This window comes from Phyllobates terribilis, unplaced genomic scaffold (assembly GCF_046119375.1).
Source record: "Phyllobates terribilis strain yellow unplaced genomic scaffold, ASM4611937v1 Scaffold_8__6_contigs__length_399053987, whole genome shotgun sequence".
Lineage (NCBI taxonomy): Eukaryota > Metazoa > Chordata > Amphibia > Anura > Dendrobatidae > Phyllobates > Phyllobates terribilis.
Genome location: NW_027362768.1, coordinates 361,866,773 through 362,010,951, shown reverse-complemented (window position 1 = coordinate 362,010,951; position 144,179 = coordinate 361,866,773). Strand labels below are relative to the sequence as shown.

The 144,179-nt window shown below is 49.0% G+C and overlaps 2 protein-coding genes across 3 annotated transcripts; both read right to left on the bottom strand.

Moving 5' to 3' along the window:
* Nucleotides 1-32,903: 32,903 nt before the first annotated feature.
* Nucleotides 32,904-45,029, bottom strand: PPP4R2 (protein phosphatase 4 regulatory subunit 2). Of its 2 annotated transcripts, none has more exons than XM_073644768.1 (9): nucleotides 44,714-45,029; nucleotides 39,961-40,042; nucleotides 37,041-37,235; nucleotides 36,607-36,700; nucleotides 36,418-36,455; nucleotides 35,903-35,977; nucleotides 35,542-35,685; nucleotides 35,009-35,259; nucleotides 32,904-34,660 (listed from the first exon to the last, which is right to left on the bottom strand). In XM_073644768.1, exons 1-9 carry the CDS (start codon nucleotides 44,745-44,747, stop codon nucleotides 34,347-34,349), a joined length of 1,227 nt encoding a protein of 408 aa, XP_073500869.1. In that variant the 5' UTR covers nucleotides 44,748-45,029; the 3' UTR covers nucleotides 32,904-34,346. The 2 variants fall into 2 exon arrangements, with proteins under 2 accessions (XP_073500869.1, XP_073500870.1); XM_073644769.1 differs by having other exon boundaries at nucleotides 37,041-37,211; nucleotides 44,714-45,028.
* Nucleotides 45,030-86,952: 41,923 nt separating this feature from the next.
* Nucleotides 86,953-139,016, bottom strand: GXYLT2 (glucoside xylosyltransferase 2). Its single transcript, XM_073644766.1, has 7 exons — nucleotides 138,565-139,016; nucleotides 103,090-103,273; nucleotides 100,745-100,876; nucleotides 92,634-92,885; nucleotides 88,795-88,918; nucleotides 88,251-88,423; nucleotides 86,953-88,112 (listed from the first exon to the last, which is right to left on the bottom strand). Exons 1-7 carry the CDS (start codon nucleotides 138,831-138,833, stop codon nucleotides 87,930-87,932), a joined length of 1,317 nt encoding a protein of 438 aa, XP_073500867.1. The 5' UTR covers nucleotides 138,834-139,016; the 3' UTR covers nucleotides 86,953-87,929.
* Between the last annotated feature and the right edge of the window lie 5,163 nt (nucleotides 139,017-144,179).

The following is a 144,179-nucleotide window of genomic DNA, read 5'->3' as shown; positions in this document are numbered from 1 at the left end:
ATCTTCACCGATGGCGGGAAAACTTCACGGATGGTAAGTTTTAAAAGTCTCTTTTTCAGGCACGCAGTACCCGGTGGTTGCGGGCACGAAATCCTGCCGACTACGCCAAAGTTGACGCGCCCCTGGGCCTGCTGGGTCGCGCAGCGTCTCGCGCACGGGGCTTACCCGGAACCGGATCAGATGAGGGTTGTAGTCTCCGAGTGGCGGGGACCCGGTCCGTGCCCAGGGAGTCAGACTAAGTGGCGCTGTATCAGCGGTAGATGTTGGACGACTATGCCACCCGTTGAATGCAGCTATGGAGCTGCCGCTGCAGGGCAGACCGCTGAGGCCGGTGGTAGGATAGTGCAGCGTAGATGGTATAACCCCCAACGGGAGGGGTATGGCCTCAGGGCAGCCGACGTGGAAGATGGGGGTAGCAGGAACCACTCAGAGACGGCGCGGTGTAATTCAGGGTCTTTACTGGTAACAACGATAGACCCTCCCGGAGTACTTGCTTGCGAACGGGGCCTGGTCAGTCCTTGAGCAGATGGGATCTCCCCTGGCCAGGCGGAGTTGTAGGCCTCCCAAACTGACTGTACTCTTCTGGCTACCTTGCTAGAAGCGGATATAAGTAGCCCACGTCCCTGAGTGTGCCGTGTGGTGCTCACCCGTATGGCCGGTGACTCGGGGCCTTCTATGGCTTCCGCTCCACGATGGCGGTGCTGGTCCCACGCGTGTGACCTTGCCTTCGGGTTTCTGGGCCTGAGGACCTGAAATCCCCTGCCGGTCGGCTTCTGCTGCTGGGTAAGAGTTAGTCCCCACAGCCTCGGACGCCGGGTCCGGTAAGAAAGCTTCTCAGTCAGGGCGAGCTCTGCAGCTGCCAGCCCCTGACTCGTAGTAGTATTGCTCCCACTGAGCTTCTGCTGTTTCTTCCTATGACTGTTTCTCGTCTCTACTTCTTCTCTACTCCTAACCCTGCCTCAGCCCCGGGTTTATATAGGGGAAGTTCTTCCCCTCCCAAGACTGGGCAGGAGGTGTGGCATGCACAGGATCCCTGACCAAAGGACCTCCCACCTGCTCTCAGACATAACATTACATTACTGTGGGAAACCAGACTCCTGGGGTGCCACACCTCTATATACAGTAGATAACACAGGATCCACCATTCACAATAGGTGATATCACAACTCACCTCCTCCTCCTGTAAAATGACTGATAACACCTCTGTATACAGTAGATAACACAGGATCCACCATTCACAATGGGTGATGTCACAGCTCACCTCCTCCCCCTCCTGTACAATGACTAATAACACCTCTATATACAGTAAATAACACAAGATCCACCATTCACAATAGGTGATGTCACAGCTCACCTCCTCCTCCTCCTGTACAATGACTGATAATACCTCTATATACAGTAAATAACACAGGAGCCACCATTCACAATAGGTGATGTCACAGCTTACCTCCTTCTCCTGTACAATGACTGATAACACATCTATATACAGTAGATAACACAGGAGCCTCCATTCACAATAGGTGATGTCACAGCTCACCTCCTCCTCCTCCTCCTGTACAATTACTGATAACACCTCTATATACAGTAGATAACACAGGATCCACCATTCATAATAGGTGATGTCACAGCTCACCTCCTCCTCCTGTACAGTGACTGATAACACCTCTATATACAGTAGATAACACAGGATCCACCATTAACAATAGGTGATATCACAGCTCACCTCCTCCTCCTCCTGTACAATGACTGATAACACTTCTATATACAGTAGAAAACACAGGATCTACCATTCACAATAGGTGATGGCACAGCTGACCTCCTCCTCCTGTACAATGACTGATAACACCTCTATATACAGTAGATAACACATGAACCACCATTTACAATAGGTGATGTCACAGCTCACTTCCTCCCCATCCTGTACAATGACTGATAACCCTCTATAGACAGTAGATAACAGGATCCACCATCTACAATAGGTGATGTCACAGCTCACCTCCTCCTCCTATAGAATGATTGATAACACCTCTCTATACAGTAGATAACACATATGAGATGTCACAGCTCATCTCCTCCCCCTACATGCACAATGACCTTAGCACAGGTCACTGAGCATGCCCACACGTCTATTGCTATACATTGTCCATGTGACCATCCATATGGCTGTAGCTACAGGAGGTGCAGAGGTAGCAGTTGCTTTAGGGCCCCGGTGACTATGGGGGCCCCTCTGTCAAATAAGAAGACACCAGTATTACAAATGGTGGATGGAGGCCATGTTATAGATTTTGCATTGGCTGGTGGTTGGGGTCCGGGCCCATCTGGGCTTCACTCCAAGGCTTGGGTAGATATTGCCCTTCATATATCCTAATTCCCCAGTACCCGGGGTATAAATATACTGAGTCTATCCAGGCTTACTTTAATTAAAGACATAAATTGCATTTCCGCGTCGCCTTAAAGTGACAAGAAAACATATTTCCAAAATTAACTACCACCATAGTGTAAGAATAAGGAATTAATTAGCCAATTTGCGCCATATTGTACTAGAATATAACGTCTAAGTAAATATAAGGAGCAGATTAATGGAGGTGGTGGTATTCAGCGCAGGTCCGGGGAATACGCTCATATTTTCTGGGTTATTATTCTGTATATTTATTTGGGGATTTTCACTTTAAATCAATTCATTGTGCGGCTGGAGGATGTGTATACGGGGTATATACATCGTGACCTCCGGGGATACAGACCAGTAAATGCAAACACAAATTAGACCTGTGATATTCACAACATGGCTGAATAAAATCAATAGTTTTAATTTTCACATCGAACGTCATGATTTGCAGTTGACAGGCTCAGCAGGTTTTAATGGACTCAAACAATTTGTTTTCTCAGTTTTAATTGTTTTTTTTTTTTTTCTTTAGGTAATTTATTTTTAATGTCATGTGATAAAATCCGTATAGCCTCCTCGATCATTGTAGGTTCAGTATGTGCGTTGTTCGTATGGCCGTTCCCTTTTAAAGGGAACCTGTCGGCTTTTTTTTTGCCCCTAAACCACCACTGCCTGTTGTTTCACCTTTTATGCCTTCAAAGGGTGTCCTCATATATAGGGGCAGGATTGTTTTTTTTAAAAAAAAAACACCTTTTCATTTCCTCACATGCCATATGTAAGTTACCTTTCCATACTGGCATCCTGGAATATGCAGGACTGTTGGCAAGTATGGCTTTCTGGAGTCAAGGAGGTGGAGCCTCTCTGGAGATGAGTTAAGGATAGCCATGCCCTAAACCTGCCCAATCTGGCATGATTGACATCCCAAGCGGCTCTAAAATCCCGTGCATGCTCTGCAGTTATACTTAACATTTTGGTTGGTAAATCAGGAAGTTTTAGCTCTACCTCCAGGAATTTCCTGGGAATCCCCAAAACCAAGAATCTAAGGGGTAAGGTTTCTCCTTACGGAGAGTGACAAGCCAAGGTCTGGCATGCCAGTATGAGACTTATAAGCCATGCATGCTCCTCTGGGAAATTAAATATGCAAATTGTCTCTTCAGAGAGGAAGTGGACTTGATCTCTAGTGCCACCTATTGGAAGTAGCAATCCTACAAATCAATATCGACCCTTTAACGAGCCTTGGAATATGACTTAGGATAAATGCCAAACCAGAATCCCAATTTGTAAACACGGTGTTTCGGGATTTTTCCCCTCGTCAGTGCAAAAAAGTACGAGATCTGATTTGGCTAGGTGAGAGGTTAAGACTGGGATCTAAGGGGTAAGGTAGTCTCCTCATACTGGCATGCCAGACCAGGCTTGTCACTCTCCACAAGGAGAAACCTTACCACTTAGATCCCAGTCTTAGTCTCTCACCTAGCCAAATAAGATCTCATACTTTGCACTGATAAGGGGCAATACCCTGAAACATTGTGTCTGCAAATTGGGATTCTGATTTGGCTTTTATCCTAAGTCATGTGACAAGGCTCATTAAAGGGTCGATATTGAATTGTAGGGTTGCTGCTTCCAATAGGTGGCACTAGAGTTCAAGTCCTCGTCCTCTCTGAAGAGACAATTTACATACAAAACTAAGAAGAAATGCTCACTTTTGTCTGTGGATTGCTCAAGGGCTATTCCCTGATTCAGAAGTGGGATAGGGGATAACTTGCTGATCGCTAGAAGTCCGACTGCTGAGACCCCCAGTGATCCCAAAAACCGGGCTCTGGATTCTAGGACCTGGGCCGTCTGGAATGGATTAGAGGTGCACATGCTTGATCGTTGTCTATACAGAACCCAATTCCCGGGAACAGATCCACCCTTAATATTGCTGTGAGTTCCAGTGATCAGTATGTTATCCCTTATTTTAAGGGTCAGAGATAATTTTGGATTTTGGGTATAACACTTTAAATCCCTTTTTTTTTTTGTTAACATGCCCGAATATGGCTAGATTGTTTCCAAGAATTTGGGACTGTTGGAATCTAGTTGTCTTCTAGTTCGGTTCCATTCAAGATAAAACTGGGTTTCATGGGCGCAGTGCACATGCAGAGGAGCTAGGAGATAATGGTGGAAAATGGCTCATGTGCAAGAGATGACAACAATGAAGCCAGAACAGGCGAGTTTTGGTTAAGTCTATCTGTGACTCTTCTCCTGAGCAGCTCCGCCTCCTTGACTTCAAAAAGTCAAATTACCTATTTTTTGTACTCAGTATTGCACACTCTAAAAGCACAGATAAGTCAATTTTGGGGAAGTTTAAAAGGAAAATGTGTCTGTTCCTTTACTTATAGGGTATGCAGAGATAGCAGATTTATGGGAATGCCCAAAAATCTCTTTTAAAAAGGCTTTATATCCCTTTGATCCCTATTTGGAATGATGAGTAGTTGGATGAGAAACCTCATCCAGATATATTTTATTTAAGCGCCGACGTATTTAATTTCATTTTTATAATTTTATATATTGATTTTATATAATTTATATCATTTTATACAATTAATTTTTTTTTCTAAAATTGGGTAAATATTAAATCACACATTGCAAATTCTTATTGGCATAGCTGGCTGAATTTCGAAATCGTTCTTCTACAGCCGAATGTTCACAGCCAGAAGAAAACCCAGCAGAGAGCAGAAAAGGGCAGTTTATTAGACAAATGTCTGGTCCCCAGTTAATTTTCTGGTATGGTAAGTAAGGATGAGCGCAGCTGTCCTACAGCCTCGTGTCTGGTAATAGGCCCTATTTGGCTTCTGTGGAAATGTCATGTCAGTAGATGAAGCAACCTGTGTTTGATGATCTGGCCCCCCAGGGTCCTTATTTGTTGCGGTGGGGGCTCCCAAAAAACTAATAAACCAGTATAAAATTAACATAAACCTCTGGTAACGATGCACAGAGCAAGTGGTATTATGGCATCCATCACACGGGTCACAATGTAATCAGACAATACCAATGGCGTCACCTGCTGGGAATGTGCCGCAATCTTTATTCATAGATATCGTAATGTACCGCCATGCTGCGGGATGATAAACTTCCCATGAAGTTCTGTAGTTCTATGGAGGGACACAATGGATAATTGGGGAGGGGGACTGGAACCAGAAATGAAATGTGTTATGTCCACAGAGCTTTCCTTGCTCGTCCTTTGTGCTGTAGACAGCATTTTTGCTGGTTTTAGAATTTTGTTTAATTTTTAAGCTTTTTTTTTTATAATTCTGCAACTTTTCTGGTAACCCTAATGTTAAAGAAAAATGTTTATTTAATGTTCCATCAAGATAATTAACATGTCCAATTTAGGGTAATTATCAGGGGCGTACATAGAAATCACTGGCCCCCATCTGCCCCAAGCAAAAATAATTACTCGGTGGGCCGAGCAGGGTCACCGCACGTTAGCACAGTCACAGAAGCGTACACCTCACAACTTTTAAAGACGGGGAAGAGGGATATGTATTGTGGCATGCACGCAGAAATAGTGCACCCCCTTAGTTTTCCCACGCACCCCCTTAGTTTTCCCATGCACTACGAGACTTCTTTCATGGCACCCCTACAGTATGATGCCCCAATGATATGCCAACAGTGAATTCCCCCACACAATGAGCCTTCACAGTGCCCCATATATGCACAGTATGATGCCCCAACAATGTCCTTAACAGTAAGATACCCCCACAGTGCCTGCAAATGCAGTATAATGCACTACAGTGCCCCCAACACAGTATGATGCCCCCACAGTGCCCCCAACACAGTATGATGCCCCCACAGTGCCCCCAACACAATATGATGTCCCCAAAGTACCCCATAAACACAGTATACTGCCCCAACAGTGCCCCCAACATAGTATGATAACCCCACATTACGATCCAATACAAGATGATAGCCCAATAATATCCCATAACATTATATTGACACCCACAATTCTCCCATGACAGTATGATGTCCCACAGTGTTTCCAAACACAGTTTGATGCCCCTAGAGTGCTCAGAGCTCAGTATGATACCCCCACAGTGTGCTACAACACAGTACGATGCCCCCACATTGCCCACTGACAGTATGATGACCCCAAAATGCCCTTCCACACATTATACTCCTGCTCTATCATTGTATTCAATTCTGTGTCCTGATACAGAACGGTACTAGTTCGGCCCTGCCCCCCCCCTACCTAATTCATGAACCCCATAGCGGACTCATGGGTTAACGCTCATGGCGGTACGCCCCTCCAGTAATTAGGTCGTGGCTAGAGATACAACAGCAATCAGCAAAGAAAGCATGATTTTTTTTCGGAGATGGGTAAGGGGAATTTTATATGTATTTATTTTTATGGTTTGATTTTTTTTTATTTTATTAATTTTTATTTTTATTGGTCAGTTACAGGGGGTAATGTGCCCTTTAGCAACAACAACTACGTCTGTTAGTGTTGGATCTATGGTAGTTAGACCCGGAAGCAGCCTCCTTCTACTGGCATCCCGTCGATCAAGTGATCACCTACATGATCACCAGGTCAGGTACAGGCAGCAGCATTGCATATGTCTTCATTCTGTACTCAGCGCTTGTAGCACCCCGAGGGCTCGGTTGCTACAGAGGTATTGCATCTCAGCTTGATGTGCGATATCTCACTTCCAGGTAAGGATGGAGTGTGGATCAGGACCCAGACACCTGCATGCATTACACCACATTTCCGGGGGGCAGGGCGACCGATATGCTCCAAGTAGAGCACGACAGTCCCTGTCCCTGGCTGGAGTGGGGGGAGGGAACACCGAGGAAGGGGGAACCCTGTAGTGCATAGGAGGGAGAGGGCAGTTACTGGGTGCACCTAGGAGGAGGTATAAAAGGTGGGCACCATCTTAGAGACAGGGAGAAAGAGTCAGTTCAGTGAGAGAAGAAGAGGGAGCAGGAGGTGGGAGCAGAGGCTCTGCATGGGCTCTGCTCCGCAGGCAGGCCTAAGAGAGAGGCCGGAGCCTGGAGGAAGCAGAAGGAAGGAGAAGGAAGGAAGAGGAGCGGAGGAGGCTCCAGGAACAAGGAACGAAGGGATCCCAGGGGTGTGGACTGGCGAGTCGCCACCGCACGCCCGAATCTACCTGCGTAGAAGGGTCAGGCCAAAGGGGGAGACCGGTCCCCGAAACTAGTGGAGGCGGGGAACTACCCTCAGCTAGAAACTGGAGGCTGTGACATTTCATGTGGCGCAGCCCCTCGCTACACCCACTAGGAAGGCACCACATAGAGTCAGGGAAACTGGCGCCAAGTTTGCCAGAGAAGGCCTGAGGCAGCCGGACAGAAGCGAGGTCACTGGCGGGGTATGACAGGCCAGAGAAAGGACACACAAAGGGGGTCCTGTGAAACGCTCCAAAGTTATCTGGGAGTAGGCCGAGCCCCTCACCTGGTGAGCACAGTGCGACGAGGGACGTTATGACCAGCTGTAGTAACGTGGATAAAGAACTGTGAGTAAATACCCTGGACTGCATTACAGGACTCTGTGTCGTTACTGCTGCTCCCGCGCACCATCACCCCCAACATCCACGCTTGCTGCCCTGAGGCTATACTCCTCCTGTGGGGAGTTATACTATCCTCTGCTGCACCCACAACACCAGCCTCAGCGGTCTGCCCTGCAGCGGCGGTTCACTCTGACCGCAACCCACGGGTGGCGTAGTCGGACATTCAGTATATAGACCGCCATTTGAGTTGACCACCCTGAGCCACGGGACCGGGTCCCCGCCACGCAAGGACTACAACCCCCAGCATCCACAACGGGTCCGGTTCCGGGTATCCCCACACACACACGGCCCAGGGGGCGCGTCAACTTTTGGCGTAGTCGGCAGGATTTCGTGCCCGCCACCAACGGGTACTGCATGCCTGAAAAGAGACTGTTTCACTGTATTGAATATGGCGCCCGCCCCAGCAGAACGGACGCCATAATGTGCGCGCCAAAAGACAACAAGAAGCCACCTCCCATCGTGCGCCAGGTCCCAGAATGGCGCCAAAGATGGAGCCCACCCCCAACAGCCATGAGTACGGCTGTAGAGATGTCCATCAACGTGGGGGGGCTGCCCCTGAGAGTGATTGTCAGAAGATTGCCCCAGGACCACCCCCAACAGGGGCAGAAAGAGAAGAAAACCGGGGGGCAGGGTGTGGTTTGGATCAGTCTCGGCAGACCACACCCGGAGATGGCGAGCAGCACCAACTCCAGCACCCTGACGGGTGGCTTGCTGCAGGCCATCGCGGCCCCGTACAGCCTCAGGGAGCTGATGGCTCAGCTCCCTGGAGAAGACCCGGAGTTCCTCCAAACTGCGTTGGAGGATTTGGACCGGAGGATGGTCCAGGCGCAGCGGGAAGCTGTAGCGGAATGGAGGGAAGAGATAGCCCAGCGGGTCGCAGCCCAGCAGCACGGGACGCCGCCAACACCGGCCAGCGAGCCAGCCCCTGAGGATGAGGAGCGGAGGCCGGAAGCTGAGAGCAGCGCATCCCTGGAAGCAGGTAAGGGGGACACCCCTGCCACCAGCCCTGATGCCACCAACCTGCCTCTGGACCCTGTTGCGGAGCCAGACGTTCTTGGCATCGCTGCGCCTCCCACGCTCCCGCCGCCGGCACACAGGCCCCAAGCCGTGAGCACCGTCGCCGGATCAAGCCCCAGGCCCGTGCTCCCTGACCCCGGGTGTGGTCGGAAGCGGCCCGCTCCAGGCCCGGTCGCAAGGCCTGACCTCCCCAGGCGCCTACAAACCGCGTGCACCCCAGGTCCCGAAGCCACCACCCCTAGGGACCGACCTGTACAGCCAGTTCGCCGGACCCGATGGAGAGCCGGTCCCCGTACCAGAGGGATGGGTTCACCCTAGTCAGCGGAAGAACCTGTCCACGGAGGCCGAGGCCCCGCTTGCTCCGCTCCTGCCCGTGCCACAGCCAGTCACCATCCCCCAGCTCCCGGAGGAAGAGGTCCAGATCGAGTGGAACCAGACTGGGGAGGATCTGATGGGGTTTTCGCAGGAGACGCGGGCGGCCGCAGCTCGCAGGCAGGTGTTCTGCGAGTGGGAAATCAGGCAGCTTGAGAAGGAGGAGCGGGCGAGGCGCCAGAAGAGGGAGCAGCTGCAGGCCCGGAGCGCAGAGGAGAAGACGCGGACCCGCCGAAACCACCAAGCGGCACGCGGTCCTAAAATTGCTGGGACTGTAGTAAAATTCCACCAAGAGAAAGGGTGGGGGTTTATCCGGGACTCTACCACAGCCACAGACCTCTATGTTGAAAGGAGGGATGTGGAGGGTCACCTGCCAAAGGGTCACCCGAAGCGGGAGCTGTTCCCGGGAGATCGGGTAATATACACCCGACATCGAGGATTGCAGGGGTGATATGCCCTCAATGTCCAGAGGGTAGAGGAAGAGCACTACCGTGAGCACTGCTTTCCAGAGGACCCGGACGGGTCTGAAGAGTATGGCGAGGAGGAGGAGAGTCTACAAGGACATCGCTACTAATGGGCGACAACCTATTGTAAATAGTTACCCGCCTGGGTGAAAAAGTTAAAGAACATGCCGTCTTCCGGATTATGAGGAGTTTGACACGCTGTTTTCCGGATTACAGAAAAGTTTACCCGGTTAAGGGTTGTTGTGAACGTTTGTGTGTCTATTAAAAATTACCCGGAGACGGGTTAGTAATAGCCGGCTGAGGATTGGGAGCAGCCAACTTTTGTGAACTATCCGGCCGAGGACTGGGAGCGGTCAACTTTGTAAATAATTGCCCTTCTTAAAGTGCCCCCTACTGGTTTTATAAGGAACTACAACAACTGACCTCAGAGCAAAAACCCGTAGAGGTGGCCGAAGACGAGGTCCAGCATCTGGATGAGCTACGCCCTGCAGCCACCCCAGGGCCTACGTTGAGGGTTTGGGACGGGTCCCTCATGTTCATCTGTTAACTGTTTGCAAGTTTGCACCTTATTGAAAAATGGACACCTGGTCGCAAGTTGCACCGCGGCCAGTACAAGAGAGTTCACTTGAAAACGTTTTATATGAAAAGTTTTATATACCGAAATGCTTTATATGATGCTTTATATGATGTTTGATAAAAGAGTTCCCGTGATATTAAAAGTGCACTTATAATGTTGAAGAGAGAAAATGTTTCCCATAAAGGGAAGTGATATGCAGTTGACAGTTAAAAAAAAAAAAAATTTCTTTGCATGTCCTAAGTTGCATTGTCTGTTACTCTGTTCCAGCCCGCGGACGTGCTGTGATTTACCAGGGGGGAATGTAGCACCCTGAGGGCTCGGTTGCTACAGAGGTATTGCACCTCACCCAGAGGTGTGATATCTCACTCTCAGGTAAGGATGGAGTGTGGATCGGGACCCCGACACCTGCATGCATTACACCACATTTCCGTGGGGCAGGGCGACCGATATGCTCCAAGTAGAGCACAACAGTCCCTGTCCCTCGCTGGAGTGGGGGGAGGGAACACCGAGGAAGGGGGAACCCTGTAGTGCATAGGAGGGAGAGGGCAGTCCCTGGGTGCACCTAGAGGGAGGTATAAAAGGTGGGCACCATCTTAGTTCACTGTTCAGTCTGAGAGAAGGAGTGACAGAGCAGGGCCTCTGTGGGGCTCTGCTCCGCAGGCAGGCCTAAGAGAGAGGCCGGAGCCTGGAGGAAGCAGAAGGAAGGAGAAGGAAGGAAGAGGAGCGGAGGAGGCTCCAGGAACAAGGAACGAAGGGACCCCAGGGGTGTGGACTGGTGAGTCGCCACCGCACGCCCGAATCTACCTGTGTAGAAGGGTCAGGCCAAAAGGGGAGAGCCCGGTCCCCGAAACTAGTGGAGGCGGGGAACTACCCTCAGCTAGAAACCGGAGGCTGTGACATTTCATGTGGCGCAGCCCCTCGCTACACCCGCTAGGAAGGCACCACATAGGGTCAGGGAAACGGCACCAACGTTTACCAGAGAAGGCCCAAGGCAGCCGGACAGAAGCGAGATCACTGGCGGGGTATGACAGGCCAGAGAAAGGACACACAAAGGGGGTCCTGTGAAACGCTCCAAAGTTATCTGGGAGTAGGCCGAGCCCCTCACCTGGTGAGCACAGTGCGACGAGGGACGTTATGACCAGCTGTAGTAACGTGGATAAAGAACTGTGAGTAAATACCCTGGACTGCATTACAGGACTCTGTGTCGTTACTGCTGCTCCCGCGCACCATCACCCCCAAAATCCACGCTTGCTGCCCTGAGGCTATACTCCTCCTGTGGGGAGTTATACTATCCTCTGCTGCACCCACAACACCAGCCTCAGCGGTCTGCCCTGCAGCGGCGGTTCACTCTGACCGCAACCCACGGGTGGCGTAGTCGGACATTCAGTATATAGACCGCCATTTGGGTTGACCACCCTGAGCCACGGGACGGACTACAACCCCCAGCATCCGCAACGGGTCCGGTTCCGGGCATCCCCACACACACACGGCCCAGGGAGCGCGTCACTAAACTCACACAGTAAATGGAAAATTGCCTGGCAAATTTGGGACTGCTGGCAAGTGTACCTTCCTGGTGTCAAGGAGGCGCCATGTCATATCAAGACGGGTCTTGGATCACACTTGACAGTATTGTGCACTTTTGGGCAGGGATTGAGTGAAAGGGCCATGCATGGGCCCTTAGGAAACCGGAGCAGCTGCAAAATAAATTCAGACGGATTTAACATTATCAGACGTTTAATAAAATGACAACCTCCATTAGCGAGTGTCCTAGTACCCCAGGCCAATACATGGCCCGCTTACCCTCCGTCCAGATTCTGCCCTTTTAGGCCATGCGTTAAGCAAATACAGGTGCATAAAAGCCCAAGGTTTAATGGTTGTGGTCCTTTGTTTGGTTTAGATTTCTTCTCATAGTTAATCCCTTAAATGGTTATTCCCATCCTCATATATGGATATTGTCGGATAGTACTTGTAAATACAAGCAATTTTGCAATTTACTGCTTATTAAAATTTTCAATAGTTCTTGAGATAGTTACACTTTTTTATTGATTACAGCTCGTGGCCTTGGAGACCGACCGCCGCTGCTAGATACCAGAATGTGCGCAATAGTTACAAGCTCTTCTGTATTGAGCTTATAAGCGCTATTTTGAAGCTGACCATGATTGCAGGAGCACGCTGTTACCTTCCAATCCCAGCCAGCTTCAGCGCAGTGCTTACAAGCTGGACAGCAGCGGTGGACCACGCTCCGGGCTTACCTTTGGAGGGACATGACTAAGCAGCCACCTGGTTTCTGCTAGAGTTCTTGATGGTGGAGTTAGGCTTGAGCTGCAGGTGGCCACCAGGTACCACTCCAAGGACAGTCCTCTATATTGCGGCAGCTGACCCCAAGGGTCAGGATCGCAGACACGGACTCAGAGTCCAACGCCGGACTGGATACTGATGCAGGTGGAAAACTTGACAGGCGGACACTGGTGCAGATTCAGGTACTGCGGGAGCAGTCTCGGGTTCAGGTACCGCCGGAGCGGTTTCAGCAACAGGTTCAGGTTCTAACAAAATAGGTTCAGGTTCAGACTAGGCAGGTTCAACCACAGGTTCAGGTTCTAACAGAATAGAATAGGTTCAGGGACCTGATGACTAACTAGCAAGGACAAACTCAAACTAATACTAAAGAGGGGGCTTTACAGGTCCCTCCCTACAGGGGAGCGTGCCTTAAATTCCAGATGCCTCAAAGCTATTGGCTGAGGGCAGATTCAGACTGCGTGCTCTACCCCTTTAAGAGGCAGGGAGCGGGAGCGCACTAGGCCCAGAAGCAGAAATCCGCAGCAGGACAGAGAGACACCGCCGAGCGGCCGTGGCGGTGAGTATGTCGGCGCCTCTGCTGGGAGGAGGGAGAGGGAACATGCAGGGACGCCGGCATTAGCTTTACATTAACTCACCATTTGGATGTCTCCACCACCGCCTATATAAACACAGAGATCTGGGAAGCCCATCGGCCCAATTGGCAAAATGTGAAACAAAAACAGAAAAATTAACTGGCATTTCTGATAAAATATGCTGTTTCATTGGTTATCCATTAAACGGCAACGGAACATGTTGACTCGTTTCGATTCAGCAGTCTTTATCGGAACCGTCATTGGGGTTTATTGTTATTGATTAGGTGGAGTGAGGGAGTAATAGAAGGAATGATGAGAAAGCCATAATCTGTGGCAGAAATTAGTGTGGTGGCCAAGGGGTTCATGTTATCTCTCTGTCTGTCCTGATGACATTTCCGTTGGGTGATGATGACCATGGTAGACCTGGGCGCCATTGCCTGTTTAGCTATAGGCATCATGGATATTTTTTAGGCCCCTTATAGACACCAATACATTTTTCATTAATTTCCACTAAATCTACAGTCTAGTAAATCTCATCACTGTGTCGACTGGAAAACTTCACATATTGAACATCTCGGTGTACCACTGATAAGACCCAAGACTGAGGTCCGTCAATTGTAAAATAATGAAGAAGGGATACATGGCGGCCAAGAAATGTCATAGTCGTGAAGAAATCAATATCGACCATTGCATTTATCTCCTCGGCACATCCATTCCTGAGTCATTGTGAGGCCACCATGAAAATAAGGTGAATCTTTCTGTCCAATCTGCTGACCTTCCCTCTACATCAAATGTCAGGAAGCTTTAATAAGAAGATGATGTTCTCGCAGCAGGTACAACGTGACACATCTGAGGTCTCCAAACACGAAGCATATTCCCCAGTCCATCAAGAGTTGGAATCAGGGAGGACAGAAGTAATGGAGGTCGAAGACTGAGGTGACGGCACAAGAACAGAGGGACATCTGGAGTAAATACATTTATCTAATGGATAAGCCGTCCAGAAGGTTTCACTATGGGGTGTTTGCTAAGACAGTAACATAGCAATAGTGTAATAACAATGTAACAACAATGATTAAGATAAGGTACATAGAAGTAATATACTAGCAGACTCGGACTGGCCCGCAGAAGAACAGGTGAAGCCTCTGGTGGGCCTCTGTGCAGGAGTGGGACCCCCCCATCATCACCCTATATGAGTGGTAGTTCGCACAATACACTATATACAGAGGAAGCATCTCCTCATTCATTGAACAAACAACCCAGTTTATTATATAGAAGCATGGATACATTTGTGACTGAGGGTAATGTAATATTTGCAAGTAGTTGAACTGTGGCCCCTGGAGTTAATGTTACTGGTGGGCCCTTGATAACCCAGTCTGACACTGTGTACAAGCCTTTAAGTACAGCATCAGTGGGAAATCTAAGGACTGTTCAATATTGCTCCATAGATAATATATTGTAAAAGAAAAATTCTGCTCTCTAGTGAGAGTCCAGACACATGGCACTAAACCCCTTTCCAAGAAGGGGAAAGGAAAAAATGGGAAAGGAAAAAAGGGGAAAGGAAAAGGGGGAAAGGAAAAAGGGGAAAGGAAAAAGGGGAAAGGAAAAAAAAGGAAGACAGGGTAGAAAGGAAAGAAAGGGTAGAAAGGGTGGATAGACTGGAATGAAAAGATAGAAAGGAAAGAAAGGGTGGATAGAGTGGAAAGAAAGGGTAGAAAGGATATAATGGAAAGAAAGGGTACAAAGGGTAGAAAGGAAAGAAAGCATAGAAAGGGTGGATAGAAAGGAAAGAAAGGGTACAAAGGGTAGAAAGGGTACAAAAGGATAGAAAGGAAAGAAAGGGTAGACAGGAAAGAAAGGGTAGAAAGGAAAGAAAGGGTGGAAGGGAAAGAAAGGGTAGAAAGGAAAGAAAGGGTACAAAGGATAGAAAGGGTACAAAGGGTAGAAAGGGTGGAAAGAAAGGGTAGAAAGGAAAGAAAGGGTAGATAGAGTGGAAAGAAAGGGTAGAAAGGGTGGATAGAGTGGAAAGAAAGGGTAGAAATGATGGAAAGGGTAGAAATGGTGTGTAGAAAGGGAAGAAAGGAAAGAAAGGGTAGAGAGGAAGGATAGGGTGGATAGAAAGGAAAGAAAAGGTACAAAGGGTAGAAAGGGTATAAAAGGATAGAAAGGAAAGAAAGGGTAGACAGGAAAGAAAGGGTAGAAAGGAAAGAAAGGGTGGAAAGGAAAGAAAGGGTACAAAGGATAGAAAGGGTACAAAGGGTAGAAAGGGTGGAAAGAAAGGGTAGAAAGGGTGGATAGAGTGGAAAGAAAGGGTAGAAAGGAAGAAAGGGTAGAAAGGGTGGATAGAGTGGAAAGAAAGGGTAGAAATGGTGTGTAGAAAGGGAAGAAAGGGTAGAAAGGAACGAAAGGGTAGAAAGGAAAGAAAGGGTAGAAAAAGTAGAAAGAAAGGATAGAGAGGAAGGAAAGAGTGGATAGAGTGGAAAGAAAAGATAGAAAGGAAAGAAAGGGTAGAAAGGGTGGGTAGAAAGGGTAGAAAGGAAAGAAAGGGTAGAAAGGGTGGATAGAGTGGAAAGAAAGGAAGAAGAAAGGAAAGGAAAAAGAAAGAAAAGGAAAAAGGAAAGGAAATAAAAGGAAAGGATAAAAAGGAAGACAGAGTAGAAAGGAAAGAAAGGGTAGAAAGGGTGGATAGAGTGGAAAGAAAGGATAGAAAGGGTGGATAGAGTGGAAAGAAAGGGTAGAAAAGAAAGAAAGGGTAGAAAGGGTGAATAGAGTGGAAAGAAAGGATGGATAGAGTGGAAAGAAAGGGTGGAAAGGAAGAAGAAAGAAAAGGAAGAAGAAAGGAAAGGAAAAAGAAAGGAAAGGAAGAAGAAAGGAAAGGAGGAGGAAAACAATAGACATTAATTGTATAGATAGATTTAGAAAGAGCGAGAGAGATGTCCTAGGAAGGAAAGAGACTCATTATTTCCCATGATGCTTTGTCTTTAATTTTCTATTAAAGAAAGACTGAAGAAAAGAATCTCTTTGATAAGAAAAAGACGCCTGATTGCTTTGGTTTTGATCATTTCTTTCCACTCCGCTGTTATTTCTGAGCATCTCTTCACTCTTAGTGTTTCCTGAAACATTTTCTTAAATTCAATTTCCTTTCATTGCCATTTAAGCCGCTCACCCCGTCCTGAGATTCTCCATAAACCAGCAGCGTGCAGCGCTCCGTATCCAGTCACACGTACCAAACATCATCATATCACTCGCCTTGTGGCCGCTAGCATATAAATAAAATAAAAAGAGATTATTGCATAATGCTATAATATTTAGTAACGGCTGACCATTTGTTTTTTAAATTTAATTACAAACACCAAAAAATATTCAAGGATTGGGAGGAAAATAGCATGAATTCAATATTAATCTTGAAAAATATTAGTTATAGGGCCTGTAGACTTTTTTATTGCTCTTCTACAACCAAAAAATAAAATGGAGTTACAAACAGTATTCACTACAAAATTGTAGGGTATCTTTTATATTTGCAAAACGGCTTCACAATAAAAGAAAATGGCTGCGAAAGTATAAATACCCTATAATAACCTTATGAATTACCCCTTATTAAGGTAGCATATACACTATAAATTCTAGCATATTGCTCTGCATGAGAGCTGCGTACACAAAACGCTAGGGTATTTTTAATCCGCAATACTTTGCAAAGTGGCTTCAATTTTGATTTTTGTTTACAGTGGCACAATAAAAAAAAAAGGCTGCAAAAGTATACATACCCTATTACAATCTTATGGATTACTCCTTCTCATTAAGGCAGCATATACACTATAAAAACCATGAAGCGGCACCGTCCAATTTGACATGATGGCTCGATGGTTGGCAATCCCGGCTACGGATGTAATGTAAATAATTTGCTGCATTTGCAGGATTACAGGACTAATAGTCGTGAAGAACTGGATTAACCCCTCGCATCCCCTATAATTGCATTTTACAGAACGTGGAGGGTTGTGTTCAGCCCTCGGGGCAGCAGTGGGCCTGGTACCCTGATGGTAATGAGCACAAATTAGGAAGCGTTACCATTATATCAGCGCTTCTTATTGAATGGTGGAAGCGTCCAGGATTGATAGTGATCTGGGCCCCCCAGGATTGATAATTATCAACTATCCATAGTATAGGTTATAGGGGTCTGTAGCCCAGCTTCCATTCACTTCAATAGGAGCTGAGCTGCAGTACCACAGACCGGCCACTACACGGTGTTGTGCTGTTTCGCTCCATACAGTGTGAACATCAGAACCGACAGCCAGGCGGGTGCTGGGTGTCAGACCCCCTCCAATGTAATATTGATAACCTATCCTTAAAGGTCATTAATCGAGATGAGCGAGCATGCTCGCAACTGCTCGGTGCTCGCAAGAGAATCTCACTGCTCGAGATGCTCGGCGCTCGCCGAGTATTTCTGGGGTTGCTCGGTGGGAGCTTGAGTCCCTCTCTTTAGAGCGCCAATCAACATGCAGGGATTGCCTGCCACTCATTGTAATGCCGCAGCCATGTTGGTTGTGGCATTACAGTGATTGGCTGGCCGCACAGCGTCATCAGGTCTATATTAGACCTGGCGCCGCAGTCACTCCGCAATCAGGCAGAGTAGGGAGAGGTGCTGCTGAGCTAGGGAGAGATTTTCTTGTTTCTAGTTAGTGTAGATATACCACACTATATTAGAGACACATATCCATCTCAACAAACAGTCCTTCTGAGGACTAATCCATCTGCAGAGATATCAGGCAGGCAGTGTATATAGGCAGGCAGGCAGGGTATATAACAGACTGCAGTGCATATAGCACAAGAGGCTCCATTCCAGTTCTGTCTGCTGCTGCTGTTATATTTCTAGAAATAAGCCCAGGTATCAGGGGCCAGGAATAATTTTTTTTGGATCTTAATCCTCATTATTTGCTCAGCTGCCTCTAAGCTTCTATCCCTCACTTCCTCCTTCGGTCTTACTCAGTGGTCTTCCACACCCACCCACAAAGACGGCCACACACTGGACCTCATCTTCACCCGCCTCTTTTCCCTATCTAACCTCTCTAACTCACCTCTCCCTCTCTCTGACCACAACCTACTTACATTCTCTACCCTCTCCTCTCCAGGGCAACAATCCCCACTCCACAAACTTGCATACCCTCGCAGAAATCTCAAACACCTTAACCTACACTCACTCTCTGAATCCCTTCTCCCTCTTACAGACATTAGTTCCTTACATGATGCAGATGTTGCTGACACTTTATACAACACCACAACAGCTGCAGCTCTCGATTCGGTTGCCCCCTTACACATACCAAAGGTCGCACAATCAACAGACAACCCTGGCACACCAGCCTAACCAAAGAACTGCGACGGGCCTCCTGGGTTGCTGAGAGTAGATGGAAAAGGTCCCACTCCAATGAGCACTTGATCGCATTCAAACAGTCCCTCACTACCTTCAAGTCCACACTCACTGCAGCAAAACAAACATACAGTTAGGTCCATATATATTTGGACAGAGACAACATTTTTCTAATTTTGGTTCTAGACATTACCACAATGAATTTTAAACAAAACAATTCAGATGCAGTTGAAGTTCAGACTTTCAGCTTTCATTTGAGGGTATCCACATTAAAATTGGATGAAGGGTTTAGGAGTTTCAGCTCCTTAACATGTGCCACCCTGTTTTTAAAGGGACCAAAAGTAATTGGACAGATTAAATAATTGTAAATAAAATGTTCATTTCTAGTAATTGGTTGAAAACCCTTTGTTGGCAATGACTGCCTGAAGTCTTGAACTCATGGACATCACCAGACGCTGTGTTTCCTCCTTTTTGATGCTCTGCCAGGCCTTCACTGCGGTGGTTTTCAGTTGCTGTTTGTTTGTGGGCCTTTCTGTCTGAAGTTTAGTCTTTAACAAGTGAAATGCATGCTCAATTGGGTTGAGATTAGGTGACTGACTTGGCCATTCAAGAATATTCCACTTCTTTGCTTTAATAAACTCTTGGGTTGCTTTGGCTTTATGTTTTGGGTCAATGTCCATCTGTAGTATGAAACGACGACAAATCAGTTTGGCTGCATTTGGCTGGATCTGAGCACACAGTATGGCTCTGAATACATCACAATTCATTCGGCTGCTTCTGTCCTGTGTCACATCATCAATAAACACTAGTGACCCAGTGCCACTGGCAGCCATGCATGCCCAAGCCATCACACTGCCTCCGCCGTGTTTTACAGATGATGTGGTATGCTTTGGATCATGAGCTGTACCACGCCTTCGCCATACTTTTCTCTTTCCATCATTCTGGTAGAGGTTGATCTTGGTTTCATCTGTCTAAAGAATGTTCTTCCAGAACTGTGCTGGCTTTTTTAGATGTTTTTTAACAAAGTCCAGTCTAGCCTTTTTATTCTTGATTCTTATGAGTGGCTTGCACCGTGCAGTGAACCCTCTGTATTTACTTTCATGCAGTCTTCTCTTTATGGTAGATTTGGATATTGATGCGCCTACCTCCTGGAGAGTGTTGTTCACTTGGTTGGCTGCTGTGAAGGGGTTTCTCTTCACCATGGAGATTATTCTGCGATCATCCACCACTGTTGTCTTCCGTGGGCGCCCAGGTATTATGGCATTGATGAGTTCACCAGTGCTTTCTTTCTTTCTCAGGATGTACCAAACTGTAGATTTTGCCACTCCTAATATTGTAGCAATTTCTCGGATGGGTTTTTTCTGTTTTTGCAGCTTAAGGATGACTTGTTTCACCTTCATGGAGAGCTCCTTTGACTGCAAGTTTACTTCACAGCAAAACCTTCCAAATGCAAGCACCACACCACAAATCAACTCCAGGCCTTTTATCTGCTTAATTCAGAATGACATAACGAAGGGATTGCCCACACCTGTCCATGAAATAGCCTTGAAGTCAATTGTCCAATTACTTTTGGTCCCTTTAAAAACAGGGTGGCACATGTTAAGGAGTTGAAACTCCTAAACCCTTCATCCAATTTTAATGTGGATACCCTCAAATGAAAGCTGAAAGTCTGAACTTCAACTGCATCTGAATTGTTTTGTTTAAAATTCATTGTGGTAATGTCTAGAACCAAAATTAGAAAAATGTTGTCTCTGTCCAAATATATATGGACCTAAGTGTACTTCGCATCTCTCATATGCTCCCTGTCTCACAACCCCAAACAACTATTCAACACCTTCAATTCTCTCCTCTGTCCCCCAGTGCCTCCTCCCTCTCCTCTTATTTCAGCTGAAGACTTTGCCTCATTCTTCAAGCAGAAGATTGACACCATCAGACAAAGCTTTTGCCTAAAGCCCCCACAGCCCCTTCCCACACCTACTCAACCCTCCTCCTCCAAAACCACCTTCTCCATCATTATGGAAGATCAACTTTCCTCTTTACTCTCCAAATCACACCTCACCACCTGTAAACTTGACCCAATCCCGTCCCACCTCATCCCAAACCTTACCACTATCTTCATCCCAGCTCTAGCCCACCTCTTCAACCTGTCATTAACAACTGGTGTCTTCCCCTCATGCTTCAAACATGCCTCAATCACACCCATCCTCAAAAAGTCCTCCCTTGACCTATCCCCTCTGACTAGCTATCGCCCCATATCACTTCTCCCCTATGCCTCAAAACCACTGAAACAACTCGTCCATTCTGAGCTGTCCTCCCACCTCTCCTCCTGCTCCCTCTTCGATCGCTTACAATCTGGTTTCCAACCGCACCATTCTACTGAAACTGCATTGACTAAAGTAACCAACGACCTACTAATCGCCAAATCTAAGCGACACTACTCTGTCATCCTCCTCCTAGACCTGTCATCTGCCTTCGACACAGTGGACCATTCCCTCTTACTACAAACTCTCTCATCTCTCGGCATCAAAGACTTGACCCTATCCTGGATCTCCTCATACCTAACAGACAGGACATTCAGTGTCTTCCACTCACACACCACCTCCTCATCTCGCCCCCTATCTGTCGGTGTCCCCCAAGGTTCAGTTCTAGGACCCCTGCTCTTCTCCATCTACACCTTCGGCCTGGGACAGCTCATAGAGTCTCATGGCTTTCATTATCACCTCTATGCTGACGACACACAGATCTATCTCCCTGGACCTGATATCACCTCCTTACTAACCAAAATCCCACAATGTCTGTCCGCTATTTCATCGTTCTTCTCTGCTAGATTTCTAAAACTTAACATGGACAAAACAGAATTCATCATCTTTCCGCCATCTCATTCACCCCCCCAACTGACCTATCTATCAACGTCAATGGCTGTCCACTCTCCCCAGTCCATCAAGCTCGCTAACTTGGGGTAACCCTGGACTCTGAACTCTCCTTCAAACCACATATCCAAGCCCTTTCCACTTCCTGCCAACTCCAACTCAAAAGTATCTCCCGGATCCGCACATTCCTCAACCATGAATCTGCAAAAACACTAGTGCACGCCCTCATCATCTCCCGCCTCGACTACTGCAACCTCCTGCTCTGTGGCCTCCCCTCTAACACTCTCGCACCCCTCCAATCTATCCTAAACTCTGCTGCCCGACTAATCCACCTGTCCCCCCGCTATTCCCCGGCCTCTCCTCTCTGTCAATCTCTTCACTGGCTCCCCAATGCTCAGAGACTCCAGTTCAAAACCCTAACCATAACATACAAAGTCATTCACAACCTGTCTCCTCCATATATCTCTGACATAGTCTCCCGTTACATACCCGCACGCAACCTCCGATCCTCACAAGATCTCCTTCTCTACTCCCCTCCTCCCACAATCGCATACAAGATTTCTCCCGTGCTTCCCCCTACTCTGGAACTCTCTACCCCAACACGTCAGACTCTCGCCTACAGTGGAAACCTTCAAAAGGAGCCTGAAGACCCACCTCTTCCGACAAGCCTACAACCTGCAGTAACCACTGGATCCACCACACCGCTGCACGACCAGCTCTACCCTCACCTACTGTATCCTCACCCGTCCCTTGTAGATTGTGAGCCCTCGCGGGCAGGGACCTCGCTCCTCCTGTACCAGTCGCTGTCACATTGTGTTCAAGATTATTGTAATTGTTCTTGTATGTATACCCCTTTTTCACATGTAAAGTGCCATGGAATAAATGGCGCTATAATAATAAATAATAATAAAAAGCAATCCAGAGAACACCGTTGTTCTGCGCCATTTGCTTGTTGGCACTGCAGAATACAGCCAGGTCCTTTCCATATTACAGCACCAAAAATCCAGCTATTTAAAACTGTGGTTTGTCCGTCACATGGATCACATATAATTGCACTGAAAATACTGCCATTTCTGGCCTCCATTAAATTTGTTTTCAGCGTCAGCAAAGTTTTTGACACCGATTTGCTGTTCAAAATAGTTACCTACAGGCCAGGTATTTAAAACTGTGGTTGGTCCGTCACACGGATCACATATAAGTTCGCTCCAAATTCAGCCATTTGTAGTGAGTGTGAAAGATATTGTCCTCCATTTAAAATGGGCAAGGTGCGTGACAAGGGACGGGGAACTGGACGTGATGGTGATGGTGCATGCAGAGGCCGAGGCCGTGGGTAAGCTGAAATTGTGCCACAACAAACACCCACATCTTCTCGCCCGACCTTCCTGTCCCAATTCTGAGGGGACCGCAGCACACCACTATTGAACCCAGAGCAGTGTAAAAAGGTTGTTGGTTGGATAGCGGATAATGCTTCCAGTCACTTTGCCACCACCACTACCACCCTGTCTTCCACACGGTCAAGTTTCAGTAGTCTGGACTGCATATTCCTCACCCTGATCCTCCTTCCTCCCACCATGCCGAGTGCCCAGAGACAACTGATCCCACACTTGGACACTCCGAAGAGCTGTTCACTTTTCCATTTATAGATTCGGGCCTCTCGCCCGTTCCACTTGAAGCGGGGCAAGAGGAGATCGCATGTAGCGATGCCCAAATATTTGAGCAGCCACAGTCATACGAAGGCGACGGTGGGAAAGTGTCACAAGAGGTGGACGATGATGAGACACAATTGCCAGAAAGTCAGGAGGAGGACCAGGGTGCGGAAGTGAAAGACGAGTTGGTGGATGATCTAGTAACTGACCCAACCTGGCAGGAGGACATGCAGAGCGAGGACAGCAGCACACAGGGGGAGGGAGGCAGAGCACCCCAACAGCCAGGAAGAAGCAGTGTGGTGGCCGCAGACAGAAGGCAGGCAACGGTTCCCCGTAACACCAACACGAAGGAAGTTGCCAGTACAACTGTTAGGTCTTCCAGAGTCTGGTTGTTTTTTTAAAGACTCTGCCGATAACCCCAAAAGGCCATTTGCACCACCTGCCAGGCCAGAATCAGCAGGGGTGGCAAAACGACCAGCCTGACCACCACCAGCATGATCAGGCACCTGGCAGCAAAGCACCCGACTTTGTGGGCCGAACTCCAGGGTCCAGGAACAGTGACTGCGGGTGGCACCACTGCTTCTTCCGCTGTTGTGCATGCAAGCCAATCCCTTGTCCATGGTGCATGAGAAGATGCCTCCTGCCCTGCACCTGTCGTTGCACACTCTCAAGTAGCAGCATCAGGAAGCACGTCCAAGGCCTTGTCCCAGCGCAGCGTTCAGTTGTCCATACCCCAGTCCTTGGAACGTAAGCGCAAATAAGCAGCCAATGGCCCACAGGCCACACTACTAAATTCCCAGATTTCACGACTGCTTGTGCACAAAATGTTGCATTTTAGGCTCATGGAGACGGAAGCATTCCTCAACCTGATGGCGGCGGCCATCCCTCGGTACTCGGTCTCCAGCCACTACTATTTCTCCCGGTGTGCCGTCCCCGCATTACACAAGCACTTGTCCCAAAACAATAGCCGTGCCCTCAGCAATGTAGTTACCGGGAAAGTCCACCTAACCACGGACACGTGGACAAGTGCTTGTGGGCAGGGACGGTACATCTCGCTGACAGCACACTGAGTTAACATAGTAGAAGCTGCGACCTAGTCGGACCTTGGGACGGAACACGTCCTCCCGATGCCAAGGATTTCGGGCCCTAGGTCAATCAGGGTTGCCCCCACAGTCTACAGCTCCTTCACCTCATCCTCCGCAGCCTCCTCCTCCTCTTCAGCCTCCATCTCCGAAATGACCACATCATTCACAAGCTGGCAGCACTGCAGCACTGCCTCGGCCAAGCGGCAACAGGCTGTGCTGAAGCTAATATGCTTAGGTGACAAACTGCACAATTCTGAAGAGTTGTGGACAGCTCTGAAAGAGCAGGCAGATCTGTGGCTCACACCGCTGAACCTACAGCCAGGCATGGTCGTGTGTGACAATGGCCGGATCCTAGTGGCGGCTCTGAGGCGAGGCGAGCTCACACACGTACCATGCCTGGCCCATGTGCTTAACCTCGTGGTTCAGTCATTTCTCAAATCCTACCCGGAGCTGCCAGATCTGCTTGTTAAAGTACTCCGTCGGTGTGCCCATTTTAGAAATTCACCTACAGCGTCCGCCGCCCTTGCTGTGTTTCAGCAGCGTTTGCAACTTCCGGCTCACAGACTGGTGTGTGATGTCCCCACGCATTGGAACTCTACACTGCAGATGTTGGGAAGGATTTGTGAGCAGAAGAGGGCAGTTGTTGAGTACCAGCATCAACAAGGCCGTCGGTATTCAGTTCAGACTCCACACATAAGACCTCAGGAGTGGACATGGATGTCAGACATATGTACCATCCTCCAAAACTTTGAGGATTCCACCAAGATGGTGAGCGGCGATGACACCATAGTTAGCGTCACCATCCCGCTTCTCTGTCTTCTGAAATGCTCTCTGTTTACAATCAAAGAGGATGCATTGCAGGCAGAGCACGATCAGATGGAGCAAGGAAAAATACAGGGTGATTACACACAGGCCAGCCTCATCTCATCCCAACATGGATTGGGGGACAATGAGGAAGAAGAGGAGGAGGAGGAAGAACAGGAGCTAGTTTCATGCGCTATAGACGGTACTACCTGCACAGCTGTCATACCGTCTGTTCAGCGTGAATGGCCAGAGGACAGAGAGGAGGAGGAGAGCATGGTCAGTCATCCTCTTGGTGAGGACACGGAAGTCTTGCCTATTAGTAGTCTGGCACACATGGCTGAGTTTATGTTACGCTGCCTTTCCCCTGACCCTCGCATTCTCAAAATTTTGGGTGACAGTCATTACTGGTTGGTGACACTTCTAGACCCACGCTACAAGGAGAACTTTATATCTCTTATTCCTGAGGCGGACAGGTCTTCAAAAATGGGGCAGTACCAGAAGGTACTATTAAAAAAATTCCCATCCGAAAACGCTGGCGGCACAACCAAGGACTGCAGGCGAGAGAGACATAACTCCAATCCAGCAGAGGCAGGGGAACACTGTCAAAGTCCTGGGAGAATTTTCTCTGCCCCTCACATTGCACAGGTCCTGAGGCGCGGGCTACTCTCACAAGGAGTGCAAAGTTTGGGAAGATGCTGAGGGAGTACCTCGCCGACCGTACCAGCGTCCTCCGCAATTCCTCTGTGCCTTATAATTATTGGGTATCCAAGCTGTATACGTGGAATGAACTGGCTCTCTATGCCTTGGAGGTCCTGGCCTGCCCTGCCGCCAGCGTTTTATCAGAGCGGGTTTTTAGTGCCGCTGGTGGAATTATAACTGATAAGCGCATCCGCCTGTCAACGGAAAATGAAAATACTGACAGGCTGACGCTTATAAAAATGAACAAGGGCTGGATTGGGCCAGACTTCTCAACACCACCGAATGATAGCAGCGTAACAAACTCAAATCCAATGTATTTTTTGGAAGCTGTATTCCCATGCACCTCTTCACACCCACACATGGGTATACGCTTCCTGATTTTGGCTATTTGCTCATGCCCTCCTCCTTCTGCTCATCCTCATCCTCCACCACCATATCACCAGGGTGACCGTGGTTCGTGATGCAACACCCACATAATTTTTTTTAAAGGGTGTTTATGATGCCCGTAAAAAAAAATTTTATACAGTATGTTCATGTATTTTTTATGAGGCCCTCTTCCAAGGGGCATTGGCGTGCTTCCCAATTTTTGGCAGCCCTTGCATTCACTGCATAGGCCAAGACTATGGGAGACCCATTTCCTAATAATGGGGACATTGTTTTCAGGAGGCCCTCCTCTAAGTCTCTTCAAAGGGATATTATGGTGCGTCCAAATTTTCAAAGTGGTATTGGGGTGCGTCCAAATTTTGGGCAGCCCTGCCACTCGCTGCATATGCAATAACAGTATAGAAGACCCACTCTTTAGTAATGGGAGCAATAAAAAATAGCCGGCTGATGGCTCTCTAAGAATAGTGAGGGCCGACTGCTGGTCCTTTAAGAATAGTAAAGGCCGCCTGATGGCCCTATAAAAATAGGCTTTGTGACTTTCAGAGTCCCTCCTTCATAAACACGATGTGTCTGATGATATCTCACACACCACATGGCCAGATAAGGTTGTAAAATGTTAAAATGACATTTCCCGGTGAATGCATTTGTCACGGTTGAAAGCAATACAAAAGTGCAAAAACGCATCAAAAACGCTAAGTGTGAACATAGCCCAAGGTGTGGAGGAGTATTTTTGTTTTTGGTTATTTATTTTGCCTTATATACAAGTCATTACCCTGGAAAGGATGTTCCTTAACATATTTCCCAGGAAAATCCATTTTGGTTTAGTTTTTGTATGTTTTATTGTGAGTCCGTAAAAGTGGCGTAGTACTCTGATCACGTTGCTGACAGCAGTGACCTGGGAGTCAGAAATGCTTCCAGGGGTCTTCCCCATGCTGTTCCCATGTCATTTGAGCACTGTTCCCATCGATTTTGGCAATTTTTAGGCCCTCTGCAGACCGCCGGGGGGAGCCGCCTGAAAATTGCTCGAGTTTCCCATTGACTTACATTGGGCTCGTTGCTCGGGTCGAGCACCCGAGTATTCCAATTTGCTCGACCTGAGCAACGAGCACCCGAGTATTTTAGTGCTCGCTCATGACTAGTCATTAATATATTTTGGTGCTATATAAGAGAGTAAAATAAATCTTAGCCCTGGACAACCCCTTTAAGCTGGGTTCACATGTCAAGTATTTGGTGTGGATTTTTTGCCAGTAAAACCTGCAGAATTTTACAGTACCAACAAAGTGGATTTGTTTTCCTGTAATAAACATGTGAAAATTGTTTTTAGTTTCTTTTTTTTTTCTTTTTTAATCCACAGCAGAAACACACTTTTAGGCTAGGTTCACACATAGAGTCTTTTTGCGGAGTTTTTGGAGCAGAAATTCAATGTTTTTGAGGAGTGTTGAGATCTTGAGGAGGATTTGGAGAGCTTCTTCTCAGATTCTGCTCCAAAAACTCCTAGAAAATCCCTATGTGCACGAGGCCTTAGGTGCAGATTTTTAACAGTTCATTTCAATAAAGTTCCTAAATCCGCCAGTTGAACTGCTGGTCTGTAATTGTTTCGTTGCACTTTGTGGGGCCTTTCTGCAACAAAAAATGAGCAAAATTTAGATTCTGTAGATTGCAGTTTAGAAAACAACAGTAAAACCTGCACCAAATACGCAACGTGTGAACTTATCTCTAACAGGCACCTTACCAGCCCCTAATTAGGGTTGACACAATGTATCTGAGGTCCACTCTATTGATCAGTGGTCTGGGGGTCTCGTATGGCTTTGGGTCCACAGTGATTCTGTGGGTACTTTATTTTAGGTGCACCATGAAAAATCACATTGGGGGTCCCCGATCATAAGTGTTCCAACCACTCATGTCCTGTAACCAGTGGGTGCAGCAAACCCTCCAGCAGAGCAGTCCGGTCCCCTGTGACTTCGGTGAATGGCTGCCTTTCTACCTCCACATTCAGCCAATCAGGATCATATCAGATTCCAGGCAGACGCCCTTCGCAGATGTTGCGATCGGAATGGTACGAGGCATTTGTGGAATCTATGGGGCCCAACCCTAGATCTGCGTTCTGCAATTACTTCATTTGGAAAGTTCTAGAGTCTGTCAGGAATCCAGATTCTCATTATAAATAATGTTATCCATTAATATTGTGTTAAAACATCGCTGATTATATGTAGGAGGGATAATAGTGACAGACTGTATGTAAAGCCGGCATGTAGATGGTGCAGGGATTCACTCTCGCTGCTAGGCATTAGGCAGCGTTCACACAGGCAATGCTGTTTTGTTCCAAACATGTGAAGTTTTTATTACTTTCCACAGGTTGCACAGCACCAAAACAAAATCATAAATCTAAATCCCGGCCTTGTCCAAGCACTAACTATACAGAACAGACCCTGGCTACTCATATTTGGCTGAGCTAGCCCCAACTCGGTCACACAAAACAGCTATTATCTATAGCAACCAGTGATACCTGCGGTTGTCTGCACATGGCCTGTGCAGACTCTTCTCAGAGAGGAATTCTGGCCTGTCTCTCTCTTCAGCTCCAAGACACATCCAGTCTGGTCAGCTCCAAGACACATCCAGTCTGGTGAGTTCCAAGACACATCCAGTCCGGTTAGATCCAAGACACATCCAGTCTGGTCAGCTCCAAGACACATCCAGTCTGGTGAGTTCCAAGAAACATCCAGTCCGGTTAGATCCAAGACACATCCAGTCCGGTTAGATCCAAGACACATCCAGTCCGGTTAGATCCAAGACACATCCAGTCCGGTTAGATCCAAGCCACATCCAGTCCGGTTAGATGCAAGACACATCCAGTCCGGTTAGTTCCAAGACACATCCAGTCCGGTCAGCTCCAAGACACATCCAGTCTGGTGAGTTCCAAGACACATCCAGTCCGGTTAGATCCAAGACACATCCAGTCCGGTTACATCCAAGACACATCTTGTCCGGTTAGATCCAAGACACATCCAGTCTGGTTAGATCCAAGACACATCCAGTCTGGTCAGCTCCAAGACACATCCAGTCTGGTGAGTTCCAAGACACATCCAGTCTGGTGAGTTCCAAGACACATCCAGTCCGGTTAGATCCAAGACACATCCAGTCCGGTCAGCTCCAAGACACCCAGTCTGGTCAGCTCCAAGACATTTCCAGTCTGGTCTGCGCCAAGACACATCCAGTCCGGTCAGCTCCAAGACACATCCAGTGTGGTGTCCATGGTCTGTGCATTCATGAGCGAACACATCCAACAGACTGACTCCTCAGTCATGTCTCTCTCTCAGCTACAGCTCACATCTTGGCTGATCAGCTTCCCTCGATTTACTTTCTGATTCTTAGAGAAACCATGCAGTTGCTTCTAATAAAACATTGCAGAGCTGGGATTTAACCCTGTCCTTCCCAGCTATGCTACAACAGGTACACCGTTGCAAAGCCAGACATGGAGCAAGTAATCTATCTGTTACAGGTGTGTAACAGATAGATATGGATGGAGGAATAGCTCTGATATTGGATGGATGAATAGATACATCTGAGTCTTCATGGAATCTCCATGTTATCATATAGAAATAAGACTAGATGAATGACTTGTGCTGTTCCTCTGTTATTCCTCCTAGAATTTATGAATACATTGACCATATAAATGTTTCCACTTTCTCTGTGTCCCTCCTCATTCCAGTACTGATAGGACAATGACTGGCAGGGCAGAGACTCGCTCCAAACTGATTTCCAGGAGGAATTACAGAGGAAGGACATAAAACAGAGGTCCCAGAAAAAAAAAAATATTCCAGAACTGTTATGTGAAATACTTTGTTAAAAATAGACAGCCTGAGAAAAGTTTAATTTGAGTCCTGCCGGGTCCATTGTCCCTTTCCTGTCTTTAGTTCACTGTCGCGACCCCCAATATGTGGCTATTAAGGACTCGTTGTCTATGGTTTTTGATCTGGTTTGTAACTCGGCTGGAGCAGCCACAGATCTGTATTTATGCTTGGCACCCAGATATTAGATTATGTGTGAGCGCAGGGATGGCAGCATGAAAATGCAACAACTATAGACCGGGCAAGACAACCATTTCCAAACCCACAGCTCCCCCTAGTGGTGCTAAGTAATGATGCAGCTAGGAAAAAAATAAAGTTACTGGCTTTATTGCCCGTTTTACGGTTCTTTTCATCAATCTATAGCGTGAATTGTAACAGACAGGGATCAATTAAACGCTTCTGACAAAGCGAGATCTAATATAGATAATACATGGAGAGACTGCAGACAGGATCACATTTGGTCCCTTTAGGTACCTTGTAATCCCTACACTCAGGACCCAGCTCTGCTCTGATGAGGGGCAAAAATCCCACAACAGCTGTCTCCAGCTATCGGTTTGTCAATATCCATAGGTCTTTTGTAAAGATGGTTTGAGTAGTTGTCACCAATAGGTGGCACTAGAGTTTTCTTTCCTCTGGAGGAGAGCTAATTTGCATACCTTTTTACCCAGGAATCTTTGCCTATTTTGGAAGACTCCCCCTACCAACTCCGTCTCCACACAAAAAAAAAAGTATCCCCAAGAAGTCCTAGAAGCGAAAACCGCCACAGATATACTGCACGAAAGTGGGTCCATTTACGCCTCTCCTAGAAGGACTGATCCTAAGATTTTAGCAAACGTTGAGCCTGGAAAACCCCTTTAAAAACTCCCCAGGGTCAGTTTTCTGCAATTTATAGTTTTCCAACATTTGAAAAACTACAACTCCCAGCAAGCATGCCACAGCAGGAGTCACAGATTGCAGACGTTATCTACAATGATGCACAGCTAGTACCCCACTATGGCCACTAGGTGGTAGTGTCTAGCAAGAAATCTCTGCGCATCTTCCAGCCATTTCTTCCCCATCCTTCGTCTATATCGGCTCATATACTACAGTGCAGTATTTATACCAGGGATGCTACAATGCAAAGATGGCACGAGGGTTCCCTTACTGGCAGATGACACAAAATCATCATGACTAATGATAGTCAAGTGGTCGCGCTGACATCTGTCCTATTGCGGTAGTTTGTAGGTAGCAACTCAACTACGATCACCATTATTAGCGGCGAGACGTTGCAGTCTTACACCATGCAGCCGTAACTCGCCATATAGGTCCGGCCTTGAGTTGTCAGGAGTCTGGGATTTTCTCAGCCACAGGATAATACATGTGAATGGAAACTTACAACTACATCATGGCTTTGGCAGCAGAGCTAGCAATCTACATCCCCTTTAAAAGGAGTTTTTTTTTTTTTATTTGCATGTATTTTGGGCTAAAAATCATTTTTGCAATTGGGTATTAGAAATTTTGCACCGTTTGCCTTCTATAGCCTCTGTGTTGCGCCGTCTATTGCTGGTTGCAGAATGAGTTTTCTGAGAATCTGTCAGTGAGCTCATTCTGTTAGGACATTTATAATTCTTACCGGTCTTTCCCTGAGCTGCGGCACTTAGCTGATTTATGAGCCAATATATGAGCACAGACCACATACATGTTGGAGCTCTTCTTGGTTGATTCATGACCACATCAAAGTTCAGCTCAAGAGAGAGATAGACAGGTTTATAAAAGGTTCCCGTGAGAACAAGCTGGCTGACAGATTCTCAAAATCGCTGGCTGCAGAAGGAGATTTCTGAGAATCTGCCAGTGAGCTCACTCTGTCATGGATGTCATAAGACAATTACAAACCAGATGAAAAATGTTGCTTAACTTTGATGAGGTCCCTGTTCATAAACCAGAGAAGAACTCAGAGAAAGACACAAACGCCCTGACAGAACGAGCTTAAAATTATATATTCTCAGACTGCTGGCTGCAGAAGGAGTCATATGAGAATCTGTATTACTCTGAGCTCTTCTTGGCTGATTTATAAAACCACAAAGTTCAACTCAACTTTGATGTGGTCCTTGTTCATAAATCAGAAAAGAGCTCAGCGAGGGACACTACAAACACAATAACAGAATGAGCTCACTGACAGATTCTCAGATAACTCCTTCTGCAGCCAAAAATGCACAAGGAAACAAAAAAAAAAGTCTGTAAAAGCTGAACGATGCAGAATTTTTCATCAAACTCAATTGCAAAAATGATTTTTAAGCTCAAAATACATTCAAGTAAAAAAAAAAAAAAAAAAAACCCAAAAGGATCCTTTTATCTCCTTTATGACTCATCCAGCTCTTCATAGAAAGCAGCTTAGAAATTACATTTTTTAAGCGCATTTTTTTTTGCTTTTCGGGTCATATATAGTTTGATAGAAATTGTAGTCCGCCACTTATAACATAAATATTTATTGCTTCATATGAATACTGTATTGAAAGCCCAAAGCATTCAGGGTTTTTTTTGTTTGTTTTTTTTTTTTTTTTTACACACAGAAATTATACAATTAGATAACGTTCCACAAAGGCAGTGAACACTCGTCACATCCTACAAAGAAAAAAAAAAAAAACTTACTGAAATTTAAAAATTTCTATATCAAAAAAATCTAAATTACGTCTGAAGAAAAAAAAAAAAAAGGTAGAAATTCGGCAGCCAGGAGTCGTGGCGCTCAGACGGCGCGAAGAGGAGGAGGGAGCAGAAAGTTGTGCTTTCACGCTGATCATTACACGTTTCTTCTTTATCGCCAGCTGTCGAAAAAAGGCGAAATTTAAAGGAGAAAAAAAAAAGTTCTACAAATCGTTAGGATCTCAAAAAAAAAAAGGGGTCAGCCGTTCAGTCCATACGAAAAAAAAAAATTACCTCTTTCTCGGCATTCAAATACACAGACGTCCGAATCGTACCCTTCGAGTGTTATTTTTTTAAGGAAATCAAGTTTGCCAGTATCTACGCTACAAAGACCGGCGCATGTCATCATAAATTAAAAAAAAATAATAATTATATGAGTATAAAGGAAGATACAGTCTTTTTTTTTTTTGGAATGTTAAAAACAAAAACTGCACTTTCCGAAAGTAAAGATCGGCGCCATTACAGTACACAGCGCAGAGGCGGCCGTATACGTTACCGAGGGTAAAAAGTAGGTTCAGTTTCTCTCATCACTTTCCGATATAAATGTGTGTTATGCTCCATTCACATCCAAAATTGAGCCAATAGCCTGATAAGACGCCCCCTTCCGGTTAAGGCCAGGAACAGACAAGGATTCTAGTCTAGGAATAGAGAAAAATACTGGCGCGACGACAGCGCTGTGGCGCGACTCGTACCGGGGCCATGGATGCCGACAGGTAGGAGATTTGCAGGGTTCTGCAGACTTGGGTACTTTAAAGAAATTTACTGAAAAGGTTTTCTACATGTAAATGGGATTTTTGCAAGACCGTTGCGACAAATCTGCCATGCGTGAACATAGCCCTGTAGTCTCGGAGGATGGGTGGGTGTCTCTGGATGTGAATGGAGTGTTAAATTCTGCCATATTAGAGCTGTACCTCTCCACAGAGCAGTGACACGGCTCCGCACCCATGGGGGCTATTACACAGGCTAGAGATCAGTGCATGAAGTGAAGCCATAATATAGCTAAAAATGGCTCAACATCATAAGTAGAGGTCCTCAAAAGTGCTAAAATTCATATTTAAAAATGAACCCACGATGTAAAAAACGGCTCTATGCCCCGACGGCGTCATCTTCCGATGAGCCCATAGGCTGCACTTACGCCCTTCATGCCCCCCGAAACCCCATGAACGGAAATCGGGTGCACTTGCATTTTGGTTAAAAAGTCAAATACCTATGTTTGAAGGAGCTCCACGCTTGCACATTCACTGCCGTAGGAATTAGTGTAGAGAATAAATGAAGTTCCTATCAAGTCTTCAATTAAAAAAAAAAAAACAGACTAAAGTTTAGCAGAAATTAAATTTCAATGACATTTGATTTTTTTTTCAATATCTAATCAAAAAAAAAAGTGGGAAAACGTCAAAAAAAAAAAAAAAAGTCAAGAAAATGATAACCTTCCAGTTTAAAAACCTTTCTAAATAATAAAAAATAAGTTTTATACACGAACCACTGAAATGACCAAAATCGACAGGTCAGTGGTGACCAGAACCTTAAAGGATTGAGAAATTCACAGTCCTGAATAAAGCTCAGTTTCTACTCCAGAAAAAGTTTGTATTTTGTTTTTTTTTGTGTGTTTTTTGATTCACAACCTGCCTTTTTGTAAAACTAAAGGTCCGCTTTTATTAAGTAAAATTTGTATACAGTGTAAAAACAGAACTGTCTGGAAAATACTGGTGTCTCTAGGTGTCAGTGGAGTTAGTCTTGTTCCATAGGTTCCTCTGCTACATCTGTCGCCCCCTCACTGTTATCCATGGGAGACTCAGGAGGGACTTCGGGGGTCTTTTCAAAAGTTTCTGGGTGCTCGGGTTCAGTGCACTCTGTGTCAGCTTTACTAGTGGAGGTTGCGCTCTCCGCCTCGTCCGTGCTCGAGCCGCTGGCGGGTTCGGATGCTTCAGATTGCTCCATTTGGTGGGATTCCTCCTCCGTGGTCTCTTCGGTTACGCATGAGTTGTCAGCGGTTTCCTTCTCGACTTCTTCAGTCGCAGATTCGCTTGATGTGACTAAAGATTCTGCGGTGAGGAATACATAAAGGGTTAAAAAGCAGAAATGTGCTCTGGGTGGCTCAGAAGAAGCAGTCTATTGTGTATGGCAGAGCCGAGCGGGTAAACGGCGAAAGGACGGAGTGCGAAACGGACGCGGCTGTGCGGCCATGGCGGCACAGCCTCCCAATGTGTGTGTATATAAAGTATAAGACGACGGCACATTCCTGGCAGTTTTCTTTCAGCATCGCATCCGTACATCACTCAATCACCCCTGGTCGTACAGATCAGCCATATTTATCCACCAATCTGCCGTCTGCCCGTCAGCGGGTCTGTACATTAAAGGAACACATCACCGTGTACAGGACAGAACCCCACCTTCTGAAGCAAGTTCTGTATCACAGCTGTCCTTCTCCGCCTCTTCGCTTGTGGATACGGCTTCTGCGTCGTCAGTCATTTCACTGGATGACTGGCTGGAAGAAGGCTCCTGGGGGGCGGACTGCTCCTCCTCCTCCTCGTCTTCAGCGTCAAACTTGAGTCTCTTCACCTCGTGCTCCTCTGTTGGATCTTCCTCCATATGTTTGTTCTTTACAGTACTTGGAGAACTGTCGTCAGGAGACAGGGAATCGCTGCGGAGAGAGGTCAGGGGCAAAATCAACAACGGCTGACTGATTAAAAATATCCATGGGTTTCAGGATAATGTTTGGGGATCATACAGGGGGTCTAATGCTGACCACCGATAACAGATGAGGTCAAAGCATTTGCATCGTTCAAATTAATCAGACACCAGATACATGAACATCTCTCCGGTCCCGGAGGACCGGGGAGGGGGGAAGGCGGACCCCGGTGGCCTGGGAAAGCTGCCACACTAGTCAGCTACTGATATTTAACAGCTCAGTCTGAGAAATAACCTGTGAGTGTCGTCATCTTTTTCTTGTCCTTCTGAGTCTTTGTTTTCTCTGCCATCGGGCAAACCATTAGTTGTCATGGGACTTGAGACAGATATCTTCGGCCGGCTCAGTGGTCTCGGGGTCCCTGGACCATTAACGTTCGATCTGAAAGAAAAAATATATTTATTTTACTTCAACAATCTGCTATTAAGTAGTCACAGAAACGACAAGCAATTAGGATGACCGCACTTTGGAAAGACTCCTAGTGGGCGCACGCCAGCGATGTTCCTGGAGGGACAGAAGTTTATTTAGGATATCCATGGACGCGTGGGTCTGGCTGAGGAATGAAGACTGAAGAACTGCTGACGGCTTTACTACATACCTGTCGGTGTAACTCTGGGAGTTTCCAGGAAACATCACACCATTCATTCGGTTTATGCTAGTAGAGTTATTTTTCCTGCAAGAAAAAACAAACAAAACGGATTGTAGAAAAAACTCGAAGTCGACAGTGAGAAGGATCCCAGAGTCACATTTATACAGGCGCCAACGTCAGGTTTACTTAATTCCTGACTACACAGCGGTCACATGTCGACCCGTCTCAAGACATCCATGGGACCTGCACAGACCCTGGGAATAGAGGGGCCAAGGGGCTGTTATAGTTATCCCTGCCAACAGCTCCGCATCATGTACTGAATACAGAGCTCTGCACCGGCGGAGCCATGTCCTTCTCAGGATTGCAGTCACAAAGGTCGGTGTCTGACTTATCAAAAAAATGATGGAATACTACTTTAGTAACGCTGCCACCCATTTTTTACAGATATAGTATGATTTTTTCCTGCATCTCAGGTCCCCCAGTAAATACACCTCACCACTATGGTATTAATACTATATACTTACTCAGAAGAAGGATACACACAGCTGACAACCATGATGTTCTGCAAAAGAAAAAAAATGTTTTATATAAATCCAACACGTCAGCCTCTGCAATAAGATTGAATCTCTTGTTCCCAGCTATCAAGAGACGCGAGGTACAGTACCCCCACAAGTAATAATGCCGGGGGGCTCACGACCCACCATGACTCTCACCTTCTCCACTCCTCTCAGAAACTTGTCTGTGCCGGTGTAATTCCTCCGGGGGTCAGTCACCAGCTCACAAAGCCGCTGAATGGTGAACGGCGTCCTGCAAGGGAGGAAAGCCAGAATATAAGTGACGGCCGAGTACAGAAAGGTGACCAATGGGCAGGACGCGCTCCGGGCGGCGCAGCACACAGAGGACGCGCTCCGGGCGGCGCAGCACACAGAGGACGCGCTCCGGGCGGCGCAGCACACAGAGGACGCGCTCCGGGCGGCGCAGCACACAGAGGACGCGCTCCGGGCGGCGCAGCACACAGAGGACGCGCTCCGGGCGGCGCAGCACACAGAGGACGCGCTCCGGGCGGCGCAGCACACAGAGGACGCGCTCCGGGCGTCGCAGCACACAGAGGACCGGTAGCTGATGTGACATACGTTTCGTTTCTTACCCATTAAACCCAGTGACAATCTTGAGTATTCTTTCCTTCATCTCATCGAAGGGGATGTACTCCACGTTGGGGTTGGGAGGCCCTCTGGGCTCCGGCGCAGATGTTCGGAAGTCGTCCATTACACTTTCCAGCTTGAACATGAAGTAATCTTTAAACTGCGGCCACTGGACTCTGCAAAAAGAAAAGAGGCGCTGCCTGTAATGAGAAATGCCCCGAGCATCAGAACGCGACCAAATCATGTGCAACTTCACAGCTAAAAAAAAAAAAAGCAATCACAAAACTTTGTAGAGAATTCCAAAAAAGGCTGAAAAAAAAAAAAAGGCATTCATAGCAACCTGGTAAAGTGCAGCTTTTATTTTCCCTTGTAAAAAAAATTAATGAACTGCGGCTTAGGCATCAAAAAGCACCGCAGGACACAGAACCAGCAAGTAAAGGAGATATTTGCAGTCTCATCTACACTTTGCTTTCTCTTCCATGTGGAAACTGACCTGCAATTTAACCCCTTAACGACCTGTGTCGGGTATTTTCATGATGGTAGTTAATTCCAAGCCGAGCCTGAGTCATACCGGACAGAAGTCGGCTGTCTGGGTCCTTAAAGGGTTAAAATCTGCAGCAAATCAAAAGTTTGAACATTTGCTGCGATTTTTGTCGTAAACTTTAAAAGTGCAGGAAAAAAACAAAACAAAAAAAAATCACAAAAGGTGGCTTTCTACAAAAAATCAGATGTGATATCACAGGCACAGGACGGACCATAAAAACCCGGAAAATGCCACAAAGCATAAGTAGGCAGTAAGTGATGCAAAATTTGCTTGCAATTTTTCATGCAGATAAATAAATAAAAAAAAACACTTTCGGAACTAGCTCGTTGAAAGATAATCCAATCTGTGCCTTTATTTATAAAAACTGACGCTACGTGGCAATAAAGGGGTTAGTGATTAGCAGACGTAGCAGTAACTCCTCTGCATCATGGACACTTGTAAATGCATTTTTAAGCTAGACTAGAGCGGGACCACGGAGTACTATATGATTGCGTTGCTCAACAGAAAGCTGTAAGCATCGACCGCAGGACACTGTGAAAAGCAGGGGCCTACCAACCGCGGGCACGGCGGGTGAGGGGCCCATTGACACCAGCAAATACTTCAGCTGAAATGTATTGCAGTGCACAGACCCAGTGGGTCCATGAGCGGCAGAACACACTGCTGGCAAATCAGAGGCCAGCAGCTGACGTCGGCGTGCACGTGACCGGGGGGCGCATGGCAGTGACGTCATACACTCCTGTCACCTGTACACTGAAGTCAGCTGCAGGCTTCAGAAGAGGACCATGAGTACATAGTGCTCGTGCCCATACTACTGCGCGAATGGCAACGGGCCGCGCAACACGCCGCGCGGACGGCAACGGACCGCGCAACACGCCGCGCGGACGGCAACGGACCGCGCAACACGCCGCGCGGACGGCAACGGACCGCGCAACACGCCGCGCGGACGGCAACGGACCGCGCAACACGCCGCGCGGACGGCATCGGGCATGCATTATACTTCCGCTATGGGGCCCCATGACTTCTACGTACGCCCCTGGTGAGTAGAGTAATGTATAGGAAAAAATAAAACCAAGAACAACAAAAGAATGGGGGAACATACTAGGATGGGGGATATATATACACAAGGGTGGGGCCCAAGATGAGGGACATATACCAGCATGGGCCAGGTGTGGGCCCGGTCCAAATCTTGCACTGAGGCCCATAAGACTCTAGTTTCGCCACTGGTGAAAAGCTTTACTTAGGCTGTGAAACAAACCATCCGCAGGTTTTCTAACCCGAACTGATCAGCCTTATATGTGCCTGAGGCTATTGAGTTCACAACAGGAGACGTTGTTTTCCACCCCTGCCTGGGAAGAATCACTGACTGCGCTAATCAGTCATCACTGCTGCTTCACTCTGTGCTGCTTTTTCTATGCTGTACATAGCTAATGGTTCTGATTGCGGCCTAGTAACGGGCACAGTTCGGTGCTCTTTTATTGGCCCCTTTACACAGGCTGACAAGAAATCATGGGGACAGAACGATGGTTTATAGATTCTTCTGTCCCCATTTACAGCATCACATTATCGGCAGCACATCCTCGGTTTACATGGGGCGATGTGCTGCAGAAAACTATTCTGATGCTGGTATAAATCCTCCGATCAGCAAACGCTTGTTTGCATGGAGCACTGTCATTCTTGCTTGTAACTTTGCTCAGACTCGGCTGTTGTGTGGAAACTATTCTTTCCACGTACACTTGGATTTTAAAAGCAAAAAATACGGCGGGTTATGTTCAGTTTTTGGAGCAGAAACTCTTCAAATCAAAACTTGTGGTTTTAGGAAAGTTTCTTCTTAAAAAAAGACCCTAAAAACTTGGTGCGTTATACCCGAGGGGGTATTCCGGTGCGCTACCTTCTGCATGAAGCTGTGCCTATGTTATGACCCACATGTTTGCCGAGATGCATGCACGATTGGCAGAAGAAAAAAAAAAAAAGGCAAGCCCTCATACGGTCATCTCAATGCAAAAAGAGAAAATATAAAAAAAGTTATCCTTGGAAACAGGGGAGAAAGGGTAATAAAAAAAATAAAAATGGTCAGGAGGGGGTTAATCAGTACCTGAGGCTTATATGCTAATGGGAAAGGGGGGATGAATAGTAAGGGATGTCTACGATAAGAAAGAAGTGTCAGATATCTGCCAGGCGCCCCACCTGTCCGCAGGACGAGTTTGGTATTGCATCTCACACCCATTCTTTGCCATTGAGCAGAGCTGCAGGACCAGCCAAAATCCAGGTGCTGATTTCTCCTCTGATGGCGTTAATGACAGTATGTCACTGATGTGTAAAGACTCAAGACGTGTCCCTATGGCTGATCGCCGGGCACCCACTTACGACATACCCCCACTTACATAGTCTCTCCGGTTTTCGCCACATGGCTCAGAAATTGATCCAGTTCCGAACACACTTCCTTCTTCCCTTTTTTTTCAAAATCTAAAAGAAAAAAATAAAGCAAAAATATAAATACTCAGCATCAATATTTGGCTCCCATTAATCTTTTACTGGCTGGTCCCGCTCTGCACGGCATCGGGGGGGGGGGGCTTCCCCTAAACGAGCCATTGGCTTCAATGAGGCAGACGGGGGTCAAACATTTCATATTTCCCCTCCGCTTGCTTCATTAGAGTCGGTGGCTCCATGGTGGTTGTGCTGAGCGGGGACCGGGAAATGGTGTGACCCCATCCTACTAAAACATAAAAGCTCATACAGGGGACACTATTACACCCCTATTTAGTACAGGCTATGGAGGCTCAGCAGACACAAAGCTGAACTTACAGCTCGGGATCAACGGAGGAGAAAACCATTAAGGCGACCGACAACCTGCGCTGGAAACTAGATGCACAATAAATCGCAAAATGCACCAGTGAAACCGGCGTGAATCACCGCAGCAAGAAAGCGGAGCCGCCGCGTGTGACTTATCTATAGCGCGAATATTGATTGGACGGAACAAGGGTACACGGGGTCATAAACGCCAAGACAAGTAGTGAGGAGGAAGAGAACTTTTCCTCCCGACACTTCCTTGTATGCGTCGGTACCGGAAAAGTAAAGTGTTTGCACAAAGTTTATGTAAAACTCAAACTAAAATCTGGCTTATGGTGATGGTCAGCAAGACTCTGCTGCTCCTCCGTCTGAGAGGAACCGAGGGTCTCGTGACCGTGTAAGAGTGCGTTCACACAGGCAGAACAAAGCATCCGTGGCAGCGAAATCTACAAATTGTGCAGATTTATTCCCTCTGCATTGCCAAGCAAGAAATCTGCAGCCTGAACTGACATTTAATGGAGTTAATTTGTAAAAAAAAAAATAATAATAATTTTTTACAAGAACAAGTAAAGTTGGCCACACGCATCAGATGGTCGTGGGCCGCACGATGCTTCGGACGACGGCCACTCCGACCGTCTCTCCCATATACAGGACGCTCGTTCGGCCAAGCGCCCCCCGTATTCTCTATGAGAAAGCTGTTTCTGCCGGCGGATTATTCTCCAGGAGAACAGTTCAAAATCTGACATCTCCCCTGAACAATCAGTTGCCTGACGTCCCCATACACATCTGAATGTCGGCCAAACAAGCTGAAATCGTTACTCTAATGTGTATGGGGGCCTTAACACGCTACCCATTATTAAACAGGGTCACTATTACTCCTCTGTGCGTGCACTGAACGCCGACAGTCCTCATATTGGATGCAGAAAATTAGAGCAGGATCTGTGCCAAAAACAGTGTCCAATCCTGACCATATGAATATAAGTTGAACAGAGACCTAATGAGGTGTGCACTGGTTTTAGCGCGGCCCTATTGTACTTCCATACAGGAGCAGATTAGCAGTGACACGTCACAGATACATACATAGGCACATTTGTGATGTCAGTCTGATGCGATAAAGTTGTACTCCAGTGATTTTATACATTTCATTTTATCTACCTTCTTAGTTATAATTATGTGCACAGTGCATGTATCATACTTAGAGAGCACTGTCATCTTACGTCCCCAGCACCAAGTGCACACGCTTCGGACCAGCCGGCTCACACCGTCGACCATTAGTCACTTTCACGATGCAAGTTTTTGACTCGCATGGAGAAAGTGACTTGTGCTGTACACAGAAGACACAGATCCAGTGACCGCTAAGTATTTGAACACATGCACTTTGCACATAATAAATAAGGCCAAGTAGTTAAATAATAAAAATCGCCGGAATGCTACATTATTGCTTGAATTACAAGAACTGATCAAACCTGAATATCCAATAGCTCAGAATATACAAATGTTTGCAGCGGATCCAGACGCCACAACGGCTTTTTATTTCCCCCCCCGTAGTTACAAATGAAACAGCTGAAGGTTGTGACGGCAAAAAGCTGGATTGTGCTGGTCCTGCCGGGATGGGGGTGGGGGCAGAATCCCTGGAAATGCTGCAGACAACCATTATCCGCCTGCTCGCATAATGCCCGTCTCCAGAACACAGAGCATGCTCTCATCACACCCAGCCCGCACTCCTCGGCACACCCTGCTCAGCGTCCTCCATCATTCCCTCCGAGCAGACCCCTACAGGCCCTGGCAAGACCGACAGCAAAGCTGAAGCCAAGGAGGACAGGAAGCTAGCCGAGCAGGGCAAGATGGGAACCAGGACGTGCCAACCCGGCATAGCACAGCACAGAGGTGCAGAAACCCAAACAATGCACAAATATAGGGGAAACTTTCACAAACTATTTTTTAGATGGGAAAATGGCAAAACCAGACGTCAGTTCAGTGTTTTCCGTCGGCAAATAAGTCCAAAAGCCTGCGACAAATTTTAAGACCGGTTCCAACCCAGGGTTAAAGGTCAGGTCAATTATCTGCATCATACTCGAAACTAGTCTGGACAGATAGTCCCCGTCCGGCCAAAAGAATAACATTCACCAGAACAAATCCTCAACATTTGCTCACCAACGTCACCTCTGTGCTGTCCAGTCACGATAAAGTAACTCCTATCCGCTGATTAGGTGAAAACACATAGATCGGTGGGGGTCCGACCGCTGGGAAGGGGGCACTTTCATCACCACGTTAGAATGGCACAGCAGTGAGCATCTCCACCGCCGCTCCATCCATTCTCTAGGGGGCTGCACTCTGCTTTTTCCAGCAGTCCCATTGCGAATAGTGGGGAGGAGGTCGCACACTGTTGCTCCATCCTAAAGGGGGGATGAAAGTGGACCCGCACCAATCTAGAACTTATCACCTGTCATGCTTTGGATAACTGATAACTTATCACTGGACAACCTGAAGGCGGCTTTCCTACAAGAAAAAAAAAATAGCAGCACCGCCCCTCAGTAGAACTTATTATCAAATGATCATCTTAGCAGCACCATCTTCTGGGACAAAGTCAGACGTGCGTAACATTGTCAACTTTCAAATCAATGTGTTTTAAAACAGTTCTGAACATAGGCAGACAAGTGTTACAGGTGGGGTGGAGGGGCCACCTGGCTAAACAAAAGTAATAGGATATTGTAATATTGTACTGCCACATGTAACGGGAACTTACTTGTTAGATTCACTTAGTGTCAACTCTGAAAATAAATAAAACTTGCTACAGACGTCATGCAGAAATATCTGACTGTCCAACTCATCTGGATATGGCCGGCAGAAACCCTGCACATGCTGCACCCAAACTGAGCGAGCTTGTGCCCCCTACACTCCACAGGACCCTCAAATCCTCAACACTTGCCCCCCCCCCCCCCCCCCACAATCGTACTTTCTACAATTGCATCCCACTGTAGCCCACAACCTCGCAGCCCCCTACCAGCCACCTCACCAAGCTCAAGTCCTCCTAGGCTCTGCAATAAACAGGTAGCCTCTGCACTCGATTGTCCCTATAGTCAAAGCCTCCACGCTCACTCACCTCTACAGCTACGGTACCCTCATAGCCTCCTCAAATGCATCCCCTTACCACTGCAGCCTCAATGCTCCAGTTCCCCTAATCAAAAAATCCACGCTCGCCTCTCCCAGACCTCATAACATGTGAGCTCGCCTCCCCCAGACCCAGGCGCTCACCTCCGAGCTCGGCTTCCCCCAGACCTCCCCACTCGCCTCCGCCGGACCTCCCCCGAACCGCCCCGCTCTCTTCCGTGCTCGCCTCCACCGGACCTCCCCGCAGCCTCCCCCGGACCTCCCCGCTCTCCTCTCCTCCGTGCTCGCCTCCACCGGACCTCCCCGCTCTCCTCCACCGGACCTCCCCGCAGCCTCCCCCGGACCTCCCCGCTCTCCTCTCCTCCGTGCTCGCCTCCACCGGACCTCCCCGCTCTCCTCTCCTCCGTGCTCGCCTCCACCGGACCTCCCCGCTCTCCTCTCCTCCGTGCTCGCCTCCACCGGACCTCCCCGCTCTCCTCTCCTCCGTGCTCGCCTCCACCGGACCTCCCCGCTCGCCTCCACCGGACCTCCCCGCTCTCCTCCGTGCTTGCCTCCACCGGACCTCCCCGCTCTCCTCCGCGCTCGCCTCCACCGGACCTCCCCGCTCTCCTCTCCTCCGTGCTCGCCTCCACCGGACCTCCCCGCTCGCCTCCACCGGACCTCCCCGCTCTCCTCCGTGCTTGCCTCCACCGGACCTCCCCGCTCGCCTCCACTGGACCTCCCCGCTCTCCTCCGCGCTCGCCTCCACCGGACCTCCCCGCTCTCCTCCGCGCTCGCCTCCACCGGACCTCCCCGCTCTCCTTCGCGCTCGCCTCCCACGGACCTCCTCGCTCTCCTCCGTGCTCGCCTCCACCGGACCTCCCCGCTCTCCTTCGCGCTCGCCTCCCACGGACCTCCTCCGTGCTCGCCTCCACCGGATCTCCCCGCTCTCCTCCGTGCTCGCCTCCCACGGACCTCCCCGCTCGCCTCCGTGCTCGCCTCCCACGGACCTCCCCGCTCGCCTCCGTGCTCGCCTGCCACGGACCTCCTCGCAGCCTCCGCGCTCGCCTGCCACAGACCTCCTCGCAGTCGCCACGCTCGCCTGCCACGGACCTCCTCGCAGCCGCCACGCTCGCCTGCCACAGACCTCCTCGCAGCCTCCATCCTCACCTTTTGCCCCCCCATTACACCCCCATAGCCCACCACCTGCCCTCCTCCCATTACCAGCACTGTCAGAGCCTCAAGAACAGCATTGACCTTTTAGAGCCTCCTGGAGCCGGTCGACGTCCATGACCGGAAGAGGGGTTGTCGCACACCGGCTGCCTCCCGAGCCTCCGAGCCACACTTTCACCTCCAGAACCAGGAGACCCCAACCCTTTCTCCCCGGTTTGGGGCCCCCTGTTCTGCTTCTGACAGGAATACGAGATCAGCAGCTGGCGGTCACCGGTATCAGTCCGTACGGCAGCGGCGGAAGCAGCTTCGGGAACGAGGAGCAAAAACTGTCGTTCAATATGGCGCTCGTGACGTCACGGGGGCCGCGCAGAGGAGGAGGAAACGGCGGAGGCGCGCTTCTCTACAGGGAGCGTCGCGGGCACGAGCACGTCAGGAGTCAAGGCAGCGCGCGCGTAACAGCAGAGTGACGGGAAGGGGAGGGAATCTCGGAAAGCTCGCTGATTGGTCGGTTCTGTATGCCGGCTCCGTCCTGATTGGTAGGTTTTAAAATGACGTCATGGATGATTGAGCGGCTGGTAATGCTGGGGTTTTTTTTTTTCAGCCTGTTTCTCCCAGACGTGGATCGTGGTAGTCGTTGTGGGAGTGAAACATTTCTAACGATGTGGATGCTTTGTGCAGATACTTATGGAACTCTTGTGAAAAGAAACTATTTGTTGCCCATAGCAACCAATCACAGCTCAGCTTTCATTTCGTAGGGTGCCAACCAATCACAGCTCAGCTTTTATTTCGTAGCATGCCGACCAATGACAGCTCAGCTGTCATTTTGTATGGTGCTCTGGTAAAATGAAAGCTGAGCCGTGATTGGTTGCTGTGGAGAGCATATAAAGGGGCTTCTGACATAATCATAAAAAATGCATGCTATGAGCCAGAGTGCACTCACTATCTCTAAAATGTCAAGATCTCTGCCTGCTGCAGCCGGTGTTACATGTCAGACAAACATTATTAGCTGCACTTAAAGGGCTTTTTCAGGATTAGAACACCATGGTTGCGTTCTTTCATAAAACAGCACCACACCTGTCAACAGGTTGCATCTGGTATTGCAACTCTGTGAATGGGGCAGACTTAGGGCGCAGTCAGACGGCCATATAAATCGGAGCGAAATCGAAACACAGTGCACGGACTGGTGGCAGCGTTACCGACCCGAGTGTGACAGCTGCATAGAAACACATTAAGCTGTGACACTCGGGTCGGGAGAGCCACCGGTCAGTCTGCACTGCGTTCCGATCTCGCTCCCATTTATATGGCCGTCTGACTGCGCCCTAACAGTACCACACATAAGCGGCACTTCTCCCCACTGCTGGCTCTATCTCTAATTTCTAGATGTCTCTGAGCGGAGATTAGCCGCTATGATATCTTCCATACACAGCACATACAGACGAGAGGCTCCTGCTCTCCAGTGTTTATGTAGCACTTTGTTAGAGTGGTCGCCATTTTGTATGTCCTCTTACTCCTTTGTGTTTGCTTTCACCTACTGATGGCACCTGAGATTATCTGGTTCGATAACATAATAAATTCACCAATTATTTTTTTTTCCCCTTTGCATCTGTGTATTATGAAATCAGCTACGTGATTTCTTTGTTATTTAACTTGTGTAACTCATTAAAGTTTAGAAAAAACCCTTTTACTTACACCTGACTCCTGTGTGTGTTGTTCTCTCTGGTTGCAACCGCTCCCTACTTATAAAGAAGAAACTGCGATAACACAAGGAAGACTACTCCAACACAGAAGCAGCAGCATGGAGGACATTATACAGCAGTACTGAGTAGTGTAGCTGTAGATACTGCACCAGGGTGAGATTAACACTTACTGGAAAGCAGCAGCACAGATCACTGTTTGTGTCTGTGACGCACCCCTGGGCCTGTGTCGCGCAGCGTTGCGCACGCGGGAGCTTACCCGGAGCCGGATCTGTTGAGGGTAGTAGTCTCGTGGCGGTGACCCGGTCCGTGCCCAGGGAGTCAGACTAAGTGGCGCTGTATTAGCGGTAGATGTTGGACGACTACGCCACCCGTTGAATGCAGCTATGGAGCTGCCGCTGCAGGGCAGACTGCTGAGGCCGGTGGTAGGATTGTGCAGCGTGATAGTATAACCCCCAACGGGAGGGGTATGGCCTCAGGGCAGCCGACGTGGACGATGGGGGTAGCAGGAACCACTCGGAGACGGTACGGTGTAGTTCAGGGTCTTTACTGGTGACAAAGATAGACCCTCCCGGAGTACTGGCTAGCGATTGGGGCCTGGTCAGTCCTTGAGCAGATGGGATCTCCCCTGGCCAGGCGGAGTTGTAGGCCTCCCAAACTAACTGTACTCTTCTGGCTACCTTGCTAGAGGCGGGTAAAAGTAGCCCACGTCCCTGAGTGTGCCGTGTGGTGCTCACCCGTATGGCCGGTGACTCGGGGCCTTCTAGTAGCTTCCGCTCCACGACGGCGGTGCTGGTCCCATGCGTGTGACCGTGCCTTCGGGTTTCTTGGCCAGAGGACCTGGAATCCCCTGCCTGACGGATTCTGCTGCTGGGTAGGAGTTAGTCCCCACAGCCTCGGACTCCGGGTCCGGTAAGAAATCTTCTCAGTCAGGGCGAGCTCTGCAGCTGCCAGCCCCTGACTCCTTGTAACACTGCTCCCACAGAGCTCCTGATGTTCTGTTCCTATATTTGCTTCTTTTCTCTGTCTCTACTTCTTCTCTACTCACTAACCCTGCCTCAGCCCCAGGTTTATATAGGGGAAGTCCTTCCCCTCCCAGGACTGGGCAGGAGGTGTGGCATGCATAGGATTCCTGACCAAGAGACCTCCCACCTGCTCTCAGACATAACATTGCTGTTACTGTGGAAACCAGACCCCCGGGGTGCCACATTCCCCCCTAGTGAAATTTAGTACTCCGGGACTAAACATATTTTAGAAAAACATAACAAGATATAACAATAACAATACAATAAAGAAACACATAAAGGTGGTCACGGCATGTCCGTAACCGGGTGCAGTCTTTGAAGAAAGCAAGGTGTCCATTTCACCAAAACAGGGAGACGTAACCAGGTAGGGGTCTGTCCTGCCCCGAGTCCTTAACAGTCTTTAGTCCGTCCTGGGTTACGCTCCAACTAAGTACACAGGATTCCCGGTAAATCCACCAAAGACTCCTATAAACAACTAGAAACATATAATTATACACAAGCAACAAGAAAAACAGGTAACCACAAATAAAACAATTTATACACTTCAAATCCTCCAACGTGCGGGTAACTGGCCTCTAGTGGCCCTAGTGGACCTACGGAGCTGACTGTCTGGCCCTGAACTACAGGGTGTAGGAGCTGTTAAGGGTAAACTGGGCAGCGGTCTACGGGCCCTTTGGCTCACTAGGGATATGGCAGGCTCACTGCAAGCAGAGGGTTGATCCTCCTGGTCTGCTGGTGTGGGGTCTTCTGCCTCCTGGACCAGCTGTTCTTCCAGCTCTACCTGTTGCTCCGTAGGTGCTTGGGATGCTGGTTGGAGGAAGGTGAGTACGGGTACCACAACTGCACCATTGACTTGAGTCCAAGACCGAGGGAAGTCTCCGAGCACAGTACTAACCATATCTTCCCTTTCCTCTACGGGTCAATGGTCTTCTTGTTCCTCTTCAGGGTTCCGTAGCTGTTCAGGACACTTCTTCAGGTGATCCCGGGATACAATGGCTGTGGTCTCCCCTCCGTCTTTACTGATGGTACAGACCTTCGGGTTCTCGTGGCTTGAGGGCAGTACGGTGTACGGGTCCTTCTCCCACTGGTCGTCCAACTTGTGGAGCCGTCTTTTCCTCTTCAAGACCTGCTCTCCGGGCACCAGGGGAACAGCGGGAGCATACTGGTTGTAAGTTTTCTCTTGTCTCTCCCTAGCCTGACAGAGACTTCGCTCCACGCTCTCCTGTACTTTCCGGTACTGCTGCTGCCTCTCTGTGTCCCAGTCTGCTTCTGGTGAAGTGTCCTCGGGTGTCAGGACTCCCATTTCCAGGTCAACAGGTAACTTACCAGGTCTCGCCCTCATTAGGTAAGCCGGGGTACAGTTGGTGGAACCTACCGGGATGTGGTTGTATAGGTCCACCAGATCGGGCAGCTTCTCAGGCCACAGACTGCGTTCTTCCAGGGGCAACGTTTTCAGAAGATCCATTACCACCTGGTTCATTTTCTCACAAAGTCCATTAGTTTGCGGATGATAGGGTGTCGTCCTTATCTTCCGGCAGCCATACAGATTGCAGAATTCCTGGAAGACCTCCGCTTCAAAGGCAGGTCCCTGGTCCGTCAGCACTTGGTCCGGGTACCCGTGTGGACGGCAGAAGTGCTGCTGGAAGGCTCTAGCTGCTGTTTGAGCCGTTAAGTCCTTGACGGGGACGACAACTAAGAACCGGGAGTAATGATCCACGATGGTTAACGCGTAGACGTAGCCACTTCTGCTTGGGGTCAGTTTTACATGATCCAAGGCTACCAGTTCCAACGGCTGCCGGGTGACGATGGACTGCAGGGGAGTCTTCTGGCTGGCACGGTCCTTCCTCCTCAGGTTGCACGGGCCACAGTCTCTGCACCACCTCTCGATGGTTCCCCTCATGCCTACCCAATGGAACCGCCCGCGCAGCAGGAACTCCAGCTTCTTCCATCCGAAATGCCCAGCTCCATCGTGGTATGCCTCCATCACCATGGCTGCGTCTCGTCGTGGCACCACTACTTGCCAGATTAGTTCATGCGTCCGGGAGTTAACCATCCTGCGGCACAACTTCCCCTTGTAAAGGAACAGTCTACTCTTTTCTGCCCACAGTTGCTTGGCTTCCTCCGGAGCGTCTGGGTCAAGGCGAGCCTCTGGCCGAGTCAGCATCTCCTTCACCAGCCGGACGGCAGGGTCACTGTCTTGCGTTTCCGCCCAGTTGTAGTGAGGTAAGGGGTTAAGCGTAGCGCCTTGCTTACTCCTTACCCGATGGGAATACTGGATAGTCCCATGACGGTGAAACGCGGGGAGTTCGACTTCTTCCAGTCCCTCTGGATCTTCTCCTACGTCCGGTAGGTTTGGCATCCTGGACAGGGCGTCCGCGTTGGTATTGGAGCGTCCTGCCCGGTATTTGATGGTGAACTCGTAGTTGGACAGGCGGGCCATCCATCTCTGCTCTAGGGCACCGAGTCTTGCCGTGTCCAGGTGTGTCAACGGGTTGTTATCCGTGTACACGACGAACCGGGAAGAAGCGAGGTAGTGCTTAAAGCGTTCGGTGACTGCCCACACCACTGCCAGGAACTCTAGCTTAAATGAGCTGTAATTCTCAGGGTTTCTTTCGGTGGGTCGCAGTTTTCGGCTGGCGTAAGCGATTACTCGCTCTTTCCCCTGCTGGATCTGGGACAGCACGGCTCCTAGCCCGATGTTACTTGCGTCGGTGTAGAGGATAAAGGGCTGGCTGTAATCCGGGTACGCCAGGATTTCATCCCCCGTGAGGGCCATCTTCAGCTGGCGGAAGGACTCTTCTTCCAACTTCTCCCATCTGAAGGGCGGCTTCTGGTTCTTGGCCTTCCGGGACTGGCCTATCAGGAGGTCCTGCATAGGAGCTGCCTTTTTGGTGAAACCGGGGATGAACCTGCGGTAGTAGCCTACCAACCCGAGGAACTGCCGCACTTCCTTTACACTGGAGGGACTTGGCCATTCCTTAATTGCGGTGATCTTATCAGGGTCGGGAGCCACTCCGTCAGCGCTCACCACGTGTCCCAGGTACTGCACCTTTGGTTTCAGGAGGTGACACTTGGAGGGTTTCACCTTTAGGCCGTAGCTTGCCAGAGCTTCGAACACTTCCGCCAGGTGTTTCAGGTGGTCCTCATAAGTCTTAGAATATACGATGACATCGTCCAGGTACAACAGGACCGTCTCGAAGTTTCTGTGGCCCAGACAGCACTCCATTAATCGTTGGAAGGTTCCTGGTGCGTTGCAGAGTCCGAACGGCATGCAGGTAAACTCGCTAAGTCCCATCGGGGTGGTGAATGCGGTCTTCTCCCGGTCCGCCTCTGCTACAGGAACCTGCCAGTACCCACTAGTGAGATCCAAGGTAGAGAAGAAGTTAGCAGATCTTAAAGCAGCCAAAGACTCCTCTATCCTTGGTAAGGGGTACGCATCCTTGTGTGTGATACGGTTGATTTTCCGGTAATCTATGTAATGCACACGCCCGGGCTGAGCGGCGTGTGCGTGTGATTGTAGTGATTCCACTGGACCGTGCCGGAGAGTGAATGCCTGGAGGGGCGTAACTAGGTATTCACCCGATCCGACCAGGGTCGCACGACGGCATACGACGCCAGTGCACCAAGGAGGAACCGAGCAGAGGGACCAGGTGCTACTCCAGGACAGACCCCGGACACGGCTGTTGACCCACACAGGGGAATACAGGAACAGACTGGTAGGCTGGCACACAGACTGGTGGGTATAGGCAGGCACGACTGGTATGCAGGCAGGCGGGTATGCAGGCCGGGGGGTACAGGCAAGCACAGCTAGAGTGCAGACAGGGAGGCACTAGCAGGTAGGGACACTGGCGGGATAGGACCCAGTACACACTGAGACTCAGGAACAGAACCACAGATGTGGCGGACAAACACAGCAGAGTGAGGCCGCCCAGAGAGGTGAGCGAGAACAGGGCAGGACAAGGCCGCCTGGAGCGGTGAGCAAAGGATCAGAGCTGAGCGAGACTGCCGGAGCAGTGAGCAAGAGTAAAGCAGGACGAGACCGCCTGGAGCGGTGAGCAAGAGTGGAGCAAGACTGCCGGAGCAGTGAGCAAAAGGATAAGAGCGGAGCGAGACTGCCGGAGCAGTGAGCAAAAGGGTCAGAGCGGAGCAAGGCTGCCGGAGCAGCGAGCAAAGGAGTCAGAGCAGGCTAGAACCGCCGGAGCGGTGAGCAAAGGAGTCAGAGCAGGCTAGAAACGCCGGAGCGGTGAGCAAAGGAGTCAGAGCAGGCTAGAACCGCCGGAGCGGTGAGCAAAGGAGTCAGAGCAGGCTAGGCTGAGCAGGGGGGACAGGGCTCTGTTCACACGGAACAGACAGGAAGGGAAAGGCAGAGCCAGATACTCACAGAGTACTTGCAGAGAAGTAGCGAGTGGACCACAAACTCACAAACGGGAGTACAGAGACAACAAGCAGGAGTTAGGTACGAGTTCAGACTCTGCAGAAAAAGGAAGGGAACGGACATAGAGGCAAAACAGGTAAAGGATAGGAGAGAGTTCAGACTGGAACTGAGTGTACGGAGGAGACCGACACTGCAGCAAAATACAGGAGCGGGTCTGGGAATACGGCCCCCAGAGAGGCAGGACGAACAAGCAAGGAGCGTGTTCAGACAGGACAGACAAGATACAGGAGCGGGTCTAGGTAATCGGCCCCTAGAAGGCGGGAGGAACAGGCTAGGAGCGTGTTCAGACAGGTCAGACAAGATACAGGAACAGGTCTAGGTAATCGGCCCCTAGAAGGCAGGAGGAACAGGCTAGGAGCGTGTTCAGACAGGCCTGGAAATACAGCCTCCAGGATAGGCAGAAAAGAGAACACAGAACGGGACCTGGCACCTTCAGAGTGCAAGCACACACTGAAAGAAACACTATGCTCAGGCAGGGATAGATGGGAGCAGCTGAGCTATATACCAGGTGACAGACAGCAATAGGCTGAGGACGCACAAGGGGTGTGACCCACAGCAGGTACAAAAAGCAGGAAGTGATCGGGCGCCGCCCTTAAGCAGCAGAAACAGACACAAACAGACAGCATGGAGGGAAGCCAGAGAGACATTCTGGACAGGAGATCAAGTGCGCGCTCTTGCACAGTGGGAGATGGACCACTATGCAAGGACGCCGCCAGGTATGTTACAATCTACACACATCCTCATGGTGTTGTCTTTCTTTTTGACTAAGACTAGTGGAGCTGCCCAGGGGCTACAGCTATCCCTGATCACCCCAGCCTCCTTCATGTCTCTAAGCATCCCCTTGGCGTGTTGGTAGTGTGCAGGGGGTACGGGTCGATACCTCTCTTTTATGGGAGGATGGTCTCCCGTGGGGATGTGGTGTTCTACCCCCTTGACTCGCCCGAAGTCTAACGGGTGTTTACTAAACACTCTCTCGTACTCTTGAACCACCCGATAGACTCCCTGTTTCTGGTGTGAGGGAGTGGAGTCAGTACCCAAATGTAGTTGCTGACACCAGTCCTCCATTGTTTTCTTAGAGCCGTTACCTTCCTCCGGGTGAGATGGAGGCAAGGGTTCCACAGATTGTATAGCATTTTGGTTAATGGTATATAATTTGGCTAGCGTGGCATACCGGGGCAGGTACACTTCCCTCTTCCCGATATTGATTATGCGAACGGGCACCCTCCCATGGCGTACATTAACCACCCCCCGTGCTGTCAAGATGGTGGGCCTACTGTCTGAGTAAACTGGTTCTACCATTGCCTGGTAATCTCTACCTCTCAGACCAATAGCTGCCCGGCACCAAATCATCATTTCACTTTTTGGGGGCATGGCAATAGAGAAAGGGTCACACATTCTCACGCTACCAATCTCACCGCCGGAGAGTTCCACCTGTTGCCGTCGCATCAGTGCCCGGATCTCTTTCTGGAGCACCCGCTGCTCGCCGGAGCTGGCGTTCTTGGCAACCTGCTGTAAAAGGAAAATCACCTCTGCAAGACAATTTTCAATCACATTAGTTCCTAGAGTTATCTTTGGGTGACTCTCGTGTTTGTCAATGTCTACAATGATCAGTCCCTGTGCTGCCAGTTCAACTCTACCAATTTTAATGGTCACCTCTTTAAATCCGATCTGTGGCACGGGCTGACCATTGCTGGCGATGATACTCAAGTCGTCGTCAGGGTAGCGGGTAATATCCGAGTCATTCCAGTACTGCTTGAAGAGCACGTACGGGATGGTGGTGACCTGTGACCCGGTGTCCAGTAGGGCACTCATAGGAATGCCATCCAGTACCACAGGCAAGACTGGACGTCCTCCCACATATTTGTCGCGCCAGTTCGATGGGCCTGATGATCTTTTTCCTGGGGGTTGGCCCTCTACCCTAGGTTGTGCCAGTTTAAAGGACAGTACCTTGCCATATGTCCGGGTTGATTACAGCGGCGGCAGATGGGTCGTCCGTCCTCGTTGTATCGGTCGCTGGGTCTTCCTCTGGCCGGTGGGGTCCTCCTTGGTCGACGCCACGGGATGTCCTCCGGTCCGGATGCCAGCTGGATCTTCCCTGGAGTAGAAACCTGTAAAGACTGCACAGTTCGGGTTAGCGCAGCAACGCTTTTAGCTAGCTCTTGGACCTGATGGTGCAGGTCTGGAGCCGGGTCATTGCTCAAAGCCTGCGCATCAGCTCCCACAGGCCCTGCCGACAAGGGCGCCGCCTCCTGGTGGTAAGTGGTAGTGGGGCGTCTGTGGGTCACAACGCCACCTGGTGCCGGTTCTCGGAGCACCCGGATGGCTCTGTCCTTGAACTGTGCAAATCCCAGATGAGGGTCCTGTAAGGCCATTGCCCGCAACTGGGTTCGGTGGGCATTGCAATATAAACCCTCTATAAATTGTTCAGTCAACAGCCTGTCCTCGTCTCCCACGCCGTCAGGGTCGGTCTGCTTAATGGCTCTCAGGGCTTCTTGTAGGTTTAATGCATAGTCCCTTATACTCTCATGTGCCCGCTGTTTGCACCCGTAGAATCTGAGCTTGATCTCGGCTGAGGTGCGGGTATCAAAGGTGTCCCTCAGCCGGGCCAGTATCCCTGCGATAGTCCTCCCCCCAGGTGGCCAGGACTTTACCTCCCTTTGGGCTGCCCCGGTTAATTGGGCCACCAGGATGCTCACTTTTTGCTCTTCTGTAAGGGGGTACACCTGGAAGAGGCTATCCAGCTTTTCTCTAAAGTCATGCAGGGTATGCGATTCCCCTGAGTACTGGGGTAGCCAGGCTGCCCCCGGGATATAGGGCATGGTGAAAGGCATGACCGCAACAGCGGTGGCGCTGGCGGGGGTTGAAGCGGTGAAGCTCTCCTCCGTATCCGACATCCTTCTCCCCCCTAGTGGACCGTGGCCTACCTTGCGATGATCCTCTTCCGTAGGCCACGGCTCCGCAGTGGATCGTCAGGGTTGAGGACCTTCCGTCGCGCTCCTGTGACGTCGGCGTCTGCTGGGCTCCTTCCAGGACCTTACGCAACGTCTGGACGTGAGGCGGGACTTCAGTTCTCGCGCGCTTTCGGAGTCCACGCCCCTCTTCTTCCCGCGCGGCGTCCTCAAGATGGCGTCCAATGGCGGGAAACCTCCACGGATGGCGGGAAGAAGGCCGAAGATGGCGCCGGATGGCGGGAAAACTTCGCGGATGGCGGGAAGAATGTAGAAGATGGCGCCGGATGGCGGGAATCTTCACCACTGGTAAGTTTGAACAGTCTTTTTCAGGCACGCAGTACCCGGGCACGAAATCCTGCCGACTACGCCAAAAGTTGACGCACCCCTGGGCCTGTGTCGCGCAGCGTTGCGCACGCGGGAGCTTACCCGGAGCCGGATCTGTTGAGGGTAGTAGTCTCGTGGCGGTGACCCGGTCCGTGCCCAGGGAGTCAGACTTAGTGGCGCTGTATTAGCGGTAGATGTTGGACGACTACGCCACCCGTTGAATGCAGCTATGGAGCTGCCGCTGCAGGGCAGACCGCTGAGGCCGGTGGTAGGATTGTGCAGCGTGATAGTATAACCCCCAACGGGAGGAGTATGGCCTCAAGGCAGGCGACGTGGACGATGGGGGTAGCAGGAACCACTCGGAGACGGTACGGTGTAGTTCAGGGTCTTTACTGGTGACAAAGATAGACCCTCCCGGAGTACTGGCTAGCGATTGGGGCCTGGTCAGTCCTTGAGCAGATGGGATCTCCCCTGGCCAGGCAGAGTTGTAGGCCTCCCAAACTAACTGTACTCTTCTGGCTACCTTGCTAGAGGCGGGTAAAAGTAGCCCACGTCCCTGAGTGTGCCGTGTGGTGCTCACCCGTATGGCCGGTGACTCGGGGCCTTCTAGTAGCTTCCGCTCCACGACAGCGGTGCTGGTCCCATGCGTGTGACCGTGCCTTCGGGTTTCTTGGCCAGAGGACCTGGAATCCCCTGCCTGACGGATTCTGCTGCTGGGTAGGAGTTAGTCCCCACAGCCTCGGACTCCGGGTCCGGTAAGAAATCTTCTCAGTCAGGGCGAGCTCTGCAGCTGCCAGCCCCTGACTCCTTGTAACACTGCTCCCACAGAGCTCCTGATGTTCTGTTCCTATATTTGCTTCTTTTCTCTGTCTCTACTTCTTCTCTACTCACTAACCCTGCCTCAGCCCCAGGTTTATATAGGGGAAGTCCTTCCCCTCCCAGGACTGGGCAGGAGGTGTGGCATGCATAGGATCCCTGACCAAGAGACCTCCCACCTGCTCTCAGACATAACATTGCTGTTACTGTGGAAACCAGACCCCCGGGGTGCCACATCTGTGCCTCTTTTGTTTTAATTCTGCATATCTCCCTCCCCAGCAGTAAAAGGACACCAGCACAAGGGCCCCTTTATTCTCTGGATCGGTGGGGCTCATAGAGATTGGCTTCCACCACTCCTTGGGATGTGACATCACTTAATGAGATTGGAAAACCATCTACAACGGGCACATGAGCATCAGAACCGGACCATGAAGAAATAGAAGGAGGCCGGGTGAATGTGTGTCACTAAGGCAATGTTGTGTTTTTTTTACGTCAGAAATCTGCAGCAAAACTGATCTCTGTCAGGAAATCAGCTGTGTCAAAAACGCAGGTTTTGCTGCATTTTTTGACGTGCTTTTTAAGTGTTTTCTTCACTGTCCTTCTGTCTTTATTTATGAATGTACATAAAGTTGTGAAAAAAAGAACTGCATTCTATTTTGCCATCAAAAACACTGAAAAAATTTACCTGCGTTTTTTGGTGCGTTTTTTTCAGCACCCATTACTTCCTATGGGGGAAAAAACGTTGAAAGAAGTGACTTGCTCTATTTTCCAAAAACCCAACCGAGGCACAAAATACGCTGCAAAAAAAAATCAAGATGTGTGAACAGAGAATTCTGGTTTCTCATAGACTTTGCTGGTACTGCAAAATGCAGCTGAAAATTTGCATAAAAATCTGCAGCAAAATACGCTGAAAAACCCAACGTGTGTGAACATAGCCTTACCTGAGGAATTAAATATGGAAATATTCTCTTCAGAGAGGAAGAGGACAAGAATTCCTATTGGATATAACAATCCTCAAAGTCAATATTGACCCTTTAACAAGCCTTGCCACGTGATTTCTGATTAAACCTAAACCAGATACTAAATTTGCAGACACTTGTTTTGGGGGAGTATACCCCTCATCAGTGCAAAGCCGAAGGTCTGATTTGGCTGGGTGAGAAGCCACTGACTGGGGATAAAAAGGGGAATGTTTCTCCTTGTGGAGAGTACCTGGGGAAGAGATGGCACTATGGAAAGAAGACGAACCAGTGGAGGCAGGGTGATGGGGCAATGTTCTCCCAGGAATCCTCCTTGATGTGACACATATCACCTGCCTAACATTGTACAGACAAGATACCCCTCTCCAGGCCCAGCGTCAGCACCCGGCAGGTGCCGGGTCCCTGAGCAGGCGGGGGGTGGGGGGGCACTCACCGTCGGGCACCCCACCGTGCTAGGGGACCTATGAGCGGAGGAGTCCGGTGCCGTTGCCAATCCAAGCAAAACCCCCCCTACCCCCCGCTTGCTCAGGGCCCCAGCAGCCGGCGGCACAATACTTACCTCTCCCTGTGCCTCCGCAGCAGCTCCGGTCTCTTCCGCGGCTGCTGCACTGTGACGTCACAGGTCAGAGGGTGCGTTGACGTCTTTACACCACGCCCTCTACTGAGCCGTCGCAGAGCGGAAAGACGCCGGCGTGGGTGAGGAGTGCGGAGCAGCGTCAGCAGGTGAGAAGTGAAGTATTTGATTTTCTTTTTTATATGTATGGAGGCATGGGGCATTATATGGGGGGGGGACAAATGACATCCTGCATGGGGCATTATGGGGGGGGGGACAAGTGACATCCTACATGGGGCATTATATGGGGGGGGGAACAAGTGACATCCTGCATGGGGCATTATATGGGGGGAGGAGAAACAAGTGACATCCTGCATGGGGCATTATATGGGGGGAGAAACAAGTGACATCCTGCATGGGGCATTACATGGGGGGGAGAGGTGACATCCTGCATGGGGCATTATATGGGGGGGAGGTGACATCCTGCATGGGGCATTATATGGGGGGAGGAGAAACAAGTGACATCCTGCATGGGGCATTATATGAGGGGAGAAACAAGTGACATCCTGCATGGGGCATTATATTAGGGGAGAAACAAGTGACATCTTGCATGGGGCATTATATGGGGGGGGGGAGAGGTGACATCCTGCATGGGGCATTATATGGGGGGAGAGGTGACATCCTGCATGGGGCATTATATGGGAGGGGGAGGTGACATCCAGCATTGGGCATTATATGGGGGGGAGACATCCTGCATGGGGCATTATATAGGGAGGAACTGACATCCTGCATGGAGCATTATATGGGGGGGAGAGGTGACATCCTGCATGAGGCATTATATGGGGGGAAGTGACATCCTGCATGGGGCATTATATGGAGGGGTGACATCCTGCATGGGGCATTATATGGGGGGGGTGACATCCTGCATGGGGCATTATATGGGGGGGAAGTGATATCCTGCATGGGACATTATATGGGGGGAAGTGACATCCTGCATGGGGCATTATATGGGGGGGGAGGTAACATCCTGCATGGGGCATTATATGGGGGGGGGGGACAAGTGACATTCTTACAAAATCTGTAAGAAACAAATAAGAATAGCAAAAGAGGAGACAGAGAGACTAATTGCCAAGGAAAGTAAAACGAATCCCAAACTGTTCTTTAACTATATAAACAGTAAAAGGATTAAAACTGATGGAGTTGGCCCATTGAAAAAATAACCTGGGTAAAATCATAGAGGGCGATGAGGGTAAAGCAAACCTACTCAATAGCTTCTTCTCCACTGTTTTCACAAAAGAAAACAATGTATCGGAGGAAATGCAGAGTGATAAAGTAAACCCTCCGCTAAATATCACCCAACTAACCCAGGAGGAAGTTCAGAAACGCCTAAATAATATCAAAATAGACAAGTCACCAGGCCCAGATGACATACACCCCCGGGTACTAAAAGAATTAAGTAATGTGATAGACAGACCGCTGTATCTTATATTCAAGCACTCTTTATGGACAGGGACTGTCCCACTAGACTGGCGCCAAGCAAATGTGGTACCAATATTCAAAAAGGGGTCTAAAAGTGACCCTGGGAACTATAGACCAGTCAGCTTAACGTCTGTTGTGGGTAAATTGTTTGAAGGATTTCTTAGAGATGCTATTGTAGAATATCTTAATGATAATAACTGTCTAACTCTATATCAACATGGATTCATGAGGGATCACTCCTGCCAAACAAACCTGATGGCCTTCTACGAGGAGGTGAGCTCACAGCTGGACCGGGGAGAGTCAGTGGATGTTGTATACCTTGACTTCTCCAAAGCGTTTGATACCGTGCCACACAAAAGGTTGGTATATAAAATGAGAATGCTTGGTCTGGGGGATAATGTGTGCAAGTGGGTAAATAGCTGGCTGAGTGATAGAAAGCAGAGGGTGGTTATCAATGGAGTAAGCTCAGGGTGTTTCAGGGTTACTAGCGGGGTGCCTCAAGGGTCTGTCTTGGGCCCTATATTATTTAATATATTTATTAATGATCTAGTGGAAGGGTTGCATAGTAAAATAGCAATATTTGCAGATGATACTAAACTTTGTAAAGTAGTTAATACAGATGAGGACAGGGCACAGCTGCAGGAGGATTTAGATAAATTGGGGAGTTGGGCTAAAAAATGGCAAATGGGGTTCAATGCCAATAAATGTAAGGTCATGCACATGGGAAAGAAAAACAGCAGTCACCCATACATATTAAATGGGAAACCGTTGGGGAAATCTGACATGGAGAAGGACCTGGGCGTCTTGGTTAATAGCAAATTAAATTGGAGTGCCCAGTGTCAGGCAGCAGCTGCGAAGGCAAATAGAGTCATGGCATGCATCAGAAGAGGAATAGGGGAAATATGATGAGAACATTGTTCTTCCTCTGTATAAAGCGCTGGTAAGGCCGCACTTAGAATATTGTGCACAGTTCTGGGCTCCGGTGCTCAGGAAAGACATATTGGAGCTAGAGAGGGTACAAAGGAGGGCGACTAAGGTAATAAAGGGAATGGAGGGACTAGAATACCCAGAGAGGTTGTCAAAATTAGGCCTATTTACGTTGGAAAAGAGAAGGCTTAGGGGAGACCTCATAAACATGTATAAATACATCAGGGGGCAGTACAGAGATCTCTCCCATGACCTGTTTATACCAAGGATGGTGACAAAGGCGAGGGGGCACACTATGCATCTGGAGGAAAGGAGGTTCCTGCACCAGTGACGCGCCCCTGGGCCTGTGTCGCGCTGCGTTGCGCACGCGGGAGCTTACCCGGAGCCGGATCTCTTTAGGGTTGTAGTCTCGTGGCGGTGATCCGGTCCGTGCCCAGGGAGTCAGACTAAGTGGCGCTGTATTAGCGGTAGATGTTGGACGACTACGCCACCCGTTGAGTACAGCTAAGGAGCTGCTGCTGCAGGGCAGACCGCTGAGGCCGGTGGTAGGATTGTGCAGCGTGATAGTATAACCCCCAACGGGAGGGGTATGGCCTCAGGGCAGCCGACGTGGATGATGGGGATAGCAGGAACCACTCGGAGACGGTACGGTGTAGTTCAGGGTCTTTACTGGTGACAAAGATAGACCCTCCCGGAGTACTGGCTAGCGATTGGGGCCTGGTCAGTCCTTGAGCAGATGGGATCTCCCCTGGCCAGGCGGAGTTGTAGGCCTCCCAAACTAACGATACTCTTCCGGCTACCTTGCTAGAGGCGGGTATAAGTAGCCCACGTCCCTGAGTGTACCGTGTGGTGCTCACCCGTATGGCCGGTGACTCGGGGCCTTCTAGTAGCTTCCGCTCCACGACGGCGGTGCTGGTCCCACGCGTGTGACCGTGCCTTCGGGTTACTGGGCCAGAGGACCTGCAATCCCCTGCCGGTCGGTTTCTGCTGCTGGATAGGAGTTAGTCCCCACAGCCTCGGACTCCGGGTCCGGTGATAACTTCTCAGTCAGGGCGAGCTCTGCAGCTGCCAGCCCCTGACTCCTTGTAGCACTGCTCCCACAGAGCTCCTGATGTTCTTTTCCTATATCTGCTTCTCTGTCTCTACTTCTTCTCTACTCTCTAACCCTGCCTCAGCCGTAGGTTTATATAGGGGAAGTTCTTCCCCTCCCAGGACTGGGCAGGAGGTGTGGCATGCATAGGATCCCTGACCAAGAGACCTCCCACCTGCTCTCAGACATAACATTGCTGTTACTGTGGAAACCAGACCCCTGGGGTGCCACATTCCCCCCTAGTGAAATTTAGTACTCCGGGACTAAACATATTTTTAGAAAAACATAACAAGGTATAAACAATAATAATACAATAAGAAAAACACATAAGGATGGTCACGGCGTGTCCGCAACCGGGTGCAGTTTTTGAAGAAAAGCAAGGTGTCCATTTCACCAAAACAGGGAGACGTAACCAGGTAGGGGTCTGTCCTGCCCCGAGTCCTTAACAGTCTTTAGTCCATTCCTAGGTTACGCTCCAACCAATTGTACAAGGATTCCCGGTAAATCCACCAAGGACTCCTAAAAATAACTAGAAACACATAATTATACACAAGCAACAAGAAAAACAGGTAACCATAAATAAAACAACTTATACACTTCAAATCCTCCAACGTGCGGGTAACTGGCCTCTAGTGGCCCTAGTGGACCTACGGAGCTGACTGTCTAGCCCCGAACTACAGGGTGTAGGAACTGTCAAGGGTAAACTGGGCAGCTGTCCACGGGCCCTTTGGCTCACTAGAGGCATGGCAGGTTCACTATAAGCAGAGGGTTGATCCTCCTGGTCTGCTGGTGTGGGATCTTCTGCCTCCTGGACCGGCTGTTCTTCCAGCTCTACCTGTTGCTCCGTAGGTGCTTGGGATGCTGGTTGGAGGAAGGTGAGTACGGGTACCACAACTGCGCCATTGACTTGAGTCCAAGACCGAGGGAAGTCTCCGAGCACAGTACTAACCATATCTTCCCTTTCCTCTACGGGTCGAGGGTCTTCTTGTTCCTCTTCAGGGTTCCGTAGCTGTTCGGGACACTTCTTCAGGTGATCCCGGGATACAATGGTTGTGGTTTCCCCTCCGTCTTTACTGATGGTACAGACCTTTGGGTTGTCGTGGCTTGAGGGCAGTACGATGTACGGGTCCTTCTCCCACTGGTCGTCCAACTTGTGGAGCCGCCTTTTCCTCTTCAAGACCTGCTCTCCGGGTACCAGGGGAACAGCGGGAGCATACTGGTTGTACGTTTTCTCTTGTCTTTCCCTAGCTTGACAGAGACTTCGCTCCACGCTCTCCTGTACTTTCCGGTACTGCTGCTGCCTCTCTGTGTCCCAGTCTGCTTCTGGTGAAGTGTCCTCGGGTGTCAGGACTCCCATCTCCAGGTCAACAGGTAGCTTACCAGGTCTTGCCCTCATCAGGTAAGCCGGGGTACAGTTGGTGGAACCTACCGGGATGTGGTTGTATAGGTCCACTAGGTCGGGCAGCCTCTCAGGCCACAGACTGCGTTCTTCCAGGGGCAATGTTTTCAGAAGATCTATCACCACCTGGTTCATTTTCTCACAAAGTCCATTAGTTTGCGGATGATAGGGTGTCGTCCTTATCTTCCGGCAGCCATACAGAGTGCAGAATTCTTGGAAGACCTCCGCTTCAAAGGCAGGTCCCTGGTCTGTCAACACTTGGTCCGGGTACCCGTGTGGACGGCAGAAATGCTGCTGGAAGGCTCTAGCTGCTGTTCGAGCTGTTAAGTCCTTGACGGGGACGACAACCAAGAACCGGGAGTAGTGATCCACGATGGTTAGTGCGTAGACGTAGCCACTTCTGCTTGGGGTCAGTTTTACATGATCCAAGGCTACCAGTTCCAACGGCTGCCGGGTGACGATGGACTGCAGGGGAGTCTTCTGGCTGGCACGGTCCTTCCTTCTTAGGTTGCACGGGCCACAGTCTCTGCACCACCTCTCGATGGTTCCCCTCATGCCTACCCAGTGGAACCGCCCGCGCAGCAGGAACTCCAGCTTCTTCCATCCGAAGTGTCCAGCCCCATCGTGGTATGCCTCCATCACCACGGCTGCGTCTCTTCGTGGCACCACTACTTGCCAGATTAGTTCATGCGTCCGGGAGTTAACCATTCGGCGGCACAACTTCCCCTTATAAAGGAACAGTCGACTCTTCTCAGCCCACAGTTGCTTGGCTTCCTCCGGAGCGTCTGGGTCAAGGCGAGCCTCTGGCCGAGTCAGCATCTCCTTCACCAGTCGGACGGCAGGGTCACTGTCTTGCGTTTCCGCCCAGTTGTAGTGAGGCAAGGGATTAAACGTAGCAGCTTGCTTACTCCTTACCCGGTGGGAATACTGGATAGTCCCATGACGGTGGAACGCGGGGAGTTCGACTTCTTCCAGTCCCTCTGGATCTTCTCCTACGTCCGGTAGGTTTGGCATCCTGGACAGGGCGTCCGCGTTGGTATTGGAGCGTCCTGCCCGGTATTTGATTGTGAACTCGTAGTTGGACAGACGGGCCATCCATCTCTGCTCTAGGGCGCCGAGTCTTGCTGTGTCCAGGTGTGTCAACGGGTTGTTATCCGTGTACACGGTGAACCGGGAGGAAGCGAGGTAGTGCTTAAAGCGTTCGGTGACTGCCCACACCACTGCCAGGAACTCTAGCTTAAATGAGCTGTAATTCTCAGGGTTTCTCTCGGTGGGTCGCAGTTTTCGGCTGGCGTAAGCGATTACTCGTTCTTTCCCCTGCTGGATCTGGGACAGCACGGCTCCTAGCCCGATGTTACTTGCGTCGGTGTAGAGGATAAAGGGCTGGCTGTAATCAGGGTACGCCAGGATTTCATCCCCCGTGAGGGCCATCTTCAGCTGGCGGAAGGACTCTTCTTCTAACTTCTCCCATCTGAAGGGTGGCTTCTGGTTCTTGGCCTTCCGGGACTGGCCTATCAGGAGGTCCTGCATAGGAGCTGCCTTTTTGGTGAAACCGGGGATGAATCTGCGGTAATAGCCTACCAACCCGAGGAACTGCCGCACTTCCTTTACACTGGAGGGACTTGGCCATTCCTTAATTGCGGTGATCTTATCAGGGTCGGGAGCCACTCCATCAGCGCTCACCACGTGTCCCAGGTACTGCACCTTTGGTTTCAGGAGGTGACACTTGGAGGGTTTCACCTTTAGGCCGTAGCTTGCCAGAGCTTCGAACACTTCCGCCAGGTGTTTCAGGTGGTCCTCATACGTCTTGGAATATACGATGACATCGTCCAGGTACAGCAGGACCGTCTCGAAGTTTCTGTGGCCCAGACAGCACTCCATTAATCGTTGGAAGGTTCCTGGTGCGTTGCAGAGTCCGAACGGCATGCAGGTAAACTCGCTAAGTCCCATCGGGGTGGTGAATGCGGTCTTCTCCCGGTCCGCCTCTGCTACAGGAACCTGCCAGTACCCACTAGTGAGATCCAAGGTAGAGAAGAAGTTAGCAGATCTTAAAGCAGCCAAAGACTCTCTATCCTTGGTAAGGGGTACACATCCTTGTGTGTGATACGGTTGATTTTCCGGTAATCTACACACATCCTCATGGTGTTGTCTTTCTTTTTGACTAAGACTAGTGGAGCTGCCCAGGGGCTACAGCTATCCCTGATCACCCCAGCCTCCTTCATGTCTCTAAGCATCCCCTTGGCGTGTTGGTAGTGTGCAGGGGGTACGGGTCGATACCTCTCTTTTATGGGAGGATGGTCTCCCGTGGGGATGTGGTGTTCTACCCCCTTGACTCGCCCGAAGTCTAACGGGTGTTTACTAAACACTCTCTCGTACTCTTGAACCACCCGATAGACTCCCTGTTTCTGGTGTGAGGGAGTGGAGTCAGTACCCAAATGTAGTTGCTGACACCAGTCCTCCATTGTTTTCTGAGAGCCGTTACCTTCCTCCGGGGAAGATGGAGGCAAGGGTTCTACGGACTGTATGGAATCTTGATTGATGGTATACAATTTGGCTAGCGTGGCATACCGGGGCAGGTACACTTCCCTCTTCCCGATATTTATTATGCGAACGGGCACCCTCCCATGGCGTACATTGACCACCCCCCGTGCTGTCAAAATGGTGGGCCTACTGTCTGAGTAAACTGGTTCTACCATTGCCTGGTAATCTCTACCTCTCAGACCAATAGCTGCCCGGCACCAAATCATCATTTCACTTTTCGGGGGCATGGCAATAGGGAAAGGGTCACACATTAGCACGCTACCAATCTCACCACCGGAGAGTTCTAGCTGTTGCTGTCGCATCAGTGCCCGGATCTCTTTCTGGAGCACTCGCTGCTGGCCGGAGCTGGCGTTCTTGGCAACCTGCTGTAAAAGGAAAATCACCTCTGCAAGACAATTTTCAATTACATTAGTTCCTAGAGTTATCTTTGGGTGACTCTCGTGTTTGTCAATGTCTACAATGATCAGTCCCTGTGCTGCCAGTTCGACTCTACCGATTTTAATGGTCACCTCTTTAAATCCAATCTGTGGCACGGGCTGACCATTGCTGGTGATGATACTCAAGTCGTCGTCAGGGTAGCGGGTGATATCCGAGTCATTCCAGTACTGCTTGAAGAGCACGTACGGGATGGTGGTGACCTGTGACCCGGTGTCCAGTAGGGCACTCATAGGAATGCCATCCAGTACCACGGGTAAGACTGGACGTCCTCCCACATATTTGTCGCGCCAGTTCGATGGGCCTGGTGATCTTTTTCCTGGGGGTTGGCCCTCTACCCCAGATTGTGCCAGTTTAAAGGACAGTACCTTGCCATATGTCCGGGTTGATTGCAGCGGCGGCAGATGGGTCGTCCGTCCTCGTTGTATCGGTCGCTGGGTCTTCCTCTGGCCGGTGGGGTCCTCCTTGGTCGACGCCACGGGATGTCCTCCGGTCCGGATGCCAGCTGGATCTTCCCTGGAGTGGAAACCTGTAAAGACTGCACAGTTCGGGTTAGCGCAGCAACGCTTTTAGCTAGCTCTTGGACCTGATGGTGCAGGTCTGGAGCCGGGTCATTGTTCAAAGCCTGCGCACCAGCTCCCACAGGCCCTGCCGACAAGGGCGCCGCCTCCTGGTGGTAAGTGGTAGTGGGGCGTCTGGGGGTCACAACGCCACCTGGTGCCGGTTCTCGAAGCACCCGGATGGCTCTGTCCTTGAACTGTGCAAATCCCAGATGAGGGTCCTGTAAGGCCATTGCCCGCAACTGGGTTCGGTGGGCATTGCAATATAAACCCTCTATAAATTGTTCAGTCAACAGCCTGTCCTCGTCTCCCACGCCGTCAGGGTCGGTCTGCTTAATGGCTCTCAGGGCCTCTTGTAGGTTCAGGGCATAGTCCCTTATACTCTCATGTGCCCGCTGTTTGCACCCGTAGAATCTAAGCTTGATCTCGGCTGAGGTGCGGGTATCAAAGGTGTCCCTCAGCCGGGTTAGTATCCCTGCGACAGTCCTCCCCCCAGGTGGCCAGGACTTTACCTCCCTTTGGGCTGCCCCGGTTAATTGGGCCACCAGGATGCTCACTTTTTGCTCCTCTGTGAGGGGGTACACCTGGAAGAGGCTATCCAGCTTTTCTCTAAAGTCATGCAGGGTATGTGACTCCCCTGAGTACTGGGGTAGCCAGGCTGCCCCCGGGATATAGGGCATGGTGAAAGGCATGACCGCAACAGCGGTGGCGCTGGCGGGGGTTGAAGCGGTGAAGCTCTCCTCCGTATCCGACATCCTTCTCCCCCCTAGTGGACCGTGGCCTACCTTGCGATGATCCTCTTCCGTAGGCCGCGGCTCCGCAGTGGATCGTCAGGGTTGAGGACCTTCCGTCGCGCTCCTGTGACGTCGGCGTCTGCTGGGCTCCTTCCAGGACCTTACGCAACGTCCGGACGTGAGGCGGGGCTTCAGTTCTCGCGGGCTTTCTGAGTCCACGCCCCTCTTCTTCCCGCGCGGCGTCCTCAAGATGGCGTCAAATGGCGGGAAAACTCCACGTATGGCGGGAAGAAGGCCGAAGATGGCGCCGGATGGCGGGAAAACTCCACCGATGGCGGGAAGGAAGCGGAAGATGGCACCGGATGGCGGGAATCTTCACCACAGGTAAGTTTGAACAGTCTTTTTCAGGCACGCAGTACCCGGTGGTTGCGGGCACGAAATCCTGCCGACTACGCCAAAAGTTGACGCGCCCCTGGGCCTGTGTCGCGCTGCGTTGCGCACGCGGGAGCTTACCCGGAGCCGGATCTCTTTAGGGTTGTAGTCTCGTGGCGGTGATCCGGTCCGTGCCCAGGGAGTCAGACTAAGTGGCGCTGTATTAGCGGTAGATGTTGGACAACTACGCCACCCGTTGAGTACAGCTAAGGAGCTGCTGCTGCAGGGCAGACCGCTGAGGCCGGTGGTAGGATTGTGCAGCGTGATAGTATAACCCCCAACGGGAGGGGTATGGCCTCAGGGCAGCCGACGTGGATGATGGGGATAGCAGGAACCACTCGGAGACGGTACGGTGTAGTTCAGGGTCTTTACTGGTGACAAAGATAGACCCTCCCGGAGTACTGGCTAGCGATTGGGGCCTGGTCAGTCCTTGAGCAGATGGGATCTCCCCTGGCCAGGCGGAGTTGTAGGCCTCCCAAACTAACGATACTCTTCCGGCTACCTTGCTAGAGGCGGGTATAAGTAGCCCACGTCCCTGAGTGTACCGTGTGGTGCTCACCCGTATGGCCGGTGACTCGGGGCCTTCTAGTAGCTTCCGCTCCACGACGGCGGTGCTGGTCCCACGCGTGTGACCGTGCCTTCGGGTTACTGGGCCAGAGGACCTGCAATCCCCTGCCGGTCGGTTTCTGCTGCTGGATAGGAGTTAGTCCCCACAGCCTCGGACTCCGGGTCCGGTGATAACTTCTCAGTCAGGGCGAGCTCTGCAGCTGCCAGCCCCTGACTCCTTGTAGCACTGCTCCCACAGAGCTCCTGATGTTCTTTTCCTATATCTGCTTCTCTGTCTCTACTTCTTCTCTACTCTCTAACCCTGCCTCAGCCGTAGGTTTATATAGGGGAAGTTCTTCCCCTCCCAGGACTGGGCAGGAGGTGTGGCATGCATAGGATCCCTGACCAAGAGACCTCCCACCTGCTCTCAGACATAACATTGCTGTTACTGTGGAAACCAGACCCCTGGGGTGCCACACCAGCATAGAAGGGGATTCTTTACGGTCAGAGCCGTGAGACTCTGGAACTCTCTGGGAGAGGAAGTGGTGATGTCCAACTCACTTAAAGAGTTCAAGAGAGGCCTGGACGCCTTTCTTGAGAACAATAAAATTACATCTTATGCTTAGTTAATTAATCCAGGGATTTAATCTGACTGCCAGATTGGTGTCGGGAAGTGAATTTTTCCTCAATGATGTAAATTGGCCTATACCGCATGGTTTTTTGTTGCCTTCCCCTGGATCAACGCTGCGGAATAGCTGCAGTGCACAAGAAATAGGCTGAACTGGATGGACGCTTGTCTTTTTTCGGCCTTATAAACTATGTAACTATGTAACTATGTAATATGGGGGGGAAGAGGTGACATCCTGCATGGGGCATTATATGGGGGGAGAGGTGACATCCTGCATGGGGCATTATATGGGAGGGGGGAGGTGACATGCAGCATTGGGCATTATATGGGGGGGGGAGACATCCTGCATGGGGCATTATATGGGGGGTGACATCATGCATGGGGCATTATATGGGGAGGAAGTGACATCCTGCATGGAGCATTATATGGGGGGGGAGGTGACATCCTGCATGAGGCATTATATGGGGGGAAGTGACATCCTGCATGGGGCATTATATGGAGGGGTGACATCCTGCATGGGGCATTATATGGGGGGGGGGGAGTGACATCCTGCATGGGGCATTATATGGGGGGGAAGTGACATCCTGCATGGGACATTATAAGGGGGGAAGTGACATCCTGCATGGGGCATTATATGGGGGGGAGGTAACATCCTGCATGGGGCATTATATGGGGGGAAGTGACATCCTGCATGGGGCATTATGTGGGGGCCAATATTCTGTATGGAGCGTTATAAGGGGGCCAGTATCCTGTATGGAGCGTTATATGGGGGCCAGTATCCTGTATGGAGCATTATATGGGGGCTAGTATCCTGTATGGAGCATTATATGGGGACCAGTATTCTTCATGGAGCGTTATATGGGGTCCATTATTCTGTATGGAGCAATATTTGGGGCTCAAAACACTGTATGGAGGACTATATTGTCCGGTCTGCACTGTGCGCTGTGAGGATTCGCCGGTTTCTGAGCTATTGCAGAATTTACAATAGATATCGCTCATGTAATGTAGTAAGTGAAATCTTTGCATTGTACTATATATATATATATTTCTCCGCCGTATCGCTGCATCATGAATCGTGGTATGTGTTAAAGGGGCCACTGAGACTCTTTCGCCTGGGGCCCAGAAAAACCTGGAGCCGACTCTGCCCCTCTCCATGGCAGCAGAATTCCCTAATGGCAGCGCCTGTTTCATATGAATAATGGTCAGTCAAGAATGGTCATAGGAACCTGATAAAGAGTCCAAGGCGATGTCTCCAAATTCTCCAGATCTGAAGTAAGTCCGATCGATCACCTGTGAGATGTGCTGGAGAGACAAGTCCGATCCATGGAGGCAGCACCGAGGAACTTACAGGACAGACGGGATCTGCTGCCGACGTTCCCATAGAGTTTGGGCTCACCCAGACGAGCGTATTAAGGGTCCGTTTGCTGTCAGTAAGTACCCAAAATGGGTAGAAGGACAGAACACTGATCAACATAAGTCAATGTGGTAGTTTACATTATCATTCTACACATGGATCGATGGTCCATATGTTAAGAAAATAGCATGTGCCACTTTGATCAGTTTATCGGATGAGACCCCCCATAAGTCAATGGGTGCATAAAAACGGATTATATATGGGTTTACCATCCGTATGTCAAGTGTTTTTTTACATGGATTTATTAGTCATTAACACAGGAAACTGTTTTGGGCCTATTAATATATTTCCAAAAGAAAAAAATAGAGAAACAGAAATATGAATGAAAAATCGCCTGTTTTTTCCTGGACGAAAAATTGTCAATTTTGCATCTGCTCGTCTAAACTCTGTCTTTTTCAGGATTTTTTATTAGTTGATCATCTAGAAAATCCTCCTCAAAAACTGCTTCAAAAACACTAGGGAAATTTTTTCCATTCATTTCTATGGGAAATCCACTTTGCTGCCCATATGAGCAGTTTTTGAAGTGTTTTTTTTTTTTTAATGAGGTTTTGAAAAACACCGGATGGAAAAAAAAGTCCGAGTCACATCTCTGAAGCGGCTCCTGATGGAATCTGCTCCAAACTACTAGATAATTTTTAAATCAAAAGAATGAAAAAATCTAAAATGCTTGAAGCAGTGTTTTTAATGTTTTTTTTTTAAGTACAGAAAAGTTTGATTCTACACTTAAAAATGCAAGTGCGTTTTTTTACATGCGTTTTTTTTTTCAGGTTTCACATAGAAGCCTATAGAGAATAAAAAAGCACCAAAATCGCGCAGTTCAACAGCGCCTTTAGATGCATAGTGGGCGCAGTTTTTATGAAATCATACCTGCTTTGCTTGGAGAGTTAAATGGAGCAGATTTTTTTAGTTTAAAAACCAAAGTAGAAAAAAATGCAGCATTTGTGGACACTGACTAACTAGCCAAACAAAGCAGATGTGATTTCATGAAAACTCTGCCAATCTAAAGATGCTGATGTACTTTGCAGTTTTGGTGCATTTTTTTCTCTAAAAGCTTCTGTTCGTTAAAAAACAAAAAAGTTGCAGAATCAAAAAGTTTTTTTGTAATAAAAAAAGCAGTAAAAATGCTGCTTCACATCTGCACCAAAAACAAATCAAATAAGAGCTAAAAAAAAAAAAACACCAACAGCAAAAACACGTTAGTCAGAGCAGATAAAAAAGCAGCATGTGAACATGGCCTCAACGTTTCATTTTTATAAAAAAAATCTAGCACTTTTTTTTTTTCAAACCATTCACTGATCCCCATAAATAATCTGTTCACGGTGTTGTGCGGGCTTTTACAATTACAGGGACACAAAATATGTCTATGTTATCTGCTGATTTGTGATATTTATTTTAAAGTACATATAAAATGACATTATTTTAATTTTTTTTTCAGAGTTTTTAGTAATTTTATAGGAACAACAAAAAAAATCTGTGGTTTTTATTTTACCCCTGTAAATACTTTTTTTTTTGCCAAAAATGGCAAAAGTATTCTCGGAGTGATACATTTATTGGCTAACCAGAAAATATATATATATTTTTTTTCTGGTTAGCCAATAAAGGTATCACTCCGAGAATATTTTAGTTAATTTTGGGCATAAAAGCATTTACATCGATTTTTCTGGCTAACACGGTACCACAATATAACTTTGTATTGTACATCATTATTTTACCCCTAAAACACAGATATATAGAAATACACTGATATATAGAGATGTAGCTTTATGTACCTGTATAATGCTACAAGTTGGGAGTTCGAATCCAGGGTAGACCAGATTTAAAAAACAGAGAAGAATGAGTTCAGATTCTCTCGCAGAGAGAATATTCGCTCGTGTGACCCCGGCCTGAAAGTCAGGATGGACGTAGCCATGACTTCCGGGGAAGCTCCCCCAAATTAGACCTGTCCTGCTAGATCTGGGAGAGTTGGGATCTATAGTTTTATGGCAAAAAAAAAAAAACACATAAAAATGCAAGAATAAGTGTGGGAAAATATGCAAAGATTTTAGATGCAGAAATGCTGTTCAATCATTGTGAATATGGACCAGATTTTCTGTGTGGATTCAAGGGCAGAATTTCTGCAGCGTAATACAGTACCAGCTACGTAGATGAGATATTTTCTGCGCGTAAACTGATCTGCAGCAAGTCAATTCTTACTGCAGATATCTATTGTAAAGGGTGAGATCTTCGCTAAATCTGCAACAAAATCCACAGCAAAATATGAATAGAACACGTGCTGATTTTACTAGATACGCCTTGGAAAAATCGACACCAAACATGCAACATGTGAACTTAGCCTCAGGATATTTGCAGCGGAAAGTTCTGCCTCTGTCACATTCATATGAAACAACCCCATTCGGATGCATTGAACAGATTGTGAATTCAACCTTAGGGCAAGTTCACATTTTGCTTATTTGGTGTAGATTTTTTTTATGCAAAAACTGCAAAAAAAAATTATCTGTGTGGATTAGCCACAGATTTCACCATTTCCTTCCAGCGCTGAATTCTGCAAAAAGAATTAAAGGAGTTGTTGCATCTTTAATCTTCAGGACAGCATCCCTCTCCCCCGTCTTCCTGCTTGCCCAGGGGTCAATGTGCTCCTTAAGATTGACAGCTCGGGATGATGGCATGGTAGAGCCGTTGATCGTGCTCTTCGTTGCTGCAAGCAGAGTCAACTTTACATTGGAGAAGCGTCCGGATCTAGCGCTCCGGCCAGCTGCAGAATGGAGCTTGCAGGCGCGCACTCTTTGCCAAGAAACTGGCCACCTCTGATAGACTACAGAGGTGGTCGGTAACTTAGGCAACGAGAAGTAAACTATTACAGACCAGCCATAGGTTTTATTACAGCCTCCTAGGCATATGTATAAGGCTGGCGACTTCAGGGCAGGAGACCAGCGGCCGGTCTGTGGATTTTGGTCCGGACCAAGAAATACGGCTCGACCATGTGGCTAAGCCCATGGTCGAGCCATGCTTCCTGGCCCAGACCAAATCAAAGCGAAAAAAAAAAAATTCTGCAATTCCCTTCCAGTAGATCCCCAGTAATCAACTCCGCACTGGGGGAGGAGCCACAATAAAGTGGGTTCTCTTAATTGTTGTCCCACCCAATTTATCCATCCCAAGCCTTAAAATAAGCAAATAAGAAATAAGGAAGCACATCTTGAATTGTTTTACCATCTTTATTCTCGAACTTAAAAGAAATGTTGGAAAAATTAGCAAATAATTTGAATAAACACGATATTTAAAGTGTTAATAACCTGCGCAAATTTGCGAGCAGCCATTCTGTGCCCTGATCCATCCTCAGAGCAGCCTCCCCATTTATGCGTATTCTACATCACTGGTCTGCCATCTGGTCCTGTTCAGCTGTTGTGACCGTACATCTCCCAGCATGCACGGAGTGTGGTAAGGTCACAACAGCCGGAGAGCTGCCATGCTGCAGACTGCTAGATAACAACACACCAGCCAGCAATGTGCGTTATCCGGCCGTCCCGTACGTCTGTAAATGATGAGTGTACATACTTTCTTCTTCATTGTCTCCTTGGGAGACATAAACCATCAATACAGAGATTCCTCGGGAAGTCACAAGGCAGATTTTACAATTCCGGTATAATATAATGCACATATGTAGTAATACAAAACAAACAAAAAAAGGCAACATGCTAATTACCCATAATGCCGAAAATAACATGGCGCCATGGGGGGGAGGTGTACCCATATGGATATTTGGGTGGTGGCTGAACTCAAAAGAGACCATAAAACCCAAGAGGCACCAAGACAACCAAATTTGGATCACTTAAAGTGTTGCCGTCATATTCAATTTTATTTCATAAATCAATAGTCCACATGAAAATAATAAACTTTGTAATATATCTCATCAGAGAAATCTGCTTCTTTCTCCTTCTGGACTGATCTTTCCCTCTGTAAAATCTATTCAACGAAGACAGATTTCCCCATTACTGAGATAGGAGATGACAGTTAGTGCTCATAAGATTCTATGGAAAGGAGCTGGAAACAAACCCAGACATTCTACAGAAAGTTTTCTTGAAATGACGGTTACACTTTAAGCCCTGCCACAGGATGCTACAAAACTGCTAATTTTGGGCATGGTTTTGCAGAACCCTGCCCCTTTCATGCCTGTTCCGGCACATATGAGTTCTGTTCTAAGTATACAAAAGTAGTTGTGGGGTAACACATTGCTCTATTTAAACAAAAAATGAATCTGTAAAGGGGTTCCGAAACTGAATAAAGGGTTAATTTATAGGGGATGTCCAACTGTGAAAATTACAGGACGGATGGTAAATGTAGGATTGCAGGGGTTTCAGGCCCCCACAGATTATGTGAATGAGAGGCTTTAAGTCCGTTTGTAATTGAAGTGGACTGAGCATGTGCAGCACCACGGCTTCATCAGCCGTCTATGGAGACAGGAAATGGAGCAACGGTCGCACATGCTCAGTTACGCTTCAAGTCTCTTTTGTAATGAAGTGGACTGAGCATGTGCAGCACCACTGCTTCATCAGCTGTCTATGGAGACAGGAAATAGAGCAACGGTCGCACATGCTCAGTAACACTTCAAATCTCTTTTGTAATGAAGTGGACTGAGCATGTGCAGCACCACTGCTTCATCACCCATCTGTGGATACAGGAAATGGAGCAACGGTCGCACATGCTCAGTAACGCTTCAAGTCTCTTTTGTAATGAAGTGGACTGAACATGTGCAGCACCACGGCTTCATCAGCCATCTATGGACACAGGAAATGGAGCAACGGTCGCACATGCTCAGTAACGCTTCAAGTCTCTTTTGTAATGAAGTGGACTGAGCATGTGCAGAACCACTGCTTCATCGGCCGTCTGTGGAGACAGGAAATGGAGCAACGGTCGCACATGCTCCGTTACGCTTCAAGTCTCTTTTGTAATGAAGTGGACTGAGCATGTGCAGCACCACTGCTTCATCAGCCGTCTGTGGAGACAGGAAATGGAGCAACGGTCGCACATGCTCAGTTACGCTTCAAGTCTCTTTTGTAATGAAGTGGACTGAGCATGTGCAGCACCACTGCTTCATCAGCCATCTATGGAGACAGGAAATGGAGCAACGGTCGCACATGCTCAGTAACGCTTCAAGTCTCTTTTGTAATGAAGTGGACTGAGCATGTGCAGCACCACGGCTTCATCAGCCGTCTATGGAGACAGGAAATGGAGCAACGGTCGCACATGCTCAGTAACGCTTCAAGTCTCTTTTGTAATGAAGTGGACTGAGCATGTGCAGCACCACTGCTTCATCAGCCATCTGTGAAGACAGGAAATGGAGCAACGGTCGCACATGCTCAGTTACGCTTCAAGTCTCTTTTGTAATGAAGTCGACTGAGCATGTGCAGCACCACTGCTTCATCAGCCATCTATGGAGACAGGAAATGGAGCAACGGTCGCACATGCTCAGTAATGCTTCAAGTCTCTTTTGTAATGAAGTGGACTGAGCATGTGCAGCACCACGGCTTCATCAGCCATCTATGGAGACAGGAAATGGAGCAACGGTCGCACATGCTCAGTAACACTTCAAATCTCTTTTGTAATGAAGTGGACTGAGCATGTGCAGCACCACTGCTTCATCACCCGTCTGTGGATACAGGAAATGGAGCAACGGTCGCACATGCTCAGTAACGCTTCAAGTCTCTTGTAAATGAAGTGGAATGAGCATGTGCAGCACCACTGCTTCATCAGCCATCTATGGAGACAGGAAATGGAGCAACGGTCGCACATGCTCAGTAATGCTTCAAGTCTCTTTTGTAATGAAGTGGACTGAGCATGTGCAGCACCACTGTTTCAATCAGCCATCTGTGGAGACAGGAAATGGAGCAACGGTCGCACATGCTCAGTAACGCTTCAAGTCTCTTTTGTAATGAAGTGGACTGAGCATGTGCAGCACCACGGCTTCATCAGCCGTCTATGGAGACAGGAAATGGAGCAACGGTCGCACATGCTCAGTAAAGCTTCAAGTCTCTTTTGTAATGAAGTGGACTCAGCATGTGCAGCACCACTGCTTCATCAGCCATCTGTGGAGACAGGAAATGGAGCAACGGTCGCACATGCTCAGTTACGCTTCAAGTCTCTTTTGTAATGAAGTGGACTGAGCATGTGCAGCACCACTGCTTCATCAGCCATCTATGGAGACAGGAAATGGAGCAACGGTCGCACATGCTCAGTAACGCTTCAAGTCTCTTTTGTAATGAAGTGGACTGAGCATGTGCAGCACCACGGCTTCATCAGCCATCTGTGGAGACAGGAAATGGAGCAACGGTAACACATGCTCAGTTACGCTTCAAGTCTCTTTTGTAAATGAAGAGTTACTGAGCATGTGCGACCGTTGCTCCATTTCCTGTCTCCATAGACAGCTGATGAAGCAGTGGTACTGCACATGCTCAGTAACGCTTCACACACATAGGTGGCATTGGGACCCCTATTATTGGCGTGTAAAGTGTCAGAACCCCCTGTTATCACCCATCCTGTGGTCCAGACTAAGTATCCATGTATTCTACATCTAGAGCAGGTCATAGATGGAAGCGTCTCAGCAGAACCTCGCTCTACGTCCCTGATCATGGAGCCGTTCTGCACGAGCAGCTCTTTAAATGGAGAATTCGAGACGTGAATGAATTACAAGCTTATTGCCAGAGGTGTTAAAAGCCGGACCCGCAGTGATCATCTGATCGGCACAATCCATACTGACGGGTTGTCTCTTATAAGACAACCCCTTTAAGAAAGGGAACCAGTCAGCTTGTTTCTACATATGGAAGTAGTGGTATGCCTGTATAGACACTTGAGCCCCAATAAAAATGATACCTTTATTGTGGAGATCTGATTTGCCAGTCATGAGAAGTCTAACATAGAAGTCGTATGCAAATCAGGCTGGAAGTGCAAGAGGGCGGGTCACTTCACTAGAAAGAAGCAGTTCCACAACACTGATACGCCCTCTGAGCACTTCATTGCAGTGTAGGAAGTTAGATGACAGTATAATATGGGGGAAAAGCACTATTAGGCGGCATTAGCCAACGTCAGGCAGAGACCGATCCTGCTGAGAGACAGCAGAGGTGAATAAAAGGTGCAGACGTACCACATACGGCGCTCCAAGCTCTGTGTCCTGCTGTGTTTACACCGGCCACTAGGGGTGCTATTTCATGGGCCTCTATGGAAACGTATGAGATCAATCTACCGTCAGGTTCCCTTTAAAGTATTTGCAAAGTGACCCAACTTTTCATTTTAGTTTTTTTTAGCTTTTTTTTTCTAGATATGAACTAGATCTAGACATATGTTTTAACTTTGCACCGAGTACTGGAGTGGTTTGATAGGAAACAGAGCCTTGGACAAGAAGCAAAAATCCTATTCCACACCAATTTGCCATTTTTAGCCAATTGCATGTTATACCACCATATAGTGCCCAAATAATGTGGAGTATCTAAGTGATACCCCCCTTAAATGAGTTTTTTTATCTTGATCCCAAGAATGGGGCCCTTCTATTTCCACCAGTCCCGTAGACAATGGATGAAGTGGAGGTGCCCATGTTCAATCTCAGTCTCACCTGAGTATAATCCCCCCCTTCTTTTTTTCAATCCGCCATATGGTACCAGAGATATGGGCCTTTTTTTGTGTGCTAATTTTTACAAGGGGGCATAGCTGATAAAATACAGAGCAGCCTAAAGACACCCCCCCCGAGGATCCTGTGCACCGCACCGTTACTGAACACAATAAAAGTTAGCACTTAAAAAAATGGTCCATATCTCTAGAGCAGGGATGTCAAACTTAAAAACACAGAGGGCCAAAATGAAAAACTTGGACAAAGTCTCGGGCCAACCAGTATACAGACTAATGGGCCCCACATAGTCCTCCATACAGACTAATGGGCCCCACATAGTCCTCCATACAGACTAATGGGCCCCACATAGTCCTCCATACAGACTAATGGGCCCCACATAGTCCTCCATACAGACTAATGGGCCCCACATAGTCCTCCATACAGACTAATGGGCCCCACATAGTCCTCCATACAGACTAATGGGCCCCACATAGTCCTCCATACAGAATAATGGGCCCCACATAGTCCTCCATACAGAATAATGGGCCCCACATAGTCATCCTGTAATGCAGGGTTCCCCAACTCCAGTCCTCAAGGCCCACCAACAGGTCATGTTTTCAGGATTTCCTTAGTATTACACAGGTGATAATTGCATCACCTGCACAGGCAATAATTCCATCACCTGTGCAATACTAAGGAAATCCTGAAAACATGACCTGTTGGTGGGCCTTGAGGACTGGAGTTGGGGAACCCTGCTGTAATGCACACGCCCGGGCTGAGCGGCGTGTGCGTGTGATTCCACTGGACCGTGCCGGAGAGTGAATGCCTGGAGGGGCGTAACTAGGTATTCACCCGATCCGACCAGGGTCGCACGACGGCATACGACGCCAGTGCACCAAGGAGGAACCGAGCAGAGGGAACAGGTGCTACTCCAGGACAGACCCCGGACACGGCTGTTGAGCCACACAGGGGAATACAGGAACAGGCTGGTTAGGCTGGCGCACAGACTGGTGGGTATAGGCAGGCACGACTGGTATGCAGGCAGGCGGGTATGCAGGCCGGGGGGTACAGGCAAGCACAGCTAGAGTGCAGACAGGGAGGCACTAGCAGGTAGGAACACAGGCGGGATAGGACCCAGTACACACTGGGACTCAGGAACAATACAGGCAGAGGGGTACAGGCAAGCACTAGCAGGTAGGGACACTGGCGAGATAGGACCCAGTACACACTGGGACTCAGGAACAGAACCACAGATGTGGCGGACAAACACAGCAGAGTGAGACCGCCCAGAGGGGTGAGCAAAGGAGTCAGAGCAGGCTAAGACCGCCCAGAGCGGTGAGCAAAGGAGTCAGAGCAGGCTAGAACCGCCGGAGCGGTGAGCAAAGGAGTCAGAGCAGGCTAGAACCGCCGGAGCGGTGAGCAAAGGAGTCAGAGCAGGCTAGAACCGCCGGAGCGGTGAGCAAAGGAGTCAGAGCAGGCTAGAACCGCCGGAGCGGTGAGCAAAGGAGTCAGAGCAGGCTAGAACCGCCGGAGCGGTGAGCAAAGGAGTCAGAGCAGGCTAGAACCGCCGGAGCGGTGAGCAAAGGAGTCAGAGCAGGCTAGAACCGCCGGAGCGGTGAGCAAAGGAGTCAGAGCAGGCTAGAACCGCCGGAGCGGTGAGCAAAGGAGTCAGAGCAGGCTAGAACCGCCGGAGCGGTGAGCAAAGGAGTCAGAGCAGGCTAGAACCGCCGGAGCGGTGAGCAAAGGAGTCAGAGCAGGCTAGAACCGCCGGAGCGGTGAGCAAAGGAGTCAGAGCAGGCTAGAACCGCCGGAGCGGTGAGCAAAGGAGTCAGAGCAGGCTAGAACCGCCGGAGCGGTGAGCAAAGGAGTCAGAGCAGGCTAGAACTGCCGGAGCGGTGAGCAAAGGAGTCAGAGCAGGCTAGAACCGCCGGAGCGGTGAGCAAAGGAGTCAGAGCAGGCTAGAACCGCCGGAGCGGTGAGCAAAGGAGTCAGAGCAGGCTAGAACCGCCGGAGCGGTGAGCAAAGGAGTCAGAGCAGGCTAGAACCGCCGGAGCGGTGAGCAAAGGAGTCAGAGCAGGCTAGAACCGCCGGAGCGGTGAGCAAAGGAGTCAGAGCAGGCTAGAACCGCCGGAGCGGTGAGCAAAGGAGTCAGAGCAGGCTAGAACCGCCGGAGCGGTGAGCAAAGGAGTCAGAGCAGGCTAGAACCGCCGGAGCGGTGAGCAAAGGAGTCAGAGCAGGCTAGAACCGCCGGAGCGGTGAGCAAAGGAGTCAGAGCAGGCTAGAACCGCCGGAGCGGTGAGCAAAGGAGTCAGAGCAGGCTAGAACCGCCGGAGCGGTGAGCAAAGGAGTCAGAGCAGGCTAGAACCGCCGGAGCGGTGAGCAAAGGAGTCAGAGCAGGCTAGAACCGCCGGAGCGGTGAGCAAAGGAGTCAGAGCAGGCTAGAACCGCCGGAGCGGTGAGCAAAGGAGTCAGAGCAGGCTAGAACCGCCGGAGCGGTGAGCAAAGGAGTCAGAGCAGGCTAGAACCGCCGGAGCGGTGAGCAAAGGAGTCAGAGCAGGCTAGAACCGCCGGAGCGGTGAGCAAAGGAGTCAGAGCAGGCAAGGCTGAGCAGGGGAGACAGGGCTCTGTTCACATGGAACAGACAGGAAGGGAAAGGCAGAGCCAGATACCCACAGGGTACTTGCAGTGAAGTAGCGAGTGGACCACAAACTCACAAACGGGAGTACAGAGACAACAAGCAGGAGTTAGGTACGAGTTCAGACTCTGCAGAAAAAGGAAGGGAACAGACATAGAGGCAAAACAGGTAAAGGATAGGAGAGAGCTCAGACTGGAACTGAGTGTACGGAGGAGACTGACACTGCAGCGGAATACAGGAGCGGGTCTGGGAATATGGCCCCCAGAGAGGCAGGACGAACAGGCAAGGAGCGTGTTCAGACAAGATACAGGAGCGGGTCTAGGTAATCGGCCCCTAGAAGGCGGGAGGAACAGGCTAGGAGCGTGTTCAGACAGGCCTGGAAATACAGCCTCCAGGATAGGCAGACAAGAGAACACAGAACGGGACCTGGCACCTTCAGAGTGCACGCACACACTGAATGAAACACTATGCTCAGGCAGGGATTGATTGGAGCAGCTGAGCTATATACCAGGTGACAGACAGCAATAGGCTGAGGACGCACAAGGGGTGTGACCCACAGCAGGTACAAAAAGCAGGAAGTGATCGGGCGCCGCCCTTAAGCAGCAGAAACAGACACAAACAGACAGCATGGAGGGAAGCCAGAGAGACATTCTGGACAGGAGATCAAGTGCGCGCTCTTGCACAGTGGGAGATGGACCACCATGCAAGGACGCCGCCAGGTATGTTACACATCCATACAGAATAATGGCTCCACATAGTCCTCCATAAAGTATAATGGGCCCCACATAGTCCTCCATACAGAATAATGGCCCCACATAGTCCTCCATACAGTATAATCGGCCCCATATAGTCCTCCATACAGAATAATGGCCCCACATAGTCCTCCATACAGAATAATGGCCCCACATAATCCTCCTTACAGTATAATGGGCCCCACATAGTCCTCCATACAGTATAATGGGCCCCACATAGTCCTCCATACAGTATAATGGGCCCCACATAGTCCTCCATACAGAATAATGGCCCCACATAGTCCTCCATACAGAATAATGGCCTCACATAGTCCTCCATACAGAATAATGGGCCCCACATAGTCCCCCATACAGTATAATGGGCCTCACATAGTCATCCATACAGAATAATGGCTCCACATAGTCCTCCATACAGTATAATGGGCCCCACATAATCCTTCATACAGTATAATGGGCCCCACATAGTCCTCCATACAGTATAATAGGCCCCACATAGTCCTCCATACAGAATAATGGGCCCCACATAGTCCTCTATACAGGATAATGGCCTCACATAGTCCTCCATACAGTATAATGGGCCCTACATAGTCCTCCATACCGAATAATGGCCCCACATAGTCCTCCATACAGAATAATGGGCCCCACATAGTCCTCTATACAGTATAATGGGCTCTACATAGTCCTCAATACAGAATAATGGCCCTACATAGTCCTCCATACAGAATAATGGCCCCACATAGTCCTCCATACAGAATAATGGGCCCCATATAGTCCTCCATACAGAATAATGGGCCCCACATACTCCTCCATACAGAATAATGGACCCCACATAGTCGTCCATACAGTATAATGTTCCCAAATAGTCCTCTATACAGAATAATGGACCCATGTAGGGGCGGCGGTTCTGGTGTCAGGGGCAAAATATAATAACCCTGAGGGCCAGATTTGGCCCACAGGTCAGAGTTTGACACGTATGTTCTAGAGCAGGGGTCTCAAACTCAGCTGAGCATATGGGCCGCACACGGAAAAACATTTCATTTGGGGGGCCGCATTATTTGCATGACAAAGTGACATTTTTAGTGATACCATTTTATTTTCTATACACCTTTTGAACTGGTCCTCATCTTGCAGACATGGTCTCCCCGCCAGGTCCCCCATATTGCAGACATGGTCTCCCCTCCAGGTCCCCCATATTGCAGTCATGGTCTCCCCTCCAGGTCCCCCATATTGCAGACATGGTCTCCCATCCAGGTCCCCCATATTGCAGACATGGTCTCCCATCCAGGTCTCCCATATTGCAGACATGGTCTCCCATCCAGGTCCCCCATATTGCCGACATGGTCTCCCATCCAGGTCCCCCATATTGCAGAAATGGTCTCCCATCCAGGTCCCCCATATTGCAGACATGGTCTCCCATCCAGGCCCCCCATATTGCAGACATGGTCTCCCATCCAGGTCCCCCATATTGCAGACATGGTCTCCCATCCAGGTCCCCCATATTGCAGACATGGTCTCCCATCCAGGTCCCCCATATTGCAGACGTGGTCTCCCATCCAGGTCCCCCATATTGCAGACATGGTCTCCCATCCAGGTCCCCCATATTGCAGACGTGGTCTCCCATCCAGGTCCCCCATATTGCAGACGTGGTCTCCCATCCAGGTCCCCCATATTGCAGACATGGTCCCCCATCTAGGTCCCCCATATTGCAGACATGGTCCCCCATCCAGGTCCACCATATTGCAGACATGGTCCCCCATCCAGGTCCCCCATATTGCAGACATGGTCCCCCATCCAGGTCCCCCATATTGCAGACATGGTCCCCCATCCTGGTCCCCCATATTGCAGACATGGTCCCCCATCCTGGTCCTAATCTTGCAGACATGTCCCCCATCCAGGTCCCCATGTTGCAGACATGTCCCCCATCCAGGTCCCCCCCCCCATAGTGCGCACAGGGCAGCCCCCCCATACTGCGCACAGGGCCGCATCGCCCCATGCTGCGCACAGGGTCCCCGTCCCCCCCCATACTGCGCTCAGGGTTCCCGTCTCCCCCCATACTGTGCTCAGGGACCCCGTCTCCCCCCATACTGCGCTCACGGTCCCCGTCCCCCCATACAGCGCTCAGGGTCCCCGTCCCCCCATACAGCGCTCAGGGTCCCCCCCCCCCCATACTGCGCTCAGGGTCCACGCCCCCCCCCCATTCTGCGCTCAGGGTCCCCGTCCCCCCATACTGCGCTCAGGGTCCCCGTCCCCCCATACTGCGCTCAGGGTCCCCATCCCCCCACACCGCGCACAGTGCCCCCCCCCCATACTGAGCACAGGTCCCCTGTGGTGTATTTCACATGTCAGAGAAAAAAAAGATTCTCACCTGTCCTCCGTTCCCTCGGCGTCCTTTCTGCACCTGTGGCCCGCAGGCACAGACCCCGTAACTATCGCGGATCTCTCCAGCAGCCGCCGACATCAGCGCTGTAATGCAGTGTATTGCCGCGCAGAGACCCTGCACAGCAATACCAGTGTCAGCTGCCGGCCTATCAGAGGCCAGCAGCTGACATCTTCGCATGGCAGTGACGTCATACTCCGCTGCGCTGGGACGCAGATGTCAGCTGCTGGCCTCTGATAGGCCGGCGGCTGACACTGGTATTGCTGTGCAGGGTCTCTGCGCGGCAATACACTGCATTACAGCGCTGATGTCGACGGCTGCTGGAGAGAGCCGCGATAGTTACGGGGTCTGTGCCTGCGGGCCGCATGTTTGGGACCCCTGTTCTAGAGCCATATGGCGGATTAAAAAAAAAAAAGGAAATACTCAGGAGAGCAGCAGAATTAAAATAAGATAAAAAATGACCAGCTTCTGCCTTGGTGACAGCTCCTCTCTAAACACCCAATATACTGCCTCACAGGTCCAACATAATACTACAGTTCAGACACCAAATAATACCGCCATACACCGATCAATTATGTTTGGTGGTTTGAAGGGAAACAGCAAAAGAAAAAAAAACATGCTATAGAGGTAATCTACAAGCAGGGAAATCGAGGAGGCACCGGGGCAGTGAACAGTCAGCACACAGTATACAGTGAGCGATCCAATCACGCCCCGGCACTTTGATGGACATCTTACTTAGCACACACACACTGCAGAGCAAACTGTCAATCAAAGTGCAGGGGAGTGATCGCACCAAGAGGTGACTGTAACCGTTCCCTGCAGCCGCTCGCTTCCAGTTACTGGGGTGGTGCAGGGAGCAATTACAGTAATTGCCACCCCAATGACTGGAAGCAAGCAGCTGCAGGGAGGAGATAACTTCATCTGCTACAAGCACTTTCACTTAGATTGCATATATATTATAATATAGATACACCTTTTAGGGGTCAATTTTCTTTTATTTTTTCCTTTAGCTAAATGCATAAATTTGGGGGCTAAAATAATTTTTTTGCAATTGGGTTTAGTTAAAATTTTTCCACCATTTGCCTTCTGTAGCCTCCGTATTGCAGTGTCTATTGCTTGGCTGCAGAATGAGTTAACTAAGAAACCATCAGTGAGCTCCCTCTGACAGCTTTATAGGAGAGTGTTTGACTGTTATTTGGTTTTTTTTGTGAGCTCCTCTCAGCTGATTTATGACTACAGACTGCATTAAAGTTGTATGCGCACTTGCGCAGCGAAACAAAGCGCCAAACGGTGCAAAATGTTTAATGAAACCCAATGGCAAAGGGGCTTTTTTATCTACTTTGGGCTAAAATTAATTTTTAAAGTGTGCTCACAGGGGATGGGGAAGCGTTAAAATTAGCCTTAATTGTTTGGTATGGGCCCCTTGTGGCACATTTCTGCTGAGTAGGCATCAGTAGGCGTCTCAATGCCTCGTGCCAACTCCCCATGAATCAATACCGGGCTCCTTACTGCGCCCGCACGGAATCATAACCTGTTTGACAACAAACATTTTAATCTTCGCCTCCTTCCAGCGCGACGCACTTCATCAGCATTACACAAAAGTCGCTTAAGTGCGAATGTATTGGATTTCCTGCTGTAGTGGCGGCGCTATCAATTACCGCATGCTGTGAAAAAGTGGAGACGATGGGCAGCAATAAAACTGGATGTGAGGAAACTGCCAGACTTCCAGCCCCGGTGGCGAGGACAGAATTACAATGTACGGTTCTTTGTCTTATATAAAATACCACATCGGGACGGGTTTAATAATCCGCTGCAGCAACCAATTAAAGAACAGCTTTAGCTGCCCATGGGGGCTCAAAGTTTGGGTAAACCCCTATTGCCCCAATGAGATCCACTCTCAATATAATGACGCTTTTTGAATAGTTTAGTAATTATTTGCCAGACCCATTATTATTTTTTTATCCCTCTGTTGTTCCTCCTGGAAATGTAAAAAATATATACAACTGTAATGGGAATGGTAGCCCATAGTCATACCGTTTCGGCAAGGTTTCACCCATTTGTCAATTTATACATACATTTCCAGGAGGAATAATAGAGGAACATCACTATGCAGAGTTTTAAGAAAAAAATCCTCCAGCAATTGTATTCTATGATGAATACAAATACTAAAGCTATGGACACACTGTTTTTTTTAGCATCTTTTAGAGCAGAAACTCGCCAATTCCTCCTTCAAATCTCAAATCTTTGCAAAAACTTGGGAGTTTCTGCTCCAAAAAGGAAAAAAAAAAAAAACACACCCTAAGTGTTTTGCCAGGATTAAAAAAAAAAAAATAGAATTATGGTATGTTATTCTAACAGCGCCCCACCAGCTCACAGTTTGTTCATGGTACTGCAGCTCAGCTTTATTCTAAGTCTAGCTGCAATATGAACATGGGCAGGTTAAGAATACACATACCGTTTATGTGAAAAAGTGTCCACGATTCCATAGCTTTATTACACAAAATAGATATTTTATTAATTTTTCTAATTTAAAGCTTAAAAATAATACCTTTAAAGCTCTTGAACACAATTTAAAGGGGTCCTTGAGAAAAAAAAAGGGAAAAAAAAACTTGCCATTATAAATAATTTATTTCTCTAATGCATTTAATATAAAAAAAATAAGAAATTTGGTGGATAGTCTTACAAACAAGCCCTGTGTAGCCTGACCCTGCAGTCCTCCTTTCATTTATCTGTCCCTTACTTACTGCTAATCCATCTGGTGTTGACAGACGGAAGGGAGTAAGACTGTAGGATCGGAGTGTTTGCAGACTGTTACCATAGAGACTCATAAACTCACATTGAAGCTGCAGACATAAAAAAAATAAGGAGATTTTAATTATATAATTAGAATATCATCAAAAAGTTTATTTATTTCAGTTCTTCAATACAAAAAGTGAAGCTCATATATTATATAGAGTCATTACAAACAGAGTGATCTATTTCAAGTGTTTATTTCTGTTAATGTTGATGATTATGGCTTACAGCCAATGAAAACACAAAAGTCATTATCTCAGCAAATTAAAATAATTAACAAAAAACACCTGCAAAGGCTTCCTAAGCTTTTAAAAAGTTCCTTTAGTCGGTTTCAGTAGGCTCCACAATCATGGGGAAGACTGCTGACTTGACAGATGTCCAGAAGGCAGTCATTGACACACTCCACAAGGTCCCAGAGTCTGGAGGAAGAGTGGAGAGGCCACAATCCAAGCTGCTGGAGGTCTAGTGTGAAGTTTCCACAATCAGTGATGGTTTGGGGTCATGTCATCTGCTGGTGTAGGTCCACTGTGTTTTATCAAGACCAAAGTCAGCGCAGCCGTCTACCAGGACATTTTAGAGCACTTCATGCTTCCCTCTGCCGACAAGCTTTATGGAGATGGAAATGTCATTCTCCAGCAGGACTTGGCCCCTGTCCACACGGCCAAAAGTACCAATACCTGGTTTACACACAACAGTATCACTGTGCTTGATTGGCAGCAAACTCACCTGACCTTAACCCCAAAGAGAATCTATTATAGAGAATCTATGGGGTATTGTCAAGAGGAAGATGAGAGACCCCAGACCCAACAATGCAGACGAGCTGAAGGCTGCTATCAAAGCCACCTGGGCTTCCATAACACCTCAGCAGTGCCACAGGCTGATCCCTCCATGCCACATTGCCGCATTGATGCAGTAATTGATGCAAAAGGAGCCGCAGCCAAGTATTGAGGGCATTTACTGAACAGACATTTCAGTAGGACATTTTGGATTTTAAAAAAAACATTTTTCAAGCTTTTGTTATAAAGTATTCTAATTTACTGAGATAATGACTTTTGTGTTTTCATTGGCTGTAAGCCATAATCCTCAACATTAACAGAAATAAACACGTGAAATAGATCCCTCTGTGTGTAATGACTCTATATAATATATGAGCTTCACTCTTTGTATTGAAGAACTGAGATAAATTAACTTTTTGATGATATTCTAATTTTGTGAGATGAACCTGTGTGTATATATATATATATATATATATATATATATATATATATATATTTGCAAAACCACTTGATTTCAGAAGTTATAAAGCAATTAAACATGAGAGGTGACAGATTATTATATATTCTTGATTGCAAGACTATCGTACAGTTCTGTACCGGATTATCAGACTTTTCTGAATTATTAGATGCAGTATTATAGGAATTTTACAATGTAAATCCCAATTTTTAATTTTCAATCATCACAATTAAGCATTTCATTCCCATCTGGGAGATCCCTACTGCGGCCATGTATGGGGGGGTCGTTTCATGGCAATCAGTTGGCATCTTGATTGGTTGTTAAAGCAGTCTGAAGCACTTCCCTTCCTGGGAATACCACAAGCATTTTTTACAAACAGGAGAAGAGATAAAAAAAATGGTAACAAAACAAAAACAACCAGGGTAATTAGGCCTTAGGCCTCATGTATATAATAAAAAACTGCTATAGGAAAGAATACATGTTGCCCATAGCAACCATTCAAAGTTCTTACATTCTCTTTTTTGAAAGTGTGCTGAATTCTGATTGGCTCTTAATGGTAACACCCATGTGGAAAAGGCAGAAGATGAATTCTCATTGGCTGCTAATGGCAACACCCACGTAGAAAACGAATTCTGATTGGATGCTTTGAACAACACCCCCATTCTTGCCTGAACTATGAAGCCTTAATGATTATAACAGTCCTCGTTTTCTGCCAGAATTTTTTTTTTTCATATAATTTATATTTATTTTTAGAAGATTTTTTTTTCTAAGAAATATATAGTCGTTCCTCTTGGATTTAAGATGCACAAAAAAAAAAATGTCGGTATCGCGTCATCCAATCTGCCGAGGGTTATTTTTGCATAGCATTAAACGTCACCAATAAAAAAAAAAAATATCCATAAAAAAAATTAAATAATTTCTGTAAAGCAATGAACGGTGCCAAAATTGAAAAATCCTCAGCTTCGGACTCGAGATCCGGCGTAGAAGATCACTCGCCTCTCGTACATCTTCTTCATAGTGTTCTCTATCTGCTTGAGGAACACCTGCGGGATCCGACCACATAACGTATGGACGCTTTCCAGGAATTTTGTCTGTAGGGGGTAATACATGGACTGGAAAAGATTTCCATCAAAGGGATACTGCCGGGGAGGGGGGGGGGGAAGGAAGGAAAAATTAAAAAAAAATAAAAATAAAAAAGTGCATTAGGTTATAAATCATAAAATTATACAAAAATTCACAATTTTAGATTGCGGCTTTTAAATGTCCGTCGCACATACGTCACGTATCACTTCGTAGAAAGCCTTGAACGCCGGTTGCTTGTCATCATGGTAGACGCCTCTATTGCCATGGAGGATAGATACGCCATCTTCCTCTGCAGATTTACAGTTGCTCCCGTACATGCAGTGATCGGGTCGATAATTCCACTGACACGGAAACACGAACAGATTCTCTAAAAAAAAATGTGAAAAAAAAAATTATAAAATAAATAAATAAAAAATAAAATAAAAATGTGCAAAAATAAAAAATAAAATTTGGCCTATTTTATTATTAATTAACTACACCTTTTTTATTGACATGATCTTTTAAAAAAAAATAAAAAAAAATAGAGAGTCTAAAACTTGTGCCGATCTGAGAGAGAACAACTGCAGTGTAAAGCACCGGGGAGGGACAAAAATGTAATCTCTCATAAAAAGAGGTTTTAGACTACCATAAGCTCCCACTATGCAAAGCAGCTAAAATAGAGTCACTGATAATAGTACTTTCCTAGTGGAGAAAAGCTAAAAAGCAGTGAATATTTTGCGGTACTCCAGTCATTTTTACCTGGGTTGAAGGAGAATATGATATTTAGTAAGTCCTGGTCCCCCCATGTGATGTAGTTTTTGTATTTCTGATATAACGGATGGAGCATCTCTTCCCACGTCAGACCAGCGGGAATCATGTTATTCTATGGGAAAAGGAAAAAAAATAGGATAATTAGACAAAAGCGCGCAGCCGGCCGATGTGATAAAGGCAGCACAGAGTGTTTCAGCTCCCTCTGGTGTTTGGCACCTGAGGCTTGTAACCACACCAAATCTTCAAGGGATGTTCCTAGTACACAAAAAAGGAGCAAAGGAGAGGTGGAAAGTGCCTGATTACTGGGGGGGTCCACCACTGATCACAATATTGGGGGGTCCCTGTGCCCCCATCAGTCAGGAGCTACAGTCAGGCAAAAACACTGCCGCTCCATGCAATGTCTATGGGACTGACAGATATAGAGTACAATGATTAGTTCTCTCTCCCAACAATGTTTCTATTTCCTGACAACAAGCAGAGAAAATTTGAAACAAAGTATATTAATAGCTGTAGAACCATTCATTATATAGGGCTTTTCGCAACTTATTTATTTTCCTATTCATTGCAGATAGCTGGGGGTCTGATCAATGGGGCTTCCCCTGGTGCAGAAAACAGAAATACCCTATTAGGCTGTGTTCACATGTTGCTTTTTTGCTGCCTGATCTCTTAGCAGTAAAAAAGCTGAAGACAAAACACAAGTTTTGCTGCCTTTTTTCTGTTTCTGCTGCTGCATTTTTTGCTGCGTTTTTCGAAATCCGAAAGTTTAGCTTTTCTTCCACCTTGCAAATATGAACAATATAAGGTGTTAGGCCACCAATGCAAGACATATGTGAAACCATAAAACATTTTTTATGTAAAAACAGCAGGGTGGAGTTGAATTGGTAGGGCATTGTTTACTTAACGCATTGGTATGGCATTGTCTACTTAACAGATTGGTGGGACATTGTTTGCTTAACACATTGGTATTACATTGTTTACTTAACATATTGGTATGGCATTGTTTACTTAACACACTGGTAGGACATTGAGTTGGTAGGACATTGTTTACTTAACACATCGATGGGGCATTGTTTACTTAATACATTGGCAGGGCATTGAGTTAGTTGGGCATTGTTTACTTGACACAATGGTAGTGCATTGAGTTTGTAGGGCACTGTTTACTTAACACACTAATAGGACATTGAGTTGGTAGGGCTTAGCTTACTTAAGACATCAGTATGGCATTGAGTTGGTAGGACATTGTTTACTTTCACACATATCACTAATTTAATTAGACATGCATGCTCATGTGAGGACACCAAGACATTTTGACTTTAACGTGGGAAAATCCCAAAAATAAATGAGTTTCACATCTTGCAGTACCTGCGTTTTTTTCACCAAAAACGCTGCGAAAACTGATAGCAGCATTTTTGCTACTTTTTTGCATTGTTTTCTATGGATGAAAAAATGCGGCAAAACTGCAACGTGTGAACATGTCCTTGAATTGAAGTAGTGGCTGCACATGCATGGCCGAGCCCTGGCAGTCCCATAATAATGGGGCATTTTTAGAGGTCATTCTGAAGGATTGGCGAGGATCTGAGAAGTCGGGCCCTAGAGCCAAGCGAGTTATCACCTATCCTGTGGAGTATGGACAACCCCTTTATAGACCCCTATAATTACACAAGGGCATAAAATATTATTAGGTCATAAATATTTACCTCTAATTCCATGAGGGTTTTCCTTTCATTTCCCCGAGCCGTGGTGGCATCCTGTGATTGATTCGCACTGGTTATCTCCTACAGTCGCCGCACATCCAGTAAACTATTATCCAGCGCACTACAGTAAATAACCGCGGCAGGAGTGGAGCCGGCGCTGTAGATCTCCCTAATGTTCTCCGCTGACATCCATGTTTCAGATCAGTAAGGACATGAACATTGCCGTTCACCTTGAGAGAGGATCCCGCTGATCCGTAACACGGCTGTCAATGCAGCGCTGAGTGAAGGACTTACCGCGGAGATTGCTTTGATTTACGATACCATGTAAGCGATTTATCAGCCTCGTAGGCACAGCGCCGGCTCCTGAGCACGGTTTTATTGTAGCAGCACTTACAGAACCATTTACTTTTACACTGATGTTGGACCGACCTATCAAAGAGACGTTAAATGGACTCTAAAATAAACCAGAATATCTACTTGCGCCATTTTTTATTCTCACCCTGTCATTGAAAATTTTTATTTATTATTCATTTGCTTTCTACATGCAAAGTTAGGCAACTTTCCAAACAGTCTGAATAAAAGAAATTTACCAACACATAGTTGCCGTAGAGTCTGTGCAACTTCTTCACATAGCTGGCTGTCCTGTTGCTTTCAAACACAGATCCGACAGCAAATTGCTCTTGGCTCTTCCCGCTTTATCTCTTCCTTTACTTAGGGTTAGGCAGCCATACATAATAAACGGCTTTAAGGCAAACGCTCTTTGATGGCCGACAGTTAATACTGCTGATTCGCCGTACACATAAATACATAACTCGTCCGGGAATGCATGCAGGCACGTATGTTTATGATGATGTAACCTGCTACCAAACTCTTTAGGTAGTTACTCATCTCCAGAGAATAAAGGATTAATCAGTTAAAATACAACTGCTCAATCCTTTTCTCCTCTAGCATACGACGTCTGAGGAGGGCCGAGAGACCTCTTTACATATTAGATAGTTAGAAGTTTCAATATAAACTGATGACTTTTGCTATTTAACATCTAAAGAGGATGGCCATCTTAACAGAGCAACAAAGAGAAGAAGGGGTGTGTACACAACCGATCAGACTGTGGAGAGGAGGCAAAGCATCCTCAGCATCAGGGAGGGCAGATCACATATGCTGTAGATAGTAAGGAAAGAACACAAAGGCTGCAAAAGAGGGGGAAACAATCACAAATTCCTCAGCATTAGTTTCAGTGAGCAAGGAAGATGATATACTACGTGGGCTGTAGAAAGGAAAATCAGTACAAAAATGAAGCTGTGCTGATACACGAGAGCTACTGAGGACATCAGCATCCTGGACACATGTCACATCCCGCCAGCATGTATTACTGAAAGTGACACATCCACTTGATATACTTGGGCCCAATGTGAAATATTCTAACAAGACCTACAATTATAAAGAATGATTGATAGTATTTATCACTGCATATGTTGAAATGAAACTTGGGGTCATCTCAGGAGCATCACCTTTCATCTCTCCCTCCCTCTCTGTCCTTTAATGCTACTGCATTTTGGTAAAATCGCAAAGGGGATGAGGCAATGTATTGTAAAATCTGTTCCAACAACCCCCTCCCCAACAGTATGGTGTCACCTATGGTGCCGCTCTCATCATATGTGGCAGAGGAGCCTTTAGTTCTGCTCGGGCTTCAGAGGTGACATTGAAATATCTTACTAGATAAAGGTTCTTCTCTTTTACTTAATAGGGGATGAACGTTTTTATAGGCCTGCATTATTGTAACAGAGAGGTATATGTATATAGCAAAAAGGTCATGTCCCTTTAAGAAACATGTGCAACAACAATGACCTCTGTGGACGAAACAAGGAGACTTTCTAATATTGATAAAATACTTTTTTCTAGTAACAGTCCTTGTATGAAAAACTTCCTTCCATTATCTTTATTCCCTCGAAGGACCGTCTTCCCTCTCCCTCTGTAGAGACCATTAATATGTCGCAGGTTTCTACTACCCTCTCCGTCGGGCACATTAAGTTCACTCATCCATCCAGATATATTTTATCCAGCAAATCACCCAGCGTTATTGCAGCCCTATGATTTATTCTCTATGTAGTCGGCGCTATTAACCCTTTTATTTACCTTAAACTGCTGCTTCCTAATACGTGTCAGATTCATCAACATGACCCCAGAGTTGACGCCCGTCGTGCCGTAGAATGGGTGACGGGCAAAGCGGCTGTACCAGCCGATCTTGGGGACCTCGTGCTCGGGAGCCATCGCTGCCAGTTGGGTGTCATTGAATTGCTTGAGAAAAGCCCAGATGTCGTCCAGAGGCCGCAAGAAAAGAACGTCGGTGTCTACGTACAGCAAGGAGTCCACGTCCTGCAGAATCATCTGTCCGGCAACACAAAGGGATTTATTAAAAAAATATATTTTAAATGACTGAATTCTCTATCTATTTATTTTCACTGTTTCAACGCCCCAAATCGGGATATTTTTAAGCCCAACCCCTGGGCGACATTGGGATCCCAGTTTTAGGGATCGGTGGAGGATTATACATTTTACCAACTACCCTGTAGACAGGTGATAGATATAATTAGAGGTAAAACCCTTTAAAAGTCTGTGATAATGAAATGACTCTGCTGATCTGTCCCAGACTATACAGTAAAGCTGACAAGTGTGTTGTCTGTGTTGTCTACTGGGGGTGAAAATTGAAAGATTTCAGGATTTAAAAACATAAAAGAAACACCCTCCCTCCAAAAAAAAAAAAACATTTTCTGGGGGGTGGGAGAGAGGTGTTTCTTTTATTGTTTAAATCTTGAAATACTCCGATTTTCATCTTGTGATAATGAAACTACTCTGTTTATCTGTCCTGGTCTATACAATAAAGCTGACAAGTGTCTTTTCTGCTAGGGGTGAAAATCGGAATATTTCAAGATTTAAAAAATAAAATAAACACCTCTCCCCCCCAAAAAAAATAAAAATAAAATAAATATATATATATATATATATATATATATGTGTGTTTATTTTTTTTTTTTGTAGGGAGGGTGTTTGTTTTATGTTTTAAATCCCGAAATCTTCCAATTTTCACCCCCAGTAGACAATGCACTTGTCAGCTTTACTGTATAGTCTGGGACAGTTCAGCAGAGTCATTTCATTATCACAAGATTTTACAAGATTTTGAAGGATTTTGCCTCGAACTACACACATATATATATAAAACAAAATCTATGTAATTTTCAAATAATATTACATGTTGTCACAACCTATAAAAAAATTACTTCTACAACTAATCTTAATATGTCATAATATACAGTTCAGCACCTAAAGAAATAAGCTTTTAGGCAAATTATTACAGGAGTCTGGCTTGGAGCATTAACCTAATTATCCCGGTGTCCAGGTTCATTAATATTCATGAGAAAGCAGAAGAGCAGCTTAGTATTTAACTGAACACACTTTATATTAATACATAATTTTTTTTACAGATTTTGGTACATTTATTTAATTGAAAAAAAATCTTTATTTTCAGTAGAGATCAGATCTGCATTCTGCCTGAGGCTTCATATCCACAGCTTTAATTCAGGGTTGCCTAATAAAATTCTGAGTGCAAAAAGCGACCACTAGAGGGAGCTCCCTGTACATGGATTTATACAATTAGTGCCGAACTGAGAGCTGTAAAAATCTGTATGCGGTGAGCCCCCCCCCGGTGGTGGCTGCATATAAATGCGATAGCTGTGAACAGGAAACAGTAGCATGATCTATGTTTATAGTATGTACGCCACTGCCCGGAGGGTTCCTTTAACCCTTTTGGCGACATGCTGTACAAGCAGGGCTTCATAGGAGACTAAGTTTCACAAATATACCGCAATCTTGAAGTACGAGTGATCAAATAAATGCAGGTTGAAGACTAAAAAATTCAGTGTAAAGGAAAAGTTTGTAAACATACTTAAAATTTTTGTATATATTATAATATATATATATATATATGTGTATATATATGTATATATATATAAATCACTCTTTTTCCCGCCATTTAAAGAATTGAGAAATGTAAAAAATTTGCATATTTCGGTATTGCTGGGTCTATAAAATCCCAAATTATCTATAATATAACCGTGGATGCGTACCTCTGTCTGAAGCCTTTATAGACTGCGCATGCGTGACGCGCAGTCTGGCTCCAGACAGAAGAACGCTTGGAGCCGTTACAGGTAAGAGGAGGTGTATGGCGCCGGAGATCGCGGTATGTGTAGACACTGAACGCATACCGCGATCTCCGGCGCCATACTTACCTACTTACCTGACCGGGAGGAGAGTTGCCGAGGCGCCTCTCTCTTCGCCGGAGACCGGGGCAAGAGTGAGGCGTCGGATCGGCGCATGCGCATAGCGCTATCCGGCGCCATTTTACTGAAGACACATTTGCAGTGTCTTCAGCAAAATGGCGCTGGACAGCGCGGTGCTCCGGCGCCGTACTCCTCCCCCGGCCTCCGGCAGAACAGGACGCAGCAGCGCTGGAGCACAGAGAAGGAAGGTGAGTATAAGTGTTTATTTTTTTGGATGTGTGTACAGTGTGAAAGGGATGCGGGGGCTACACATACCAGGAATGGGGTGAGGGGTACCACACATACCAGGATTGGGGTGAGGGGTACCACACATACCGAGATTGGGGGGATGAGGGGAGCCACGCATACCGGGATTGGGGGGATGAGGGGTGCCACGCATACCGGGATTGGGGGGGATGAGGGGTGCCACGCATACCGGGATTGGGGGGATGAGGGGTGCCACGTATACCGGGATTGGGGGGATGAGGGGTGCCACGCATACCGGGATTGGGGGGGATGAGGGGTGCCACGCATACCGGGATTGGGGGGATGAGGGGTGCCACGTATACCGGGATTGGGGGGATGAGGGGGGCCACGCATACCGGGATTCGGATGAGGGGGGCCACGCATACCGGGATTGGGGGGATGAGGAGTGCCACGCATACCGGGATTCGGATGAGGGGGGCCATGCACACCGGGATTCGGATGAGGGGGGCCATGCATACCAGGATGAGGAATACCATACATACCAGGATAGGGATAGGGTACCATGCATACCAGGATAGGGATGAGGTATGGGGTACCACGCATACCAAGATTGGGGTGAGGGGTACCACGCATACCAGAATTGGGGTGAGGGGTACCACGCATACCAGGATTGGGGTGAGGGATACCACACATACCAGGATTGGGGTGAGGGGTACCACACATACCAGGATTGGGGTGAGGGGTACCACACATACCAGGATTGGGGTGAGGGGTACCACACATACCAGGATTGGGGTGAGGGGTACCACACATACCAGGATTGGGGTGAGGGATACCACACATACCAGTATAGGATGGTGGGGACAGGATGGGGGCAGCACATACCAGCATGGGAGACCATATACCAATAAAAATGCTCGCCACCCGGGCATAGAACGGGTTCAATAGCTAGTCAAAATATAAAGTGATATAATCCCCAGAAAAAAAACTGTAAAGGCAAAATTGCGTTTTTTCAGATTCCAGAACCTCCCACAAAAAAAAATTACAATAAAAAAATAAAGCGTCGCATGTATCCAAACATGGTAACAATAAGAACTACAGCTTGTGATGCAAAAAGAAAAAGAAAAGCCTTCATGCAGCTTAAACAGAACAAAAAAATGTTATAGGGTTTAGAAAAATGTCAACACCAAATTTTGTTACATAATGTCCCTATTGGAAAAGGACAACGCTCTCAGGAGCCGTTCTGCCGATATACTGGGTAAATCCTAGTCCTAAAATTCCCTATAAAACCCAAAATGTCGCAGACTATCATGCTTAGCAGACATAAAGCATCCGGATGATCCCCCAGCAATGACCTGAGCGGTAAAGCGGGCGGCGCGCAGCTCCATGAGACGCCGATTATCATCAGAAAAAGGTGACGAAGATAATTAAATACCAGGAGCGGCAAATTGAATAGTTGCAGAAACGCGTTAGCTCCCGCTACTTAGCAGTCAGAAAAGTGAGAACTTCTGTACCTCCGAAGCAAGGTAGATAAAAGGGTGCAATATCGCTGGGGAAAACACAGTAATTAACCTCCGCGCACTCAACCTAACAGCTGCGGCGCGCAGTGAATCACTTCAACGCGCTTCGTAATTATCTGTAACTCGCCACGAGATGTAATCTCGCCCAGCAATCCCAGGGTGAGAGATGAACACTTAACATTTAATGCACCCCACAGGATGGCAGCGCTCCCCACGTCCTGCGCAGAGTCATTTAAGGAGAAGCAATTTTATTTTATAACTCGCAGTCGTTACTTCCGCATCTAATGCTTATTAAATGGTGAATTTACAGGGCTGGATACGTTACCCTGTAGACAATAGCACTTAAAGGGGTTGTCCACCTTGTGCTAGGGAAGGCCTGGTGATCAGCGGTGATTTGGGGAGTAATGTGGCATGTTCGGTTCTGTTGCAACGCTACCACGGGGGAAGTAAAGTATTACACGGTTTCTATTGATATGACTGTGTAAAGCGCAGGCGTGCCAGGTCCTCCGGAGCGAGAGACAGTATGTGTGGGCGAGCCAGGTGCTCCGGAGCGAGAGGCACTGTGTGTGGGCGTGCCAGGTCCTCCGGAGCGAGATGCACTGTGTATGGGCGCGGCAGGTCCACCGGGGCGAAAAACAGTGTGTGTGGGTGCGCCAGGTCCTCCAGAGCGAGAGGCACTGTATGTGAGCGAGCCAGGTCCTCCGGAGCGAGAAACAGTGTGTATGGGTGCGCCAGGTCCTCCGGAGCGAGAGGCACTGTATGTGGGCATGCCAGGTCCTCCAGAGCGAGAGGCACTATGTGTGAGCACGCCAGGTCCTCCAGAGTGAGAGGCACTGTATGTGGGCGTGGCAGGTCCTCCGGAGCAAGAGGCACTGTGTGTGAGCACGCCAGGTCCTCCGGAGCGAGAGGCACTGTATTTGGGCGCGCCAGGTCCTCCAGAGCACGAGGCACTGTGTGTGAGTGCGCCAAGTCCACTGGAGGTAGAGGCACTGTGTGTGGGAGCACCCGGTTCTCCGGAGCGAAAGGCACTATGTGTGGGCGCACCAGGTCCTCCAGAGGTAGAGGCACTGTGTGTGGGCGCGCTAGGTCCTCACGAGCAAGAGGCACTGTGTGTGGGCGCATCAGGTCCTCCGGAGGTAGAGGCACTGTGTGTGGGTGCGCCAGGTCCTCCGGAGGTACAGGCACTGTGTGTGGGCGCGCCAGGTCCTCCGGAGGTAGAGGAACTGTGTGTGGGCGCGCCAGGTCCTCCGGAGGTACAGGCACTGTGTGTGGGCGCGCCAGGTCCTCCGGAGGTAGAGGAACTGTGTGTGGGCGCGCCAGGTCCTCCGGAGGTAGAGGAACTGTGTGTGGGCGCGCCAGGTCCTCCGGAGCGAGAGGCACTGTGTGTGGGCGCGCCAGGTCCCCCAGAGCGAGAGGCACTGTGTGTGGGCGCACCAGGTCATCTACAGCGAGAGGCACTGTGGGTGGGAGCGTCAGGTCCTCCAGAGCCAGAGGCACTGTGTGTGGGCGCGCCAGGTCCTCCGGAGCGAGAGGCACTGTGTATGGGCACGTTCTGCTCTTGTCCTGACATGTACAGACTAAAGCACCTTTAACACTGACCGATAGCCAGTACCGAATTTAACATTTAGTCCTTGGTACCAACCATTAATGTGGTCATATTCGTAGCCTGAATGCAAATACGTATATACAGCTGTGTAAAACCACCGGACACCAGGGAAGGGAACACAATGGGTGTGACACTAGGTCACCAAGGAATAGTTCATCTATGGATATGGCCATAGGTAAGCATCAATCCATTACACACCAGGAACCTTAACACTTAAGTGGGGAAACTTGTCCAAGTGAGCATTAAACTACAGGACACCAGGGACACCTGAATATGTGAGCATCAATCTGCTACACACCAGGGATAGAGGCACTAAACTTAAGGATATATACATATGTGGGCATGAAATCACTAGACAGCAGGGACCTCGGCACTAAAAATTGAGTATATGTTCACCTAGGGAGTATCAATCCATGAGACACCAGGAACCTACCCAAGTGTGGAAACGTATATTAGTGAGCATCAAACCACAAGATACCAGGGATATGGGCACTAAACATGAGGACACTTACATATATGAAAATCAAACAGTCACAACAGGGACATGGGCATTAATCTTAAGGATATATACATATGTGAGCATGAAACCACTAGACAGCATAGATCTCGGCACTAAAATTGAGGATGTGTCAATCCACTAGGCAACAGGAACCTGAACAATCAACTGGGATACTTGTAGATTTCGGCATCAAACCACAAGACACCAGGAGTATAGGCACTAACCCAAACCCATGGACGAGTATGTGGCAGCATCAAGCCACTAGACACCAGGGAAGTGGTCACTAAACTGGGTAAACTTACATATGTTACAGAAAAATCGACTACAGAGCAGAGATGTGGGCACTAAACCTCAGGATGCTCGCTTTTGAATAGCAGACCACTAGACACCAGGGACAAGAGTACTAGACCTGAGGACACACACCAGGGACAAGAGTACTAGACCTGAGGTCACCTGCACATATAAGTATCAAACCAGAGGCATGGACCCTTGTATATGTGAGTTTCTCCACATCAGGGACCTGGGCACTGGACTGGAGGATGCTCTGCTTACACATGTGAATATCAACCACTAAACACCAGGGATACTGGCACTCAGTTTTGAGCAAAATTAAACTAAATGCAGTGTTGTCCTCAGCAATATGTTAGAGGCATATACAGTATAGCACATCTACAGGAGAATCCCAGGCCGCCATCATAAGGTAAAAGGCAAGAATTCAGCAAGCGCTGACGTTAACTAATCTCACTGGAGGGAGTAAAGAGTTAATGGACGGCGGAGGGTCGCACGGTATTAAGAAATCAGCAGGACGTCTAATGCCAAGATGTTTTGTAGTCAAGCTAAAAGAACAGGTGCTGCCTCTACCTCCCCCCCACCGCAAGTCACAGGCGGCTCTGGTGTTAGGGGTCCGGAGCATTCCCATCCACCAGGGGACTAGACTGTGAAATAATAGACATATAATGGACTCAATCAGGGTTTGTTCCCACGGGCAGTTTAACTTCCTTGAGACATCTGTAAGGACACAGAGGTGTCTGCTATGTCCATGTTTGAGCGCCGTAAATAGGATCAAACTTCTGAGCTAATTTCTTAATACATCGTTATATCAGTCCGAGATTGTTTTTTTTCTGATACAAAGACAAAAGTAAAATAATAAAATTCTGAACTTACTGCAGCCTCCACTAGAGGGAGCCAACATTCAACTCAATGTCAACACAGTATGCAGAGAGCTCCCTCTAGTGGTGGCTGCAGGCAGCAAAATAATATGTTCTGTCTGTGAAGGGAATTTGGAGACAAAAACTGAGCTCCAGCCGCCATTAATATATATTATAAAATTAATCAGCCTGTTATTTATTTTAACCTCAGGCCCCACGCAGTGTCAGAATATTAGAGTAAGTCATGTCTGCAATGTTTTCTACATGCACTGTATCTCCCCTCCTTTGTAGACACTGGATCAAAATCACTGCTGCAAAAGAAACTCCTGCTGCCATTACCAAGCCACTCCCCCTATGCTAAGCCACACCCCTAAGTTAGACTCCAGCTTAAATGGACAAGATGGGAAAGATTTGGTCTGCTGTTTTTAATACAAATTTATTTTATAAAAGTTTAGTCTTGTGGAACAATCATGATATAAAAGTTTTAGAGGTTTTTTTTTTTTTTTTTATTTAGGGTGACTGTCCCTTTAAGTAGAAACATACACGGTTCATGGGCCAACACAACCCTGCCCGTTTCACCTCAACCTTTTAAATGGCCCCATTGTTCCTTCCTGGTTTCTCTCACGGGGACACACTTTCCTCCTTCAATAGACTGACTATTCTTAGTGCCCGGGCATCAGAATCAGTATTCCACGCCGTGGCACGCTCAGCGCTCCTGGCAGGGCGACTAAACTTGTAAACTTGTGACCGGGTATTCAAAGAAGAGCGAAAATCACACAGTAAAAAGATCAAGTGGAAAAATGTATGCCGCTGGCCAGAAAGGTCTTAAGAAGCCATGAAAAAAAAAAAAAATCTCTTGGTGGAAGAAGAAAGTAAAAGTTGCAAATAATCCGCTGAGGACGACCAGATGCAGAAGAAGAAGAAACCTGGATCCCATCACAGACGACTTACCGGAAGGAAGAGTCGCTGAGCGGCGCAGGGTTTGAATAATTTCTTCCATTCCTGAGCGTTTCCAACAGAAAACGTGATGGGGTAAATCTTATAGTCAAATTTTCGGGACAGCTGCTGTGGCCATTCTAGAAGCTGGAAGAAAAGTGATACATTTAAACAACAATTATTGACATTAATGTATCTGCATTCCTGAAGCTAATCTTAAAGCTGTGTTCACACATTGCATTTTTTTTTTGCTGCTTTTTTTTAATGCAAATTAAAAGCTGCTTTTTACGGAACCAGCAAAATAATATGAGATCTCATGCACACGATTGCTGCTTTTTTTGGGGGGGAAGATGCAGGATGTCAATTCTTTAAGCGTTTTTTTCACCATAGAGAACAATGAGAAAGTGCAAAAACACTGTAAAAAAAAAAACGCAACCATGTGTTTTTGCTGCTTTTTTGGTGAATAAAACTGAGTTTATTAAACATGTCCTGTAGACAAATATCACATATAATCCGCATAAAAAAAGCATAAAAAAAGAGCAGGTTTTGCCTGCAAGGAAAAAAATGCAGCAAAAATGCTACGCTCCTGCAATGGTGACTTTTTTCTGCACCCATTAAGTAAAATAGGTTACTTGCTTTTTTTCGAAAATATACAGCGTAAAAAAAAAAAAACACCAAAAACTCATCATGGGAACATAGCCTCAGGCTACGTTCACATGTTGCATTTTTGTTGCATTTCTTTATGCAAATTAAAAGCTGCCTTTTACAGTACCAGGAAAAGCTTTGGGATCTCAGAAATCTCATGCACACAATTGCTTTTTTTTTTCCTGAGCTGAATTGGAAAACTGTAGCATGTCAATTTTTTAAGCATTTTTGCAGCATTTTTTTCACCATAAAAAGCAATGAGAAAGTGCAAAAAAAAAAAACGCTGCAAAAAACACAACCCAGCTTTTTTGGTGAATGAAACTACATTTCTTAATCATGTCCTGTAGACAAATGTCACATATAATATGCACCAAAAAAAGCATCAAAACCTTCTTTTTGTAGGCAGATTTACTGTCAAAAGAGCAGGTTTTGCCTGCAATAAAAAAAAACGCTGCAAAAACAGAATGTGTGAAAATAGCCTAAGGCTGCGTTCCCATGATAAGTTTTTGATGTTGCAGATTTTCTGCGCTCATTAAGTAAAATAAATTACTTGCATTTTTTTAAAAATACGCAGCATAAAAAAAGTTACCAAAAACTCATTGTGGGAACGTAGCCTAAGGGTATGTAGACATTCAGGATTTGCAGCAAAATCATCTGCCGCAAATCCGGATATGTTGGCAGGAAAACACAGCATAAAATACATGCATTTTTGATGAGTTTTTCCCACTCCTTAATCTGGATAAAACCTGCAGCAAAAACACTGAAATACTTGCCATGCTGAAGATAAAAATCTGCAAGGAGAAAAATAAGCAACGTGTGCACGAGACTTCATAGATCTCATTCATTTTGCATCAGGAAACCAGTTTTTTTTTTTATTAATCTGTGCAGTAAAAAACGCGACAAATCTGCAAAGTGTGCACAGTCCCTAAGGGAGGTGTATACAATTTTCCAGGATCTGTTTTTGGCTGTGGGAGCTTTATCCTTTCGCACATAATAGTACCCCTCTATGGACGTTCCGGCTGACGGGTCACAAGTGTCAACCCTAGAAATCCCCCTTTAATGTTTTTTTTGCTGTGTGACGCTTCCTTTCCCTCTCCTGGACATTCTGTTATTTCTGTTCCCTTCTTCCTTTTTTTGCCCTGTAATTGCTGCTCCTCCGTCTTCTGCAAAGTCAGCAAAGGACAAGGTCGGGCAAGGTCACAGCAGTTGTCTCCTATGGTCGGAGATGGATTTATATAGAAAGTCATTAACCCCTGCAACCCCAGACGGCTAAAAGGACTTTCACGATAGAACAATGGCGTACAGAGATATACTATATACACAGAGTTATAGAGGCAGCGACTAAAAGGGCTAAAATGTAAAGTGCTGTAGAATATATTGGCGCTATAGAAATAAAAATAATAATTATTACTATTATATTATTATTATTATTATTATTAAAATGCAATTCCATGTGTCATGTCAGACCTTCCCAGCATTTCCGCACATCGATCATTTCTGCAGCTCTTATATTACCTCCAACAGCGCCATCCATATGCACGTGGCTGAGTCTGGCACTGCAAGTAAATGCGGGTGAGCTGCAATACCAGATGCGGCCACATGGACCAGAGTAGTGATGTATGGAAGTATAGGACCCCATTATGTGGTTCATGGGTGGTCTTTCTGCTGGGACGTCTTTTTTTACATCTTTTGCATCTTTTTCCCCGTTTACTTACCTTTCGGTCAAATTCCGGTTTTAATGCATCTTCGGCGAATATGTGGAATCGGATTTTTTTCACGCTGAAGAGCACGGCGGATTTCACCATGGTGACCGTCTCCTCTACGCGCTCTCCGCACGCCACCACGGCCAGGTGCATCCATTCCACAGGAGCCACGGATTTCTGCTTTTGTTCTGTTACTCTATGGAAAGATGGAGGAAACATTATTATAGAATCCGGGACCTCGGTTCAACAGATTTCACAAGCCCAGGGTTCAAAAGAGGGTCATTGAGGCATAAAGTGATTGGGTTGTTAGAACGCGTTTCAGGTCTACTGACATGCCAGAGGTAGGGGACCAGTCTCCGATTTTGCATCATGGCCCAGGTGGGGTTGCATCATGGTGTATGTCTGGGCAAAGAAATCTGCACTCCGTAAGCTTATGTCTGCTGGTACCACCAATGGCTTCATACAACGCTCATCTATACCATCTCTCCCAGAATATCTGGAAAAAAAAAAATAACGAGGACCTTTCGGACAAGTTTGCAATTCTCCTGGGTTTTGTACAAACTTTCCGCAAGGTAGCGCTGCTCTAAAGTTTTTTAGTCCTGGTCCTTTGTGCCCGGGATCAGGATTCGAGGTGGATAGGTTATGTCAGGTGAAAAAGGCTTTGATCATAAAAAAATAAATAGAATTTAGGCAATGTGTTTCGCACGCCACAAACAACAATTTGGAAGAGTTGGCAAGAATGATACAGACCTTATCAACACAATACCCAAAAAAGCTCGCACACTGCATCTCCCCCTTGTTACGTTCTCCAATAATCGCTCACACTAGATCAAAAACTTTTTCTTTGGCCAAAAGCTTCCAGGATATTGTTCAATCGCAAAGCACAACAACAGATGCACAACTTCCTCTCCGACTTGGCGCAGGCTCGTCACTACTCTATTGTGCTACGAACAGGAAGAAGCCAACAGAAAAACAAAACTCTGAGGAAGAAGTCACCGCTCATTCCTGGTCTTGGAGATGGGAAGGGAAAGCAGACTCTTGAAAATGAAGTGAATGCAGAACCAATTCACTGTCGTGTCCCTATCTAATTTTTTCCCTGCAGTGGAGCTCCCAGCCACCCACCCTGCATGCACAGTGGTGCTCCCTGCCACCAACCCTGCATGCACAGTGGTGCTCCCTGCCACCCACCCTGCGTGCACAGTGGTGCTCCCTGCCACCCACCCTGCATGCACAGTGGTGCTCCCTGCCACCCACCTTGCGTGCACAGTGTTGCTCCCTGCCACCCACCCTGCGTGCGCAGTGGTGCTCCTAGCCACCCACCCTGCGTGCACAGTGGTGCTCCCAGCCTCCCACCCTGCGTGCACAGTGGAGCTAACAGCCACAGACCCTGCGTGCACAGTGGTGCTCCCAGCCACCCACCCTGCGTGCACAGTGGTGCTCCCAGCTAACCACCCTGCGTGCACAGTGGTACTCCCAACCACCCACCCTGCGTGCACAGTGGTGCTCCCAGCCACCTACCCTGCGTGCACAGTCGTGCTCCCAGCCTCTCACCCTGCGTGCACAGTGGTGCTCCCAGCCACCCACCCTGTGTGCACAGTGCTGCTCTCAGCCTCCCCACCCTGCGTGCACAGTGCTGCTCCCTGCCACCCACCCTGCATGTACAGTGGTGCTCCCAGCCACAGACGCTGCGTGTATAGTGGTGCTCCCGGCCACCCATCCAGCGCGCACAGTGGTGCTCCCAGCCACAGACCTTGCATGTACAGTGGTTCTCCCAGCCACAGACCCTGCGTGTACAGTGGTGCTCCCAGCCACAGACCCTGCGTGTACAGTGGTGCTCCCTGCTACCCATCCTGCGTGCACAGTGGTGCTCCCATCCGCAGACCTTGCATGTACAGTGTTTCTCCCAGCCACAGACTCTGCGTGTACAGTGGTGCTCCCAGCCACAGACCCTGCGTGCACAGTGGTGCTCCCAGCCACCCACCCTGCGTGCACAGTGGTGCTCCCAGCCTCTCACCCTGTGTGCACAGTGGTGCTCTCAGCCTCCCCACCCTGCGTGCACAGTGCTGCTCCCTGCCACCCACCGTGCATGTACAGTGGTGCTCCCAGCCACAGACCCTGCGTGTATAGTGGTGCTCCCAGCCACCCATCCTGCGCGCACAGTGGTGCTCAAAGCCACAGACCTTGCATGTACAGTGGTTCTCCCAGCCACAGACCCTGCGTGTACAGTGGTGCTCCCAGCCACAGACCCTGCGTGTACAGTGGTGCTCCCTGCTACCCATCCTGCGTGCACAGTGGTGCTCCCATCCACAGACCTTGCATGTACAGTGTTTCTCCCAGCCACAGACCCTGCGTGTACAGTGGTGCTCCCAGCCACAGACCCTGCGTACACAGTGGTGCTCCCAGCCACCCACCCTGCGTGCACAGTGGTGCTCCCAGCATCCAGCCTGCGTGCACAGTGGTGCTCCCAGCCACTGACCCTGCATGTACAGTGGAGCTCCCAACCACAGACCCTGCATGCACAGTGGTGCTCCCAGCCACCCATCCTGCGTGCACAGTGGTTCTCCCAGCCACAGACCGCGTGTACAGTGGTGCTCCCAGCCACAGACCCTGCGTGCACAGTGGTGCTCCCAGCCACCCACCCTGCGTGCACAGTGGTGCTCCCTGGCACCCACCCTGCATGCACAGTGGTGCTCCCTGCCACCCACCCTGCGTGCACAGTGGTGCTCCCTGCCACCGACCCTGGTGCACAGTGTTGCTCCCTGACACCCACCCTGCGTGCGCAGTGGTGCTCCTAGCCACCCACCCTGCATGCACAGTGGTGCTCCCAGCCACAGACCCTACGTGTACAGTGGTGCTACCAGCCACAGACCCTGCGTGTACAGTGGTGCTCCCAGCCACCCACCCTGCGTGCACAGTGGTGCTCCCAGCCAACCACCCTGCGTGCACAGTGGTACTCCCAACCACCCACCCTGCGTAGACAGTGGTGCTCCCAGCCACCCACCCTGTGTGCACAGTGGTGCTCCCAGCCTCTCACCCTGCGTGCACAATGGTGCTCCCAGCCACCCACCCTGTGTGCACAGTGGTGCTCTCAGCCTCCCCACCCTGCGTGCACAGTGCTGCTCCCTGCCACCCACCCTGCATGTACAGTGGTGCTCCCAGCCACAGACCCTGCGTGTATAGTGGTGCTGCCAGCCACCCATCCTGCGTGCACAGTGGTGCTCCCAGCCACAGACCTTGCATGTACAGTGGTTCTCCCAGCCACAGACCCTGCGTGTACAGTGGTGCTCCCAGCCACAGACCCTGCGTGTACAGTGGTGCTCCCTGCCACCCATCCTGCGTGCACAGTGGTGCTCCCATCCACAGACCTTGCATGTACAGTGTTTCTCCCAGCCACAGACCCTGCGTGTACAGTGGTGCTCCCAGCCACAGACCCTGCTTGCACAGTGGTGCTCCCAGCCACCCACCCTGCGTGCACAGTGGTGCTCCCAGCCATCCACCCTGCGTGCACAGTGGTGCTCCCAGCCATCCACCCTGCGTGCACAATGGCGCTCCCAGCCAATGACCCTGCATGTACAGTGGCGCTCCCAGCCACAGACCCTGCATGCACAGGGGTGCTCCCAGCCACCCATCCTGCGTGCACAGTGGTTCTCCCAGTCACAGACCCTGCGTGTACAGTGGTGCTCCCAGCCACAGACCCTGCGTGCACAGTGGTGCTCCCAGCCACAGACCCTGCGTGCACAGTGGTGCTCCCAGCCACCCACACTGCGTGCACAGTGGTGCTCCCTGCCACCCACCCTGCGTGCACAGTGGTGCTCCCTGCCACCCACCCTGCGTGCACAGTGATGCTCCCTGCCACCGACCCTGCGTGCACAGTGTTGCTCCCTGCCACCCACCCTGCACGCACAGTGGTGCTCCTAGCCAACCACCCTGAGTGCACAGTGGTGCTCCCAGCCTCCCACCCTGCGTGCACAGTGGTGCTCCCAGCCTCCCACCCTGCGTGCACAGTGGTGCTCCCAGCCACAGACCCTACGTGTACAGTGGTGCTACCAGCCACAGACCCTGCGTGCACAGTGGCGCTCCCAGCCACCCACCCTGCGTGCACAGTGGTGCTCCAAGCCAAGCACCCTGCGTGCACAGTGGTGCTCCCAGCCACCCACCCTGCGTGCACAGTGGTGCTCCCAGCCACCCACCCTGCGTGCACAGTGGTGCTCCCAGCCTCTCACCCTGCGTGCACAGTGGTGCTCCCAGCCACAGACCCTGCGTGTACAGTGGTGCTCCCAGCCACAGACCCTGCGTGCACAGTGGTGCTCCCAACCACCCACCCTGCGTGCACAGTGGTGCTCCCTGCCACCCACCCTGCATGCACAGTGGTGCTCCCTGCCACCCACCCTGCGTGCACAGTGGTGCTCCCTGCCACCCACCCTGCGTGCACAGTGTTGCTCCCTGCCACCGACCCTGCGTGCACAGTGTTGCTCCCTGCCACCCACCCTGCGTGCGCAGTGGTGCTCCTAGCCACCCACCCTGTGTGCACAGTGGTGCTCCCAGCCTCCCACCCTGCGTGCACAGTGGTGCTCCCAGCCACAGACCCTACGTGTACAGTGGTGCTACCAGCCACATACCCTGCATGCACAGTGGCGCTCCCAGCCACCCACCCTGCGTGCACAGTGGTGCTCCCAGCCAACCACCCTGCGTGCACAGTGGTACTCCCAACCACCCACCCTGCGTGCACAGTGGTGCTCCCAGCCTCCCACCCTGCGTGCACAGTGGTGCTCCCAGCCACAGACCCTACGTGTACAGTGGTGCTACCAGCCACAGACCCTGCGTGTACAGTGGTGCTCCCTGCCACCCATCCTGCGTGCACAGTGGTGCTCCCATCCACAGACCTTGCATGTACAGTGTTTCTCCCAGCCACAGACCCTGCGTGTACAGTGGTGCTCCCAGCCACAGACCCTGTGTGCACAGTGGTGCTCCCAGCCATCCACCCTGCGTGCACAGTGGTGCTCCCAGCCACAGACCCTACATGTACAGTGGTGGTCCCAGCCACAGACCCTGCGTGCACAGTGGTGCTCCCAGCCACCCACCCTGCGTGCACAGTGGTACTCCCAACCACCCACCCTGCGTGCACAGTGGTGCTCCCAGCCACCCACCCTGTGTGCACAGTGGTGCTTTCAGCCTCCCCACCCTGCGTGCACAGTGCTGCTCCCTGCCACCCACCCTGCATGTACAGTGGTGCTCCCAGCCACCCATCCTGCGTGCACAGTGGTGCTCCCAGTCACAGACCTTGCATGTACAGTGTTTCTCCCAGCCACAGACCCTGCGTGTACAGTGGTGCTCCCAGCCACAGACCCTGCGTGTACAGTGGTGCTCCCAGCCACAGACCCTGCGTGTACAGTGGTGCTCCCAGCCACCCATCCTGTGTGCACAGTGGTGCTCCCATCCACAGACCTTGCATGTACAGTGGTTCTCCCAGCCACAGACCCTGCGTGTACAGTGGTGCTCCCAGCCACAGACCCTGCGTACACAGTGGTGCTCGCAGCCACCCACCCTGCGTGCACAGTGGTGCTCCCAGCCATCTACCCTGCGTGCACAGTGGTGCTCCCAGCCATCCACCCTGCGTGCACAGTGGTGCTCCCAGCCACTGACCCTGCGTGCACAGTGGTGCTCCCAGCCACAGACCCTGCGTGTACAGTGGTGCTCCCAGCCACAGACCCTGCGTGTACAGTGGTGCTCCCAGCCACCCATCCTGTGTGCACAGTGGTGCTCCCATCCACAGACCTTGCATGTACAGTGGTTTTCCCAGCCACAGACCCTGCGTGTACAGTGGTGCTCCCAGCCACAGACCCTGCGTGCACAGTGGTGCTCGCAGCCACCCACCCTGCGTGCACAGTGGTGCTCCCAGCCATCTACCCTGCGTGCACAGTGGTGCTCCCAGCCATCCACCCTGCGTGCACAGTGGTGCTCCCAGCCACTGACCCTGCGTGCACAGTGGTGCTCCCAGCCACTGACCCTGCATGTACAGTGGCGTTCCCAGCCACAGACTCTGCATGCACAGTGGTGCTCCCAGCCACCCATCCTGCGTGCACAGTGGTGCTCTCAGCCACAGACCTTGCATGTACAGTGGTTCTCCGAGCCACAGACCCTGCGTGTACAGTGGTGCTCCCAGCCACAGACCTTGCATGTACAGTGGTTCTCCCAGCCACAGACCCTGCATGTACAGTGGTGCTCCCAGCCACAGACCTTGCATGTACAGTGGTTCTCCCAGCCACAGACCCTGCGTGTACACTGGTGCTCCCAGCCACCCACCCTGCATGCACAGTGGTGCTCCCAGCCATCCACCCTGTGTGCACAGTGGTGCTCCCAGCCACAGACCCTGCGTGTACAGTGGCGCTCGCAGCCACAGACCCTGCGTGCACAGTGGTGCTCCCAGACACTCATCCTGCGTGCACAGTGGTGCTCCCAGCCACAAACCTTGCATGTACAGTGGCTCTCCCGCTCACAGACCCTGCGTGCACAGTGGTGCTCCCAGCCACAGACCTTGCATGTACAGTGGTTCTCCCACTCACAGATCCTGCGTGCACAGTGGTGCTCCCAGCCACCTACCCTGCGTGCACAGTGGTGCTCCCAGCCACCCACACTGCTTGTACAGTGGCGCTCCCAGCCATCCACCCTGCGTGTACAGTGGTGCTCCCAGCCACAGACCCTGCATGTACAGTGGCGCTCGCAGCCACAGACCCTGCGTGCACAGTGGCGCTCCCAGCCACCTACCCTGCGTGCACAGTGGTGCTCCCAGCCAACCACCCTGCGTGCACAGTGGTACTCCCAACCACCCACCCTGCGTGCACAGTGGTGCTCCCAGCCTCCCACCCTGCGTGCACAGTGGTGCTCCCAGCCACAGACCCTACGTGTACAGTGGTGCTACCAGCCACAGACCCTGCGTGTACAGTGGTGCTCCCTGCCACCCATCCTGCGTGCACAGTGGTGCTCCCATTCACAGACCTTGCATGTACAGTGTTTCTCCCAGCCACAGACCCTGCGTGTACAGTGGTGCTCCCAGCCACAGACCCTGTGTGCACAGTGGTGCTCCCAGCCATCCACCCTGCGTGCACAGTGGTGCTCCCAGCCACAGACCCTACGTGTACAGTGGTGCTCCCAGCCACAGACCCTGCGTGCACAGTGGCGCTCCCAGCCACCCACCCTGCGTGCACAGTGGTACTCCCAACCACCCACCCTGCGTGCACAGTGGTGCTCCCAGCCACCCACCCTGTGTGCACAGTGGTGCTTTCAGCCTCCCCACCCTGCGTGCACAGTGCTGCTCCCTGCCACCCACCCTGCATGTACAGTGGTGCTCCCAGCCACAGACCCTGCGTGTACAGTGGTGCTCCCAGCCACAGACCTTGCATGTACAGCGGTTCTCCAAGCCACAGACCCTGCGTGTACAGTGGTGCTCCCAGCCACAGACCCTGCGTGTACAGTGGTGCTCCCAGCCACAGACCCTGCGTGTACAGTGGTGCTCCCAGCCACCCATCCTGTGTGCACAGTGGTGCTCCCATCCACAGACCTTGCATGTACAGTGGTTCTCCCAGCCACAGACCCTGCGTGCACAGTGGTGCTCCCAGCCACAGACCCTGCGTGCACAGTGGTGCTCCCAGCCACCTACCCTGCGTGCACAGTGGTGCTCCCAGCCATCCACCCTGCGTGCACAGTGGTGCTCCCAGCCACTGACCCTGCATGCACAGTGGTGCTCCCAGCCACTGACCCTGCATATACAGTGGCGTTCCCAGCCACAGACTCTGCATGCACAGTGGTGCTCCCAGCCACCCATCCTCCGTGCACAGTGGTGCTCTCAGCCACAGACCTTGCATGTACAGTGGTTCTCCCAGCCACAGACCCTGCATGTACAGTGGTGCTCCCAGCCACAGACCTTGCATGTACAGTGGTTCTCCCAGCCACAGACCCTGCGTGTACAATGGTGCTCCCAGCCACAGACCCTGCGTGTACAGTGGTGCTCCCAGTCACCCATCCTGCGTGCACAGTGGTGCTCCCAGCCACAGACCTTGCATGTACAGTGGTTCTCCCAGCCACAGACCATGCGTGTACAGTGGTGCTCCCAGCCACAGACCCTGCGTGCACAGTGGTGCTCCGAGCCACCCACCCTGCGTGTACAGTGGTGCTCCCAGCCATCCACCCTGCATGTACAGTGGTGCTCCCAGCCATCCACCCTGTGTGCACAGTGGTGCTCCCAGCCACAGACCCTGCGTGTACAGTAGTGCTCGCAGCCACAGATCCTGCATGCAAAGTGGTGCTCCCAGCCACTCATCCTGCATGCACAGTGGTGCTCCCAGCCACAAACCTTGCATGTACAGTGGTTCTCCCGCTCACAGATCCTGCGTGCACAGTGGTGCTCCCAGCCACCTACCCTGCGTGCACAGTGGTGCTCCCAGCCACCCACACTGCGTGTACAGTGGTGCTCCCAACCACCCACCCTGCGTGCACAGTGGTGCTCCCAGCCTCCCACCCTGCATGCACAGTGGTGCTCCCAGCCACAGACCCTGCATGCACAGTGGTGCTCCCTGCCACCCACCCTGCGTGTACAGTGGTGCTCCCAGCCACAGACCCTGCGTGTACAGTGGTGCTCCCAACCACCCATCCTGCGTGAACAGTGGTGCTCCTAGCCACAGACTTTGCATGTACAGTGGTTCTACCAGTCACAGACCCTGCGTGTACAGTGGTGCTCCCAGCCACAGACCCTGCGTGTACAGTGGTGCTCCCAGCCACCCATCCTGCGTGCACAGTGGTGCTCCCAGCCACAGACCTTGCATGTACAGTGGTTCTCCCAGCCACAGACCCTGCGTGTACAGTGGTGCTTCCAGCCACAGACCCTGCGTGCACAGTGGTGCTCCCAGCCACGCACCCTGCGTGTACAGTTGTGCTCCCAGCCATCCACCCTGTGTGCACAGTGGTGCTCCCAGCCACAGACCCTGCGTGCACAGTGGTGCTCCCAGCCACCCACCCTGCACAGTAACCTCCAGCCACCATACTTTGCTGCTGGCCCCATTCTGCCATGATATTGCCAATAAAGGAGCCAGGAATGCCGACAGGTTGGAGGCGGTTCGAAGGGTTCCAGTCCGACAGAAATGGACAACCGGCCGCTGGATCAGGGATTTGCTCATCACTAGTGGTGACGCATGCACAGTACTGCTCCGTTGACACAGGGGATTTTAGTAAAGCTGTATGCATGTTAAAAGTGCCCCCCTCTTTTGTAAGTCAGTGATGGCGTCCGACCTGTTTCTGTCACGGGTATGTCAGGTTTGACAGACAGTCACTCTGGATCCGGCTGTAGAAAGTCGCTGCAACTTGGTCTTGCAGACACCTTGATCCTTTCATCATCTCTCCCTCTCTAGGACCCAGCGGTGATCTCCACTTCTGCTAATTGACACACCCTTGCTGGATCTTTAAATACACTCAGTTTCTCCAGAGAGGTGCTAGGTGATAGATTTAATTCCTCTGTTCAGGTCTGGAGTACTAGCAGTCGGCTGGATTCTTCTTGGAGTTCCTTTGTGGATTGTAGTCGTGATGTCTCTGGTGTCTTCTCAAAGCTAAGTGTATCCCCTTGTCTTTTTCCTGGTTTGTCTTTAGTTGCAGTGGGGGCTGACTAGTGCTCACCCCTCCCCCTCCCTACCTAGGGCCTAGCTCTAGGGTCAGCTAGGGCTAAGGAATCCTGCTCGGCGATAGGTGTGGAGCCTATTTAGGGGCGATAGGTGTGGAGCCTATTTAGGGACGATAGGTGTGGAGCCTATTTAGGGACGATAGGGGAGTCAGGGGGTTGTCAGATCTGCTTAGGGGTCTCCACTCCCCCTTTCCCTAGTTGTTGGGCTTTCCCCCTTTTCCCGTTGTCGTACACTGGGTTCTTCCCATACCTAGCATGACAATTTCTTTAAAAGTCAGTGCCGAGAGATGGTATTTGCACCGGTCTTATAAATGGCAGATTTCAGCCTGACTCTACTCCCCCCTTTAGGTTATCCAGAGTGCATTACTCAGCAGGGGGCGTCACTGAGCGCAGCAAAATCACACCGGCACAGGCAGTTTCGGGGTACAACGCACGAGTTTTATCTTTTTTTTTTGCGAAACGCAATTTCCATAAAATATGAAAGTCTGAGAAATACCGAGCGAGAGCCATGAATAAAGTGTCACAAGGAAAGAGTTACTACCGTGCAGCGATCCCGCGCATCGGGAAGACTGGAGAAGGCTTAGGTCTTAATTAAATTCTACTTTCAGAGGGGCATAAATATTGAATGAGCTCATTTATGTGAATTAGTATTTACCTTCCAGCTTTTAATGTTACACCGTGAATTATTAAAAGGGAAATACCGCGCGTTAAAACCCGTCATCTAAGCAGCCGGATTTATGATTTACATGCAATATATTTTATTTTCAAGTATTCTGCCGTGCGTAAATAAAGAGGGAATCGTATACAAAACGCCAACGACGGAAAAGAAAACAAAGAGGTGGAACTACAAATCACAGCAATTTTTAAAGGGGTTGTCCAATAATATAAAAAAAAATAAAAAATAAAATACACAACATACTTGGCTACCAGACGAGCGTCGCTCCATGTCGGGCAGCTGCCCAAAAGTGGTGCCTTACATGATTGCTGCAGCTAATCAGTGTCAGATGATTGGTTGCAGTGGTCACATTAAAATACATTTAACACAGAAGGCCAGTTATTTTCTGATGACACGTTCCTTTTAAAGGCAATGCTATTGTTCTCACTGATCAGCCTTTTTAGGCTTGGTAGAAGTTTGCTAAAATCTTCACAGGGATGACTGATTGAGAACGTTAGGAAAAATCCTTGTCCCCATGGTCTTCTTCAGTTTTGAGATCCCACAGAAAAATGAAGATGTGTCAATGAGATGTGCTAATATTGTGATACTTTATTACCGTACGTTTTTTTATTTTAGGTTACCGGCCCTTTAAGGAACAAAAAAACTAACACAAAACAGTAGGAAAGTGATAAAAGCACATTCGGCTCAGCCGCCCAGAGCGTGCAGAGCGCGGCCAGGGAGGTTTTTGTGCGCGACAGATATTTCTTGTTAATTCAAAAAAGTCCTCCGCCATTTACATGAGAAATGAGGAAGAGTCCCGAACTCTGCTGCTCTGCTCAGATCTCACCGATTAGTAAGGATTAAATGAAGGTCATAAAACCCCTCCGACTGCAGAGCGGCCCCTTGTCCCTGCGCCCAGATACAATGTGCGTCTCCAAAAAATAAAGGTCTGAGACTCTAAAGGAATAATATTAAAGGGGCCGTAATCTAGAACCTTTCCTGAAGGGGAGAAAGAAGGAACAAAACATGATAACCGGTCCAACATCATGGAAGAGGGGGAGCAAAGCAATAGGGGAAGGAGGCAACCGTGGCTGGCAACGTCATGGGGGAATGGGGCAACCGTGGCAGGCAGCGTCGTGGGGGGGTGGGAGGGGAGGCAACCGTGGCTGGCAGCGTCATGGGGGGGGAAGGCAACCGTGGCTGGCAACGTCATGGGGGAATGGGGCAACCGTGGTTGGCAGCGTCATGGGGGGGTGGGGGGAGAAGGCAACCATGGCTGGCAGCATCATGGAGGAAGGGGGCAACCGTGGCTGGCAAAGTCATGGGGGGAAGGGGGCAACCGTGGCTGGCAGAGTCATGGGGGAATGGGGCAACCATGGCTGGCAGCATCATGGGGGAATGGGGCAATCGTGGCTGGCAACGTCATGGGAAAAGAGGCAACCGTGGCAAGCAGCATCATGGAGGAATGGTGCAACCGTGGCTAGCAAAGTCATGGGGGGAAGGGGGCAACCGTGGCTGGCAACATCATGGGGGAATGGTGCAACCGTGACTGACAATGTCATGGGAGATGGGGACAACTGCGGCCGGCAGCGTCATGGGAGAAGAGGGCAACTGTGGTCAGCAGTGTCATAGGGAAGGAGGCAACTGTGGCCAGCAGCGACAAGGAAGAAGGGGGCAACTGTGGCTAGCAGTGTCATAGGGAAGGAGGCAACCGTGGCTGGCAACGTCATGGGGGAATGGTACAACCATGAACGACAACGTCGTGGGAGAAGGGGGCAACCGCGGCCAGCAGTGTCATAGGGAAGGGGGCAACCGCAGCTGGCAACGTCATGGGAGAAATGCAGAAATAAATGTGAAGTTTTATATCCACAAGCTGTGTCATCGCTGGAGGATTTCCTTTTTTTCCCGTCATGGGAGAATGGGGCAACCGAAGTAGCAACGTCATGGGGGAAGGGAGCAATCGCAGATGGCACTGTCACAGGCAAAGGGGACAACCGTAGCCAGCAGTACAATGGGAGAATGTGGCAATGTCAATGTCAGGGTGGAATGGAACAACGCGGTCGGCAGTGTCACGGGCGAAGGGCAACAGACGCTGGCACCATCATGGGCAAAGCAGGCAACCGCGGCCGGCACCGTCATGAGCAAAGCAGGCAACCATGGCCGGCACCGTCATGGGTGGCCAATTGTGCTTCATGTCAGCTGTGACTCGAGCAGTCTGCAATGGCGGAGTATTTGACGTTGTCTTTCTGATATTGTAGTATTCATTTGAGGCAAAGCTGCAGTACCAGAACCAGCCTGTGGACAAGAGTGGCACCGTTTCTGCAATAAATGCATACTCCCCTTTCTAATTACTCTCACGGCCCCTTTAAACACAAGTCGGAATGACATCTGGGACCTGATAACGGAGCAGCTGTCAGTCCTAGCAGATTGCCAAGCTCCATCCTGAGTATGGGATCAGGTTGCTCTGGGAAAACAGGCGAGCGCTCGCTCGGAGCTGCACTGACGGCTGTCATGTCTGACGGACTCACGGGTTTCTATGTATGCCCAGCGATGTATCCAGGTCCAGTTCTTCTGGGTCCACACAAGGGGGCTGATTACAAAACGACAAGCAAGGAAACCCCTGCACACCTATGCTCTATTATAAGATTTTGTGTGGCGGGCACATTTTTTAAACCTTCCTTCCATTCTTTTTCTTCTACTAAAAACTGTTTTTTTAACAATTAAAATTTAGGCCGTTACAACCATGAGTGATAGTCCAGGCCACCATGCTTTACACTGCAGGTCATTGTGGATTTGGGGTAGAGGGTCTGACCTCTGGGACCCCACCGATCCCCAAATTGGGCTTCCAATTGATTATCAGCTATCTCCATTCTTCTCATAGACAATAACTGGAACAGTGCAGAGCCCAACGGAGGGCCCAAGTGTTCAAACCCCCCCACTGATCCGAAAGTTCACCAATGCCCTGGAGAGTCGAGATCTTTTAATGAGTTACTCTTTAATACACACTTGGAAACTTTTTGAAAATGATTTGCAGTAGGAACGCTTCTTCTTACACTGAGGATAATTTTTGGGGTAAGACCATACCTTCCTATCAGATACAACGCCCCATTTCCCACCCCCCTAAATGTGCGCCTGGACAATGGGGCTCAGTCTGATGTGGAAGCATCCCGATGCCGGAAACCGGAAACTTTGAGGGAGTTTCTTGGAGGGACCCAGATTGCCCGATTCCTCCAAGAGTTAAAGGGGGTCACCCACTTCCGGGAACGTTAAGGTGACCATTAATGGTTCTGATCATTGTATTATCTAATGTCTAATGTCTATGTAGTTTTCTTTCTCTCCCACAATGGCAGATGTTTAGGCAAAGCAGGATTGGGCATGTTACATTCCAGCATGCCCAGTGCTTTGGTTATGCCACTGATTTCCTTCTTCCGATTGAAAAAAAAAAAAAGCTGAATCCCACTGAATTCCTTATGAATATTTAAAGACACAAAAGACACCCCCTTTATAATAAACATCCATACATCCCCATTAATTGTGCCTCTCATCCGGTGCCACCTCCGGCACAGCTACATATATATGGAGGGTACGATGTGACTTTTACCTGCAGAGTAAAAAGTTCTGCCAAAAAAAGTGAAAAAAAAAACGACTACAATAGCGAGCGGCGTCTTTTATTCCAGCCTTTACCGGGAGGGAATACGAAAATCAAAAAGCGCATTTGTATCCATTTTCCCTGTGGCAGATCAATCAATTACGGCTTCATGAAGAGTTTCTCGGCCTCACATCTGCTTAGACAAGCTGTTTATCAAGTGTCATCCTCTGAAGAGACGCAGCGCGGCAAATCCATTGATTCCTGTGCGGATATAAAGGCTTCGCTGTCGATTTTTATTTTATGGATTCGACAACTAGGAGACAATTATCTTCAAAGTTAATAAATGATGGTTGTCGTGCCGCTCAGCGCTGTGCAGGAGGACGCCAGACGTGCGATGGCGGGACGGTCCGCGCTGGACTGATTATTCCTTATTCCTGTTATTTAGAGACTGTTACTTAATGGTTTTCTGGTTAAAAATAAAATTTGTATTATGGGATGGCATAAGGGGTTTTCTGTGCTTGACACAAATTAGAACATTGAGAAAAGTGGATGAGAATACAATTGGCAGGTGACCGCCTACTTGCTCTGGGAATAAAGGAGAATCGTCACAACGTGCACATTACATACTGTCATGATTCAGTAACCTGGAGTCATATTGTCACGCCAGGTGTGAGTGCAACAGAGAGAATCACGCCAGGTCTAAGTGCAACACAGGGGGGAAAGGGAAAGGGAGCCCAGACACTAGGGAAAGGGAGAAGTGGTGACCTCCTAAACTGTACTAGCATCACCCTGACTTCCCCTACCGTCCCTATACAGCCTCCGCAGCTGTCGCCGATCACGTGCCTCGCCCTACTATCCCTGGCGTAAGGCTATAGCTGGGGGTGGAAGGAGATGAGCACTAGTCAACCTCCGCTAGCACTCTAAAGACAAAAAGGGGAAGAACACACAGGGGAATAACAACTTAGCTTAATAAGAACTCCAACAGGACACATGGCCTCAAGACTCCAGAGAGGACGTGATGCTGCTTCAGCCCAGTTCCAAGTAGAAATGAGTATAACCGGCGACGCCCAGGAATCAGACACAACCAGTCTGTTATTGAGTAGATACTCTAAGCATAGGTCAATAATATTACATTCCTAGAAAACCACAACATATAAAAAAGAAAGCTAATGCCAGTAATTGGCTTCAGTAGAGATCTGCATGTCTGACACGTGATCCCTGCAGCAAATAACAGTCTTGTGACTTGTGCAAATGACAGTCTTGTGCGTGTCAGACATGTGATCCCTGAAGCAAACAACAGTCTTGTGCGTGTCCAACATGCGATCCCTGCAGCAAATAACAGTCTTGTGCATGCGTGACATGCGATCCCAGCAGCAAATAACAGTCTTGAATATGTGTGACATGCGATCCCTGCAGCAAATAACAGTCTTCCGCATGTGCAACATGTGATCTCGGCAGCAAATAACAGTCTTCTGCCTTGTGCATGCCCAATATGTGATCCTTACAGCAAACAGTCTTGTGTCTTATTCATGTCTGACATGTGATTCCTGCAGCAAATAACAGTCTTGTGCATTGCCGACATTTGATCCCTACAGCAAATAACAGTCTTGGGCAAGTCCAACTTGTGATCTTTGCAGCAAAGTCAACAGAGACTGAAGGGGGATCACAAAAGCAGCGGTGCTGTATGACGATAATATCAGGCGTTGATTAGTGGTTATTTTGGATGTTTTTTTAGCATTACCTGGTGTTGAAAAGAAAATTTAAATCATGGTAAATATATACATTTTTAACGTGATTTTCTGGGACTATTGAGAATAGGTTTTCAATATTAGATTAGCCAGAGTTCAATTCCCTGCTCCCACCAATTAGCGATTGAAGGGCCCGCGGTGCACCAGAAGTGGAACGCCTTCATGCATAGCTTAGTGGTCATGAATGGTACAGCAACCAGTCTTCGCTTGCAACATCACTCATGGCCACTAGATAATGAATGGCGCTGTTCCCCTTCCAACCAGCCGATCGGTGGGGGCGCTAGAAGTCGGATTCCTAGTGATTTGATATTATTAACCTATTCTTATACAGTACAGACCAAAAGTTTGGACACACCTTCTCATTTAAAGATTTTTCTGTATTTTCATGACTATGAAAATTGTACATTCACACCGAAGGCATCAAAACTATGAATTACCACATGTGGAATTATATACTTAACAAAAAAGTGTGAAACAACTGAAAATATGTCTTATATTCTAGGTTCTTCAAAGTAGCCACCTTTTGCTTTGATGACTGCTTTGCACACTCTTGGCATTCTCTTGATGAGCTTCAAGAGGTAGTCACCGGAAATGGTCTTCCAACAATCTTGAAGGAGTTCCCAGAGATGCTTAGCACTTGTTGGCCCTTTTGCCTTCACTCTGCGGTCCAGCTCACCCCAAACCATCTCGATTAGGTTCAGGTCGGGTGACTGTGGAGGCGAGGTCATCTGGCGTAGCCCCCCATCACTCTCCTTCTTGGTCAAATAGCCCTTACACAGCCTGGAGGTGTTTGGGGTCATTGTCCTGTTGAAAAATAAATGATGGTCCAACTAAACGCAAACCGGATGGAATAGCATGCCGCTGCAAGATGCTGTGGTAGCCATGCTGGTTCAGTATGCCTTCAATTTTGAATAAAGCCCCAACAGTGTCACCAGCAAAGCACCCCCACACCATCACACCTCCTCCTCCATGCTTCACGGTGGGAACCAGGCATGTAGAGTCCATCCGTTCACCTTTTCTGCGTCGCACAAAGACACGGTGGTTGGAACCAAAGATCTCAAATTTGGACTCATCGGACCAAAGCACAGATTTCCACTGGTCTAATGTCCATTCCTTGTGTTCTTTAGCCCAAACAAGTCTCTTCTGCTTGTTGCCTGTCCTTAGCAGTGGTTTCCTAGCAGCTATTTTACCATGAAGGCCTGCTGCACAAAGTCTCCTCTTAACAGTTGTTGTAGAGATGTGTCTGCTGCTAGATCTCTGTGAGGCATTGACCTGGTCTCTAATTTGAGCTGCTGTTAACCTGCGATTTCTGAGGCTGGTGACTCGGATAAACTTATCCTCAGAAGCAGAAGTGACTCTTGGTCTTCCTTTCCTGGGGCGGTCCTCATGTGAGCCAGTTTCTTTGTAGCGCTTGATGGTTTTTGCAACTGCACTTGGGGACACTTTCAAAGTTTTTCCAATTTTTCGCACTGACTGACCTTCATTTCTTAAAGTAATGATGGCCACTCGTTTTTCTTTACTTAGCTGCTTTTTTCTTGCCATAATACAAATTCTAACAGTCTATTCAGTAGGACTATCAGCTGTGTATCCACCAGACTTCTGCACAACATAACTGCAGGTCCCAACCCCATTTATAAGGCAAGAAATCCCACTTATTAAACCTGACAGGGCACACCTGTGAAGTGAAAACCATTTCCGGTGACTACCTCTTGAAGCTCATCAAGAGAATGCCAAGAGTGTGCAAAGCAGTCATCAAAGCAAAAGGTGGCTACTTTGAAGAACCTAGAATATAAGACATATTTTCAGTTGTTTCACACTTTTTTGTTAAGTATATAATTCCACATGTGGTAATTCATAGTTTTGATGCCTTCAGTGTGAATGTACAATTTTCATAGTCATGAAAATACAGAAAAATCTTTAAATGAGAAGGTGTGTCCAAACTTTTGGTCTGTACTGTACATTCTTAGAAACTTGATTCCCCCCCCCAATGATGTATGGAGACCTTGTGTCTATGACCATAACAAGATTGTGTCACATGACTTATTTGGGGTTTTGCGTCCAAGAACCCGCCAGGAAGCCAAATGGAATATTTCTGAGATTACAAAAAGCTGGAAACATAAAACGGTAATCCGATCCAAAACAGAGCAGCGGGAACGTATCCCCACATCAAACCCAAGCTAAACAATGCACAAAAGTACAAACTGCAAACTTGTTTCATGAAGTTAATTAAATCCGATCTGAACAACTTTCTGTGCCAAGTAAAAGCTTTTTCCCAATTCAATGTGAGGAGAGCTGAGATTACACAGCTTCATTATTTTACGTCCCAAATTCTTTATTGATGAATTTCCTGATACTGATCTCCAAATCTCCAGCTTTCATTTATAGTTGGTAGAATTCTGGTTCCTTCAGCCACCACTAGAGGGAGCTCACCGAATACAGATTAATATACAGTAAGCTCCCTCTAGTCTTGACTAAAGACAGCCACAATTTTATCAATTAGATCTATGTAGGGCCAAGACTCGATTTCTAGTATTTGCATTCCCTATAATTTTACCCCTGCTTCTAGACGTGTCTGGTGGCTCCTTGTCTAGGCTGATTGATCATTAGTCTGTTAGGGGTTAAAACTGATAGCTTCTCCTAGACAATCATAAACAGATTGGTGAGGGTTCAACTCTAGTCTGTTGAAAGGGGCAAGTGGATTGGTCACAAGTTGTAAAACCCAGCACAGCTGCAATTGAACTGTTCAGTGTTATGTAGAGGCTGCAGCAATCACCTGATCACAGCACGCCTCTGGAGTTGCCATGTGCTGGACACCAACCAATCTGAAAATGTGTTTTATAGAATGGAAAACCTCTACAGATTGGAAAGGTTTCAGCTTTATTAGTCTGTTGGAAGGGGCAAGTGCATGGGAACAATTTGCAAAACCATGCACAGCTGCAACAAAATAGTTTAGAGCTATGTAGAGGCTGCAGCGATCACCTGATCACAGCACACAATGAGCTGGAGACTCACCAATCTGAAAATGGTTTTATAGAAGTGGAGAACCTCAACAAATTGGTGAAGGCCCAGGTCTAGTCTGTTGGAAGGGGCAAGTGGATTGGTCAAAAGTTGCAAAATCCAGCACAGCTGTAAATAAATAGTTCAGAGTAATGTAGAGGCTGCAGCGATCACCTGATTGTAGCACTCCTCTTTGGAGTTTCTATGAGCTGCACACCCACCAATCAGAAATTTCTTTAATTGAAGACAAAATCTGCTACAGAATGGGAGGGTCCAGCTCTAGTCTGTTCAAAGGGGCAAGTGCGTGGGAACAAGATGCAAAAACCAGCACAGCTGCAACTACAGAGTTCAGTGTACACAGTTATGTAAATGTAAATATGTTACTGGTAAAGGTCCAGGTCTAGTCTGTTGGAAGGGGCAAGTGGATGGGTCAAAAGTTGCAAAATCCAGCACAGTTGCAAATAGTTCAGAGTAATGTAGAGGCTGCAGCGATCACCTGATCACAGCATGCAATGAGCTGGTCACCCACCAATCTGAAATTAGTTTTATAGAAGAGGAAAACTTCTACTTATTGCTGAGGATCCAGCTCTAGTCTGTTCAAAGAGGCAGTGTATGGATCACAAGTTGTAAAACTCAGCACAGCTGCAATTAAATAGTTCAGTGTACACAGTTATGTAGAGGCTGCAGCGATCACCTGATCACAGCACACAATGAGCTGGAGACTCACCAATCTGAAATTGGTTTTGTCGAAGCAGAAAACCTCAACAAATTGGTGAAGGTCCAGGTCTAGTCTGTTGGAAGGGGCAAGTGGATGGGTCGAAAGTCGCAAAATCCAGCACAGTTGCAAATAGTTCAGAGTAATGTAGAGGCTGCAGCGATCACCTGATCATAGCACGCCTCTGTAGAGTTGCTATGAGCTGCACACCCACCAATCTGAAATTTGTTTTATAGAAGAGGAAAACTTCTACAGACCGGTGAGGATCCAGCTCTAGTCAGTTCAAAGGGGCAAGAGCATGGGAACAAGATGCAAAAACCAGCACAGCTGCAATTACGTAGTTCAGTGTACACAGTTATGTAGAGGCTGCAGCGATCACCTGATCGCAGCACGCAATGAGCTGGAGACTCACCAATCTGAAATTGGTTTTATAGAAGCGAAAAAAACCTCTACAGCTCACATTAGTTGCAGCAAGGACAATTCACATCCCATCAGTCCGTCTCCTATAGTCAGCAATGACTGACAAGCCGCAATCCTATGATCTCCAGCTTCTGCTGCTACAACAACCCCCCGCTGAATACGGGACAGATAACTTATTCCATCAGAGATGGGGGAATCCGTGTTACTTCGACTGATGCAACACTCCAGAGAGCGCAACAACGTATTAACAAGACAAGCACAAAAGGCCAATAGAGACGAGAAGCTGAGAATACTGATACATTATATTCATCACAACCGGGGGTTTTTGCGCTTTGAATTCTCTACAGGAAAATTTGTGTTTCTCGTCTTTACTTATGAAGCTGTCAAAACTCACAAATCCTTTTTAAACAGAGCATTAAATGTAACGTGGAGACGTTGTACGATTCCGCATTATATCGCCTGCCAAACCCTATGGAGACATGGCACACGCAGCCGGCTCGGTAACAATGTATAATTGAAACTTAAAAGTATCTGAACGGTAACAACGCAGGAAATTCCCATTTATATTCTCCTCGTTGGCATCGCCCTCCGTAATGTACATTTAACACTTCTATTAGAAGTTAACCTCCAGCCAATATAGTCCTTCATCTAAACTCTGTAACATCCATCATGAATGGATATATAATTGCTACATAAAATCACAAATAACACTCGGTTCTAAAATCCCAAATACATAAGTGTCTAGAGGTTTGCCAACAATATAATACTGTACAATGCACATTACATGAAAATTGACCAAAATCGATGGACGACATCTGACATGTATGGGGGGCTTCCCGACCCTCCCAAGACAGATGATGTCGGGGAAGAGAAGGATCGGGCATTGGGAATTTTAATGGTGGATCTTTTTATTTTCAGGGAGAGGAATCTGGAAAAAGCTTTCTCCGAGGAAAACACATGAACACTCGGCCAAGCTGAGCCCTTATGTGTATGGGGTGTAGGGATTTTCATGCTTTCAGGCCGCAGGTAGGGTAACGTTCGCACAGGCACGCAGGAAGGTTTATTAAGTCCATAAACTTCCAGCAGAAAGTAAAATCAAAGAGTCCATACAGCAGTATCAGAAAACAGAACAGTTCAGCTGCTCAATATTCAGCCTCTTACAGAATCTAAGCATCAAACATCTAATACTCCGGCAGACACACTGACTGACCAGCGACACCTGCTGACACGAGCAGTATCCATTTCAGAAACCCTGGCTTGTCTCTCCCATCTACAGCTTACATTTTGGCTGGTCACTCACCAGCATTCACACATTCCACTCTGCTACATCCATTTCTTGGTTCTTAGCAACACACTCCTAATCAAGACCTGCAATGCTAGAACTAAACCCTCACCTACCTAGCCTTGCTACATATCCTCCCCCTCTGCCCAACGTCGAGGGCTGGGCACAATTTGCCAACCCCCTTATTGCCTATAGGGAATACATTGACTCTAGCGGGCTCATGCTCTGCCAATTGCGTAAAACTATTATTGTCTCCTGCTCCTGGGGAACACCATTTACATAAACAACCCTCACTTACCTGATTTTGCTACAGGGGGAATGAGAGAGGGAGACAGTGGTCTGGAGAATGAACGTTTGTCCAGTAGTTATCTCATGTATATGGTCTGCTTAAAGGCCCATTTAGACGGGTCGATAATCGGGAACAAGCTCGTTGGTCGGGTAATTGGATCATTCATGCTGGAATTAAAATTATGATTCCGGCAGAACATTGGCACGTGTAAACAGTAGATGTGCTGCCGATAAATTATATTCTGTAACATACCTGGTGGAGGGCTTGCATGGTGCACCATCTCTCACCATGCAAGATCGCAAACTTGATCACCAGTCCAGTCTGCTAGCCTGGCTTCTTTCCATGCTGTCTGCTTGCCTCTGTTCTGGCTGCTTAAGGGCGGCACCCGATCTCTTCCTGCTTCTTGTAGCTGCTGTGGGCACACCCCTAATGCGTCCTCAGCCTATTGCTGTCCGTCACTGGATATTTAAACCAGCTTCACCTGGAAGCTGGTGCCTGAGCAACGTGTTCATTCAGTGTGCTCTTTCACTCTGAATGTGCCAGGTCCTATTCTGTGTTTTCTTGCCTGCCTGTCTGCCTTCCTGGAGGCTGTATTTCCAGGCCTGTCTGAACACGCTCCTAGCCTGTTCGTCCCGCCCTCTAGGGGCCGCATACCCAGACTCGCTCCTGTATCTCGCTGCAGTAACAGTTCCTGTCTGAACTGTCTCCTAACCTACATCCTGTTTTTCTCTATGTCCGTACCTTCCCTTTCTCCTGCATTGTCTGAACCAGCACTTGGCTTTACCTTGGCTCGTTCCTGTATTTGTTGCAGTAACAGTTCCTGTCTGAACTGTCTCCTAACCTGCTTCCTGTTTTTCTCTATGTCCGTACCTTCCCTTTCTCCTGCATTGTCTGAACCAGCACTTGGCTTTACCTTGGCTCGTTCCTGTATTTGTTGCAGTAACAGTTCCTGTCTGAACTGTCTCCTAACCTGTTTCCTGTTTTTCTCTATGTCCATACCTTCCCTTTTTCCGCAGAGTCTGAACCTGCTCCTAACTCCTACTCGTTGTCGCTGTACTTCCGTTTGTGAGTTTTTAGTCCACTCGCTACTTCATTGCAAGCATCTTGTGTGTATCTGGTTCTGCCTTTCCCTTCCAGTCTGTTCCGTGTGAACAGAGCCCTGTCCCCTCTGCTCTGTCTTGCTCACCGCTCCGGCGGTTCTTGCCTGCTCTGCCTTGCTCACCACTCCGGCGGTTCTTGCCTGCTCTGCCTTGCTCACCGCTCTGGCGGTTCTTGCCTGCTCGGCCTTTGCTCACCGCTCTGGCGGTTCTTGCCTGCTCGGCCTTTGCTCACCGCTCCGGCGGTTCTTGCCTGCTCGGCCTTGCTCACCGCACCGGCGGTTCTTGCCTGCTCTGCCTTGCTCACCGCTCCGGCGGTTCTTGCCTGCTCTGCCTTGCTCACCGCTCTGGCGGTTCTTGCCTGCTCTGCCTTGTTCACCGCTCCGGCGGTTCTTGCCTGCTCTGCCTTGCTCACCGCTCCGGCGGTTCTTGCCTGCTCTGCCTCGCTCACCGCTCCGGCAGTTCTTGCCTGCTCTGCCTTGCTCACCGCTCCGGCGGTTCTTGCCTGCTCTGCCTTGCTCATCGCTCCGGCGGTTCTTGCCTGCTCTGCCTTGCTCACCGCTCCTGCGGTTCTTGCCTGCTCTGCCTTGCTCACCGCTCCGGCAGTTCTTGCCTGCTCTGCCTTGCTCACCGCTCCGGCGGTTCTTGCCTGCTCTGCCTAGCTCACCGCTCCGGCGGTTCTTGCCTGCTCTGCCTTGCTCACTGCTCCGGCGGTTCTTGCCTGCTCTGCCTTGCTCACCGCTCCGGCGGTTCTTGCCTGCTCTGCCTTTGCTCACCGCTCTGGCGGTTCTTGCCTGCTCTGCCTTGCTCACCGCTCTGGCTGTTCTTGCCTGCTCTGCCTTGCTCACCGCTCCGGCGGTTTCTCTCTGCCCTGACTTGCTAACTGCTCCGGCGGTTTCTGCCCGCTCTGCCTTGCTCACAGCTCCGGCGGTTCTTGCCTGCTCTGTCTTGCTCACCGCTCTGGCGGTTTCTCTCTGCCCTGACTTGCTAACCGCTCCGGCGGTTTCTGCCCGCTCTGCCTTGCTCACCGCTCTGGCGGTTCTTGCCTGCTCTGCCTTGCTGACCGCTCCGGCGGTTCTTGCCTGCTCTGCCTTGCTCACCGCTCCGGCGGTTCCTGCCTGCTCTGCCTTGCTCACCACTCCGGCGGTTCTTGCCTGCTCTGCCTTGCTCACCGCTCCGGCGGTTCTTGCCTGCTCTGCCTTTGCTCACCGCTCCAGGCGGTCTCGCTCTGCTCTGCCTTTGCTCACCGCTCCAGGCGGTCTCGCTCTGCTCTGCCTTTGCTCACCGCTCCAGGTGGTCTCGCTCTGCTCTGCCTTTGCTCACCACTCCAGGCGGTCTCGCTCTGCCCTGCCTTTGCTCACCGCTCCAGGCGGCCTCGCCCTGCTCTTGTTCACTCCTCCGGCGGTCTCGCTCTGCTCTGCTTGTCTACTGCATCTGCGGTTCTGTTCCTGAGTCCCAGTCTGTACTGGATCTTATCCAGTCTGTGCTCCAACCTGCTAGTGCCTCCCTGTCGGCACTCCAGCCGTGCTTGCCAGTACCCCCTGCCTGCATACCAGTCGTGCTTACCAGTGCCCGCCCGTCTAAATAACCAGCCGTGCCTGCCTATACCCACCAGTCAGTGTGCCAGCCTAACCTGCCTGTTCCTGTATTCCCCGGTGTGGGTCAACAGCCGTGTCCGGGGTCTGACCTGGTCCCTCTGCTCGGTTCCTCCCTGGTGCACAGGCGTCGTATGCCGTCGTGCGATAGATACTTAGTTACGCCCCTCCAGGCACTCTCCGGTTCATGGTCCAGTGGAATCACTAAACACGCACACGTCAGTCAGTCCGGGCATGTGCATAACATATTCTTTGTGCACAAAACAGCAGTTAAACCCATCAATGTCTTGAAAAGCAGAGATGGGATAACTCTTTAAGCAAGTTTTCATGAAGCCAATGCCGTAATAAAAACTCATTGTCCTTGAAAATCGAGAATTGGAGAAACAAAACTCTTACAGCTTGGATTAGGTTTGTTGTAAATATGTAATTGTTTTCCCAGGTGTAAATGCCGTTATTCTCCTGAATCCGGCATCATTTTTATTGTGTTCCTGCGCCTCTTTGTTCCTGAGATATGGCCCCTTCTTCACTGCATGCAAATCCAGTCTTTGTAGCATAATGGGCGTGGACATCAAGACCACAGCCCACTTAGTTAAAAAGACTACATTTACATACAGGGAAGAAGGGGCCATATCTCAGGAATGGAAAGGCACAGGAACAAAAGAAAAACTTCACTGGATTCAGGAGAACAGCCACATTTACACCAGGTAAAAATAAAAAAAATAAAAAATACATATTTATGTAAAGTAACAGGTCCTGTTTAGCCTATCTGATCCTTTTGAGGATGGGTGGAACTAGATGTGTTTGGCAGCTGCTGTGTCACCAACCAAAAAGTCTTGCTGAAACTTGGCAGAAAAAAAAGTTAACTGCAAGGGCAAAACTTATAGATTTCTTACCGTGTTCCCTGAAAAAGCAGAGAAGCTTAAACCCAGGTTTCTCAACATGTAATTATCATACACAGTTCACATTTGCAAATGAAACCGCATCTGAAAATAATGATCACAACACGGATGAAAAAGGCGGCACCGACAGCCCAACTCTGCCCTAATGAACCCTTGTGCCATCGATGTGCGGAGTAGGAGTGTACGTGTAACTATAATAGTACATTGTTATAATAACCACAGAATAAAACCTGATAAAAGAGCGCAGAACGCCGGCCAAAAGGTTATTACGTAACCGAGAAGTCTGGATAACAGACTACAGATTCCCAGAGCAGCATAAACCTGGAGCAAAAAATGAAATTACAGCCTGACCCTTCCACCGAGGCTTCGTGTGTACGGATCACAGCTGCCAAAATGAAATGCTCTATGTTACTCTCGGGCCAAAAATTGCTGAGAAGCCAGGCCCTAAGCCCAGCGGGACCCATTTACTATGTGCAGAGCAAGACTGAGGTTGGTGAAGGCCTCCGAGACCCCCATTATAAGGTACAGGATAGACGGCCATCATCAGGCCGGGTTGCTGTTGGAGTTTTCCTAGGTCACTATGTTGGCAGATGACCCAGGGAAAGTGGCCAGTGTGCCCACCCTATAATAAAATCCTTTAGGACATAATGAAGGGGAGATTTATCATTTCCTAAAATACAGAAATGTAGGAATCAGTGAAAATGGAATGACTGGCACTAAGATGGCGCACGTTACATAAATCAATTTAATGCAACCAGAAAGACATGTCATATTTAAAACATTTACATGGCACAATTAAGCCCCGCTCCTAAGCACCCGCTGAAATCCCCCAAATCCCCACTTTGTTTTGCTGAGGTCCATCAGTGCGCATGTACATGGGGAGGTCAGAAGAAATAGCTGGCAACTGAAAAGGTGTTCTGCTGACAGCCATTGAATTTGTATGGCCACGTTTAAAGGGGATCTGTCACTTGCCATAAATATGTAATTTTTATTACCTGGTGTAAATGCCGCTGTTCTCCTGAAACCGGTGATGTTTTTCTTTTGTTCCTGCGCCTCTCTGTTCCTGAAATATGGCCCCTTCTTTCCTGTATTCAAATCAAGTCTGTAGCATCGGCGTCTCTGCCAAGTACTAGGCAGAGACGCCGTCCCTCTCACCTCCCCGCTCCTGGCGCGGCGTCCTCCAGCGCTTCTCTCCCCGCTGCTTCTGGCGTGCGCGCTCCCCCTCTCTTAAAGGGACCGCGCGCGCCGTCCTAAGGAGTCCCCGGCCAATTGCCGGAGGACTTCCCATATTTAAGGCACCTCCTCCAAAATGGAGGTGCCCGAGCAATGTTGTTGCAAAGCCTTCACTCTGCTTCAGCCCTCAGGTCCCGTTACCAGTTACCAGCCAGTCACCTGCCAGATTCCTGCTTGTTATCTGCCAGTCACCTGCCGGATTCCTGCCTGTTACCTGCCAGTTACCTGCCAGATTCCTGCCTGATATCCGTTTACCTGCTTGCTAGCCTGAGGTCCGACGGTCTGCTTTCCGACACCTGTCAGTCTGTCTATGGACCAGCCTGCCCGCTCACCTGGGAGCGTTCACCTGCTACCTGCCTGCTAGCCTACCTGGAGGCTCCGCAGTCACTTGCCGTGACCACCTGCCTGTCCAGAGACTCTTGCCTGCTCACCTGGGAGCGCTCACCTGCTACCTGTCTGCTAGCCTACCTGGAGGCTCTGCCGTCACTTGCCGTGACCACCTGCCCGTCCAGAGACTCTCGCCCGCTCACCTGGGAGCGCTCACCAGCCACCTGCCTGCTGTCCTTCTACCCAGAGACTGTCCCTGTCACTTGCCGTGAGTACCCGTCCTTTTACCCAGAGACTGTCCCTGTCACTTGCCGTGACTACCTGCCCCTCTACCCAGAGACTGTCCCTCTCACTTGCCGTGTCTACCTGCCCGTCTTCCCTGGGAGCCACCCGCTTCATTACAAGGACTGCCCCCTTGTATAGTTGCACAGAGGTTCCACCTCCCAGACCCGTTACAGTTTGCTCGGGCCATGGAACCCGGTGGCCCCCAGATCTCTGATCTGCACCAGGAAGTCTTACGTCAGAAAACTCAGCAGGAGGTGGTACTGTTCTATCTACGGTCCGTTAACTCTCGTCTAGGCGCATTGTGTGACTTGTCTATGTCTACCTCTGGTCCAGCCGTGCCCATTCCTGCGGTACCGCAATCCAGTCCCTTCATGGTACCCGACTATGGACCTCGGCTTCTGGCACCTCCACGCTTTGCCGGCGAACCTACTTTAGCTCGGGGTTTCATAAACCAGTGCACCCTGCACTTTGAGCTATTGGCATACCAGTTCATCTCTGACCGGGCCAAGGTGGCCTTCATCATGTCCCATCTTACTGGGGAGGCACTGGCATGGCTAAATCCCCTGTGGGAGAGAGGGGATCCCCTGGTGTCCGACCTGCCGTCTTTCCTCGCTGCTTTCCGGAAAGTCTTCGATGAACCTGGACGGAAAACCTCTTCTGCCTCCTCACTGCTACGTCTCCGCCAAGGGAGTCTCACCGTGGGCCAATATGCCATACGGTTCCGCACCCTCGCTTCTGAGCTTGCCTGGGAAAATGAGGCTCTGGTGTCCGTCTTCTGGGAGGGTCTTTCCGGTCGGATTAAGGACGAGTTAGCTGGTCGGGACATTCCTACCACTCTGGATGACCTGGTGTCACTAGCTACCCGGATTGGCATCCGGTTCCAAGAACGTGCCAAAGAGACTACCTGAGAGAAAGACTTTTCTTGCTCTGCTCCTACTTCCCTGAGACCTGCCTCTCAATCAGTCACTCCGCGGGCGCCCTCGCCTGAACCTATGCAGATCGACCAGACCAAGATGGTCAAATCTCGCCAAGAATCTCGCCGAGCCGAGGGAAGCTGTTTCTATTGTGGCAGTATGGAGCACTTCATCCGTTCCTGCCCGGAGAAGCCGGGAAACGCCAGTGTCTAGGACCACTCGGAGAGGTCGTCCTAGACAAAAGTAAGCCCTCTCCATCTCTGACTTTACCGGTCTCTATTGCTTGGGGGGAAAACCGTCACTTTGAACTTGCCCACCTGGATTCTGGAGCTGCTGGAAACCTCATCTCCCAGTCTCTGGTAGAGAGATACCATATTCCCACCAAGTCCCTGGCTGAACCATTATCAGTCGCCTCCGTGGATGGAAGACTTCTCTCGGAGACCATCCTGCTCGTCACTGAACCCATAACCCTGCAGGTGGGAATGCTGCACTCTGAGGAAATCTCATTCCATGTGTTGTCCGGACTTTCTCACTCCCTGTTGCTAGGTCTACCTTGGCTCCAGACACACGAACCCGTATTGAACAGGCGATCCGGTGAAGTACTCCGATGGGGTCCAGACTGCCATAGGACCTGCCTGGTTCCGGTCCGCCCAGTTCGCCCTCCGCCTACTCCAGCTAATTTACCAGGTCTCCCGGCTCCTTACTGGCCCTATGCAGACGTCTTCGGTAAGAAGGAAGCAGAGACGTTGCCACCCCATAGGCCATATGACTGCCCGATCGACCTGGTACCTGGCACCACTCCTCCCCGTGGGCGTATCTACCCGTTGTCTGCAGCCGAGACCCGGGCCATGTCTGAGTACATTGAAGAGAATCTGGCTAGGGGATTTATCCGGAAATCTACCTCCCCGGCTGGAGCCGGATTCTTCTTTGTCAAAAAGAAAGACGGCTCGCTACGCCCCTGTATTGACTATAGAGGACTCAATCAGATCACGGTTAAAAATAAATACCCCCTCCCGCTCATCTCTGAGTTATTTGATCGTCTTAAAGGCGCCAGGATCTTCTCCAAGCTGGATCTACGTGGAGCTTATAACCTGGTCCGTATCCGTCAAGGAGACGAGTGGAAAACAGCATTTAATACCCGGGACGGACACTATGAGTACCGTGTGATGCCCTTCGGTCTCTGCAATGCTCCCGCCGTCTTCCAAGAACTGGTCAACGACATCTTCCGTGACCTTCTTTACTCCTGCGTGGTGGTATACCTGGACGACATCTTGGTCTTCTCTCCGGATCTTCCCACACACCAGAGGGATGTTCGTCAGGTCCTGCTTAGGCTCAGGCAGCACCACCTCTATGCTAAATACGAGAAGTGCCTTTTTGAGCAGACCTCTCTTCCTTTCCTGGGCTATGTTATCTCCCAGACAGGCTTGCGAATGGATCCCGAGAAGCTCTCTGCTGTCCTAAAGTGGCCCCATCCGGAGGGCTTGAAGGCGATACAGCGATTCCTGGGCTTCACCAATTACTATCGTCTCTTCATTCCTCACTTCTCGTCACGGACTGCGCCCATATCTGCGCTCACCCGTAAGGGAGCAAATCCCAAGGTATGGTCATCCGAAGCTGAGGAGGCCTTCCTTTCCCTGAAACAAGCCTTCTCCTCTGCCCCTGTGCTGCACCGTTCGTAATGCAACAAACAGTTCTACCTGGAGGTTGATGCCTCCTCCTCTGGAGCCGGAGCGGTGCTCACCCAGAAGTCTTCCTCCGGGAGAATGGTAACCTGCGGCTTTTTCTCTAAAATCTTCTCCTCCTCTGAGCGCAATTACTCCATAGGAGACCGAGAACTGCTTGCCGTTAAATTGGCGCTGGAGGAGTGGCGTTACCTGCTTGAAGGGGCCCTATACACGGTGATCATCTATACGGATCACAAGAACCTGGCATATCTCCAAAATGCCCAGAGACTTAATCCACGTCAAGCCCGGTGGTCTTTGTTCTTTGCCCGCTTCGATTTCATCCTTCATTTCCGCCCGGCGGACAAAAATGTCAAAGCTGATGCCTTGTCCCGATCCTTCCTGTCCTCCGACCAAGAGGAGGAGCCTATGCACATTATCGACCCCTCCAAGGTGATGAATGTGGCCCCCTTGGATTTGACTCGTCTTCCACCCGGCAAGACGTTCGTGGCGCCTCCAGACCGTGAGAGGGTTCTTCGCTGGGGTCATTCTTCTAAACTAGCTGGCCATGCCGGCCAAAAGAAGACCTTCCTACTCATTTCCCGGCATTACTGGTGGTCTACCCTGCGTAAGGATGTGGTAGACTTCGTCTCTGCCTGTTCATCTTGTGGCCGCAACAAAATTCCCAGACACTTACCAGCTGGTCATCTCCTGCCGCTTCCCATACCTGTTGCCCCGTGGCAACACATCGCTATGGACTTCATTACCGATCTTCCTGTCTCTGCCGGGTGTACTGTCATTTGGGTGGTCGCGGACCGCTTCTATAAAATGGCCCACTTCATTCCCCTGCCTGGTCTTCCGTCTGCACCTGAGCTGGCTAAGGACTTTATTCGCCATATCTTCCGTCTCCATGGCCTACCCCTCCACATCGTGTCGGATCGAGGGGTTCAGTTTACCTCACGCTTCTGGAGAGCCACATGTAAACTGCTGGACGTCACCCTGGACTTCTCCTCCGCTTACCACCCTCAGTCCAATGGTCAAGTGGAGCGGATCAATCAGATCCTTACCAGCTATCTCCGGCACTTTGTTAATGCCCACCATTCTGATTGGGTGGACCTCCTTCCTTGGGCCGAGTTCTCTTATAATAACCACGAGAGCGAATCCTCTTCCAAGTCCCCGTTCTTTATTGTCCATGGCCAGCACCTCCGGATTCCGCTCCCTGTCTCCGTTTCTGTGGACAACCCTGCTGCGGAGTCTCTTGTCAGCAAATTTTCTACTATTTGGGAGAGTACCAGGTCCACTCTTCTTCTGTCCTCTGAGCGGATGAAGAGATATGCTGATAAGAGACGTCTGGATCCGCCTCAATTCCGTCTGGGAGACAAGGTTTGGCTCTCGTCCAAACATGTGCGGCTCAAAGTACCCTCCTTCAAGTTGGGCCCTCGATTCATCGGTCCCTTCGAAGTCCTCAGGCAAATTAACCCTGTGGCCTACAAATTAAAACTCCCGGCCACCCTACGGATTCCCAACTCCTTCCACGTATCTCTCCTCAAACCCGTTGTCTTTAACTCTTTTTCCAATAATCCAGGTGCCCCTCCTGCTCCGGTTTCCGCTGATGACGTCTTTGAGGTAGAGAGTATTCTGGCCTCCAAGAGGGTAAGAGGAAAGACCTTTTTTTCTGGTAGATTGGAAGGGGTTTGGTCCTGAGGAGAGAACTTGGGAACCCAGGGAGAACATCAACGCCCCGCTTCTCCTTGAAAAATTTCTTTCTGGCCAAAAAAAGAGGGGGCCTAAAGGGGGGGGTACTGTAGCATCGGCGTCTCTGCCCCGTACTAGGCAGAGACGCCGTCCCTCTCACCTCCCCACTCCTGGCGCGGCGTCCTCCAGCGCTTCTCTCCCCGCTGCTTCCGGCACGCGCTCCTTCCCCGGCAGTGTGCTTAGGGCGTGCGCAAGCTCCCCCTCTCTTAAAGGGACCGCGCGCGCAGTCCTAAGGAGTCCCCGGCCAATTGCCGGAGGACTTCCCATATTTAAGGCACCTCCTCCAAAATGGAGGTGCCCGAGCAATGTTGTTGCAAAGCCTTCACTCTGCTTCAGCCCTCAGGTCCCGTTACCAGTTACCAGCCAGTCACCTGCCAGATTCCTGCTTGTTACCTGCCAGTCACCTGCCGGATTCCTGCCTGTTACCTGCCAGTTACCTGCCAGATTCCTGCCTGATATCCGTTTACCTGCTTGCAAGCCTGGGGTCCGACGGTCTGCTTTCCGACACCTGTCAGTCTGTCTATGGACCAGCCTGCCCGCTCACCTGGCAGCGTTCACCTGCTACCTGCCTGCTAGCCTACCTGGAGGCTCCGCCGTCACTTGCCGTGACCACCTGCCTGTCCAGAGACTCTTGCCTGCTCACCTGGGAGCGCTCACCTGCTACCTGTCTGCTAGCCTACCTGGAGGCTCTGCCGTCACTTGCCGTGACCACCTGCCCGTCCAGAGACTCTCGCCCGCTCACCTGGGAGCGCTCACCAGCCACCTGCCTGCTGTCCTTCTACCCAGAGACTGTCCCTGTCACTTGCCGTGACTACCTGCCCCTCTACCCAGAGACTGTCCCTGTCACTTGCCATGTCTACCTGCCCGTCTTCCCTGGGAGCCACCCGCTTCCTTACAAGGACTGCCCCCTTGTATAGTTGCACAGAGGTTCCACCTCCCAGACCCGTTACAAAGTCTTTTTAGCCAACTGGGCGTGTCACTAAGAAAATCTTCTCATTGGGCGTTTTCTTGAGCACTTGGCTAAAAAGAAAAGATTTATATCCAGAAAAACAACAAGCCCATATCTCAGGAACGGAGAGGTGCAGGAACAAAAGAAAAACATCGCCGGATTCAGGAGAACAGCGGCATTTACACCGGATAAAATAATTATATATTTATGGCAAGTGACCGTTCCTATAGAAAATCTTCCACCCTATCTATGGGACCCACTTCACAGAGCAAGGGGTGCTGACGAGATAGAGATATAAACTTTTGATGGAGAGCAGATGAGTCCAGGGGATGGTTTCACTTAAAGGGGTATTCTGAAATTAGAAAGTTATAGGGAATTACTTCCTTGACTCCCAGCGATCCCGAGAACTGGGCCTCTTCAATGGAGCGGAGGACGAACATGTGCACTACCGTTCCATTTACTCTTAATGAGAGCGCCTGAGATTAGTTGAGTGAAAAGCTTGGCAATCTTTGGCACTCCCATTAGAATGAATGGAGCGGGAGTGTGCATGATCGACCTCCGCTCCGTTTAGCCAGGGATCAGTTCTACGAATCGCTGGGGGCCACTGCGGTAAAAAAGTTATGGATAGAATATAACTTTCAAGCTTGAAAGAGCGCCACACATCCCCCAACCTTCCTTGGCTCATTCTGCACAGTTTAGGCAACCCTATGATCTCCGATAGTCTCGGCACGGATGCATCCGCGTCGGTTCCTCGGCACGGATGCATCCGCGTCGGTTCCTCGGCACGGATGCATCCGCGTCGGTTCCTCGGCACGGATGCATCCGCGTCGGTTCCTCGGCACGGATGCATCCGCGTCGGTTCCTCGGCACACACGTGGATGTTGCTGCGCTGACTCCGCACCATGGATAATATCACAGAGAACTAAACTTTATGCCAGAATCCAACTTTTTACTGTCACTCAAATTAAAACTTGCGCTTCTATTAAAATGATGGCACTGCTGAGACGTGTAAACTAATACATTACTGCTTAGATCGAGCGAATCGCTTGCTAAATGCAGCAGTAATCATTCTCTGTACAGCAATTTAACATCAAGAGCACTTTATGGCTCTGGCGGCAGTCAGGAGACATATATTACCGAAATGTTACTGCTGAGATACGAGACTCTTCAACTCTAAAACTGCAAGTCCCCGGGAGCACTGGAAATCAATGTTGCCACCAATAATATCACCCAATGTAGAAAAAGTTACAGTAATTAAAAGGAACACTCAGGGCAAAACGGTTAAAATTGTGTTATGGCTGGAGGGGATGGTGTCATGCTCTGCCTCTTTAAAAAAGTGCATTCCAGGTTTAAGCATTTATCATCTATTAAGTGGTGCAAGATTAGAGTGGTACATACCCTGGGACCCTCCAAAATTGACAGAATAGGGGAACCCTTGTCCCTCTTTTTCCGTAGCCTCAAAACTGTAGCCTAGGAGGAGTCCGATTGGAAAGGTGATCAAGAAGATCTTCTGCTGCGCCATTCAATGTCTGTGGAACTGACCGTAGAAGACAATAGTGGGGGTCCCAGTAGCCCCATTAATGTAGCATTATGAAATATACTGGACTAGCATACCCCATCTACTTGGCCCGGAGTTTTTCTTTAAAGGAGTTGTCTAGATTTATGATATTGATGACCTATTCCAAGGATAAGTTGTCAATATTAGATTGATGGGGGAGGTCTGGTGCCCCAATAATCAGCTGGTTACATCCGGCCGCCAGCGGAATTGCAAACAGTAAACAGAGCTGAACGTAGAAATCGCTGCAAAGAACTGTAACTTCAATAGATAGAACCACCAGTTCCAAAAATTAAGAATTTAAGAAACTTTAAGGGGGTTTTCTGGGATTACAATTTTGATGGCCTACCCATAGGATCACAATGGTGGGGACCTGAAACTTGGCCCCTTCAAATATCTCATGATGATGATCTGATATGTATAGGCCATCAAAATAGTGTTCCCTAAAAACCCTTTAACACTATTTTTTTTTTTTTTGCAAAGTTTCAGTTTGCCGTCCTAACGCTGTGTCTAAATATCCTGTATTTTTTGGCGCACAGGACACCTGCCCTGAACGCCATCTTCATTAGGAATACCCATGGTGCATTCATACCTGTCGATATTGGCCTGTCGATACACATTAACGAGTGCGATCACTTATATAACAAGTCGTTCGGCGCTTGTTTACTGGACTGTTCACACAAGCTGACAAACAATGGGGACAGAATGATTTCTAGTACGACGGCTCGGTCCTCATATACAATAGGTTGTTATCGGCGGCGCGTCCTCTATTTATACCAGGCGATGAGCTGCTCATAATCTTTTTTTTTTTTTTTGCTGCCATAAACCCTCCGATCAAATGTTTTTGTTGGATGATTACATTAATAATCATTTCTTTGTTAGATCTACTTGTCCAAATGCATCATCACTAGGGATGAGCGGACCCAGGGATGTTTGGGTTCGACCAAACTTTTCTCCAAAGTTCGGTTTGGGTACCAGAACTGTACCCGAACCCCATAATAGTCAATGGGGACCTGAACTTTGGTGCTGTAAAATGGACGGAGTAAGGGCTAGGGGGTCTCTCTTTATCTCTGTTGTCCCGGAATTCCGAACACTAAAATGGACTTCCGGGAGAAGTCCGTGTTCGGAGTTCAGCACCGGACACTAGGTGTCCAGTACAAACCCCGAACTTTACAGTTCGGTTTCGCTCACCTCCAGTTATCACTGATCATGGTTGACCCAACTGCACTAAATTTAATGAAATTAGGCCGCCGGTTTTACGGTTCGAGAACGAACAACAATGTCCAAACTGGCAGAAGAAGTCCTGATCCGAACTCAACACCCTCAAAAGCAAACATGAGGCTGAGTTCGGATCAGGAGACCCCAGGGCCGTCTATACGCAGACTGTAAAAGTCAGGATGAGTGAAACAACCGGATTTAAATAAATCGCCATCTAGTGCTAAGTGGGTTTGGAACCAGTCACAACAGTTCTGGGAATTGCTGGGAGTCATGGACCGTCCACGACCAATGTTATCTACTGACATGTGTCAATGACATATGAGAACGGGGCTAAAAGTGGAAAATTCCTTGAAGAGAACAATATATTGCAATATTTAAAATATTGTTACATACTGACAAAGGCAATCTGATAAAAACCAAAACCCCCCAACCAAAAGTTTGCATCTTTTCTAAATTATTCTTGGATTACTCAGCGCAGTATCAGGAAATGTGAATTGATACATAGTAATCATTTCTATAAACAATAAACAAACAATTGTAAACAAACAGAACACATTCACTACAGGGACCACAGCTCTCAATCATTATAGAAACTACAAGATGTTCTGCAGCAGCTGCCTCCTGAACTTCTTCTTACCTAGTTTTAGCTGGTTTCTCCTTCGTGTTGCTTTTCTTCTTCTTCTTCACCCTGGACTCTTTTTTTGGTTTGTGCTCCTCTATGGCTCTGAAGTGCCCAGGGGTTGTGGTGGTGGTGGGCTGCACCAGGTTATGTCCAGAGGGGGCTGGAAGTTTGGATCTCCTGGTTCCTTTACCAGGGGGTTCATCTGTATTCCCCAGGAAGAGATATAGGATCAGAAGCCCCACCAGGCAGAGCAAGCTGATCAGGAGCTTGCAATGGATCCTCATAGTGTGGGGTCTCCCTTGTAGATCATATTTGGAGGGGGGCTTCTTACCCCTTGGGGATCAACATTGTGAGAAGCTTCCACAGGGAGCTCCGGGGGCTGCAGGCACCACGTATCCGATTGTCAGGGCAGGGGGAGGGGGGCAGAGGAGACAGAGGTGGGAGGGATCCTACCGTAATGTGTGGAGCTCAAGCTCCCTCTGTTCTTTATGACACATTCTACACGCGCTGCTGTTCCTGCTCTGACCTATAGAGGGCGCGCACCCGCTCTGTCACTGTTACAAGAAGATACATTGTATCAACGTTCTACTGTAAACATTCCAAAGTGGATTCTCCCAACATAGGAGCAACTAAAGAGCATTTCCATCAAAATACACCACTATACATGTCACTGAGTCATCAGTTTTTATCTAGCACTTGTTTTATATCTATATCAATGAGAGAAGGGTGACAAGAACCAGAATAATGATTATTCTAAGAATAATTAATTTCACACATGGGGCTGATTTACTAAAGATAGAACAAGTGGCCAATATAATCTATGTAGCTGTTCACACATCTGTTCTTTTTTACAGAACAATTGTCTGAAGAAAGAAAAAGAAAAATGGAGACGCGTCTGTTTTTTGATCTGATTTGCAGCTAAAACTGGCTTATTCAATAAAATGGGTCAGGTTTTTTCACGTACGAGAATAACAGACCAATTATTCTGATCAGGGTGTGATCCGATGTTCTCGTATGTGGAGAAATGAAAGAGAAAAGAAGTTCCACCTTCTCCATTCTGAGAGTCTGTGATCGTGATGTCTTCCGAGTGCGGTCAGATTTTTTCACAGACCCATTGTCTTCCATTGCAAATTTTGATCCGAGTTTCACATAAAAATTGGATAGGTCTCTGAAATTTTCAGCAGGTTACTCTGTCCAAGGAAAAATCAGACATGTGAATGGCCCCATAGACTATTACAGCTACCAATGCTATCCGTGAAAAACAAGGATAGCACTCGTACGCAAAAATCAGATGTCTGAATAAGACCTTACTTTTTAATTAGGTCTCATTCACACGTCACTATTTGGTCAGTATTTTTCATCAGTGTTTGTATGCCAGTAGTGGAACTTAAAGAGACAAACCATAATTGAAAGATTGAAAGCTGGGCTGTTTTTTGGAGACACTCCTTGTCTGAGCATACAAATACGGCTTCGTTCACACATTCAGTATTTGGTCAGTATTTTACCTTTGTATTTGTAAGCCAAAACCTGGAGTGGGTGAAAATACAGAAGTGGTGATGTGCTTCTATTATACTTTTCCTCTGATTGTTCCACTCCTAATTTTGGCTTTCAAATACTGGTGTAAAATACTGACCAAGTACTGAACGTGGCCTACTGGTGAAATACTGATCAAAAATACAGATCCCAGACTAATGGTAAAAGCAGACAAAAAAATGCATGAAAAATCGCACACTGATGAAATCCGCTCCGTTCTTTTCTCTTACACAGAATAAAAAGGCATCTGAAAGAGATCTTAATAGATTTGCAGCATCTTTAGACAAGTTGGCTTACTTTGGTTATCTAACTTACCAGAAATTGTAGGGTGAAATTTTGAGGCAGAATCTCCTGAAAGGGATTAAAATATATAGGAAAGCACAGCAGACTGTGCTTTATTTCACATAAGGCTACTGCAAAGAAATGAATACTATGCAGTATACCATTATTTTTTACCAATGGGTCCCTATGATGGACAGAGGTCTCACTGTGGCCACTATTGGGTGCATACCTCCTGAGCATGTTCACCCAACTGTGGGCACAGATACAGTGTATTCCTAGCCTTAAAGGGGTTGTCCAGGCTTGGGGCCCATGTCTGCAGTTACTCTATGTGACTGCAGAATTGTGAATCCTCACAGCGCACACAGTGATGTCAGGATTCTCCGATGCTGGCACTGGAAGCTGGCGGGATTGTGACTGAAAGTATGCAATTTGCATACATGAGGTTATGTGACGACTAGACGTGCACAGCCTCGCTCCATACAAGTGTATAGAGCGAGGCCAAACATGTCTAGTCAGAATGTGGCCGGTAGTATTCATAATTGTGGTCACACGTCTGCCCTCTCCCAGCGCTGACAACAGAGAATCCTGACAGTGCGTCCTGCGGGGATTCACAATTCTGCAGTCACATAGAGTGACTGCAGACATGGACCCCAATCCTGGACAACCCCTCAATCCTTTCAGAAATTTGCACAAAGCGGAAAGGCTGCAGATTTCCATGCAATGTGGAAGTATAGCAGCGCGCTTATCAACATGTCGTGCGGATTTTACATCTGGCAAATATCAATTTATGTTTTGGATTGTCCTGAAATGTAACTCTGCTGTCTTGCATCTTCCATTCTGCATAGTGCGGATCTTACATGTGTGATTTTTCTATATACTTACCCTCTATTTATAATATATTTTTTACTTAAAAAATAGAGTAGAAATACTGCACCAAAATGGCACATGTGGGGTCCAACAGTCAAAAAGTGTATACCTATCTTTGTAATTGGAGGTTTGTCATCACAACAGAAAAGACTATTGGGCTGCCCATAGAAAAATACAGGAAGAACTAGCACTGCACCCCCTGCTGAATCTGGAGCTTCAGTATCCTGGTACTGACATGTCTATGCCCACAGTGCACATAAAGGTGCCCTTCGAACTATAACCTGCTGCCCTTCGTCTCTGTGCACAGAAAGTTCTATACAAAGCACATATAAAGGGCGAAGGAGGGAACACAAGGTGGATTCTACGGCATTATACTCAGCAAGGGCTTTAAAGAAGCCATAGGAGAAGAGGATAAGTACTGCAGTAACTAAATCATGTCTTGGCCATGAGTGGTACAAAAATGGTAAACTGTAGCTCAGATATAGAAGGAAGAAACGCTGTGTCTATGTGTATAGTAAAGGGGACTCCAACCTCTGGCATCAGATATTTCCTTGCAGAAGCAAAGGATCAGGCATATTAAAACCAAACATGCCTGATTCTTCTTTACGCCAACATGTGAACTTAGGACTCTTTCAGACATAGTATAGGGGTCAAACTAAAATCAGTGGATGCAGACATTATTTATCTATAGTGTATAGACGTCTTGATGGGGATGTACAGCTCATCTCATTACCTCATCAAGCAGTGGCGTAACTTGAAGCTCGTGTTCCCCAATGCAGCGGGCCCCAAACTATTGCAAGTCTTTAAAAGCAATGGTCTTTTCATATGAGCCAAAAGGACCTTTTGGGGCCCCGTAGGCTCCAGGGCCCGCATGCGCTTGCAACCCCTTCACCTATTATAGCTAAATGCATGGCATCAAGTATTGAAATACTCTGTGGCAAAGCAGGCGGGACATTTTTTGCACAATACCTGCCAAAATTGCCTCTGCAACTGTCCCCCATTGCATGCAGCAGCTCTAAGTGCATGAAAAGTAAGGGGCTACACATCTTCTTTAAAGAGGTTCTGCAGCTACATGAAAAGTTGCCTTGATACGTAAAGTGGAAACTAATAGTGATGACCGAGCACTAAAATGCTCAGGTACTCGTTGCTCGGGTCGAGCACATTGGAATACTCAGGTGCTCGACCCGAGCAACGAGCCCAATGTAAGTCTATGGGAAACTCGAGCAATTTTCAGGCGGCTCCCCCCGGCGGTCTGCAGAGGGCCTAAAAATTGCCCAAATCGATGGGAACAGTGCTCAAATGACATGAGAACAGCATGGTGAAGACCCCTGGAAGCATTTCTGACTCCCAGATCACTTCTGTCAACAACGTTGTCAGAGGTATTACACCACTATTACGGACTCACAATAAAACATACAAAAACAAAACCAAAATGGATTTTCCTGGGAAATATGTTAAGGAACATCCTTTCCAGGGTAATGACTTGTATATAAGGCAAAATAAATAACCAAAACCAAAAATGCTACTCCACACCTTGGGCTATGTTCACACGTAGCGCTTTTGATGCGTTTTTTTCACTTTTGCATTGCTTTCAACCGTGACAAATGCATTCACCAGGAAATGTCATTTTAACATTTTACAACCTTATCTGGCCATGTGGTGTGTGCAACATGATCAGACACATCCTGTTTCATTTATGAAGGAGGGACTCTGAAAGTCTCAAAGCCTATTTTTATAGGGCCATCAGGCGGCCTTTACTATTCTTAAAGGACCAGCAGTCGGCCCTCACTATTCTTAGAGAGCCATCAGCCGGCTATGTTTTATTGTTCCCATTACTAAAGAGTGGGTCTCCTATACTGTTATTGCGTATGCAGTGAGTGGCAGGGCTTCCTAAAATTTGGACGCACCCCAATACCACTTTGAAAATTTGGATGCACCCCAATACCCCTTTGAAGAGACTTAGAGGAGGGCCTCCTGAAAACAATGTTCCCATTACTAGGAAGTAGGTCTCCCATTGTGTTTGCCTATGCAGTGAATGCAAGGGTTGCCAAAAATTTGGAGGCACTTCAATGCCACTTGGAAGAGACATGGAGATCAGAGGGCCTCCTCAAAACAATGTTCCCATTATTAAGAAGTAAGTCTCCCATAGTGTTGGCCTATGCAGTGAATGCGAGGGCTGCCAAAAATTGGGAGGCACTCCAATGCCCCTTGGAAGAGACATGGAGGAGGGCCTCATAAAAAAAATGTTCCCATTAGAAAGGAGCGGGTCTCCTATACTTGTAGTGCCCATGCACAAAGTGTATGTGCTGACAAACATTTACCCCTGGGGGGTATACATGAACATACTGTATAAAAAATTCTTTACGGGCATCATAAACATCCTTTAAAAAAATTATGTGGGTGTTGCATCACGGACCACGGTCACCCTGGTGATATGGTTGTGGAGGAGGAGGAGAAGGAGGAGGACAAGAGCAAATAGCCCAAATCAGGAAGCGTATACCCATGTGTGGGTGTGAAAAGGTGCATGGGAATACACCTCCCAAGAAAAAGACACTGGATTTGAGTTTGTGTTACGCAGCTATCATTCGGTGGTGTTGAGAAGTCTGGCCCAATCCAGCCCTTGTTCATTTTTATAAGAGTCAGCCTGTCAGCATTTTCAGTTGATAGGCGGATGCGCTTATCAGTTATAATTCCACCAGCAGCACTAAAAACCCGCTCTGATAAAACGCTGGCGGCAGGGCAGGCCAGGGTCTCCAAGGCGTAGAGAGCCAGTTCATTCCACGTATCCAGCTTGGATACCCAATAATTATAAGGCACAGAGGAATCACGGAGGACATTGGTACGGTCGGCAAGGTACTCCCTCAGCATCTTCCCAAACTTTGCACTCCTTGTGAGAGTAGCCCGCGCCTCAGGGCCTGTGTGATGGGAGGGTCTGAGAAAATTCTCCC

What these genes read in the sequence shown, in the direction of transcription:
- PPP4R2 (XM_073644768.1), bottom strand. Translation starts at nt 44,747, where the DNA reads ATGGACGTCGACCGGCTCCAGGAGGCTCTAAAAG. An exon ending in TGTGTGTATCCTTCTTCTGA is followed by an intron (nt 35,978 to 36,417) that starts GTAAGTATATAG and finishes TTTTTCTTGCAG; the next exon opens with GAAAAATAACTCTACTAGCA. An exon ending in AAAGATGACGACACTCACAG is followed by an intron (nt 35,260 to 35,541) that starts GTTATTTCTCAG and finishes CTCTCTCCGCAG; the next exon opens with CGATTCCCTGTCTCCTGACG.
- GXYLT2 (XM_073644766.1), bottom strand. Translation starts at nt 138,833, where the DNA reads ATGAGGATCCATTGCAAGCTCCTGATCAGCTTGCTCTGCCTGGTGGGG. An exon ending in GAGAAACCAGCTAAAACTAG is followed by an intron (nt 103,274 to 138,564) that starts GTAAGAAGAAGT and finishes ATCTTTCCATAG; the next exon opens with AGTAACAGAACAAAAGCAGA. An exon ending in TCTACGAAGTGATACGTGAC is followed by an intron (nt 88,113 to 88,250) that starts GTATGTGCGACG and finishes CCTCCCCGGCAG; the next exon opens with TATCCCTTTGATGGAAATCT.